We start from the raw sequence: 121,776 nt of genomic DNA, 5'->3' as shown, positions 1-121,776 counted from the left end.
TACAGCTGCAAACGCTGTGTTCATTCAATTGAAATTTCTTCTGTAAATGACACCATCCCTGGTAAGTGCTATAATATTCTGCCATGTTTGCCTATGGACGAAAGAGATAACAGACACTTTCCAAACAGTCAGTCTCAGCATTACCCGATAATGATGAGGGCCAATTGTTCCATGAAATGTGACAGGCGAAATTGCTACGCACGTACCGCATATTGTTACGGTCTTTCGCATAAACGCAAAGACACACACAAAGCTCTATCGCGATCGAAGGCATGCAACGTTGGTCTGATTGTTAGACACGGCACGATGGAACAATCAGCCCTCATGAATATGTGAGAATAGCATACAAAACATGTGGGACTTTGACTGGTTGTAAATGGTCTGTAATAGTGCCCCTTTGAGGTGCAATTTTAAGTGCAGGTTTAAAAGTAGTTGAGGTTACTTATTATCACAAACTGCTACAACAAGAGTGATGCAAAAGTGATGTATTCTAGTCTGGATAACATGCAAACAATACATCTAAATTGACACTCCACATTGTCATATTTATCATTTTAATTTAGCATGATTAGGCCGGGGGGGGGGTACTCAAGTTTGGTTTTGGTAGGGACGTGCCGCAGAGATTTTGGAAGTAGACCCATAAATATACCAATTTTTCAAGAAATTTGGACCCATTGATATACCAAAAGTCAAAATTTTTAGGCCGAATTTACCCAAAATTGTCTTAGTTTTTACAAATTTTCCCAAAATTTTGGGAAAATTTTGTCTAGATTAAGGAAAAATTGGGCTGTTTTCAGAAAAAATTGAGAAAAAATAAAAAAAAAGGACCCATTCATATACCAAAATAGGCTTTGAAAAAGGGGTCATTGATATACCAGAAGGCTGAAAATGCTACCCATGTTTATGCACGTCCCGTATGGTCATTTGTACTGAGTACCCCCGGATTAGGCATTTTCCCCAATGTTACGCACAGGGCCATTGTGACTTTTGAGTCCAGTTTCTTTACATCTTAACCTCTTTGAATAAGAGGCCTAAAAAGTGTGTGTATTGGCCTTAGTGACAAAGTTTAAGTGTGTCAGTTGGTTTATTTTTTTAAAACATATTAGAGTTGTGTGGTACAAATTACAAACCAATAGCAATGATATGAAAATTCAAATATGAATAAAATAGACCCAATGTACTGATGATAGGCACAGAAGCAGCATGAGGGGAAGCATGGTTCAGGACTCAAAATACTTTCCTGATTATGAGGGCTTATTATTGAACAGATTCTACCCAAAGTGTTGAGCCCTCCTGTGTACCTTAAGCCAGGCCTGTAGCCAGTGGGGTGACTGCTTTGTCTATAAAAAATGGCAAAATTTGGCCAAAAATGTCAAACATTTGATAAATATACCCCAAATCATGAACTTTCTGTGAAATTTGTTAAAAAATAGGATCCAAAAATCAACTGCAGAGGGGATAAAGGTCTACATGTACTTTTGGTCAGAATGAGATTTCTCTTGAAAAGGTCTGCGTTTGGAAAAATCTGCACCCCCCCTCCCTGTGAAAAAAATCTGGCTAAGGGCTTATCCTTTAGCCAATGTTGAAAAATATTAGGTTACAGGTTGATAGTTTGAAGGGTCATCATTTAAAAACTGCAATAAGGGTTATCAAAAATTCTTAGGGCTCATATTGAAATTCCTTTACACAGGAAGGTGTGCGCCATCCTGCAGCTTTCCTATGCTAGCCTTCTTTTGTTAAAATCCTGTGTGATTATAACACTGCAATTAGCCATTTAAATTAGGAGCGCGCTTTCCTGGGTTGTGCGATGAGCCATAGTAAGTTTGTTTTCTTCCCATTCGTCATGGACCACTTCAAAAGGCAGGGTATCACTGATGCATATAATCCATCCGTTTTATGACCGAGCTTTCCTGAGGCGCAGGCTTAGCGAGGGGAATCCTGCCTTCTTTCTGTGTGAAAGCGTGGTAGGGTATTTCAATATGAGCCCTTACCCCAACCCAAAACACTCACCCTTACCCTCATATATAACCCATGCCCTAATTCTAATCATAAATCTCATCCTAACCCCTAATCGTAAACCTAACCGTAACTTTTTTAACCTAACATTTAACAGGGGTGGCGGAACGATTTTGAAAGTGGGGGGGGGTCAGGGTGATGTAAAAATTGAAATAATGGCTGCAACACAGGGGGGTGTCTGAGGGGGGATGTGCCCCCCTGAGAAGTGAGAAACTTTGGCAAAATGAAGGCCCAATTGAAACCATTTGATGGACTATTTTGGTACTATTATTGTGTACAATTTTAGTTTGAAAAATCTGAAAATGGGTTAAATGAAGGCCCAAATTGAAGCCATTCGTGGGTTATTATATAAATTATTGCTTTTAGTGTTGGGTGTCCAAAGCAAAAGCGAAAAGGGGAATTTGTTTATCCATAGGCCTACACACTGTGTATTAACACAGGGGAGTTGGAAAATTTTGCAAAATGAAGGACCAATTGATGCCATTTCGTGCATCATTTTTACACTTTTTTTAAAGCATGTTAAGGGTCTAGAATAGGGATTTGATTATTTATGTTCACCCAGACATGTTACACACAGCACATTATGGGTTAAGAGTGGAGGGCCATGACAAACAAAAAAAAAAGTGGAGGGGTCACTGGCCCCTCTGCCCTTGACATTTACCCTAAACCTATCCCTAACCGTATTCATTCATTCATTTCATTTCATTCCACTGCGAAGCCCTAACTGTAACGCTAATATAAAATGCCCTAAACTATAAACACTAACCCTCTTTGGACTAACGACCCTCCAGACTAAAGGGCTGTTCCCAAATATGCATCATTTTGTGGAATTTGGGGTCAATCAGTCAAGGTCCACATGTGTATAGTGGGATACTACATGTAAATCATCTTCACTGTCAGATGAGTCACTGTTCTCATCTGGTAACGCTGTCAGTTTTAATTTGTCAAATGTGAGGCATCCATCAATTGCAACAACCTTGTTAACTTTTTGTCCTATTCTCACACTCGGATTATCACATTTAAAATCAAAAGTGACTTGATAAGTTTGCTCAAACTTTTTAGAACATATACTGCATACCTTTTTGTGAACATCAAACCATAAAAATCTTTCAAAATCATCCGGCAAATTATATACATCAACTGAACTCCACCTGCCGTGACTGTGGGTAGGGTTGTAAACCAGAAATCTACCTGTATTACAATCCCGGCCTGTAACGAATATATACCCTTCAAAACACACAGCAGCAATGAAGCGAAGTCTGTAAGGCAATGAAGGCACTGGCTCCCATTCTTGTTTTTCTATATGAAAGCGCTCAACCTTGTTACTCCCTCTACCCTTCTCATACAAACAAGCAATTGCATAAATATACCCATGTAATTCAACTAGCCCTGGGCCACTTCTTGGATACGACATTGAAGGCAGAACCTCCCACTCATTGGTTTCTGGATTAAACCGAAAGAAATGGTGTGGCAAGAAACCTTTATTGCCTTGACATCGTGCGTCTTCACATCTGTGATATTCACATCCACCGGCAAGGTAAAACCGATTTCCTACTATGATGTTTCCGAACACCTCACCAGTACACTTTGGAACATATAATTTGGGCGGAATTTTAGCAATCCGGGTCCCATCACATGTATAGTCATCAGTCGATTTTATACGGTAACACAATGACATATTCAAAATCCATTCAGATATATACACACGTTTCTGAAAGTGAAACAAAAATAAGTCAACATTAAAGCCATATTATAACATTTGCTGAGGAAGAAGCCCTCACTGAATTTTTAAAATTCCTTTTTTTACACAATTAAATTGTACTTTATTAAACCAATATACCCTGCAAAAATCAAGACTCGAGGTGTTGTAGTTTTGTCAAAATCCGAGATTTTGAATAAAAGCGGCGCTTTATTATTACGATGGAATTATTAGTCAAATGCATACATGATGTTCATAACACACAGTACGTACACGGCGTGCGGGACGGTGATACACACAACAAAGGGTCGTACCACAACATGACCGAAGGAGTGGTACATATTGGCATCATGTGCGATGGTAGTAAATTCCAATTTTCTTTGCTTTGCGTAGTTGTTCGGCTCAAAAATAAAAGGGGATATATCTGACAGTAAAAGCTAACATTTTATGGCAAAGAAATGCTAATCTATTTTGTTTGAAAATGTTATAATATGGCTTTTTAGGAGTATTTCGTGATCCTAGCATCCTCTTTTTATGACATTTTTCAGTACATATCCACGAAAAAAGCATATTCCCAAAATTTCAGTTGATTCCGATTTTGCGTTTGCGAGTTATGCATGATTATGTGTATTAAACTGCTCCATAGACAATACGTTGTAATTTCGTTCTGGTGCACCAGAACGAAATTCAAATTTCACGATATCTTTGCTAAACGAATTAATCTGCAAGAAATATTTGTATAGTGGGATACTACATGTAAATCATCTTCAGAAATGTAAATCAAAAGAAATATTTTATACATAAACATTATGTAGCCAGAGTATATTCCAGTGATATAAAAATCTCAACTTTTTTTTATAAAATTTGTGGGATGAGGCTGTGGATCACGAAATGCCCTTTTAAGTCATGAATTTATATTTCTCTGACTTGTAGGACACGACAGCAGTGTTGACTGCAAATTTTTGTTTTGTTTATACACCACATTTTGCTGGCGTTAACAACATGTGATCGAATGCGCCTTGACTGCATTGGACATAAGCGCAGAGTTGCGCCGCGTCATGTGACGCGAAATGCGCGCGTAATCACAATATTTCGCATTCGCGCATATCTGACTCATTATTTCCCACCAATTTACTAAGCTGTTTTAAGCCATGTGACTTTTTAGAGTTGAAAATAATGAAATAAATCAAGCAAAAATACAAGTAAATATCAGCAAGTTGTATTTTATCAGGTTTGTTCCCCATGATTTTACCAATTTTTTTCTTTGAAATTTTCACTTGAAAAAACATCTTTTGATTTTTTGTAAATACCTGGTAGGATTGTGCATATGACTAGCATTCCACTGGTTCTTTTGACTTTATCATGGGGTATAGAAGTTCTTGGAATAAAAAAAATCAATTTAAATAACAAAAAATCCGATTAAAATAAAAAAAATCAACAACCCTGGAAGGCCCCAAAAAAGGGGTCTGGGGAAAATTATACCAAAGAAGGGGGCCATATCATGAGACTGGGAAATATTTTGAGTCAAAATATAGTCATGAAAATGTGAAATTTGTTGAAAAATTTAAAGAAAAATTAGGAAAAAAATGGGGTGGGTGAGAGATTATCAGAAATTTGTCCAAAATTCTTGAAAAAGAGGGTCTTGTGTGCAAGAAAGCAAAAAAGGGGGTAATTGGGTGAGAGGGACTTCAGTAAAACAAAAAAAGGGCTATTGGGTGAAAGGGGTTAAAAATGGGGGTCAATGTGGCTGTACATCCCGTCAGCCATTTTTAGTGAGTGCACCCACGGGTCCATAGTGAAAAAACAAGGGGAGGCTGGGAGCATATCATTGTCCTGGTTTGCATGTGCTTAATTACACATAGGAGTGTATGCGTGGGTGGGGTATTGTCAACATGTATACTTCCTTTCTTTAAGAGGTTCATTAGGTTTGTAGAAACTCATAATAATACATTTCATCTTGTCAAAACCATAAGTTATTTACTGACCTGACAGTTTCAACCATCTTGGACGATGATCATCTTCAGAGTGATGTTTTTCTCTCCAACTTCTGTTTACCAACAGAGGGCGCACCAAGATGCCCAAGTACTTGAAAAGGAATGCAATTCGGGAGCCCACCGTATCAGAGAAGCTATCTGGATAAGGAAGAGAGCACCGAACACAATGAACAGAGACGAGGGGCCCATTATCTTAGCCACGTATCACGATAATCGACCCAGTTCTGGCGCTGGTGCGCCCTATGTTGGTAAACAGAAGTTGGAGAGAAAAACATCACTCTTAAGATGATCATCATCCAAGATAGTCGAAACTGTCAGGTCAGTAAATAACTTTTGGTTTTGACAAGATGAAATGTATATTATGTATACTTACTGTTACAGTATTCCTGGTGGCAAACGTGTCTGGATGACTCTGAATCAATGGCACTGTGTATGCTGTGGCACTCTCCTTGGTAGCATGCAACTTGAAAACCTCATCCACCAGGTTCTTGCACTCTGGGATGGCTAGTACCTCGTCACCAAGGATGTGCTTGAGTTTATCAACTGGCACCAATCCAAGACGGATCTTCTTCAAGAGATCAAGGGTGTGCGTCTTACGTTGACACCAATCGTATTTCAACCATTTCATGATATTCTGTAGGATCTGTGAAAATGTAATAGTGACAATGATAAATTTTCTGTCCACCAAACCTTCATAAATCTATCAATTTGATCAAAAATTTCATACAATAATAACTGTGCGCTATCTGTTTTGAGGTCATTGCGAGAAATTGGGAGGGATTTGTGTTGAGGCCCAGGTAATTTTACAACGGAGCGCGAACTCCTGAGGAAAAATACTGAGGTCCAACACAAACCCTGACGATTTCTTGCAATGACCGTAAAACAGATGGTGAAAAGTTATTGTCATTCATTAAATTTGTTTCATTAAAAATAACACATATTTTTACTTAAAGGACTATTGAAAATGTATCTTCATTTCACTGTTTTAATGCGGGGTTACTCACGGTGATCACTAGGGCTCATCCAAAATGCCGTTTGTCTACTGATCTGATATCCGATATCAATTTTTATAATATCGGCATATCCGACTCGATCCGATATTGGTTATCCGACTCGATCCGATATCGGTAAAAAATTTTTTTTTTCAAAGCTGTTGAATTTGAGCTCGATTGGACCAATTTTAAAATTTGACCTTTGACCCCATTACTTTGATAGACAAGTCAAAATTTGAGAATTTGTGCTTACTGGAGGCATTTCGTGTTAAAAGTGGTTAAACAAGCTTTTTAAGATAATTCGAGGGTGCTGAATTTGAAAATGCTGTTTAACCAGTTCAGTTTTGGAGTCTTAGCCCTCAAAATTCAAAAAACAAAATGGCCGCCATTTTCAACATATTTTGATAATAACTTGAATTTTAAACAGCATAGGAGGTTAAAAATGGTGGCAATATTCATGTTTATGATACAGAGGAACCCAAATTGATTGTTACTGAAGTTTCAAGTGGTATGGTTTTGCCGCCATGTTGAATTCCAAAATGGCCGCCATTTTCATCAAATTTATGCATTTCCTGCTATAACTTGGATAGTAGGCAGCATAGAAGTTTAAAAATGATGGCAGTACCCATGTTTTTAATACCAAGTAAAGGATTCCAAATTATCTGTTACCTACTATCTGTTGTAACTAGTCACGGTTGCCACCATATTGAATTCCAAGATGGCCGCCATTTTTATCAAGTTTCTGCATTTCATGTTATAACTTGGATAGTAGGCAACATAGAAGTTTAAAAATGATGGCAGTACCCATGTTTTTGATACCATGGATTACAAATTATCTGCTACCTACTACCTGCTGTAACTAGTTAGGGTTGCCACCATTTAGAATTCCAAGATGGCTGCCATTCATTTGGCAATTTCTGGGTGTATTTCAAAAAACAAAATTGTCATCGTTTTCATATAAAGGGTACATTAAGTTCTGTGGCTAAATGCACTTTTAATTTTAATTTAATATTAAATTAGTTTTCCAAGTGCATTTAAAAAGGTTAAAGATTTCCAAATTAAACTTTACACCGTACAACTCATGAAACTGTCAACATTAGCACTTAATGTTACTTACGGCTATAATTGTTCCCGTTAGGATCTTGGAACTATTTGATTCTTTCTATTTGACTTTTCACTGTGTATTTCAGTGATTCCTAACTTTAATTGACCCCTTTTAAGGCAAGAGTGCAGAAACAGAAGAGACTTGTAAAGTCTCTTCTGTTTCTGCACTCTTGTTGGCAGTTAAATGCACACGTATGCACAACCATCTGTGCATGTTAGCTTAGGTTTCATGAAGCTGCAATTGTTTATACATCCATTGGTACATTTGCATGTTGGTGGTAGATTCTCCTGTGGACAATCCTTTGAGAATAGTATCACATGTCCCTTATCGCATCTGTGCACATTATGCACCTTGCAAATGAATTGTGCTAAGGGACCGATCGTTATTTACGGCAGGGGGGGAATGGGTGTTTGGGCAAAAATATCGACAAAAAATTTCGCGTTCCCCCCTCGCGTCCGCTCAAAATTTTCGCGTTCCCCCTTGTTTTCCCAATTTTCTCCATTTAAAATTTAACAATCCCCCCTCCTGGTTCAACTAAAAATTTCAGGTTCCCCCCTCAAGATCACAAAAAATTTCGTGTTCCCCTAAATTTACCCATTCCCCCCTGCCATAAATAACGATCGCTCCCTAAGAGCTGTCAACAATTACTTGAAACACCTCCTGTCTTTTTGCCGTGGCCAGCAAGCTGTGACACACTGTCACAACCAGTTATGAAATAGAAGCAAAGCCTCCACTTGGCAAGGCAGCAGTTCCTGATGGATTTTGTGGATTGAGATGTATTTGGGCTTCTTACAAATCCTGCCTTCATCTACAGCTGAGTGCATAGCATCTTGTCAAAATAAGCAGCCAGCAAGACAAGTATGTCAGTGTCACATACTGAAACCACTACAGCTTCAGCATTTGTGTTAATGCAATGAAGTACAAAGTGAGTATCCGCCTCCTCATGGCCTCTAGGGCTGTTGTGTCCATCCCTGAATCTGAAGATCCTCCAGCCACTACAAGTGTTGTGGGTGCAATTGATACAGCATTTGTCATAAGCTGTTGAGATGGGAGCGGCAAGATTTGCTTTATTCTCTGTGAGAGAACAGAGGATGTTTAAAGACATTCCCACAACCCAATGGGGTTTCTGACCTTGTATGTCTGGCTTTTGTACACATGTGGTATAGTTGATCATACCTTGCATTGGGATTGTGTGCAAATATCTGGTGTTTTCATCCTATTATTTAACATTCAAAACATCGAGACTTAGGAACAAAATTAATGCAGTGGGACAATATGAATGTTTCCTGTAAGAAAATCAAATATCAGTCCTAAGTCTCAACTATTAGCTCGTTGGCTGCAGTTTTAAAATTACCATTTTGTGTGTGTGGCAATGGGGACTTTGCCTTTAAAATTAGGTTATATTGATCAAATTTCCCAATCATAGTGCATTGTAGGAATGAATTTAAGCCTCCTCTGGTGACTGGTGAGAGAAAGTTCGTCCAATTATTCGGTAGAGAACGTTGTGGTTTTCTATTACCCGGCATACTGGTCGATAGCCCAGGTTCGTTTTGTTTTGGTTCCAGTCTTGATGGAATCATGCTGGTATCTGTCAAAGGTTACCTCAATCCTCTGAAACTCAGCCGCCACTGCTTATATGCAGACTCCCATTCATGGCAGCAAGTGAAATTTGAACAGGCATAAGTTCATGCTGCAGAATCTGGTCCAAGTTGTACGTCCTGCCTTAGAGGCGGTCACAAATCGCTGTAGAATGTTTCTATCTGCCTTAAGGGCTGTATTAGTGGTGTTGTTTATGGTGTCAAGTGCGCTGAAGATCAGGAGTGCCAAGCACTTTGATAAAATTGATAAAACCCGACCAATCCTTGCAGAGTCGCATATCTCAACTTAGACATGCAGTCTACAAACATCTTGAGGGCAGCGGACACAGCTTTGACATTGACAAAGTTGTCATTTTGGACCGTGAACTATGTTGGTTCGAGCAGGGAGTCAAAGAAGTGTGGGTACAAGCCGAACAATCGTCCCTCAACAGGGTGAATCTGTCACATGGTTGGGATCAGGTCATCAAGCAACTTTCTCATCGATTGACCTGGGATGACCCTAAATCATCCATGGGGGATAGGGGGGTAAATTTCCCAATATTTTGCCAAGTGGGTGGTCCACACAATCACCCCCCTCCCAATATTGACACCTGTATGTGTGTTTCCAGCCAAATTAACATGATATTTGGCCATTTTAGCCTAAAACTGTAAAAAGTGCAAATTTTTGCGCGCATTTGTACCATCATCTTATTCTGTTGCTTATAAAAGGTGCTGGATTCACTATACTTCAAGAAATTTTTTGACCCCCAACCCCACATGTCAAAAAGAAATCTATGCCTCTAGCACTGGCCAAATCTTTGGTTGCAATATTCTACAGTACAGGAGATGGTACCCCTTTGTTGAAAACATTGAATCATCCGAAAGCTGAGACGACTTCTCCTCATCGAGGTTGTCACGCTCTTTTCTGGATGGTGTGATCTCGTTGTACACATACTCACTTTCCAATTGGGAGTGTTCCATCATCAGCACTTGCCTAATTTACTTGATATGCAAGTTCTCATGTTATATAAGAGAGTACCCATCTGCCTAATGCAGTGATACTTCTTGTGATACCTACAATCCCACCGCTCCTCTTCCCAGTACCATTCAACCATTCTTGGCTATAATCAGGGGATACTTGGTTGAATTTCCGCACGGACTCCTTTACAACGACATTTCCTGCCTGGAATTCAAGGAGGACTTTTGGTGGACATGGTGGAAGGTAGCTCATTTCTGCCATATAAGTGGTACCCCATTTGGCATAGTGGTATGATCATACCTAAAAAAGAAAGTTAGCATCCTTCTGAAGGCATACAAGTGGAGATCCCAGACACCATCACGCTGTGCTCTGATGAAAGCAAGAGAATGCTCACCATGTCCATATATTGCCAGATGATGTGGACAGATGCAATAAGGCACGGGTGATACTATTTTCAAAGGTTGTCCACAGGAGAATCTACCACCAACATCTGATGCAGTAAGGCTTCACACAAAGTATGCACATTACCAGGCTTGTATTTGGAAACAAGCAGTCACCATTTCTCCAATTCTCCCCAAAGTAACTGACATGGGATGGACCTACATAGATAGAACCTGGTTCCACAACTGATGACACTACCTCCTATTCACAAAGCATGTCGCGAGATAGTTTCATGCATGTATAAATGGCAATTGCAGTTGCAAAAAAAAAGCACATTTAACAGCCAACAAGAGTGCAAAAACAGAAGAGGCTAAAGCCATTAATCAGAGTTTGGAATCACTGTACTACGAAGTGAAAGGTCAAATATAAAGAATCAAATAGTTGAAAGATCCTAACGGGAACAATTAGCCGAAAGTAAAATCAAGTGCCAATGTTACCAGTTTTAAGAGTTGTACGGTGTAAAGTATAGGCCTAGTAGCTAAAAAGCGGCCATTTTGAAATCTTTAACCTTTTAAAATGCACTTGGAAAACTAATTCAATATCACTGTTTTTGTTCTAAAGAAATTAAAAGTGCATTTGGCCAGAGAAAGTAATCTGCCCTTATGAAAACGATGACAATTTTGTTTTTCTGAAACACACCCCAGAAATTACCTAATGAATGGCGGCCATCTTGGAATTCTAGATGGTAGCAACCCTAACTAGTTACAACAGATAGTAGGTAACAGATAATTTGGAATCCTTAGTATTAAAAACATGGGTACTGTCATCATTTATAAACTTCTACGTTGCCTACTATCCAAGTTATAGCAGAAAATGCAGAAACTTGATGAAAATGGCGGCCATTTTGAAAATTCAACAAGGCAGCAAAACCATACCAGTTAAAACTTCAGTAACAATCAATTTGGGTTCCTCTGTATCATAAACATGGATATTGCCACCATTTTTAACCTCCTATGTTGTTTAAAATTCAAGTTATTATCAAAAATATGTTGAAAATGGCGGCCATTTTGTTTTTTTTATTTTGAGGGCTAAGACTCCACAACTGAACCGGTTAAACAGCATTTTCGTATTCAGCACCCTCGAATTATCTTAAAAAGCTTGTTTAACCACTTTTAACACGAAATGCCTCCAACCTTTTAATAAAGCACAAATTCTCACATTTTGACCTGTCTATGACCCAATATTGTGCTCCCGCACTTTCCCCCCATCACCGAGCAGCTTGATGCACTTGCACCTATCAACGTTCAAAATTACAATGCAATAGGAAAATATTGCAAAAAAGCAAAACCTAACCAAAATGTAACATACACATTTATATACACACCCCGATGTAATCACCTCGAAATCGAGACTATGCAAACGTGGTCGCCTGAATCCGTACTCAATTGACATACCGAGGATGTTTTCTGCCATTTTGTTTGTGTATTTTTTCGACGGTATATGGAATTTAACCTAGCAACTGCGGATGTTTATATCTCGTATAACAATAGTAAATATGGCGGATTACTCAAATGAATTCAACAAAAGCATGAGTGCAATCTACTGTGACAGTTCGTCTCACACACATAACCCTGCACTATGATCAAATATGTTGATAACAACATTTGATTGAATAGATTGCACTCCGCCATGAAGGTCACCGGTTCAAATCCTTTGTTTGGAGCCAATCGATAAAAGAATGCAGGGCCTCTATAAAGGTCGTATTTCAGAAGTGCATTATACATCCATTTGCGGTCGTTTGCAGACCTCAAGAAATCGAGGATGTTCCCCCATTGCAGAGTGGTCCGCGGTTTGAATGTGAAGTGTGAGAGTGTGTCCTTGATTGCTGGCAAACACCTACGCACCCCTACATACATACACACACCCCTACATGCAATTCCCGTCAAACGTGGATGCTGTTTAGGACTATGCAAACGTGGACGTCCGAATCCATACTCAATTGACATACCAAGGACTTATTCTGCCAATTTTTTGTGTGCATTTTTGTGGTTATGGAATTTAACCTAGTAACTGCGGACGTCATCTCTTAAATAATGATAGAGGCGTATTTTGCAAATGTTATAAAAAAAGAATTTATAGAGTGCTACACTTAGTACGCTTTGGCACAACGCCTAGAAGTTGATCCACAAGCCTCAGCACACTTTACAACACACTTATCCATGCAATTGCGGTCGTTTGCAGACCTCCACTAACCAAGGATGGTCTCTCATTGCCGAGTGGTCTGCTGTTGGAATGTAAATTGCGTGTTTGTGTCATTGATTAAAAGCGATTGCACACACACACAGAAGGAATACACTATCGCAAGATCCTCCTCCGGTCCATGGCTAAAGCCAGGGGGATAAAAATATGATTGGATCCCATACATTGTCTTTATTCATGAGGTTATGAATACTTAATAAATGTAGCGCAAAAATTTCCACTTTTACAATACTTACTAACCTCCTCCTCTGTTGATGAATCAAATTCAATTTCTTTTGAAGTCAAACACATCTCTAGAAACTCCTTGCTAACTTGTGAAAAATACTCCATTTTTACAAGCCAGCCAAAATTTTTCACCAGGCGCATTCGAAGCTTTTTTGCAAGTTTGGCCAAGTCTGGGCGGGATTTTGCCAGGAGGTACATCTCATAGCCATCTTCTGCACTCACACTTTTGATCACGTCTTGGATGTAGTCATTGCATACATCGATTGCCGGTGTGAAGTCCATGTAACACACCATTCTAAAGATATCGCATACGTTGGTTGTGGACAACTTGAAGTAGCCAATGTATACAAATTCTAGTATCTGCTTGAAACTTTCGGCTGACCCTTCTACATGGAGAGTGACCTCTGAACTCTTGCTTTCTTGAAATCCAGAGGTGAACATACTCTTGAAGTAGCTACTGCTTGCGCTTAACACAGCTTTGTGAGCTGGGAATCGGTTGTTGTCCACAATGATGGTGACATCACACAAGCAGTTTTCTTGTCTGAGTTGGTAGAGCTGAGCAGCCAAATGAGATGTATATGATGGATGCCCACGGTCCATCTTGAGATGCTAACTCCAAAAATTGAACCTGTTCAGAAGGACAACGAAAGTCAATAGTGACAAGTTAATTACTATTGTTGAGAGGAAAGTCCCAAAGATAATATAATTTATACATGATCATGTGTGCATCATTTTGGGCTGGTATGTGTCTAAAATTATTATTTTGCCCAAATGTTGGGCCAAAAATAGAGGCCTGTATATTTTACTGTCGACTTGCTGACAATTTATGACAACTGTGCATAAAGCAGGCACGTGCCCAAGGGGGGCTTTAGCCCCCCGGGTCTTAGAAAAAAAAAGAGAAAAAGAGAGAGAAGGAAGAGAGAGGGAGGGAGAGTGAGTGAGAGTGGCATAGCCAGTGGGGGCAGGGGGCGTAGTGCCCCCTGAAATCAAAAGGGGAGAAAAAAGTGCCCCAAAAGTGGATCCATAGGCCTTCACAAATTTTGAATGAAATGTGAACGCATTTTATAACCACTTTTTCGGTCAGATTTTCGGTCAAAAATCCTATAAATAGATGCATATAAAAGGCCTATGCTCCAAAATAACCAATAATAATGTAAAAATGTTGCACCAAATGCCTTCATTGAGACTTTGACTGCGCCGCTACGCGCTTATGTTACACCTTTAAACATTTTGCGTTCAGACTTCAGCCCCCCAGGGGCCCGGTTTCTGGGCACGTCCCTGTAAAGCACGCAGATATTTTCAATTAAATGCACTAGTGTAATAGAGGCCTGTATATTTTACTGTCGACTTGCTGACAATTTATACAACTGTGCATAAAGCACGCAGATATTTTCAATTAAATGCACTAGTGTAAGTGAAAAAAGGTGTTAATTTCCTAAATTTGGAAAAAAATATAGGAATATAGGGGCCTGGCCCTACAGCATTTTATAACAATATAGGAAGACTTCAAAAATATAGGAAAAATAGGAAATATAGGGCTGCTTGAAGCACTGCAAATCCTGCAATGTACATATGGGCATTTTCTAGCCTGTCCCCAAAACAATAGATTCTCCATCCCATTCACATCAGGGGCACGATTTGGACACAAACAACCAAATTGATTTGCGCTATAGATGACATATCATATGCGTGAATCAGAATACTGCAATTTTTTTCCCTGAACATAAAACCAAGGGCTTGGATCGATTGCAGTTGATCACAATTTGTTTTATAAATCACCAAAAAATTACAACATGATCAAGAAAGGCCATTTTGCTTTATTACAATTAAGCGACAGTATAAAATTTAGCTTTTTAGAAATAGCCAACAATTGTGTGTTTTATTAGCAACTTGACTACTGTCTGTCCAATTAACCATGGAAGTAAGAGACATGGAAGCTGGTCAAATACTACATCAAAGTGAGTATCATATGAAGAGCTTTGTTTCAAAACCCCTTACATCCTCTTTCCCAATTTTGAGAACACATCAAACTAGAGCGATAACCGCACCATAGCTGAACCATGTGGCTTTGGCAGTATATTGTGGTAGGCCAATACCACTGTCACCCGGAGTCTGTAATGGACATAATCTCGAAATGCTACAAAGGTATGACCACCCAGTGGTGATAATGAAAGAGGAAAAGTAAAGAATATAAAATAAACTAGAGCAACTGTGCCCTTTGCAAGGGCACGAGGTAAGTTAGGCGGATGAATGTGACGATCTGATCAAGCAGCAATACTGTGCAGGATAGTATTAATTTTAATAAGACTGTTTCATTAATTGCCGTTTTAATATACCTTGATCGTGAGAAGCTGGCGTCTTGAAAATTTGAATTTTGACCACTGTATGACCCCCTTAATGACATTAAATGAATTTTAAAATATTTAAAACATGTTAAGAATGTCATAAGGATCGTTGCATTTAGATTTCAGGTCAATTGAAGCATTTTGAAAACTTGACCTTTGACCCCTTTATTGCCCCTTAATGACCTTAAATGAATTTTAAAATATTTTCAACATGTTTAGAATGTCATAAGGATCATTGCGTTTAAATTTCAGCTCAATCGGAGCATTTTGTAAAACTTGACCTTTGACCCCTTTATGACCCCTTAATGACCTTGAATGAATCTTAAAATATTTTTTAAATGTTTAGAATGTCATAAGGATCATTGCATTTAAATTTCAGCTCAATTGGAGCATTTTGAGAACCTTGACCTTTGACCCCTTTATGACCCCTTAATGACCTTAAATACATTTTTAAATGTTTAAAACATGTTTAGAATGTCACAAGGATCATTGCATTTAAATTTAAGCTCAATCGGAGCAGTTTCAGTTAAAATGACCTTTTTTGACCCCTGTGACCCCTGGATGACCTCCGACGTTTGTAAATATTTTTATTATATTCTTTATGTTTTTCTCTTTCATATGACACCACTCATGGGGTCATACCTTCGTGGCATTTAGAGATATGTCCATTTCAGACCAAATGGTTAGTCAGTAAGCTAGTAACTTAGTAAGTAAGCTAGTAAGTAAGCTAGTAACATTCACTCTTATAGGCTGATACCATTTCATGGTTCAGCAAAAATCATCAAAATAATCACTGATATAAGGTGTTTTTCAACAAAAGCAGTTTTTGGCGGGATGCTCATCGTACCCAAGCATCCCGCCAAACACTGCTTTTGTTGCAAACCACCATATATCAGTGATTTTTTTGATGATTTTTGTTGTGTTCTCAAAAATGGGCAAGTGGATGTAAGGGGTTTTGAAACAAAGCTCTTCATATATTCATACTTGCCGCGATACTGAACAAAAGAAGTACAGGTGGAAGGGGAACAATTGAGTCAACGCATGGTCAACGTGTACCATGTCTAAAATCAAAGTTCCCGCTTAAAAATCAATAGCAGTACTAAGTCGTGTACTAAGTCCTGACAATGGGCTGTGTTATATTACCGCAGTGCATGGCTAGTTTTATGAACACAAACAGATTTTATAAAAATCCCTATACATAATGATCAGAATGCTATCAGTTTAATTTATACAATTTTATTAAAGGTATGTAATTATGTAAAAACCTACCGATTAAATGTATATGCTAGACTCTCAGATAGCAGTTTTAAAACAGAAAATGAAATGAAATACAATTTATTTTACGCAGAATGTAAAAATAATGCCCGACCCTGGAACATTCTGGTCAACAGCAATTTCAGGCAGCCCGGCACACAAATAGATGCGGATTAATTTTATAATGTAACGCATGTGCCAAGTGCGCATATCAAATTTTACGGCTAATTAACGGTTTAGAAGTAAATGCATGATTTCCAATATTTTGAAATTAAGAAAATCTGTAAGTATAGGGTTGATCTCGATATTTTGATTGGATTTCTGTAGGCCTAATTATGGATTACAAATCTAACATCTCTGTCACTTTTTTCCGAATATAAACAACATACTTGAAACATAATCAAGAAAAAACATGATTTTTGCTCATAATAATAAACCTGTAAAAAAACAAACTGGCAATAAAGGCGGCAAGTATGATCCACATCAAAGACACGCTGACTACATTGTTATCACAATAGCTTGATACGGACCCTCTATAGAATGTTACGTAAATAATTCAATAGGTGTTGGATCGACCAGCTTCCATGTCTCTTACTTCCATGAATTAACTTAGACACCCAGTTTTTGTTACTTATTTGAATAAATATCCACTTTCAAAGAAAGTCATGAAAGAAAAATGTTAACATTTGCTGAGACCTAACAGGATTTTTGTGTTTCCAAAGCAATGAGTGAGAGTTTACCTGAAATTCTATTGAAATTGGAAGGTTTTTCTCAACACTTTGAAAAGAATCTGGTAGAAGCTGGGTAGGCCTACGGTACCATTATTTTGGAAGGTCTCATTATACAGATTTGTAGGTATGGTGATTTTGGATAGAGAATGGATGAAATTATACTCCTCACCAAAAACATTTGTTCAATATAATTCAGTTCACAATTAAATTGCAGACAGTGTTTCTTAAAGAGGAAGTCCCACCAGACTATTTCTTCTGGGGTGAACCAAACCTGCATGGTTATCAAATTAATCAGTGACAAGGTTATCTCTGAATTTGATAGATGCTAATTGATGTTTAATGTTATTGCATCAATTAGCATAGTCAAATTCAGGGATAACCTTTTTACTGATATTAATTTGATAACTTGGCAGATTTGGTTCACCCCAGAAGAACTGCTCTGACGGTGCTTCCTCTTTAATGGTATATTTTATTCTTAGTGTCTTAACTCAGTGATCCCAGCTGTCCCTCAACCAATTACAACAATTCGACATGGTATTTGATTCTTCTTCTGCGCATGCTTGTGGCTTGGCCCAATTCTATAATAAATACAAATTGTATGCCCTATGAATGTTCTGATGTTATTGGTGAGTATAATCCACAATACACTCCAGACGCATAGTAACTTGCCCTATCATTTGTTATAATGCACCAACTGAGTTATAGAGGTTGTGCATGAAAGCTCATGACATTATTGATTGGCTCCAAACAAAGGATTTGAACCGGTGTAATCATGGCGCAGTACAGTCCATTCAATCAAATATTGTTATCAACCTATTTGATCTTAGTGTATTTGTTATGTGTGTGAGACGAACTCTCAATCATGCGTTTGTTGAATGCATTTGAGTAGTCCGCCATATTTACGGTATATGTCATATATGCACAACCTCTATTGTGAATTAGTAAAAAAGCATCTATCATTATATTACATCGATGATAAGGGACAAAAAAAGGGCGGTATTACTGATCAATGTGCATGGTTACAATGTTCAAACACCCCTTATTGTAAATAGATTATCCCATCAAAAGTCATTAGGAATGTTCGCCTGGACCCAGATATCTTGCTGTAAGTCGGTCAAAATTGAATAAAAGTAGACATGGACAAATAATTTTTCATCGCTTTACTAATAATTTCTGTTAGGTCTAACAGTGTTTAGCAATTTCCTTTCATTACTTTTTGCCAAAGTGAAAACTTTTCGAAATAAATCATAAAAACCGGGTGTCTAAGTTAATTGGACAGACAATAGAGCAGGGCTGTCAACTCTCACGCATTGGCCGTGAGTCTCACGCATTGAGTCACTTTCTCACGCCAAGTCGAATCTCATGCCTAGGTAGTAAATTTCACGCAAAATACTGGAAAATGAGTAAAATCTCACGCATCGTCATGAATAATTTGTTGCTCCTACCCCCCCTGCTTTTGGACAAAATGAACATATTAGGAGTCTGCAAATCCCGGTACCGGGCCGCCTCCATTATATGCCTCTCACGCCAGGCAATTCCGAAAAGTTGACAGGCCTGCTAGAGTGTGAACTCACTACATTTCTACAGTCTGTCCACTTAGGAGTACAAACCAAATCTGTGGCATCGGGGGTCGATGCCTTAAGCGAGCACGACGCGATGCGTAAAGAGCGTGGTGCACAAATCGCGCAGCAGTTGGCACGCCAAAGAAGCATTGCACCGAAATAATTATTCTCATACCTCCAGTTTCCGAGGTCTATTTACTTTGTACTTCCATGGTAGGTATTAATAGAAGGAGAATGCACGAACCCAGTTCCGTTTGTACTATGATCGTTTAAATACTGAGCAATCAGGTATGAATGGTGCACTATCGATTTGCTAAGCTTCATATTGAGCTTGGCCGGTTATGAACCACCGTTATCGCGACTTCTAAGCAGAATGACGTCATTTTTACCCACAAAGCATTGTGGCGTGACCATAAACAAAGGAAAACAATTTACTTCCGGTAATTTTATAACGCCAATATTCCTTATGGCCAAGCTTGGCGGATCATAGAAACAACATTGCCAGTCTTGGAAAACCTTTCCAAATCATTTCCACTGGTTTAAAAGTCCCGCAGACACCCGCCAGTATTACTAATCATGATCAGAAAAATACATAAAATCACCGTAACTTTGGAAGGAAATGAGGGAATTCGATCAGGTTTTCGCTAGTACATGTAAATCAACTTGAACTCGGAAACACAATGACGCAATCGAAGATCATGTGACCGATGCAAAAGGGTAGGCCTACTAATACCATCCATTTCCGGTACGGGTCACCTGGGGGGGTCTGTTTAAATTAAATTTTAAAATAGATGATCGATATTCATATTGTCGTATAACAATCATAAACATCAAAGGCCGTGTTTGAGAGGGACTGCACTGATTAAATCCATTCAAGTGATGACTCGCGTTGAATAGCGTAATCGGCTTAACCCTATTGAGTGGATTAGGATTTTTCTGAGGAACCTCTTTCTATAATACCTACCATGGTACTTCTATGTGGCAGACTATACCGGATTTCTACACCAATTATCCCGAGCTATTGTCTGAAACTGCTCCTCGGAAGAGTTTATTAGAGGTATCATGAGAACTCCGTCTTCAAATGATAGTCATATAACGACCAATAGACATGATAGATAAATTATAATTTATTGACTATCATAAGACTGCTGAGTTCCTAGTCCGAATAATCAGACCCAGCAGAACAAAATATTAATTAATTTCTGACATGATCGTTAGCTCGAGATACTCTAGCTAAAATACAGGTTTACATTCTGGTTCTGGTTCTGGTTGAGTCGGCATTGCCAGACATGCTGTACTTCACCAACTTCGCGGTCAAAGGTCTATGCGCATTTAATGGCGTCGCGTCGCGAAAAGAGCTAATTAATGAAGTTTATTTTTGAACATTTCCCGCTTCGTCGCTGTCACTGTCGTCTCGTCGAGGTCATTCCAGTCGGTCGTCGTTCTGTGGAAGTAGCTGAATTTGTGCACATCCTTCCTGATCAGCTCCTTTTGAGTTTCCTGCTGTTTCCTCTTGTTTTCAATCCTGCTGTTCCACCCTGTTGGACATAGTCTTCCGCTCTAATTCCAACTTCCCCATTCATGATCCTATACATGAGCTGGAGTCTGGCGTCTTTTCTTCTGTCTTGTAACGCTTCCCATCCCAGCACTCTGGTCATTTCTGTGACACTGCTGAGTTGCTTGTAGTCATTCATACAGAATCTTGCTGCCTTTCTCTGGACTGCCTCGATGGCTACGATGTCCTTCTTCTTGTACGGGTCCCAAGAGCAACCAGCGTATTCCAGGATTGGACGTACCAGCGTTTTATAAGCTGTCTCTTTCATTTCTCTCGGGCAAAACCACAAGTTACGCTTGAGGAAACCAAGAACTTTGTTGGCTTTGGATGTCAACTTCTGGTATTGAGCCTTCCAGCTCATCTTGCTATCAATTTCGACACCAAGGTATGGATGAGAGTCTACCTCTTGCAGCGGTTGTCCACAGAAGTTGTAACTTCTGTCGGGCGCTTCTTTCTTAGTTGATAGCTTCATGACTGAACACTTGGCTGGGTTGAATGACATTTCCCATTCCTCTTGCCACTTTTCCAACTGGTGTAAATCTTTCTGCAGTATGTCCATCTCTCTACTGGTCTTCCCAGATGTATATATGACGCAGTCATCTGCAAATAATCTAGCAGTACTCCTGATGTTGTTTGGCAGGTCATTTATGAATAACAGGAACAATAGGGGGCCTAGTACTGTACCCTGAGGTACACTAGAAAGCACCTCCCTTGGGGCCGATACCATGCCGTTGCATACCACCTTCTGAGATCTTTCAGTCAAGAAGTGTCTAATCCATTTCAGCAGGGATCCTCTGATACCATGGTGATCAAGTTTGCCAAGGAGTCTCTCATGGGGACTTTGTCAAATGCTTTGGCAAAGTCTAAGATGGCCATATGAACTGTCTCATCATTCTCCATACTTTTAGTAAGGTCATGAGTGGTTAACACTAGTTGAGTGACAGTGGAGTGCTTGGCTCTGAAACCATGTTGGTTGTCCACCAAAATATTGTGTTTCTCCAGGTGTTTCATAACATGTGAGTGTATTATGTGCTCCAGAATTTTACTCACTACACTTGTGAGAGATACGCCTCTGTAGTTACCAGGGTTGTCTCTAGCCCCTTTCTTGAAAATGGCACAAATATTTGCCTCTCTCCATTGATTGGGTAGAGTTCCTTCCTCAACCGACTGTTGAAAGATGTCTGTGAGAACAGGGGTTATCTCTTCAGCACACATTTTGAGAATCCACGGTGGTATACCATCTGGACCAGGGGCCTTATTTGGTTTCAGGTTGTTAATCTGCTTCAGCACGCCTTCTTCACCAATCCGAGATCTGGAATGTCAGGGATGCTACTTCTTCCTAGTGATGGTATTCGGCTTGTGTCTTCTTTGGTGAATACTCCTGCAAACTGGTTACTAAGGGCTTCAGCCTTCCCAAGATCATCACTGATTATTTTATTGTTGACTTTCAGATCAGCAACTCCTGTATCTTCCTGGCGGATCTTCTTTATGAAAGACCAAAAGGCCTTTGGATTTTCCTCCATAGAAAGTGTTAGCTTACCCATAACGTACTCTCTTTTGGCGTGGTTCAACTCTCTTTTGACGGTTCTACAGAACTCTTTGTATTCTTCCCAGTCCTTCTGATCGCCTGTTCTTTTGGCTTTACTGTACATTCTACCCTTCTTCCTGCTCATTCTTCTGTGAGTTCTAGTAAACCAAGGAAGATTTCTTCTGTTGGATGACATTTTGGTTGGAACGTTCTCCTCCATCACTTGTTTGATCTTACTATCAAACATGTCCCATTTTTCTTGGACAGTGAGGTTGGCTTCATTTCTGAAGGAGTCACCAAAGATCTTCATGTCTTGCTTTATCTTCTCCACATCAGCCTTGCGCTTCAGGTAGATCTTGTGGGGAGGTTTCTTCTTTACTTGAGCAAATCCATTTAGCACCGATAGCACAGCCTCATGATCACTTAAGCCTGGTATGACTTCCACATTCTTGATGAAGGAAGAGTTGTTGGTGAGAACCAAATCAAGTATGCTGTTGAGTCTGGTTGGTTTGTCAACCACCTGTTCTAAGCCATGCTCTTGTACAGTCTGAAGCAGCCTCTCTGCAGTTGTTTTGGATGCCGGATGGTTTACAATCACCGTCTTGTTTACCCAGTCTATGTTTGGTTGATTTAAGTCACCCTGGATGACTACGTCCTTGAGTTTGGAGTGGTTGTTGATGTTTTCTAACATCACCGCTAGGTCTTCGACCGTTTCTATATCATCATGCTTGGGCTTATACAATGTTCCAAACAATATAGGTCTTCTCCCCTGGATATCAAGTTGACACCAAAGCATCTCACTGTTTGTTTCCAGCTCTTGTCTACGGTTGACTGGTAGGTCCTTCCTGTATGCAAAAAAGACGCCACCATGTCTATCCGTCCCACTAGATCTATCTCTCCTGTGCAAAGCGTATCCATCTGGCAGAAATTCAGCATTTTCTATTGAAGAGTCTAGCCATGTCTCTGTCCCATGGATGAAGTCCGGTTTTAGTTCATGAATCATAGCCTCCCATTCCATGCACGCTTGTTCATGATGCTCTGGAAATTTATGTTCAGAGTAGTAAACAACATCTCTCTCCATAAGTTCTTCTTGCTTGCGGGCTTCCTTTTATTTTTGGTCCTGTCAGTTTTGTCTCTGTCGTTGTCCCCACTCTTGTTGTCCTTGTCATTGTCTTCAGTGTCGTCATCATTGTCAGTAGTCTCTCCTTCAGTTGAAGAAAAATACGAGTTGGTGAAGCAAGTTATCTCACAGTGCGGACACAACCAGTTGAAAGATTTATTTGTGAGGGTATCATAAGTATCATTATCCATTCCAGCACAGGCACAGTGTGTCCATGCCCCGCATGCATCACACTCCAGGCCCTCCTCTCCAAATTTTACGTTGTCAACACACATGGTACAGGGAGATGTACACTCTGGACAAGACCACTGTTTTCCATTTCTGATTTGGTTGAAATCACCTGTTGATACACCACAGCAGCTGGCATGGTAATCTTGGCTGCACTCACCACATGTAATCCATCTACGGTTATGACTTCCCTGTCTGCCACACACATTACACTCCCTTGCTAGCTGGTTTTCCTGATTGATGGGGATTACCATTGTTGAAAAAGGTTGCGATGAAAAAGATTGAGCGTTGTGATGCTCCTACTCCCGCTTATGATGCACACCAAAAAAGTTCAAAACACTGCAACACAATTTATTTCACTAGTTCACAAAGTTCACGAAATTAACACCAAAAACTGCAATGTTAAAAGGATGATGCACTGCGATTTAAATATCTCCTGGCACGACGCTTTTAAAAACAGGATACATCCACTAAGCGAAAATCATTTAAAAGTTAATAAAGCGATGCAGGAAACGTTCCGTCTACTTGGAGCACGCTTCAATATTAATTGCACTATCATATAGTTGACACTTCACTTCACTTCACAGTAATCAAGAAAGCTTCATAACATATGGTTGTCACTGCAAACAGTTACTATGTCAGTTGGTATTACACAAGAATATATTGTTCAACGATGATTATGAAAGAGTCATTCCACTAAATATTGCATTACCACGATAATTTCCACTACACTCAACATCAAACATTTAGCTTCTTCATATAATAAAATAACTTCTTATCTGCTGCTTATCTTGGATGTTGTTTTACGTTGCCACTGCTCGCTGCTGCTGCTCGTTGCCACTGCTACTAACCTATAATTTACACTTCACTTCACTTCACAGTAATCAAGAAAGCTTCATAACATGTCTTATCACTGGATGTCACTGCAAACAGTTACCAGTACGTCAGTTGGTACTACACAAGAATATATTGTTCTACGATGATGAAAGAGTCATTCCACTAAATATTGCACTATCACGATAATTTCCACTACACTCAACATCAAACATTTAGCATCTTCATATAATAAAAAACTTTTTATCTGCTGCTTATCTTGGATGTTGTTTACGTTACCACTGCTCGCTGCCGCTGTTCGTTGCCACTGCTACTATCATATAATTGACACTTCACTTCACTTCACAGTAATCAAGAAAGCTTCATAACATATCTTATCACTGGATGTCACTGCCAACAGTTACTATGTCAGTTGGTACTACACAAGAATATATTGTTCTACACTGTACGATGATTATGAAAGAGTCATACCACTAAATATTGCACTGTCACGATAATTTCCACTAGCTACACTCAACATCAAACATTTAGCATCTTCATATAATAAAATAACTTCTTATCTGCTGCTTATCTTGGATGTTGCTTACGTTGCCACTGCTTGCTGCCGCTGTTTGTTGCCACTGCTACAATTATTTCTTTTGCTCCCGTAAAATATATTGCACTACACAAATACAAGTCTTTTCATACTCACTGCTGCCAACTACTGTTTGTCTTATCTGCTGCTTCTATACGTAGTCACCGCTGGATGCTCTGCTACAATGTACATTTATTTTCTTTGGTACGGTAATTCACAAAAAGTACGATGCACTAGATCACAAAAATACCACTTCTCTCAACAGCAAAATATTTAACTTCTGACACTGACTAAATTTCTCCTCCTCTGCTGCTTAGCTTGGGTACTGCAAACGAAGCCACTGATGAATACACTCCTTCTCTGCTGCTTGTCTTGGATGCTGTAGTCACTGCTGGATACCCTGCTACGATAAGTACTTCACAAAAATATATTGCACAATTTATACGGAATTGTCACTTCACTCAACAGCAAACCATATAACTTTTTTAAAACAATTGTACTGACACTGGCCAAATAAATTCCTCTTCTGTATGTTGTCTGTCTCGGTGTAAACTGCAAACGAAGCCACTGCTGGATATTCGGCTACAATAAGTTTCTTGGTATATCACAAAAATGTACTTTACTATCACAAAATTTTACTTTCCACTGTACTTTCCACAGGCACGCCACAAACAATTAATTTAAAATACTCATGTACTGGAACAACTTTGTCCAACAACACTCCTCTCTGCTATAGCTGCTACTTGGCTTGGTCCTGCATACGTGTGATGATTTTACATGTAGGCCTACAACTACTACAACGCTTTGATAACATTCACTATTGCTATTCACTATGGCACGTAAACTAGTCTATGGAATCTGCATAAATACTATAGGATACTGATAATACTTGCGTTCCTCCTCTTCATTGGGTGTCAGCTCCGGTTTCCAAGATGGCGTCGATTCCCGCGAAAATTTTAAAATTTGGATTTCTCCTTTACACAAATACTCGACTATAATGAGCGACGATAATTAAAAACTTGGTTAGTCCACACAATATTAAAAACTTAGGTCTGCTCGTTAACTGCTCCTGTAATAAATTATGTTGGTCTCCGCTGCATTTAGCTTCAACGTAACGTTAATCGTTTTATACACAACAAGTAAACAAGTACAAAAAATGGTGATATCTTCTTCGGAAATCCACAGAATTTCTCCCCAATTATCCACAAAACAGTAGATACTTATAATGTCTGATATTTGATGAGAAAGAGTTCAGGATGGATGAGATAATCACGGATTTTATAAAATAAATTGTCCCTTTTCGCGGAGCTCTTTTATTTCGCGTCCTACCAGCGCGGCGACCTTTGACCTAGTTACATTATCTTGCTGTATTTCAGCTAGAGCTCCAAACGACAAGCTTCCGGGTTTTTTTGGAGAACAATACTGTTACGTAAGATGAAGTAGAAACCCGCCTCGGAGCCCGCCCTACTCATTATTTCATTGTATTTATTGCAATTTGCCACCACACATTACGTAATCAACACAAAGCTTTTGTGAGGATTAGTGAGTGGATAAGAAATTGACAGTGGAGGATCTGAAGGACACGCCGATTGTTAGTTGTCAATCATGAATTGCCGCATAGCGTATTAATATTTTACTGCATGGCATTCCGCAAACACCAAGACAAATTATGCTGTATTTTTCCAAAGATCATCTCATATGAAGTAAGCTGAATGCGATCTGTACTTTTGTAACATTCCGATCGCTTTTGATCACCTATTATCGGCGAATTTGCTTGAAAACACGTCAGTTCATGTTGTGTAAACATAATTAGCATAGACACAAATGAAATTACGATGCAATACAATGCAATTTGAATGCGCAGCAGATCTATAGAAATAACGTTGCCCGGTTTTATGCAGAATTAGACCCTGTCTGATGATCGTGGCTGAATTCCCGGGACTGAGTTCCGCAGTCTAATGCCATGGCAGGTAGCAGGGACACTTGATTTGATAAATGTAAATTCTTAAATTCATCACCTACCAACAGTTGGTGTGATATGCACTTGTGACCTTCATAAATTTAACAATAAAACCAAGACACGAAGAAAAAGAAAATGATTGTTTTCAGCCGCAGTCACGCAGAACGAAGTCACTAAACTAAGCTCGTAGGCCATTATGAGCTTCAACAATTGAGGGGGTACATCCACGTAGCTATTACATCCGTAGAGGCACAATAGATTACGTAACGCATTGTTCCTTTGTGCCAATTTGATTTTACCGACAAGCTATTCATCGAGAGGTACCTTTTGTTCAGGACAAAAGGGTTCCGCCATTAAATCGGTAACTAACCTGACACCGTATTTTGTACCATATTTCAACAGTTTAGCTTCAAAATGGCAAAAAATGTTTGTACCATAAACTTATCAATCAAAACTGTCAATCAAAAGAATGTCATGTGAAAGCGCCCACTTGATTGAGAGGTGTACCTTTTGTTCTCATTCAACCCACGGGTGTGACTGAGTCTTCTCCCGCACACAGCTCAAAAGCACACTTAACCGTCGATGATGTACAGTTATTTACCACTCATCTTAATTTAGGCGCCTCATTTAAATAAATTACACTCTCTATAATTTTAAAATTACTTCGCAGTAGGCCCTATATGTTGTTATCATGGTTATCGGCCTATTCAATAAAGTCAACAAATATCCATTTTAAAAGCATTTTTTGGCGAGCCGAAAGGGGAGGGGCAAGCAATTTTTGGCCAGCTGGGGGGAGCTAGCGATTTTTGGCACACATTCATTGGGCACCTTTTAAATAAAACGCTCTAAAAAGGTTTAGGAAAACAGTACGGAAACGCTTTAATATGCAAATTTTCCTGCTGGCTGTGCTCGCAACAGATAGACCAAAGTTTGAAAATTGGGATCCCACAAATTTGGCATGTGTAAAGGGGGGGCCAAAGATTTTTGGCGGGCCGAGAGGGGGGCGATTTTGGCAGGCCGAGAAGGAGGGGGGCAAGCAATTTTGGGCGGGCCGTCCGGGGGGGGCTCATATTTATCGCACAGCCCCATACAGCATAGGCAGCCATTCAATGATGGCCAAACCTTTATGCGTTACGTAATAACAACACCCAGCCAGATGTATTTCACACCTGTCATACACAAGTCACCCAATTTTGATAACTGGGCGTTGAATGTACACTCTCATGAATATTGATACGCTGGCAAAGTTTCGTCATTAATCGGATATAGCAATAGGTGAAAACAATTTTTAACATATCGCGCTGCACTACAAGCAGGTTAAGGATACGATACACGATTTACCGACAAGTTACTCATTTCGGAATGCGATCATGAATTTTGAAGAAAAAAAAGTTCCCACAGGCGTCGAAGAGACTCGAACCAACGATTCCATGCGTCATTGATTATCAGTCACGGTCTTTCTCGCTCGGCCACGGAGGCAGATGAACAGAGTTATAGTGTAATAATAAAAGATAAATCTCATAATGCTATCTTTAGCCTTTTGTTTACATAAAAATGATGCATTTTGTAAAGATAGAATGGCCGTTTTATGCATAAATAGCACGAACGTGTGGAAAAGGCCTCAAACAAATAATAAAGACACTATACGATGATGAAATAATTGCATAAGTCGGGGAATATCTGCGTCGCAATGTTTTGTTTTGATTTTAAGAATTTGACCTTAAAATTTACGACGTTAAGACATTACCATTCGAAATCAACAAAAGATATTTCAGCAGTAAATAGTTTCATTCTTTTCTCCAGAGTGTTTTGAACATGGATGTGAAATAGCTTCAACATTGGTTCGCTGCATAATGGTAAAACAGCCTTGACCTAAATAACAGGCTAAATTCAAAATTGGTATAAAACGTTTGGTTTTTGATCGATTACAAAAATTCATTTTTGTCATTAAAAGAAATTATGTCTGGCGTGAATTAGGCCTACCAGGGGCTATTTTAACGTGCCTCCTGGTACGTTTGTGCAGTGAGATTGAAATTCCGTGCAGTGAGAATGAGAAATCCGTGCTTAAAATATTCTATGCATTTTGACAAACTCAATTTGGATGCTTTCAACTTTCAGATAAAATTTCAAAATTTTCGCGCTGCGCGCTCTTAACACTTCATCACCCCTTTCCTCAAGTTTTTCGAAAACTCCAACAGGGCCTTATGCATATTATAGTTATACACATAGTTTGTGAATCGCTTATATCGCCAACTCCCTCACCCTCGCTTTGCTATTAAATGACATTGTTTACAACCTAAACCAGGTCTGGTAGCTTTCAAAGTTGCCAACGTGCGTGCTATATGGGGTGGTCATTTGTCAACGCCAGTGACCTACATCTTGGGGAAAGTCGAAAGTTGCACCACTGCTCGTAATATCGAGATAAAATTTACAAACATTTGCAATTTAATAGCATTAATTTTTTCGCGCTTCGCGCAGGTCATCGGAACGACTTCGTAAAAACCTTTTTGAAATTTTTTTTTTATCTTGACCTTCTTCAAAATTCTGAGATTTTAATTCAATCCTTTCTAAGTTATATAAATCATGAATATGTTTAGGGGAAGCTCTCCGGTCTGATGCCTTGAAAAGGCCTAAATGTTAAAACTTATGAGCATGGGGTTCTACCCCTGGGCCCCCGCCAGGGGCTTTGCCCTCGACTCCACCAGGGGCTTTGCCCTCGACTCCACCAGGGGCTTTGCCCTCGACTCCACCAGGGGATCTAATATTTTAAGGCGGATTCCCGGACCCCACCCGTTTGAGCTCGCAACATTGATAACTTGCCAATACAAAATAGATAATCCCTACAAGTGAGCAAAGCGTTGAACTGCGGTAATCCCCACCCCCCCAAAAAAAAATTCATTTTGTTAGACCTTCGGCCAATTTGATTTTTTTTAATTCAATGTTATGGTGATTTTTATAGTGAAGGTGAAAAATTGTTTGCACTCATTTCGTGGGTGATTTTTTTTCTGTGTTCAAACAGTAACAAAATAAAAATATTTTGCAGGCTTGTTTGCAGGCTAAGTGTTGCTTTATAATTCAAGAAGGTCAAGTGTCCAATCGGGTTACTAATACGGTCAAAAAATAGTGATGGGTGATTTTTAAAAATCTCCAAAACTCGAGGGGGAAAGTCCCCTCCAACCAGGGGTGTAGCCAGGATTTATTTTGGGAGGTGGCTGATTTTGAAAATGTTTGGACATTTTTGACCAAGAAAGCATAAAGAACCTAATTTTTTTCGCTCGCTACGCTCGCGGCATTTGGGAAATTTTGGACCTTTTGGACCAAAAAAGCACAAGAAAGCATGTTTTTGCGCTCGCTACGCTCGCAAAGTGAACCTTTATGGTCTTTGATGATTGGGGGATCCTACCTACGCCCCTGCCTCCAACACCCCCTCCCCGCAAGCTCACCACCGCCGCTGGTTGATGACTTTCTCTGAATCATTTTCTGGTTACGCATTTGTACAATATGAAACTTAACTGACCCGTTGTTTCTTGAGAAATGCATAGAAGGTATATTTTCACATATTGTTAATTAAAAGAAATAGGTGATGATTTGTGCACCATTTTAAGGAGGAAACATCATGGTTCTTGAATCTACAAAAAAGTTTTGATTTTACTGCTGACATTTTTAAGTTACGTCCCCTAATCCACAGGGCCTATTTTTATTGAGACACCCTGTATATCGGAAAAGTTGATAATAAAGTTACACAGACCATGGAAGAAAGAGATAAGAAGGAACCACAACGAACGCATTCACTTTGTCCACTCCCTTTACCGACATTTAGTTGACATTGTTATTCATGAGGATTTACTTTGATCAATACCCTGCGTTAAATAGGTGATTGGTATTGTATTCCATGTATTTGCATGTCTTCTGGAGCGTGTGTGAAGGATGATTTGAACTAATGACCTTCCGTGCAAGCACCCTATAGGATTTTCTTTGGTGACGTGATCATCGGTCATTGATGGCCTACATCTTTTTCTTCCATTTTGCCCAATTTTTCCGAACTTTGATGACTTTTTTCTCAGAGTTGGCAGTCTTTGGCACTGAAACGAGTTAGCTAGTTACGATTATACACATATAAACTATTAAATTAAACAGGTTTTATGTACCGGACTCAACCGGAACATTGTGCATTATTTAAGAACATTTTACATCTATTTTTCATCGAAAAAGTCACCAAAATCTTACCTTATTTGCTAAAGATGAAACTCAGCAAAAAACGGCCGATTTTGATTACCTTTTCGATGTTTTATAGGACATTTTCTACACAACACGATCAAGAAAACAGTTTGACTGTAGATCCCAAAACAAAGCTACTATACATGTTCAGAGCATCAGTGAAATTCCATAATCTTACTTCTGGGTAGCGTTTGTTTGTTCGTGGATGGGTTTGTTATAAATTTTTTTTTTTTTTGATTTTGCCAAGCATCGATCGCGGTAAATGGATCATACATGAAAGTAAGTACCATTGATAGCTTTTCTTTTCATGCGTCAATAGATAAGCGGATTAAAACTTGGCCGATCGAAGTCGTTGTGGTTCCTTCTCATCTCTTTCTTCCATGCACAGACCATGCACAGACTTCTTCGCTAAGTGAACAACGGGCTCATTAATCATGTTAGTTGAAACTGGCTCTCCATGCTTTATTGAATGGCGAGGTCATCGGATCCGTTCTGCCGTGAATATTATCTAATTATTATATATATTCACGTGTACAGTACAACCACAGATTATTCTATAATCTGTGGTACAACACTGTACAAGGAATCAAAGAATATTCTTTGCCTCGAAAATTGAACAAATCTAACATTTAACACTTGCACTTGCGGGTTTTGTGTGATATGACGAATATTCCTTTCACCGATATACAGTTTTATTTTCTAAAGCAGCAATGTCAGGAGATACAACCGATGGCTGGGCATGGATGGTCTGTCTTGGTACTTTTATTATCATGGTTCTGGAAGCAGGAATGGTTAAATCACTTGGCGTATTGCTGCCAGTTTTACAGCAACAGTTTACTACAAAAACGTGGATCATAGGATTAATGATATCACTAGTGCCTGGCATCGGGGCAGTGACATGTACGTTAACTTACGTTTTACTTTAGGGTGTTGCGAAAAACGATTTTTTTCTCTGATCGACTTGGAACTCTCCGAGCCTAGGACAATTTTACTAGGATACATACTACTATTGTGATAAAATATTAGTAAGATCGGAGCATATTTCGCCCAGTCAGTAGATTTTAAAAAAATCCCCACTCTGAATTTGCTATATCTTACTTTATAAATCTATATACAAAAATAAGTAGGAACAACCTGGGAAAAGTAGGCATTAAGATGATATCATAGCCACATTGGTTTAATACTTTGTGTGGACCCTCTAGAACATCACCAGATAGCATGTAGTCTCAAATTCGTTACCATTTATTGGTTCTTAAAGACAGGTATATAATTAAATATTGATGGTATTAAATCAGTTGCTAAATAAAGGGGTAGGGGTAGCAATATGGAGCATTTCGCCAGTTCTACTCAGTCACATTTCACGATTATGGTCTTGTTGCATAGATATGCATCATCACCAAAAATAAATGATACAATAACTTTTGAGCTACTATTGACAAACTGGCGAAATGCTCTATAATACTACCCCACCACTTAATTAAAAAACTAGATTACCTATTACTTGGTGGTGCTCTGGATGGTCCACACAAGCTATCCAAAGTGTTTAATATTAGCTATATGAAGTCATCTAAATGTCTATTTTTCCCGGGTTACTGATATCTCTCTGGAGTAGTATACAGTAAAGAAAAATCAAGTAGGCGTTTGTAAAAAATATACTGCCTTGACGAAACGTGCTCTGATCTTACTAGTTTTTCACGTACAGTGCTGTTTTTTGATGTATACCCTGCATAACCTTGTCCTAGGTTTCGTATTTGCATTCTTTGTGGTTTTTTTTTTTTATGGATAAAGAGTGATTAAAAATATAATTATAACCAGAGTTCCAAGTCGATCCGAGAAAAAAAGGCGTTTTTTGCCACACCTAAATGTTCGTGTTTTGTGTATTTTAAGGATATACGCTGTATTGTTGGTCGAAGCAGCAGAAAAAAAAGTAGTTCACAGCATCTTGCGAATGGTAGTGAGCTTTAGCAAAAATTGCAGGCTCAATTCATAGCGAGCGTGTAGAAGAATTCAAATATCACATATATACTTTTGTAGGTCCTGTGGTTCTTGAGTTATGTTGTAAAGAGGGCTGAAACAACAACACTTTTGTAAAACGTACATAACTCATTAACAACAATAAATTAAGCAAGTTTTCAAAGTATATGATTTTGTAGAATGAATTTGTGCAAAACACCAAAGTGTTATTTTTCAATAATATATTGATTCAGATAATGAAAATCGATTTATTTTGGGTTGCTCCGACCAACAATACCTCGTATACCCTTAAAAGTAGTTGATACAGGTGTTACGAGTCACACTGACTCAAGGCCAAAATCACCTTTTACCCGAACTCGCACAAATGCACAACACAAATACACTGTTTGATTTTAAGCTAACAAATCTAAGTCTTTAATTGAAAACAAAGTATGCTTGGTACATATAACAACAATTACAATAAAATAACACAATCAGTTTTATTCTATCGGTACTTAACCAGCGGTCTTCTTGTTGGTGATTCTAGAGTTCTTGCAATGTTCTGGACGACTGATGTAATATATCCTTATTCACTTGTCCTGCGAAAATCAGCGAAGTCCAGTGTACACTTGCGTTTATAAATATCCTTGCGTATGAAATCCTCACACGAAAATGATGCTACTTTCTCCCAAGTACTAAACTCCTTGTGTCGTTCTCCAAACACGTTTATAACTCCTTGTGCAGTTCTCCAAATACTGAACTCCTTGCGCCGTTCTCCTATACTAAACTCCTTGCGCAGTTCTCCAAATCTCTTTACTCCTTGCGCAGTTCTCCTACTTGACAGACTTTAGAAGCTTTGAATCAGTTATCAGCATGACGACAAAGATCACAATACATCCCTCCTTTTTGGGATGTCTCCACACTATCTTCTCCGTTCAGCGGCTAAATATTTAAATATAGCACCTTCGCTATAATTCCAATGCTGATTCAATATTCAACTTTGTGAATATTTTGCTGCACCATACACACACAGCTCACTGCTTCATAATAATTAAATGTCTGTGTCATAAACATGTTGACATTTGCTTTTATAGCAACCAAACCCCACATCTATTAATAGCCACTCTGTCATATTACAACACTTCCTGTGGGTAATTCCCAAATCTTACCCATTTCACAATCCAAGGGATTTTCCAAGATTATTAATAAAAGGAATCTTCTAGAGATGAAGAGGGGTTTCCCCCAAACAATCTAAAATTAGATATGATTCTATTTGTTTTGATCACTTGATGAATGAAAGGAATTCCCTAAACATGCCATAACACACACAGTCTTGCATGATTGCTTCCAAGGTTTTTCCCCTTGTCTCATATTTCTCATGACATACTTTCAACTTGTAAACAAAGTTAATCAAATTAAATTACTCGGGGCACATCACACAGGGAATACATTTGACTATGTATTCTGTATCCTTTAAGGTGGACCAAGCATGATTCGGTATCCAAGAGATTATCTCCGGGGATAAAATGCATAGTCACGTTGCCGCGTTATCGGCAAGGTCCTTTAGCCCCCCAGAATGACATTGCAGTTAATGTCCATGGCAAATTCACCGCGACCTTTCCAGCCATAAACCCGCTTAGTGAAGATTAAACCGAGATATGCAGTACTAAACCATTATAGTAATCGATTGTCCAATACAAATTTATTACCACGTGATAATATTAATCCAATGAGCGATCGAATTGTCCGCTACGGTCGACTAATCCAATCGATAATGACGCTATTGACATGTAAGGGCGGAGCTCCACTGACCGAGTTTTGGGGTATTTTTCGATGGTTTGCTGTCATTTACTCATCAAGGCGATCCCCGTTATTATAATGACTATGATAATGATTTAAAGATTGACATGTAGAGAATAAACCATACTTGATTGACAGAAAGTACTAAATTTGTACCTATTACGGTTTCGTGACACCCCTCTTCCAAATGCGACCAAGCCAAGGCGGCCCGGTGAAGCAAAATGTGCATTGGAATAACACGGGAGTTTGGATATAGATGGCAGGATTTCTTTCTCATGCAAATGTATGGTCCCCCGTTATTAAAGCTTGTACCGGGTGGGAAATTCAGATATTTTGAAAAGAATAAATAATTGAAACATAGAGCAAGTACTAAAATCATAGCTTATATACTTTTTGATATATGACGCTAACTAGTTCATCTCTTATATCTACAACACATCGCTACCAGTAGGGGTCAATTGCCTACTGTGAGTGTGTGAATACACGTAGGCAACAATAACTGCACGATGACTTGTCGACGTTCTCGTCCTGATTACCCACCTCGGCTCGGGGGTGTCCAACGTCCAGGCAGTGTTGCCATCATATTGTCTGTTTTGTTTACGCTATTGGCTGTTGCCGCATTAAATGACTGTCGACCACCATCGTCTGTGATGCTACGCACACCGACATCGCCTGGTTAATAATTATTATATATTTCATTAATATATTCTTGTTCATTGATTGGTTAAAAGTGGATCACATGACCAAAAATAGTTCTACCATCAGTACTTCTATCCGTAAATAGTACCTCTAAGCCGTAAATAGTATTTTCAATGTCCCGGATGAGACGTAAATAGTACCTCCAAGCCGTAAATAGTACTTTTGACCATGCCTTCCGCGTGCGCGCATTCGATGCGACGGAACAGTTCACGCACGCGAAAGTGCCATAGCGTCACTTCTCGCTGCTGTAATTGGTTAGCCCGATTTTAGGCTATTCGATTTTTGAAGGGTAGGTTGTGCTTAATTAGCCGTGCTGTTCACTCAGGATAGAAGCGGGAGAGTCAAAACGTCAAATAATTTCTTTTAACAAATCAATGAACAAAGAACATATTAATGAAGTATATAAAACAAATATATACTGTCTTTATTCGAAGTTCTGGTTAAAACTATGGTCCCTCGTTGAGATCAATTAATACTATTTTCCTTCGGGGCTGCGCCCCTCAGGAAAATAGTACTATTGATCTCACCTCGGGCCCATAGTTTTAACCAGAACCTCTCATGGCAGTATATATTTGTATACTATGTACAGCAGAGACACTAAAATCAAAACCCGGGATCGATACACGTGAATGTGCTATGCCCGATTTGATATTCAGACGATAAATCTTTGGATACCGGGGTAGAAAATGATGAATATCTCCCGTAATTTTTTGTTCTAAAGAAGCCATATTTTTTTGGTTGCACTTGAATATATGTGTTGAAAGGATATGATAGTCGTTAGCTTGCGTATTGAGAAAGAACCGTGCGTATTGAGCTCAAAAACTGATAAAAAATCTTATTTTATATGTGCCGAACTATAGCGCAGCGTAGGCCACTCGTGGAGGCAGTCTAAAAGCAGATGACCTCATGGCGTATACCATGCTCACTCACACACAGAGAGGTCAGTCACCAGGCTATTGTCAATAGCCTTAGTTGGATGTTCCTCGGCCCATTATGCGTTTCAAAACTATTAAACAAGTCGGAACAAAATGGCCATGCGTGGTTGTGGATTCAACCTACCATGGCGATTTCTGCCATGACGATATCGCGGGGCGATGACACTGTGCTACGTAGTTTGTTCAACGAATGACTTGCAGATATTTCCTGACGTTAAATTAGCCGATCAGAACCCCATTTTTATATATGTTTAATACGACTTGATCAAGGAGTATTTTGTGATTTCAACTGGGTTTTTTCTGTATGGATGTATTATGTATCTGCAACAAAACATTATTTCCAACATTTCAGTTGATTCTGATTTTGTGTTTCTGAGCTATGGATAGCCTATTAATTACATGTACACCGCACACCGACATCGCCTGGTTAATAATTACTTTGTCAGCAGAGATACTAAAATAAATACCCGGGATCGATACACGTGAATTTGCTATGCACGAGTTTGATATGAGAAGAAAATCTTTGGATACCGGTGTAGAAAATGATGAATATCTCCCGTAAATGATTTCGTATAAAGAAACCAGATGTGGTTCCTTGTACATGAATATATATTTTGAACAGATATGATAGTCGTTGGCTTGCGTCTTGAGACAGTAGCTTGCGTCTTGAGTTAAAAACTGACAATATTTCTGATTTATATGTGCCGAATTATTAGCGCAGTGTATAGGCCAATCGTGGAAGTAGTCTAAAAAAATATGACCTATGGTGTACTATGCTCGACTGACACACAGCGAGTTCAGTCACCGAGCTAATCGGGGCTATTGTCAGTAGCCTTAGTCAGATGTCCTTCGGACTATTATGCGACTCAAAACTAGTAAACAGCTCGATACAAAATGGCCAATTTTGGCGGTGGATTCAACCTACCATGGCGATTTCTCCCATGAAGATATCGGGGCGATGACACTGTGCACCGCTCCATTGGTCAATGTCATGTGTCGCCCTAGCAAACATCGACTCTGGTATAGAAGTGGCCCAGTTCCTTTGATCGAGATGCATTCGAATAGTGCGCGGAGCGCGCATGTTTTGCAGGCACTTAAGTCCGTCAGGGCAATTTAGGAGTCTGATAGAGCTATACAATTGAACGAGAAGAAATCCTGAGCATTGCTCAGATGAAAAATGAATTGGTGTGCAATAAGTTATTGCCAAAGATGGTCTATTACATGGCCGGTCCATTGTTGTAAGCATCTCTAGTATAGAACCTGCTCAAACCCTCTAGCAGTGGGCGGAGCGCGCATTGCTGCAAAGCTGCCACACGAGCCCGTCAGGATGGCGACTGGAATACAATTATTGGTTATAGCCTAGTACAGGGAACCCATACTGTACTTAGCTCTTAAAAATAAGGCAGCGTCAATAACGAAAATGTCACACCGATATTAAAATGACAGGTCTGTTTTGCCCGTTTTTTTTAAAGTTTGCCTTGCGAATTAGTTATAGCCAGGGAGGGTTTGTAACATAGAACTAGCAATTTCACAAAATGTTTTCAAAAAGGTTTAATGAAACGTTGTTCATAATGTTGGCAAAACGTCTTTTATTATGTTTAACAGAAAATGCTTTACACTACAATTAGACAACAATGTTTTAATAATTTTTAATAATAGCGATTTTAAATGTTTTCCAAATCTTTCCTAGACTTTTTATATTTTTGACATTTTATATAATTGAAATAATTTTTTTTAGAAAATGGCATTGGTATGTATTTGCTGTGGTATTGTCGTGTCAATAGCCAGAAAATGCAACATTTACGATCGAATCTGCAATAAATGTTGTGCATTATATAGGAATCTCATGGCATAAATATCTCAATTTTTTGGAGATGGGGATGGAAATGACCCCGGCAATTTTGAATGCGATTTTTCCAAACTTGTTTGGAAGAGGGGAGTTGTTGACCATGAAATGTCCCTTTGATAAGACGACTATTGTTGCAATTTGCATGATTTTGATTTTGATAATTATCTCTCTTTGTTTTCACTAGGTCCACTAGCCGGAGCACTGAGTAAACGATTTTCGGCAAGGTGGACAATCATTATTTTTTGCATAATATCTTCAGTAGGATTAATTGTTGGATCTTTGGTTTCATCTGTACACATGTTATCGGTATCTTTTCTTTTTACTGGTAAGTCACAGTGGCGTAGCCAGGTTTTCGGACGAAGGGAATCAAACTTGTGAATGTTCCGACAAAGAGGGTGGGCCACACGGGTCTTGGGTCCCCCGGTTGTTTAAGGTTTCCGACAAAAATATTTCTTGGCTTATTGTTGACCCAAATTTTGTTCCACCAACTCTTTTTTCTTGATATTGCGTTTAATAAAAGAGTCAATTTCTGAACAACAAAATCAGCCATCATTGATCATATCGCTCATGAAAATTACGTCATTGAATGGGAGGGGCAAAAATTCTTGACATAGACTCAAGTGCATTCACCAGAAGAATAAGAGAAGCAATCCAAATGCCGAAAAAGGGGACCAGAGCAATCAATCGTGACGAAGGTATCGTCTCTCTCGATCACGTATACGATCCACTGCTCAAAACAAAAACATCATCACTCCCGGGAAATGTCAACATGCAGTTTCGCGGGAAAAACTGTGGACTAAGTCACTTGTGGTCAAGCCGTCAGACCTGATAGCGAAAGCTTAAAGTAGGGAATTACTTTTTCATTGGATTTGCCTAGCCAAATGTTTGAATTAAAAAATAAATAGTGTCTACAGTCGGATGATGTTGGGCCTATTATAGCCTATATTCAAGGTAATTCCTGAGTATTGTTCGATACATTTTGTCCCTGCCTCCTGCTTTACAACAAGTAATAACCATGATAAGACACACATCGCCTTACTGAAGGTAAATTAAGTAATTCTTGGCCAAGCTGGAACATGCGCGTTGCGTCCATGTAGCGTACTGAATGTGTGTACGCAATGTACAGCGCGTGTATGCTTTCTTCTGTACCGCGCTATCTGCTCGTGTGTTTATCGCGGAGCCAATAGTGTTCATAATGTTCGAGCTTGGCCAAGAATTACTTAATTTACCTTTAGTAAGGCGATATGTGTCTACTACTTGTTGTTGCTCTCCACTCCTTCAACATTTACAGGCAGGAATGAAAAACCCCAGGTAATTTCACTGACCGGGCCGCCTCCTCTGGACCTTCCAATCCTCTCTTGAACTTGAATAGATGTTCAATGAGATCACCCCGATAACCATTATTAACCTTTGTCTTATCTTTTCATATTGCAGGTTTCGGCTTTGGTGCCGAAGCAATTATCTCAGGAGAACTCGCAAAATATTTTGATGACAATGATTTCAGGAAAGCAAGTGGTTTTGCTCGTGCAGGTATTTCCATTGGTATAATTATCATGCCACTTCTAACACAGTTCCTTAACGATATCTATGGATGGCGTGGTACCATGCTGATTATTGGTGCAATCAATCTACACACCGTGATATCTGGTGCATTGCTAAGACCTATTTCCTGCAATCTACAGGATGGTCCAAAGAGACAACATCACACGTCTTTACAAAATACAACGAAATCCGGTTCAGAACAACGGAAGACGGGGTTATACAGTATGATTTCGATAAACATATGGTACTATTTGGATTTGGAGTTATTCTGTGATGTTATTTTCCTGACTAGAATGGTGTACTCCTTCGGAAGTGGTGACTTATTGACAGGCTGGCTAATATATCTTGTACCTTCTGCAATGGATGTTGGTATTTCGTCATATAAGGCCGCTTTTCTGGCAACACTTGGTGGAATTGGAAACTTTTGTGGATATATTGCATTTCCAGTAATAAACACTGTTTTATCGAACATCGTTATCTTGTATTCAGCTTCGGCTTCGAATTGCTTGTTTCTTCTTTTACACCCACTTTCCTCCGCTCTGCATAGCTACGTAGGAATGGGCATCGCTTCAGCTGGACTTGGAGTTGGACGACCTTTGGGAATCCTTGCGGGGTATCAGATTGCAAAAGAAAATATCGAGGATAGCAAAATGACAAATGCCTTCATGTGGTTTTTTATGGCATATAGTTTAGGATCAATTTTAGGTGGTTTCCTGTCAGGTGAGAATTAAGGGTGTGCGGTATGGGGTGTGTGGGGGCGGGGTTTGGGGGTTGTGGGTGTGTGTGTGTCAGAGAATACAGGGAGGAGATATATGGGGTGGGTGGGATGTGTGTGGGTGTGGGTTTAACATGAAGTTGAGAGTGTTACATATAACCACATATGTGCCTGTTCATGGTAGTTTTTCCGGGTGCCAGATACGACACGCATTCACTCATACATACATGACATAATCCTCAATGTTGAAGTTTTATAATTAATGTTATGGTGTGGAGGGTGGGATGTGGGGTGGGGTGTATGTGAGATGGGGTTGTATGTGAGGTGGGATGTATGTGGAGTGATGGGGATGTGGGGGTGGGTGTGTGTGTGAGAGAGAGAGACGCAAAGTTGTTTATTTAACCACATAGTATACATTTAACCCACATAGTATGCATTTAACCCACATAGTGTGCATTTAACCCACACAGTATGTATTTAGCCCACATAGTGTGCATTTAACCCACATAGTGTGCATTTAACCCATATAGTGTGAATGTAACCCACATAATCACAATTCAAAAATAAACAAATAAATTTAAAAAAATAGCAAAAATCATTAACATAAAACACCTTTACCTTTCATTTCAGGATGGATATATGACGAAACCGGAAGTTATACTATACCATTTGTAATTTTAAGTGCAGCTGCTCTATTTTCAGTAAGCCCTCAGCCGTTCGTGGACTGCAAGCACACAAAAGAGGCTACACATTATTCTCCAGTACCTTTAAAAGAGTGAGCGTAAAATTTTAACGTAAGGACCCTTATTTGTGTAATTGACGAGACACATCGGCGGGACCTAGGGCAGGTGATATGAGCCCCAATTCACCCTTACCCCTCTGGGGATAAAAATAATCTGCAGTTCACTGCAAAAAAACGAATCTTGTGGTCAGATTTTCTCTTAAAGTTATATTATAACATTTCTGTAAAATAGATTAGTATTTATTTTCCATAAAATGTTACTTTTACTGTCAGATATGTCCCTTTTAATTTTGAGCCGATCAAGTGCGGTAAAGCAAAGACAATTGGAATTTACTACTAGCGCCAATGCATGTTACTCCCGCGGTTGTACTATGGTACGATCCTCTGACGTGTTATTGTCCCCGCACGCCGTGTACGTACTGTGTTATGTGGAACATCGCATACGTGTTCGACTAATATTTCCATCGTAATAATAAAACGACGGTTCCTGCGTTTTATTCAAAATCTCGGATTTTGACAAAACTACAGCACTTAAAGTCTTGATTTTTGCAGAGTATCTTTGTTTACTAAAGTACATTACAACCGTGTAAAAACCAGAACTTAAATTTTTTGAGTGCGTTCTCCTCAGCAAATGTTATAATATGGCTTTAAGTCAATCATCAAAACAATTTGATTCCCAGTTATTATTATTATTATTATTAACAAATACTTATACGGCGCTCTACAGCGATCACAGCGCCTTACAATAATACAAAATTACAAACAAACCAAGAAGCAAAAATCTAAAAGAAGCACATAATAAACAAATCCCTAAACTTTAGGGAATAAATGGGTTTTCAGATGGCGTTTGAAGATTTGGACGGACGCCGTCTCTCTGATGCCAACAGGAAGCTGGTTCCAAAGACATGGGCCAACCACGTAAAATGCTTTGTCACCAGCCGTACGCCTCGAGCGTGGAACAACAAGCCTGGTAACATCAGAGGAAGAACGGAGTCGACGCCTATAGTCATCATTGCCATCTGAAACATTGTACAAAACAAGATCATTGGTAAGATAGCTAGGAGCTAGATCATGAAGACATTTATAGATATATAACAAAATTTTGTACTTAATTCTGTCCTTAACCGGAAGCCAATGAAGAGTACACAGAAGCTGTGACGAACTTTGGTCCTGTCCACAAGCAAATACCAACCGCGCAGCCTTATTCTGCAGGCGCTGAATACGTTTGAGGTCGACTTCCTTGGCGCCAAAAAGTAACGAATTGGCATAGTCTATTCGGGACAGGACCAAAGATCGTACAGCGTGATGACAGGCTTCTTGTGTAATAAACCTTCTTATTCTCCATAAATTACGAATATGATAATTTACGCTCCTACACAGACCACTGATCTGGTCGGACATATTCATGGCGGAATCAAATATGACGCCTAGGTAGTTTGAATGGTTATGTTACCGAGCTCCATTTGAATAACTGGCAATGTACTCAATATTCTTGGTGTGGCGATTACCATAAACTCACTTTTGGCTTGATTAAGTTGCAGCTTGTTTTGATACATCCAGGCGTTTATCTGGGATATACAGTTAGAGAGTACACCAAGAGCACGGTCACAATCTCCAGGAACCTTAGGGTCAAACTCACAAAATAATTGTGTATCATCAGCATACGAGTGAAATTTGACATTATGCTCCCTAATTATGTCGCCAACAGGATGTACATACATGATAAAACACTGTGGTCCTACAATGGAGCCCTGTGGAACAGAATAATTGAAAACATGCTGATCTGACATAACACTGTTAATCATCACTCTTGTTCTACGATCTTCAAGGTACGATTTGAACCAATCTAAGGCAGGCCCGGTGATACCAAAACGACCTTCGAATCTATTTAACAAAATTGCATGGTCGATAGTGTCGAAGGCCGCCGACATGTCAAGCAATACAAGCAGAATAGCCTTGTTGGCATCCATTGACTGAAGGATGTCACTTCTAACATGGAGAAGAGCGGTCTCAGTGGAGTGATGAGCTTTATAAGCAGATTGGAAAGTCTCTCCAAGTTTGTTATGGCCAACATACTCAATTACTTGACACGACGCGGCCTTCTCAATAACTTTGGCAATACACTTGATGTTTGCTACCGGACGATAACTCTTCAGGGCATTTGGGTCCATATTGGTCTTTTTCAGGACAGGAGTGATTATAGAGTGTTTTAATGTCTCTGGGAAAACACCTGACACAAGAGATGCGTTAACAATTCTTGTGATGATGGGTAACAAGTGTGGTAAATTTTCTTTTATAAGCCACGATGGAAGAGTGTCCAAAGAGCACGATTTGTTAGACATTCGACATATAATTTCAGAAACACTAGAAGTTGAAAGTGATTCAAAACCAGACATATTACTTTCACAAACTGTGTTAACCACAACACTCTCAGTTGTGGCAGTGTTGTTAGATCTAATTGTTTCAACTTTTTCAACAAAGAATGACAAAAAGTCATTAGCAAGATCAGTGTTAGAGTCTGCATTCGGCAAGACACGAGAGGATGTGTTTAAAAGACCATTCAATGTCTTGAACATGTCTTTAGTATTTGAACTAAGAAACTTTTCAGTGAAGAATTGCTGCTTAGATTGAACAATGAGTCTATTAACTTTGTCTTTCTGATCGAGCAGTGCATCATAGTCTATAACAGAGCGAGTCTTGCGCCATCTGCGTTCCAGGCGTCTTCTGACGCGTCGTTCCTGGTGGATGTTGTCGCTATACCATGGAAGCCTAACCTTTACCACGCGTTCTTTCGTGACGGCAGGACAGAGTTCATCAAGAACAGATAACGTGATTGATTCATACATATCGCATAATGTATCAGGATCGTTACAGTCTGAAGGTATTGCGCGAAGACGATCATCAAGACATTCGCCAAACCGTTGCATATCAAGTTTTCTATATTCACGCGATGTTTTAGTCACCTTCTTCATAGGCTGCTCGGAGTTCAATTGTTCTAGCGGTATGGATATTAAAAGCAAAAACATGTACGACAATGCCACATTAACAGTCCAGCAAACAACAAAAATATCCAGCAACGTTATTAACGTTTTATAGACGTTTTTTTTTGGTTTAGGTCAAAACGTTTTCATAGCATTTAAAGGTAAAGAAAAAGGTCATTAAATATGTAGATTTCAGATGAAAAAAGGTTTTTTAATGGAAAAACACATTTTAGAAATATTGTTGTAAAATATTGTTGGCAAACATATTGGCATTATATTTTGTGTAACACGACATTTGAAAGTTTTCTGCAAAGGTTTTGTGTTTTCTGGATACTAGCTATGGCAACATATCTCAGACTTACATTAGTATTTGCCGTGAATTATGAGGACCTTTAATTAGAGTAGTTGGCAATCAGGTCACTAATCTTTGATAAATCTCTTTGAGCTTCTTTGTATTTAAAAATACAATGTTTGCCTTCCTTGTCGATCTGTCAAATACAAGTCTGGCAGTCAGGGCTGTATCTACATTCTGGCAAGTGTGCCTTGTTTTATGTTGAGGAGTAAATATGGAAATAAATGTTACAGAAAGCAAGGTAAAGAAATCAAGAAGAAAGGAGAATAAATCAATGGGTGATTCCATTTGAAATCTACATTTTTTAGTTAGTCATGTCAGAGGGGTGTATGGATGTCAACTGGATAGCCCATTGGGGCAGTGATAGTTTGCTCTCTGTCGGTAATTTAGGTCTGTATGAAGCTTAAAATAAATGCTTATATAATAATAAAAACGCGTAAAAAGGGTAGTTTTTTTCATGGGTAGGCACGATACGCGCGTATCGTGTTTAGGGTGTCAAAAACATTACAAATTGGAAAAAGGGTAGCAAAATTATTATGTGCTTATACGCGGAAAGGGTATGTAAATTGCTTAGATCGAGAGATAAATATGAAAGGGGAAATGATCTTCAAAAAGCATGTAAAAAGAAATTTGTACGCAATTTAGGTGCCATCTTCGACTCTGATATGTCTCATAAATTACACGTCTCGTCGTCTCCGGGGGTCGTTTCCCAAAGCTGCCTATCATCAAATCCACAACATCGGCAAGATACGAAAATATCTCACTATCTCACTAAAATATCTCACTAAATATCTCACTAAAAGCAACTCAAACCATTGTTTATTCACTAACGGTTGTAACACATAGTGGCGTACGTGCAGGTTAAATGCAAAATACGATTAAAAAAAACGCGTTTGAAGGATATGCTACTAATAACATAGTCAGTACTCCTTCTATATTATCTCTCACTGGACCAATTGTTTTTGAAGGATTAAACTATTAAACAGAATACATTTTATTGGATATATCTAGCTCTAAACTTATACAAACTTATGTCAAAAAAGATTTTGGGGTTTCGGCAGGTTTTTGAAGCGTAAGGCGCACGCACGCCACTATGTGAAACGGTGTTGTACTTACGCCACATCATCTGTCATTATGTGAAACGGAAGATTTGGGGTTTTCGGCTCGTTTCTGAAGCATACGCCAAATGACGGATGATGTGCCTAAATGTCATCAAATCCGATTGGATTCTTATAGGATTGATAACATACATGACTTAGGTCAATTAATTAATTAAAGTTATTTATTAATTAAGTATAGTTGAGCTTTCTTACCGTTTAATAAGTAATAAGTAATTTAGCACTTAAGTTAGCTCAATCGATAAGGCGTTGTACCGTCATATATCTCGGAGCTTCAGCACAATTACAAACCCGGTCGCACTGGATGTAATGAGAAATATGTAATGAGAAAATGAATCTGAACCAAAATTAATTTAGTCAAATGTTACTGGTCAAATCAATTTCTGTATAGGTACACTTACAATAGCTTACAATATCAATATTTTCAGAATTATCACAATTTCATCATCTGTTAACCGTTGCTGTAGCAACATACTCTTTTGCATGCTTGACCCTATACTTCAAATACAAAACAGTAAGTCCAGTTGAAAAGATTTATAACCTAATCTAACTTTAGTTGTACTAAATTATAATTCTATTCAACTGGACTTACTATTTATGATGGCTACGGTATCACGTCATATCCATGACGCATCATCAGGCCGACTGATCTTGAATTGGCTCTGTATTCTTGACCTGTGACGTCACGATGGTAGAAGTGACGTCACACGAGAGTCGTCGAGGGATCTTCCTAATCTAACTTTATTCAACTACCTGGATGAGAATATTCATAGATATAAAACTATAGTCAATTAATGTGTCTCATGAAATTCCTACTTTATTGTGCTTCACAATGTTATAATGATCAGATTGTTTTTTTGCCCTAATCACTGCACCCCATTTTGGCATCCCATTGGTTGTGAAACTGATATCCCAGCAAACACAAAACGTTTTCGACATCATTCGCAAAAGGTTATAAAAAAGTTGTCAGAAAACGTTTAAATGTCGGGTTATGTAAAGGGTATATTAAGGTTATAGAACGTTTTCATAACATTAAAAACATTTTTTGATAATCTACTGCCCAGCAAAAACAAAATGTTTTACAGAAAACGTTTAAATGTCGGGTTATATAAAGGGTATAGAAACGTTTTAATAACATTCTTAGTAACATTCTAAACAGAATGTTACTTTGGGGTTGAAAAATATTTTGCGAAAAATGTTTGCCCAAAATATTTACAATAACGTTTTAAAAACATTTTCATGACCTTTATATAACCCGACATTTAAATGTTATTAAAACGTTTTAGAAAAAACATTTTAAGAACATTTCTGCGTTTGCTGGGCGCAAATATTTTAACATAATGTTATTTAAGCGTTGACAAATTATTTGGCAAAAATGTTTGCAAAAATAGTTTACAATAACTTTTTGAACACATTTTAAAAATATTGTTGTAGTGTGTTATCATACAAAACGTTTTAAAACGTTTTCATGACCTTTATATATCCCGACATTTTAATGTTATTAAAACGTTTTTGTGTTTGCTGGGATGCCAACTTGGGACCCTTTTGAGTCGCCTGGAAATAGAAAAAAACTACTCTGTTCTGAGGCAACTCTCTTCAAAATCCTCTTTGGTCCTTAATAACCCAGTCAGCACTGAGGAAATATTCACAGAGGACACATTCCAGAGAGACTTGTGTTGGGTTTATACTGGAGAGGCCTGAGAGATATCCAATAATAATATAGGGCAGTTTCTGCGTTTGCTGGGCGCAAATATTTTAACATAATGTTATTTAAGCGTTGACAAATTATTTGGCAAAAATGTTTGCAAAAATAGTTTACAATAACTTTTTGAACACAATTTAAAAATATTGTTGTAGTGTGTTATCATACAAAACGTTTTAAAACGTTTTCATTACCTTTGTATATCCCGACATTTTAATGTTATTAAAACGTTTTTGTGTTTGCTGGGATGCCAACTTGGGACCCTTTTGAGTCGCCTGGAAATAGAAAAAAAACTACTCTGTTCTGAGGCAACTCTCTTCAAAATCCTCTTAGTCCTTAATAACCCAGTCAGCACTGAGGAAATATTCACAGAGGACACATTCCAGAGAAACTTGTTTTGGGTTTATACTGGAGAGGCCTGAGAGATATCCAATAATAATATAGGGCAGTGCACATCGACATCGCCTGGTAAATAATTACATTGTACAGCAGGGAAACTAAATCAATACCCGGGATCGATACACGTGTATGTGCTATGCTCGATATGATATTCAGACGATAAATCTTTGGATACCGGGGTAAAAATGATGAATATCTCCCGTAATTTTTGCTTCTTTTTAAGGCTTGCACATGTGTTGAAAGAACATGGTAGTCGTTAGCGAGCGTATTGACAAACAACCGTGCGTTTTGAAATCAAAAATGGACAAAAATTCAGATTTTATATGTGCAGGACAGAAGAAAATAACAGCTGCCCTCATTCGTAAACAATCGGGGTAACGAAACATATCACGTTACAAGCGCAATGTGGACCACTGGTTGAGGCAGTCTAATGCAGATGACGTACCAGGCTCACTGAGATCTACAGAGGTCAGTCACCGGGCTATTGTAAATAGCCTTAGTCGGATGTCCCTCGGTTTATTATGCGTCTCAAAACTATTATACAGGTCGGAACAAAATGCGTGGATATTGAAGAACAGGTGGATTCGATCTACCATCATGGCGATTTCTGCCATGAAGATATCGGGGCGATAACCCTGTGCAGTGTCAAGAGTGTAGCAGTGTAAAGTTAAGTATGTTATTCGTTTGCCTTCTGTGACGGGGTGGTTCAACTTACGAAAACATGGCAACCGTAAATGAGGTTCCTTTAACGAAAAAGAGGCAATTCTCCCCACAACATCAAAATGTTGGTATGTATGTATGGATAGAAGAAAGTTTGTGACTAAATAAAAAGTCTGCAATCTTTTGCATGTAAAGAACAGTAGATGTGAGCTAATTTGCATACAATTTGCATATAAAATTCACCTAACAGAGGCCCTGGAAAACTGTTGATATGGGGGCCAATATGGGGCCTGCTCCTAGACGCTAAACGCTGAAGGGGCGAGAGCGGAAGCTTTTGAAATGCATACATTTTTACATGAATTGTACCTAACAATCTCTTACATATATTCATAGGCGTAGATCCTGGGCGGGGGATGATGGATAAATCCCCCAATATTTTGCTGGGGGGGGGGTCCATACAATCATCCCCCCAAATGTTTCTGACCAAATTAACTTCATATTTGGTCCATTTAGCCCTAAAAGTGATTCTACTTTTGCTCCATATTTCATCAGTTTAGCTTTAATAATGGCAAATATTTTCACGCGCCCGCCCGCATTTGTCGCTAAAGGGTGCTGGATTCACTATACTTCAAGAATTTTTCCCCAACACCACCACCCCCCATGTCAAAAAGAAATCTACCTCATATGAATTAAACCCTACAATTATGAAATTTACCCTAAAATATGAAATTTATCCTACAATTATGAATTTGACCCTACAATTATGAATTTGACCCTACAATTATGAATTTGACCCTACAATTATGAATTTTACCTTAAATTACTGGGGGAGGGAGGTTCAAACAAAATTATTGACATGTCGGGCCACCATCAGCCGCCGCCACCCCCGTTCCAGAGCCATTGCCTGGATACTCTTGTACTACAATAATATGACAATAATCAACAATGGCATTTCCAAGTCCAACAGTCCTGATCTAGCACCAAAGCATGCAAACAGGGGAATCTCACGATACAGACTTATCTACCAAGTGAACCATGTCCCATTGACCTAGCAAAGTTCATAGCTATGATCGGCATGCAAGCGTCACGAAGATAATTATGGTCAAATTATATATTTTTATATACTTATTCGAGCGTACACTAACCACATTATAACTACAGAAATTGGAGCATGTTCTGTGGTACAACGAATCAAAGAGCCTTCTTAGCTTTGCCCCGAAAATGCCTTCAGTATAATGTTTAACACTTGCACTTGGGATTGGTGTGACATGACGAATGGTATACATTTGGGTATTTTCCAAAGAAGCAATGTCAGGAGATACAACCGATGGCTCGGCATGGATGGTTTGTCTTGGAACATTTATTATCATGGTTCTGGAAACAGGAATGGTTAAATCACTTGGCGTATTGCTGCCAGTTTTACAGCAACAGTTTACTACAAAAACGTGGATGATTGGATTAATGATATCACTAGTACCTGGCATCGGGGTAGTGACATGTAAGTGTTCTGGGTATTATGCGATTGATACGGGGGGTAATTTTGTCGCCGTGACAAAGCGTCGAGAAGGAGACCAAACGGTGCCGCCGAGAGCCATTACGGGTCCGGGGTAAAATGAACGCAACCCCTTCGATGACGGTGCAGGACTTCATAAGTGTGGGAGTGTGTATGTGTTGGGGGATAGGAAACAGCAGTGGCGTAAATTTCTTTGTGACATGGGTGAGGGAGGCCCGGTGAGGGAGGTTGTTGTAAAATGTTGAAGCGGTTCAAAACTTGTTGAAGCGGAGCGAAAGTAGGGTGTGTAGCTGCCAATAATGAACATTTATGATTGAAGCGCACACAATTGCAATTTGAATGTGGCATTTTGCTCCCATGTTAAGTTTATCTGAACAACTTTTCCAATTCGAAAGTAAGCTAAATTACCAAATAATGACCATTGAAGGGGACCATGCGCGCGAAGCGCGCGAAAATTTGCAATATGTGTTCACACGATTTCTCGAAGTCTTCTTTAAACCGAGGAATTGTGGCAAAAGCAGACAGTTACATAATTCAAGTGAAATATATTTTATTAGAAAGTGAGAGTCAAAGGCTATCTTTTATTGTCAATGCACGTCTCTTTGCTATAAACAGACCTTATATGATGAACACGTAAACATGGTAAAGGCAAATAGTAGTGGGCCCGTAAAAAAGCAAAGAAAAGATAGCATGGGCCCGTAAGGAAGAAAGGAGACCTTAGTGAGCTTAATGAACTGCATCATACCCTGCCTGTGCTATTATATTGTACGCAGATGTGCGTTCCGCTTTGAGCCATCCATAATATTTTGGACTTGTTGTGTTGCCCAGACTGTTATTAAGGCTTTTAACATGTCGTCCGTCCAATTTACCTGTTGATTAACAGCCATTTTGCCCTGATTTTGCTCGATAAACGACAAGTTACCACTTTGGTCTGTTTCTACAGAAAATCTACCCGCTTCGTCAAGGGCAAAAACCTACTCCAACGAGGTTTCCGTTGGCGTTGAAAAGGCGTTGCGAAAAGGCGTTGGAGGCTGTTTCCACAGGAGTGATTAACGGTTCCATACCGTTATCATAACAGTATTTGAGCGTGTTTCTACAGAGTCAAATACCACTTTGGATCAGTGCTACTCTACTCATGCTAGAAATGGTTATGAAACATTTTACAACATTTTTCCTATTATTATGCATTTAATAAGGTTTAATAAAACGTTGTTCATAATGTTATTTGAAGGTTGACAAAACATTTTTTTCATTGATGTCAGACTGAAATGTTTCACATGTCAACATTTTATTTGATAATAGATTCTTAAAATGTTTTCCTAATCTTTCAAAGACTCGACATTTTATACTACAACGTTATATAACCTTTTTTTGGAAAATGTTTTATAACGTTATGTATTAATCATGTTTTATATTTCTTGGAACATTATCTACCGTTGTCGACACTCGACAGCCAGAAAATGCAACATTTTCGATAGAATTAGTATAAAAAATGTTATACTTTATGTAGTTTTCAGATGGTATAAATAATTGGAGGTAAGTGAGTGGAATCAGTAGGGTGGTACCAAGCCTGAACGGGGAATGACACCGGTAATTGTCAATGAGATTTTTGTAACAATTTCACTTCGATGGGGGGTTGTGGATCATTAAATGCCCCTTTGATAAGACGACCATTATCGCAATTTGCATGATTTTGATTATTATGTCTTTTTGTTTTCTCTAGGTCCACTAGCCGGAGCACTGAGTAAACGATTTTCTGCAAGATGGACAGTCATCATTTTTTGTATAATATCTTCAGCAGGATTAATTGTTGGGTCTTTGGTTTCATCTGTACACATGTTATCGATATCTTTTCTGTTTACTGGTAAGTCACAGTGGCATAGTCAGGCTTTCGGAACAGGGGGCTCAAACTTGTAAATGTACCGAATAGTGGGGCCACGGGTTTCGATTTCCCTGACTACTAAAAAATATTTCTTGTTGAATTGTTGAACCCAATTTGTTTTCTTTCCAGAATGGATACATTGAGTCTAAAGAGTGGAGGCAGATTTTTCTTAAAACTTTTTTTCTTTAATATTATTATGATATTTCATTCAATTCAATTCAAATCAAAGTTTAATCAAATATACTTTTTCATTTTTTAATGGCAATCATAGATACATTTCAATGTATTTTGATGTTTTTAATTATGGAAATAAACGATTCATTCATTCATAGCAACGAGGCACATGATAACAATAAAATAGTATATAAATATTAAATAAGAAACGGTATTATATATACATATCAAAACACATTTTATTAGGCCATGAGAAAAAAAGAAAAATAATGAACAAAATTCAATGGTTTCACACCATTGAATTTGTACAGTGACTTGATCGAGTGACTTTACAATAACTCGAGCTAAGAATACGGCCAAATGACTTGACTCAACCTTGAATTTGTACAGTGAATCGAGTGACTTTATAAGAACTCGAGCTAAGAATACGACCAAATGACTTGACTCAACCTTGAATTTGTACAGTGAATCGAGTGACTTTACAATAACTCGAGCTAAGAATACGGCCAAATGACTTGACTCAACCTTGAATTTGTACAGTGACTTGAGTGACTTTACAATAACTCGAGCTAAGAATACGGCCAAATGACTTGACTCAACCTTGAATTTGTACAGTGACTTGAGTGACTTTACAATAACTCGAGCTAAGAATACAGCCAAATGACTTGACTTAACCTTGAATTTGTACAGTGACTTGAGTGACTTTACAATAACTCGAGCTAAGAATACGGCCAAATGACTTGACTCAACCTTGAATTTGTACAGTGACTTGAGTGACTTTACAATAACTCGAGCTAAGAATACGGCCAAATGACTTGACTTAACCTTGAATTGGTACAGTGAATCGAGTGACTTTACAATAACTCGAGCTAAGAATACAGCCAAATGACTTGACTCCACCTTGAATTTGTACAGTGAATCGAGTGACTTTACAATAACTCGAGCTAAGAATACGGCCAAATGACTTGACTCAACCTTGAATTTGTACAGTGAATCGAGTGACTTTACAATAACTCGAGCTAAGAATACGGCCAAATGACTTGACTCAACCTTGAATTTGTACAGTGACTTGAGTGACTTTACAATAACTAGAGCTAAGAATACGGCCAAATGACTTGACTCTACCTTGAATTTGTACAGTGACTTGAGTGACTTTACAATAACTCGAGCTAAGAATACAGCCAAATGACTTGACTCAACCTTGAATTTGTACAGTGACTCTAGTGACTTTACAATAACTAGAGCTAAGAATACGGCCAAATGACTTGACTCTACCTCGAATTTGTACAGTGACTCGAGTGACTTTACAATAACTCGAGCTAAGAATACGGCCAAATGACTTGACTCTACCTTGAATTTGTACAGTGACTCGAGTGACTTTACAATAACTCGAGCTAAGAATACGACCAAATGACTTGACTCTACCTTATTTGTACAGTGACTTGAGTGGCTTTACAATAACTAGAGCTAAGAATACGGCCAAATGACTTGACTCTACCTTGAATTTGTACAGTGACTCGAGTGACTTTACAATAACTCGAGCTAAGAATACGACCAAATGACTTGACTCTACCTTATTTGTACAGTGACTTGAGTGGCTTTACAATAACTAGAGCTAAGAATACGGCCAAATGACTTGACTCTACCTTGAATTTGTACAGTGACTCGAGTGACTTTACAATAACTCGAGCTAAGAATACGACCAAATGACTTGACTCTACCTTGAATTTGTACAGTGAATCGAGTGACTTTACAATAACTAGAGCTAAGAATACGGCCAAATGACTTGACTCGACCTTGAATTTGTACAGTGACTCGAGTGACTTTACAATAACTAGAGCTAAGAATACGGCCAAATGACTTGACTCTACCTTGAATTTGTACAGTGACTCGAGTGACTTTACAATAACTCGAGCTAAGAATACGGCCAAATGACTTGACTCAACCTCGAATTTGTACAGTGACTCGAGTGACTTTACAATAACTCGAGCTAAGAATACGGCCAAATGACTTGACTCTACCTTGAATTTGTACAGTGACTCGAGTGACTTTACAATAAGTAGAGCTAAGAATACGGCCAAATGACTTGACTCTACCTTGAATTTGTACAGTGACTCGAGTGACTTTACAATAACTCGAGCTAAGAATACGGCCAAATGACTTGACTCAACCTCGAATTTGTACAGTGAATCGAGTGACTTTACAATAACTTGAGCTAAGAATACGGCCAAATGACTTGACTCTACCTTGAATTTGTACAGTGACTCGAGTGACTTTACAATAACTCGAGCTAAGAATACGGCCAAATGACTTGACTCAACCTCGAATTTGTACAGTGAATCGAGTGACTTTACAATAACTTGAGCTAAGAATACGGCCAAATGACTTGACTACCTCGAATTTGTACAGTGAATCGAGTGACTTTACAATAACTTGAGCTAAGAATACGGCCAAATGACTTGACTCTACCTCGAATTTGTACAGTGACTCGAGTGACTTTACAATAACTCGAGCTAAGAATACGGCCAAATGACTTGACTCAACCTCGAATTTGTACAGTGAATCAGAGTGACTTTACAATAACTTGAGCTAAGAATACGGCCAAATGACTTGACTCTACCTCGAATTTGTACAGTGACTCGAGAGACTTTACAATAACTAGAGCTAAGAATACGGCCAAATGACTTGACTCTACCTCGAATTTGTACAGTGACCCGAGTGACTTTACAATAACTCGAGCTAAGAATACGGCCAAATGACTTGACTCTACCTTGAATTTGTCCTGTGACTCGAGTGACTTTACAATAACTCGAGCTAAGAATACGACCAAATGACTTGACTCTACCTTATTTGTACAGTGACTCTAGTGACTTTACAATAACTCGAGCTAAGAATACGGCCAAATGACTTGACTCTACCTTGAATTTGTACAGTGACTCGAGTGACTTTACAATAACTCGAGCTAAGAATACAGCCAAATGACTTGACTCAACCTTGAATTTGTACAGTGACTCGAGTGACTTTACAATAACTTGAGCTAAGAATACAGCCAAATGACTTGACTCTACCTTGAATTTGTCCTGTGACTCGAGTGGCTTTACAATAACTCGAGCTAAGAATACGGCCAAATGACTTGACTCAACCTCGAATTTGTACAGTGACTCGAGTGACTTTACAATAACTCGAGCTAAGAATACGGCCAAATGACTTGACTCAACCTCGAATTTGTACAGTGAATCGAATGACTTTACAATAACTCGAGCTAAGAATACGGCCAAATGACTTGACTCTACCTTGAATTTGTACAGTGACTCTAGTGACTTTACAATAACTCGAGCTAAGAATACGGCCAAATGACTTGACTCAACCTCGAATTTGTACAGTGACTCTAGTGACTTTACAATAACTCGAGCTAAGAATACGGCCAAATGACTTGACTCTACCTTGAATTTGTCCTGTGACTCGAGTGACTTTACAATAACTCGAGCTAAGAATACGGCCAAATGACTTGACTCAACCTCGAATTTGTACAGTGACCCGAGTGACTTTACAATAACTCGAGCTAAGAATACGGCCAAATGACTTGACTCAACCTCGAATTTGTACAGTGAATCGAGTGACTTTACAATAACTTGAGCTAAGAATACGGCCAAATGACTTGACTCTACCTTGAATTTGTCCTGTGACTCGAGTGACTTTACAATAACTCGAGCTAAGAATACGGCCAAATGACTTGACTCAACCTCGAATTTGTACAGTGACTTGAGTGACTTTACAATAACTAGAGCTAAGAATACGGCCAAATGACTTGACTCGACCTTGAATTTGTACAGTGACTCGAGTGACTTTACAATAACTAGAGCTAAGAATACGGCTAAATGACTTGACTCTACCTTGAATTTGTACAGTGACTTGAGTGACTTTACAATAACTAGAGCTAAGAATACGGCCAAATGACTTGACTCTACCTTGAATTTGTACAGTGACTCGAGTGACTTTACAATAACTAGAGCTAAGAATACGGCCAAATGACTTGACTCGACCTTGAATTTGTACAGTGACTCGAGTGACTTTACAATAACTAGAGCTAAGAATACGGCTAAATGACTTGACTCTACCTTGAATTTGTACAGTGACTTGAGTGACTTTACAATAACTCAATGGTTTCACAACATTGAATTTGTACAGTGACTTTACAATAACTCGAGCTAAGAATATGGCTAAATGACTTGACTCTACCTTATCTGTGCAGTGATTCGAGTGACTTTACAATAACTCGAGCTAAGAATACGGCCAAATGACTTGACTCAACCTTGAATTTGTACAGTGACTCGGGTGACTTTACAATAACTCGAGCTAAGAATACGGCAAAATGACTTGACTCAACCTTGAATTTGTACAGTGCCTCGAGTGACTTTACAATAACTCGAGCTAAGAATACGGCCAAATGACTTGACTCAACCTCGAATTTGTACAGTGACTCGAGTGACTTTACAATAACTAGAGCTAAGAATACGGCTAAATGACTTGACTCTACTTTGAATTTGTACAGTGACCCGAGTGACTTTACAATAACTCGAGCTAAGAATACGGCCAAATGACTTGACTCTACCTTGAATTTGTCCTGTGACTCGAGTGACTTTACAATAACTCGAGCTAAGAATACGACCAAATGACTTGACTCTACCTTATTTGTACAGTGACTCTAGTGACTTTACAATAACTCGAGCTAAGAATACGGCCAAATGACTTGACTCTACCTTGAATTTGTACAGTGACTCGAGTGACTTTACAATAACTCGAGCTAAGAATACAGCCAAATGACTTGACTCAACCTTGAATTTGTACAGTGACTCGAGTGACTTTACAATAACTTGAGCTAAGAATACAGCCAAATGACTTGACTCTACCTTGAATTTGTCATGTGACTCGAGTGGCTTTACAATAACTCGAGCTAAGAATACGGCCAAATGACTTGACTCAACCTCGAATTTGTACAGTGACTCGAGTGACTTTACAATAACTCGAGCTAAGAATACGGCCAAATGACTTGACTCAACCTCGAATTTGTACAGTGAATCGAATGACTTTACAATAACTCGAGCTAAGAATACGGCCAAATGACTTGACTCTACCTTGAATTTGTACAGTGACTCTAGTGACTTTACAATAACTCGAGCTAAGAATACGGCCAAATGACTTGACTCAACCTCGAATTTGTACAGTGACTCTAGTGACTTTACAATAACTCGAGCTAAGAATACGGCCAAATGACTTGACTCTACCTTGAATTTGTCCTGTGACTCGAGTGACTTTACAATAACTCGAGCTAAGAATACGGCCAAATGACTTGACTCAACCTCGAATTTGTACAGTGACCCGAGTGACTTTACAATAACTCGAGCTAAGAATACGGCCAAATGACTTGACTCAACCTCGAATTTGTACAGTGAATCGAGTGACTTTACAATAACTTGAGCTAAGAATACGGCCAAATGACTTGACTCTACCTTGAATTTGTCCTGTGACTCGAGTGACTTTACAATAACTCGAGCTAAGAATACGGCCAAATGACTTGACTCAACCTCGAATTTGTACAGTGACTTGAGTGACTTTACAATAACTAGAGCTAAGAATACGGCCAAATGACTTGACTCGACCTTGAATTTGTACAGTGACTCGAGTGACTTTACAATAACTAGAGCTAAGAATACGGCTAAATGACTTGACTCTACCTTGAATTTGTACAGTGACTTGAGTGACTTTACAATAACTAGAGCTAAGAATACGGCCAAATGACTTGACTCTACCTTGAATTTGTACAGTGACTCGAGTGACTTTACAATAACTAGAGCTAAGAATACGGCCAAATGACTTGACTCGACCTTGAATTTGTACAGTGACTCGAGTGACTTTACAATAACTAGAGCTAAGAATACGGCTAAATGACTTGACTCTACCTTGAATTTGTACAGTGACTTGAGTGACTTTACAATAACTCAATGGTTTCACAACATTGAATTTGTACAGTGACTTTACAATAACTCGAGCTAAGAATATGGCTAAATGACTTGACTCTACCTTATCTGTGCAGTGATTCGAGTGACTTTACAATAACTCGAGCTAAGAATACGGCCAAATGACTTGACTCAACCTTGAATTTGTACAGTGACTCGGGTGACTTTACAATAACTCGAGCTAAGAATACGGCAAAATGACTTGACTCAACCTTGAATTTGTACAGTGCCTCGAGTGACTTTACAATAACTCGAGCTAAGAATACGGCCAAATGACTTGACTCAACCTCGAATTTGTACAGTGACTCGAGTGACTTTACAATAACTAGAGCTAAGAATACGGCTAAATGACTTGACTCTACCTTGAATTTGTACAGTGACTTGAGTGACTTTACAATAACTCAATGGTTTCACAACATTGAATTTGTACAGTGACTTTACAATAACTCGAGCTAAGAATATGGCTAAATGACTTGACTCTACCTTATCTGTGCAGTGATTCGAGTGACTTTACAATAACTCGAGCTAAGAATACGGCCAAATGACTTGACTCAACCTTGAATTTGTACAGTGACTCGGGTGACTTTACAATAACTCGAGCTAAGAATACGGCAAAATGACTTGACTCAACCTTGAATTTGTACAGTGCCTCGAGTGACTTTACAATAACTCGAGCTAAGAATACGGCCAAATGACTTGACTCTACCTTATCTGTGCAGTGATTCGAGTGACTTTACAATAACTCGAGCTAAGAATACGGCCAAATGACTTGACTCAACCTTGAATTTGTACAGTGACTCGGGTGACTTTACAATAACTCGAGCTAAGAATACGGCCAAATGACTTGACTCAACCTTGAATTTGTACAGTGCCTCGAGTGACTTTACAATAACTAGAGCTAAGAATACGGCCAAATGACTTGACTCTACCTTGAATTTGTACAGTGACTCGAGTGACTTTACAATAACTAGAGCTAAGAATACGGCCAAATGACTTGACTCAACCTCGAATTTGTACAGTGACTTGAGTGACTTTACAATAACTAGAGCTAAGAATACGGCCAAATGACTTGACTCGACCTTGAATTTGTACAGTGACTCGAGTGACTTTACAATAACTAGAGCTAAGAATACGGCTAAATGACTTGACTCTACCTTGAATTTGTACAGTGACTTGAGTGACTTTACAATAACTCAATGGTTTCACAACATTGAATTTGTACAGTGACTTTACAATAACTCGAGCTAAGAATACGGCTAAATGACTTGACTCTACCTTATCTGTGCAGTGATTCGAGTGACTTTACAATAACTCGAGCTAAGAATACGGCCAAATGACTTGACTCAACCTTGAATTTGTACAGTGACTCGGGTGACTTTACAATAACTCGAGCTAAGAATACGGCCAAATGACTTGACTCAACCTTGAATTTGTACAGTGACTCGGGTGACTTTACAATAACTCGAGCTAAGAATACGGCCAAATGACTTGACTCAACCTTGAATTTGTACAGTGACTTGAGTGACTTTACAATAACTAGAGCTAAGAATACGGCCAAATGACTTGACTCGACCTTGAATTTGTACAGTGCCTCGAGTGACTTTACAATAACTCGAGCTAAGAATACGGCCAAATGACTTGACTCAACCTTGAATTTGTACAGTGCCTCGAGTGACTTTACAATAACTCGAGCTAAGAATACGGCCAAATGACTTGACTCAACCTTGAATTTGTACAGTGCCTCGAGTGACTTTACAATAACTCGAGCTAAGAATACGGCTAAATGACTTGACTCTACCTTGAATTTGTACAGTGACTTGAGTGACTTTACAATAACTCAATGGTTTCACAACATTGAATTTGTACAGTGACTTTACAATAACTCGAGCTAAGAATATGGCTAAATGACTTGACTCTACCTTATCTGTGCAGTGCCTCGAGTGACTTTACAATAACTCGAGCTAAGAATACGGCTAAATGACTTGACTCTACCTTGAATTTGTACAGTGACTTGAGTGACTTTACAATAACTCAATGGTTTCACAACATTGAATTTGTACAGTGACTTTACAATAACTTGAGCTAAGAATACAGCCAAATGACTTGACTCTACCTTGAATTTGTCCTGTGACTCGAGTGGCTTTACAATAACTCGAGCTAAGAATACGGCCAAATGACTTGACTCAACCTCGAATTTGTACAGTGACTCGAGTGACTTTACAATAACTCGAGCTAAGAATACGGCCAAATGACTTGACTCAACCTCGAATTTGTACAGTGAATCGAATGACTTTACAATAACTCGAGCTAAGAATACGGCCAAATGACTTGACTCTACCTTGAATTTGTACAGTGACTCTAGTGACTTTACAATAACTCGAGCTAAGAATACGGCCAAATGACTTGACTCAACCTCGAATTTGTACAGTGACTCTAGTGACTTTACAATAACTCGAGCTAAGAATACGGCCAAATGACTTGACTCTACCTTGAATTTGTCCTGTGACTCGAGTGACTTTACAATAACTCGAGCTAAGAATACGGCCAATGACTTGACTCAACCTCGAATTTGTACAGTGACCCGAGTGACTTTACAATAACTCGAGCTAAGAATACGGCCAAATGACTTGACTCAACCTCGAATTTGTACAGTGAATCGAGTGACTTTACAATAACTTGAGCTAAGAATACGGCCAAATGACTTGACTCTACCTTGAATTTGTCCTGTGACTCGAGTGACTTTACAATAACTCGAGCTAAGAATACGGCCAAATGACTTGACTCAACCTCGAATTTGTACAGTGACTTGAGTGACTTTACAATAACTAGAGCTAAGAATACGGCCAAATGACTTGACTCGACCTTGAATTTGTACAGTGACTCGAGTGACTTTACAATAACTAGAGCTAAGAATACGGCTAAATGACTTGACTCTACCTTGAATTTGTACAGTGACTTGAGTGACTTTACAATAACTAGAGCTAAGAATACGGCCAAATGACTTGACTCTACCTTGAATTTGTACAGTGACTCGAGTGACTTTACAATAACTAGAGCTAAGAATACGGCCAAATGACTTGACTCGACCTTGAATTTGTACAGTGACTCGAGTGACTTTACAATAACTAGAGCTAAGAATACGGCTAAATGACTTGACTCTACCTTGAATTTGTACAGTGACTTGAGTGACTTTACAATAACTCAATGGTTTCACAACATTGAATTTGTACAGTGACTTTACAATAACTCGAGCTAAGAATATGGCTAAATGACTTGACTCTACCTTATCTGTGCAGTGATTCGAGTGACTTTACAATAACTCGAGCTAAGAATACGGCCAAATGACTTGACTCAACCTTGAATTTGTACAGTGACTCGGGTGACTTTACAATAACTCGAGCTAAGAATACGGCAAAATGACTTGACTCAACCTTGAATTTGTACAGTGCCTCGAGTGACTTTACAATAACTCGAGCTAAGAATACGGCCAAATGACTTGACTCAACCTCGAATTTGTACAGTGACTCGAGTGACTTTACAATAACTAGAGCTAAGAATACGGCTAAATGACTTGACTCTACCTTGAATTTGTACAGTGACTTGAGTGACTTTACAATAACTCAATGGTTTCACAACATTGAATTTGTACAGTGACTTTACAATAACTCGAGCTAAGAATATGGCTAAATGACTTGACTCTACCTTATCTGTGCAGTGATTCGAGTGACTTTACAATAACTCGAGCTAAGAATACGGCCAAATGACTTGACTCAACCTTGAATTTGTACAGTGACTCGGGTGACTTTACAATAACTCGAGCTAAGAATACGGCAAAATGACTTGACTCAACCTTGAATTTGTACAGTGCCTCGAGTGACTTTACAATAACTCGAGCTAAGAATACGGCCAAATGACTTGACTCTACCTTATCTGTGCAGTGATTCGAGTGACTTTACAATAACTCGAGCTAAGAATACGGCCAAATGACTTGACTCAACCTTGAATTTGTACAGTGACTCGGGTGACTTTACAATAACTCGAGCTAAGAATACGGCCAAATGACTTGACTCAACCTTGAATTTGTACAGTGCCTCGAGTGACTTTACAATAACTAGAGCTAAGAATACGGCCAAATGACTTGACTCTACCTTGAATTTGTACAGTGACTCGAGTGACTTTACAATAACTAGAGCTAAGAATACGGCCAAATGACTTGACTCAACCTCGAATTTGTACAGTGACTTGAGTGACTTTACAATAACTAGAGCTAAGAATACGGCCAAATGACTTGACTCAACCTTGAATTTGTACAGTGACTCGAGTGACTTTACAATAACTAGAGCTAAGAATACGGCTAAATGACTTGACTCTACCTTGAATTTGTACAGTGACTTGAGTGACTTTACAATAACTCAATGGTTTCACAACATTGAATTTGTACAGTGACTTTACAATAACTCGAGCTAAGAATACGGCTAAATGACTTGACTCTACCTTATCTGTGCAGTGATTCGAGTGACTTTACAATAACTCGAGCTAAGAATACGGCCAAATGACTTGACTCAACCTTGAATTTGTACAGTGACTCGGGTGACTTTACAATAACTCGAGCTAAGAATACGGCCAAATGACTTGACTCAACCTTGAATTTGTACAGTGACTCGGGTGACTTTACAATAACTCGAGCTAAGAATACGGCCAAATGACTTGACTCAACCTTGAATTTGTACAGTGACTTGAGTGACTTTACAATAACTAGAGCTAAGAATACGGCCAAATGACTTGACTCGACCTTGAATTTGTACAGTGCCTCGAGTGACTTTACAATAACTCGAGCTAAGAATACGGCCAAATGACTTGACTCAACCTTGAATTTGTACAGTGCCTCGAGTGACTTTACAATAACTCGAGCTAAGAATACGGCCAAATGACTTGACTCAACCTTGAATTTGTACAGTGCCTCGAGTGACTTTACAATAACTCGAGCTAAGAATACGGCCAAATGACTTGACTCAACCTTGAATTTGTACAGTGCCTCGAGTGACTTTACAATAACTCGAGCTAAGAATTAAGCCAAATGACTTGACTCAACCTGACATTCTGGTAACTTGTTACAACCATGAATTATCTAGCAATGTTTAAACAAAGGTAAGCAACTGGTAGAACAATTACAACTTCTTTAAAAAAAGAAAACCTCACACGTCTAATCAGAACATAGGACTATACAACTATTGAAGCGTGAAGTGATTATATATATTCTGACAAAAATAAATCTTGTCTGCAGCCGGAGGATGCAAGGAAATTTCAAAGCATTGTTCGATACATGATAACACACCAACCCCCTTAGGCCCTACTCTCCTTCAAACCTTGTACATGAAAATTTGATTTGGGTGACTCCAAATTAGACATGCTAGAGCGGAATCGATCTCCTGGGATGCGCGTCCATAGCAGGTGTCTACAAAGCATTTGAATCCGCATCCGGGAAGTGATCGTGTACCGAGCGCGTTTTTGACATTGCGCAATGCGTGTGCATGTAGCCTGTAGGGCGATCATGGCGCGATGCGGTGTGCGTGTAGGGCGCTCATGCCGCTATGCCGTCAAGAGAGGGCAAGACCAAGAGGAAATTACATTGAAACGCATCCCAGGAATGCGTTTTAATTAATCCGGATTCTACATACCGTGTGGAGTCACCCATCGTAATCTCAATTAGCACGGATAATTAGGGCTCCGGCTATCTTCACTGACCGGGTCGCCTCTCCTGGCTCTTCGAAGCCTTGCTTGAACTCAATGAGACCACCCATGACCACCCGTGATAACAAATTATAACATTTAACTTATCTATTCCATATTTCAGGTTTCGGCATTGGTGCCGAAGCAATTGTCGTAGGAGAACTCGCGAGATATTTTAATGACAATGAATTTAGGAAAGCAAGTGCTTTTGCTCGTGCAGGTATTGCCATTGGCATTATTATCATGCCACTTCTGACACAGTTCCTTAACGATGTCTATGGATGGCGTGGTACCATGCTGATTCTTGGTGCAATCAATCTACATTGTGTGATATCTGGTGCATTGCTGAGGCCTGTTTCCTGCAATCTACAGGATGTTCCAAAGATACAACATCACACGTCTTTACAAAATACAACAAAATGTGGTTCCGAACAACAAAAGACAGGATTATGCAGTATGATTTCGATAAACATATGGTACTATTTGGATTTGGAGTTATTCTGTGATGTTATTTTCCTGACTAGAATGGTGTACTCCTTCGGAAGTGGTTATTTACTGACAGGCTGGCTAATATACCTTGTACCTTCTGCAATGGATGTTGGTATTTCGTCATATAAGGCCGCTTTTCTGGCAACACTTGGTGGAATTGGACACCTTTGTGGATTTATTGCATTTCCAGTAATAAATAATGTTTTATCGAACTCCGTTATCTTGTATTCAGCTTCAGCTTCGAATTGCTTGTTTCTTCTTTTACATCCACTTTCCTCCGCTCGGCATAGCTACGTAGGAATGGGCATTTCTTCAGCTGGACTTGGAGTTGGACGACCTTTGGGACTCCTTGCGGGGTATCAGATTGTAAAAGAAAACATCGAGCAGAGCAGAATGACAAATGCCTTCATGTGGTTCGTAGTGGCACATAGTTTAGGAACAATTTTAAGTGGTTTCCTGTCAGGTGAGAATCCAATGTGTGGGGTTATGGGGTGTAGGGGTGTGTGTGGGTGGTGGGGGGGGGTTGTTGTGGGAGATATGATGGCAATATAATGTGTGGGTAGGGTGGGATGTGTGTTGTGTTATATGGAGTTGGGAGGGTTATACATCCCAATGCATCTTAAGTCTGTACCGGTTTATTTACAAAACAATGTAGATAACATGGTAGTCTTTCCGATACCTGACACGCCACGTACTGACTCATGCATGATATAATCCTCCACGTTGAAGCCCTATAATAAGTTAGTGTGAATGTAGGTATTGAGGGGGATAAGTAGGTTTCAAGTAAAGTTTCTTCCACTGATTCGGAGACATGCCGCAAATATAATGCTGTGTCGGACATAATCATTGAACGCGGCAAAAGTTCCAAAGTCAACAAAAACATCTGCATCCAGCGATGCTGAGGTCTTCATCAGTGCTCGGGCCCCAATTCTATTAAGTAGAAATACTCGGAGACTCGTTTCTGACTAGAAAACATTTGCACGAACGTGTTTTCTAACCCGAGCAGACGAGTCACTTCAGAGTTGTGGTGGTGGTGAAAGTGGTTTTATCGCTAATGCCCTGTTACGTATTGAGGGGGTATGTGTGTATGTGTGGCGGATACATCCGGTATCCCACAACATATGTGACCCCTCGGCATAACTGAGCCCGGATGTCGCCAGTGCAACTATTGAGATATGCTCCATCGAACTTGACAATAAACAATAGGAAACAAAGGATTTATTGACCGTTTTATTGATTTTTCACTACTTAAATGTCTAGTACTATAGACATGATATACATAATTTTAAAGCTAATTTCAAGCAGAATAATTTTGTTGAATATCTCAAAAATGATGATTGGCGACTTCAGGGTTCAGTTGTGCTGAGGGTCACATATGTACTTGTTCAATGTTCAAGACAAATATGTTGATAACATGGCACAGCGTCAACACCAGGTAAATAATCATTAGTACAGGCGGGAAACTAACCAATTGAATACGCCCTGTATCGAATCACGTGTTACTGCTAACACTCCTAAATTTGCCCTTATTCAATGATAACTACCATATTGTTCGTAACAACCAAACAGAATAAAAATCCTATTATTAAGGGGACAATAAAATAAGCAGTGTCCCACTGTCTCTATAGAATTCCTGAACGATCAGACCACACAAACTATAAAACTATGAAACAAATTATGAGATGATTTGAAGTGACCGCTCGCGCTCTTGTCCTTTGTAGGTGGGCTAGGGGAATTGGGCTACCCGAGTTGTGCACTGGCGTAGAGTGGTGTATCTGCTATGTGATATTCAGACGATAGATCTTTGAATGTAGGAGTAGAAAATTATGAATATCTCCCGTTATTTTTGGTTTCTATAAAATCCAATTGTAAGGTTTGCACTTGAATATATGTGTTGCAAGAACATGATAATCATCAGTCTGCGTATTGAAATTCGGATTTTATATGCGCAGAAAAAAAAAAGAGTTCTTAAGCAGATGAAGAATGACTAATACCATCATGTGGATTTCTGCCATGGAGAAATCAGGGGCGAAAACACTGTGCATGGTAGTCTTTCCGTTACCAGATACGCCAAGTATTATACGACTCATGACATCCTTATTGTTGTATTCAGTGTGTACGTATAGGGGTATCTGATATAACAAAAAAAATGGAAGCCTCTGTATTATATAATTCAATGTTTGTATGGTGGTAGTGGTCGTGAAAGTGGTTTTATCGCTAATGCCCTGTTGGGTCAATAATTTATAGGTTTAGGATCAACCTTATGGAGATATTAACCTTGTGGAGACACAAAACAATATTCCATAAGGAAATAATTATGATCCACAGAGTAAATTGTTGGTGTTTTTATGGTGGGTAGTCCCATTGGGTATACCCTGTGGACCCAATTATGGGTTCATGTACAACCTCATGGAGATTTTTCTCCAAAGGGATTTTTTTTCTTCAAAATTATAGTGTGTGATCTCCATTAGGTATCTTCGCGTATGGTTATGGGTAAGCAATAAGCAACGTTGATGTGCGTATAATTTGGTGATCGTAAATAATGAATAGCAATAATTGTGTTTAATAGATTTGGAAAGTGGTTAGTGAGTTGGGTAATATTTTATCTGCTCCCTGTCGTCTGCTCTCTGTCGTCTGCTCTGTCGTCTGCTCTATAAGCTTTTGGCTTTCTACTCATTTAGTCTAAACTATGATCGTGATGAGAATAGTGTACATTTCACCCACCTATACCTAAAGTCACGGTGGGCCAAAATACGGTTTTGAAATCTCGCCAAGTGGGACCAGTGATCTATTATAGTACAATTAAACAAATTGCAAAAAAACAACAACTTAAAAAACCTTTTCCCTCTCATTTCAGGATGGATCTACGACAAAACCGGAAGTTATACTATATCATTTGTCATTTTAAGTGCAGCTGCTCTCTTGTCAGTAAGCCTTCAACCTTTCGCGGACTACAAGCAGCTCACAAAAGAGGCTACACATTATTCTCCAGTACCTTTAAAAGAGTAAGCGTATTTTGAAGGTAATTGTCCTTTCCTGCACGTAAGGACCCTTGTGTAACTGACGAGACACATCGACGGAACCTAGGGCAGATGACATGAGCCTCCATTCACCCTTGATGCCTCCGATGATACAAACAATTTGATCCCAAGTTTTGGGTTAAATTGTTCCAGCGGTCTGGATATTAAAAACAAAAACTTGTTGAAAATGTCACATTAATCATGTTAACAGTCGGCGTGGTGTACAGGATGTTTTTAAAACGTTTTTTTGTTTTGGTCAAAACGTTTTCAAATGATATAAAAGTCAGATTATATAAAGTATGTGATAATTGTTCATTTTGAACAATTCCAACTAAATACGATAGTGATTTACTCACGTTTTAGTGACATTTCACCATTACCGTGACACTAGTGGTTTCATCAGAATGGCAACTCATCACATCTGACTGATTCCTTTTATAGGCAACAAGATGCACCGTAGAGGGCGTGATGAGTTGTTCTAAGATGTTGTCATGTCATGTGACCAGTGATGGCAGATTTGTGAATGTCTTTGACAGAAGACTTGCGATTTGCACGCGTAAATGATTTAGATTCAAATTTCTCCACCCCTTTTTGATACTCTGAACTTGTTTGGGTTAGAGTATGGTGCGTGTGTTTGTAGACAGGTGGGTGTGTGTGCAGGGGTGGGGTGGGTGCGTAATTGTGTATTTGATTGATAAGTAATTTTAAAACTGTCGAAGTAGGCTACTCTCATATCAGCATAAAATGAATGACAAAGCAAAAATACTGAAAAAAATCACTAATTAGGACAACGTTGAGTAATCTTGAACAAAATGACGTCATTATCAGAAGGTGGTCAATTTTCATTTTCCACATTGCATAATATTTACGTCTCTATTAATCCATTTACGAATTAATTTTTATCGCATTAGTCAAATTAAGCCAATTTCTTACATCTCATCTGCTATGTTCGTGTTCGTGTCTTCCATTACGAGTGATACGCAGCATTCCGGTATGGACATCCTATATTGGATGCTTGATGCTTTTCTTTTTCCAGATTTATTATAATTATTACTTTGCAGTCCTAGACATATTATTTTTGCGTGTATATTGTGACGATTTCCTCCGATAGCCCACAAAGTAGATTAAAAAGAGCATTAATAACATAAATGTACAATTAATTCGCAGAAAAGCAATATTTGACATAAATATAATGGTTTTTTTAAATAAAATCCATAATGTACTATTTCTGTCAAAATAAAAGAATTTGAACTCTGTTTTTGCCAATATCTCAAAATCAATATTAGCGACATCCGACTCATTCCTCTTGATCATGTCACTACATGCCAAAATTGCTCTGTTGATCTGCAAACACAACAAATTTGGCTGATTCCATTAAGGTTTAAGTTGGGACATATGGGAACAAAATAACCAATATCACATTAAATGATCGTACATTAAATTCCATATTGTCGATAAGTCAATAAATGGAACATCGTTTAAGTATCATTCTGAGAAAAGTAAGCCCAACATTATTTTCATCATGACCACAGAACGTGTTGAAAGTTTAATTTGTTATAACACGCAATATCAATGTCTTTTTGTTAAATATTTTTCATTTTATCCCATCAATCATATACTTAGTAATGGCATAATGCTCACTGCAATTTATGGATTTCATTTCCGTACGTGAAGCCCATCTTTCACGCTTGATGCTAATTGCGTAATGATTTGCAGTGACAGTGTAGGTTTTACCTCATGCGCAAGTCAGCAAATGACTTGTAACACCTTCCGAAGTATTAAGGAACACGCCATTTGACTTACATTATCATGTATTATTCATTGTATACACAGTTAATTGTATAGAAAATTAATTGTATACACAATTAGGTACGTGGGGAGAGTTCTTTTCAAGGGGCATTTCGTGATCCACAGCCTCATCCCCCACAAAAAAAAAAAAATGTTGAGAATTTTTATACCACTGGAAAAACTCTGGCAACACAATGTTTATGTACAAAAAAATTCTTGCAGATTTGTGGAATAAAAAGTATGTGAAAGAAAAAAGTCTGCTCTTTTACCTGGAATGACAATGAAATATGACCATAAATGGGCGTTTTTGCTGCACGTCTTCCCTTAAGGGTAGACGAGGCATTGTTGGTCGAAGCAACCTGAAAATCGATTTTCATTATCTAGATCAATATATTATTGAAAATTAACACCTTGATGTTTTGCAAAAGTCCATTCTACAAATCGTATACTTTGCAAACTTGCTTAATTTATTGTTGTTAATGAGTTATGTACGTTTTACAAAGGTGTTGTTGTTTCAGCCCTCTTTACAACGTAACTCGAGAACCGCAGCACCTATAAAAGTATATCTGTGATATTTTAATTCTTCTACACACTCGCTATGAATTGAGCAATGCAGTTTTTGCCAAAGCTCACTACCATTCGTAAGATGCTGTGAACTACCAAATCACAACAGTTTAAAATAATTAATAACCTTAAGCTTGTTGGCTATAGTTTTTGAGTGCTAATTGTTTCTGTGTAGCCCTGCGGGGCAACCTTAAACAATATTGTCGTTGAGCGCTATTGTTTTTTTTACTTTAGTTGTCAAATGTCTATTTAATTTCCTTTACCTTTTCACTCCATCGACCAATCTTTCGAGGTCAAATTTTAAAATACATAAAATCAATTTTGAAGTTTACATTTCCTGTATAATTTGATTTTCATTTGTGATGGATAAATGACCGCTTATTTAATAAAAGCTGGACAATACAAACACAGCCCTACACAATAAATCATCAATGAACTTATTGTAACTGCATGAAAGCAGATGCTTTCGATTCATGAATGTATACACTTTTATGTTAAGGGTTCTGCAACACACCTTTGCACAGTATTTTTGTGACATTTTTGACATTTAACAGTCCTCCAAGTAAAGAAGCATTAAGGAAGCTCTCAATACCATTAATATAATCTATGCAAGCACTTCTTTACAATTGACTAACTTATCCTAAAATGTCACATTATACTCCTGCAATTGATGGACAAAGTCAATAAAATGATGCATATTTACTTTAATGTACCGTAATTAGTGTAGAGAATCTGCCTTTATTTTCACTGAATTAAGGGAAATGACGTCATAGAAAGTCAACAGAAAGCATGACGCACTTCACTAATGCTACATTAAGACAAGCAAATGAAAATCAGCATTGCGGATCGAGCGAGTGACTAGAAAACATCACGGTCCTGGTATCCACTCGAGGTGATGTCTTGAACGACAATTGCTTATTATGATAAATCTACAAGACAACTTACAAGAGACAACTTGGTTGCAGTTCTTTGCAAAACATCGCAAGTGAGGCCGAGACTCATTCACTCTGAACAATACGGAACATTCGTATCTACAGAGATCGTCGTTTGTAAAGATTAATAAGAAATTGGTGGCACTTCAAAAGCACCGATTTGCAAATGTACCAGGTGAATTTCGAGAAATAGATTATTTTCATTGCCGTTCTTCATTCGTCAACATCATGAACATGGGTGAATTCTGGAATGAAACTAGTAATTGCAATAGCGGTGATAACGTTGACAATGTTTTGAATTTCACGGATTCCGAAGCTGCTGCAAAGGCAATGTACACTCCTACCGAGAAAATTATCATAGCTATTCTTGTACCTTTCATTTCATTTTTTGGCTTTTACGGCAACGGTACATTTTTATTCATTTACTATATTTTTCCAGAAAGTCATAATTCTTTATCAACATTTATGACACATCTTGCCGTCTGCGATATATTTTACCTTTTATCCGTCAACGTTTGGTACGCAATTATTCTTTATAAGAACCCCGTTAACTTTGCACTGCCCGTCCATACTTCTTTCGAGTGTGCAATGTACAAAATCTCGATTGATTGGTGGTATTATACGTCGCTAGGAATAGTAACCCTGATCACCGTGGAACGTTATATCGCCGTGTGCCACCCCCTGAGACACCGAAGTATAAACTCGATGAGTCGGACTTATAAACTTCTTACAGCAATTTGGATCGGTGCGCTCATCATTACTCTAACCGAAGTTCCAAAGTATGTTAAATTAACAACATATTGCGTGTTATGGCCTGCAGAATACCAACATCTCGCTAAAACGATCAACACATGCGAACCTTTAAACGTGGCTGCCGATGTTTACGGGAGTTCTTCTGTAATTACAACATTCGTCGTATCACTTTCAATAAACGTGGTACTTTTTGTAAACATCATACGTCAACTCAGAAGAAGCCGACTCTTCCATAAGTCATCAGCTGGGGATAGGCTGCAGAACGAAATAACCCGTACTCTTATTATGAATGGAATCATCTTCTTCGTCTGCCAAATGCCATATCGTGTTCGGATCATGGATGACATATTGGACATAGCAGGAAATGTATCTTTCATAGATCGTGAATTTGAATCATTATCAGTAACTATTGGTAGAGCATTTTTGTTGATGAATTCTGTAGTAAATCCGTATCTGTATTGTAATTGTCATGCATACAGGTTGGAGATGTTTCGCATCTGGATGTGTAAACGGTGTTGTGTTAAGGACACGCCTGAGGCTCATCCCGGCGGTAATACGTCGCAAACCGTTTCAATGGACACTAAAGAAGTTTCGACTCTGTAAAAATAAGTGTGTAATTATGTTAACATATAATCATATCGAAATCATTAAAATCATTCTATTAACTTAATAACGCTGGGTGATTTCACACAGTGTTTTCTATCTAATATAGAGGCATAACACCATAATATGATTCCAAAGTTTATATAGTTTATTGCGCCTGGTGGTATGGAGGCGAAGATATGCATCACTGAGAGTATGAACTGACCAGTAGATACACTCTTAGCACAAATGGTTCTTCATGTTGTCCTCTATATAGAACCTTCTTGGAAGGTTCTGTGAAGAACCAAAACAGTTCTATATGGAACCCTTAGGGTTCTTTATGTTCGTAGAACACTCGTGAAAGGTTCTTAATAAATTGTAATTAGTTTGGTGACCGTGAAAGGCATTTTTTAGGATTACGCTTATATACACCATGTTTCATGACAGTCCACCAAACCATCAATGCTGAGAACATGCAAAAACAGCAAAAACCATTAATTCCTGTAACTCCTGTCAACTCTTTTTGTCTTTTACCCATGCTCATTATTAATATTAATAAGAAATTATACTGTAGTTGTTAGTTAAGTGGCTATATAAACTCGCCTTTTATTTTAAGATATTTTTTTCATTAATTCACACTGTATAGTTATAGTGGCAAGCACATTATAAATGTATTTGATCAAAATGACTGATTACTCACTGCAATCTTCACTGTATTTTTGACGATTTTTGGTTGATTGTTTATAGTCCGATACTCCTGCGTAGCTATGGCCATGGCACCTTACCTATATATACTCCATTCTATAGTCTGCATTGTGTGTTTTTACCTTCAATCATTTTGTTGAATGTAATTTATGAAGCAAATAAAAAGACAGAAAGTGGATTCACTTTAGTCATGTGTCATTTTATTTATAATTAATAAATAAGTTATTAGATTAATAAAGTAAGGTGCCCGTCTTGATTCTCGTCAGGAGTATCTGAGTATAATTGGATTTTGAGCACACTCTCTATGGAGGTTTTTCTTCCTCCCTAGAAAACACGGCGCCCTGTCTGCCAACTGCAGCTGTTCGGTTAAGAAGACACTGGTGCTGACCTCCAACAGTTTGTGACAAAGCTGAGGAGGAACCAGGTGGCCACAGGTCTCTGTGTTGTTACTATTGCTACAGGTGGACTTCTGTATTTTGCAAACAAAAATTAAAAAAAAACAGCCAGTTTTACATTACTAGCCTATCCCATGCTGTTAAAGACATTATTTCGCGACATAACTGTTACGAATCTTTGGGCGAACTCTGACACAATTGGTCCTTGCTGTAGAAACCCAGCCATTTATCAACTTATTCAAATGATGGACTGTTATCCTCAGGCATACAGAAGAAGCCCCCTGTCCCGGGTAGAGCTCACATTCATGACATTGCACTACGACTGAGATTTCCGTTCAGGAATTGTTTGTTCAAACTCTTCAAACTTCCTCATCAGTGCCAAGAAAAAGGTTGAGCAAGAAGAAGCTAATCTACACCAGAAACACTCTTCTTAAGCTTGGTAATGTTGGTTGTTGGTACCTGCTTGTACAATGTACCTCCACTGAAAGAGATCTGCCCCTCGCAGTCTACTGGGGTAGGATCGGTCCGATGAAGCTCCTTTGAAAGTAAAGTTGTCAACTTGTATGGAAGCATAAGTATCATACTGCAGTTACTGTCCGTTTTCCTATACACAATACACAGTGCTCTCACCATTGACGCGTGACCTCTACAAATGATGTATGTTGGGAGAATGGACACTTGCCTAGTTAACATCACTGTGTGAAAAATAACCAGCCAATATTTTATTTATTCTCCAAAACTTCTAGCAAATATATTTCTCTAACATTTCCTAAAATTCCATCTAGGTTAGATGTTCAGAAATTGTCGCACTTTTGTAAAATATGAGTGAGGGCAAGGCATAGCTAGCCAACTCCCCGTGTTAATTGAATGGAGATTTGACCGAAAATATTGGTATCGGACCGCTCACTTCTGAAGGATGCCACAAAAAAACGGTAAAAGCTACATTTAAATTATTCTAAATAGGTTCTAGAAAATAAAGTTTTGTAACATGTCCTAAATTTTAGCTAATTTAGATGTTTGGAGAGGGTCGCACTTTTGTGTTTTAGGAAGGATATGTAAACGACAGATAACACCAAAAATATGAAGAAATTATTTCCAAACCGTGTTAAGTCAACAATCAATTATGTTGCTCATTTTGAAGAATGCTGGTTAACAAAAAGCAGGTCTTTGTCTCATTTCGTGAACAAAGGTACACATACCATTGTTTCCTTTCGTTTCCTTTATAATCGGTTACCCAACTGAAGCTATAATACCAGCTTTATTGCGATGTCGCACATTGAAAACAGACACTTGTGCACAACCAGAGAAGATCTGATTTAATCAGTTGAGCTGCTTCAATGAGTGTTATCTTGGTTTAATAGCTTTTAATGGGGTTTAAGTCCTGCAAAGGTCGAGATGAATTCTACTGTAGACATGACTGCATCATGTATCATTTCGAGCAAACCCAAGAATCGGTCGCTATACCCGGGTTTCGCCAGCCTATTCTTGGGTTTTGCTTCCCAAACTAAGGAATAGGTCAGCAAAACTCAAATCGGGTAGCGATTCTAGGGGTTTTCAGTCCATTCCTATGAATGGACAGCAATAACAGGCAAAACTCAAATCCGGGTTACTACTATTCTAAGGTTTTGAAGCCCACTCCTGGAAATATCCCGCCAAACCAGGATATAGTCTCCGAATCTTAGGTTTAGCCCAGCAAAACTTACATCGGGGATCACAAAACCAGGGAATAGCCCCCGAATCTTAGGTTTAGCTTGGTAATATTTTTTGTGCTTGTGATGACTCAATCGGTTCCTTGATTTTTTTACATATTTGTGAATTATCATATTATTTTGCAGAGACATTATTTTCGCGTAACAAAATCCCGTGACAACTGTTACCGTGCATTTCCACCAATTAATAAAAATAAATAAATAGATTAAAAAGAGCATTAATAACATCAATGTACAATTATTTCGCAGGAAAGTAATATTTGACATAATATAATGTTTCTTTTTTAAAGTCGAATTCCATATTGTCAATAAGTCATAAATGGAAGTCATAATCATAAATGGAACATCTAAATTATTATTCTGAAACAAGTAGGTCCTACATTATTATCATCATGACAGGACGTGTTGAAACTTTAAGGTTACGGAGGGTGAAAATTCCACTCAACTTGTCTTTTTTTTTTAAAAATTTTTATTTATGAAGTATATGTATATATTAAACATCTCAGAGATGTAGATTGAAAAAATTGTATCAACAAAGTATTTTTTTAATTATTTTTGTGTATCAATATTTGCTCTAGATATCCCACAGCACTAATTCTTTTTTAAAGACAGTTCTTGTTTTAAGGGGACACTACACTAAATCCTTCCGCATTTGGTGTAACTCATGGAAGAAAGAGAAGGTGTGAGGGCTATCATTTTCTTTGGAAGGGGAATCCCAAATATACATGGGGGCCCGTGGGTTAGATTTTAAAAGGTATGCCAACATTTCCTGTCATCCTCCCTGGCCCTGCTCTCGGCCAGCCTAACTTTGCCAATGTGGAAACTTTAAATGGCCTAGATATTATGATGCAGATTTGAATGTTTCTGTAGTGTTTCCTAAGCCTTATAAAGATGCACTGTAAATGTTTGCCAAAAACTGCTCCCCCCTCCCCCATTCTACCCTCCCCCAGGACTCATAATTATTATGCACAGGTACTTTATTGTATTTTCACATGTATTTCAATGGGACATTTATTTAGTGATGTGCCCCCTTATAGTGATTATTATTCCAGTGCATGAACTGGCAACCCTATCATTTTCATTTGATTGCTAAATTCACTGAAGCATATGCACAGTGGAGCATGAGTATTCAACCAGCACTATACTAGACAAAATCAATAAAATAAGTACTATCACCTTGGCCCTGGCAACACTAACTAGCATTGTAAACAAGTTAGCACATGGTTTGAACATTATAATAGATAGTGTGGAAGTTTTGGCAGAAATTTGTCAATTTCTGCAAGTTTTGTGAAAATCAATTAATACTTCCCATGCAGTAAGGATTATCAGTAGTAATACAGGAGCACTGCACCTGGAATATTATGGGATTGTGAATTGATACTGTGAAATAGCAGAAAATGTGAGTACTTGAAACTAAATGTGTGGATATCTCAGAACTCCATTTTGGACCATTTGGCCTGATATGCTGAGATGAAATAAATAATTTTTTAATGTTTCCCGTAGCTGATTCATAAAATTTTGATATGCATGTGTTAGCTGGTACTTCAAAGAAATAATGTAGGGAATAATTGTGTCAATATATTGGCACACTAAATTAATATTGTTGTTGCAAAAAAGACGACATTTACCCCATCATTTTCATTGACATTCTGTGAACATGTAAGCTTACTGTTTTAAATCAGGAGGACCTATCGAAAGAATAAATAGGTACATTATTTCATTGGTTTGTTTGTAACACATATGCGAAATCGCAATGAAATCGGACCCTCTCCCCATATTTTCCTGGCCTCTTTCCCAAAAAACCTCATGCTCATGAAATTGAACACAAATTGAAACACTTACAAAGTACATTTGTGTATGAGCTATGACGTTAAAAGTATTACAATAATAATCATTAGAGTGTCAACTTTAAGATGAAGTATGATTTTTAGGCCTGCCATGTTTATTTTTTGAAAAACAAAATATTTTAGGTGGCTACGTGCAGCCAATTTGCCTACACAAAAGTTCAAAATCCTGTATAACCTTAATTTGTTAGAATTATTATGCAAGATAATTTTGTTAAATTTTTCATTTTATCCCATCAATCATAATATACTTAGTAATGGCATAATGCTCACTGCAATTTATGGATTTCATTTCCGTACGTGAAGCCCATCTTTCACGCTTGATGCTAATTGCGTAATAATTTGCAGTGACTGTGCAGGTTTTATGTATAGTAGTAGGTTGGCAATGTTATACACACGTCTATGGCAAGCTAAGCGGCTCAGAACGTGGGACTAGCTACGCGCAGCTTCTTTCTCGTTACGTGCAGCTTATTAACCAATCAGATTCGCGGTTTTAAACACGTGGAGCTGATGTAAACATCCTCTCTCACAAAATAATATTACCTTGTTAATTTTTGTAAATGAAAATATCTGTAGTATATCAGCAAAAAATGGTATAGGTGCTATTAAAGTAATATCTGAACAGAATGATGATTGTTCTATATTTAGGGGCTATCATTTTCTTCGGAAGGGGATCCCAAATATAGGGGTCATACTTTTTGGAAAGAAAAATAAGGGGAGGGGGGTCATAAATTGATAATGACAAAATGTAGGGAGTCACAAGATGACTACAGATAGTGTGTTTATTGTATTCAAAAAGACTGATTTCAATACAATTTTAGCCTGTCTAGGGGGTAAGGTGTATCGGTGGTGGGAGTCGGGGGTCATAACATTTTGATGCCGAAATAGTGAGGGCCGCAATTTATTGACGCCGACTTTTTGTAAATTTAGGAACCCCCCTTCCGAAAAAAATGATGACCCATTTTACTCTCTCCATATTTACACAGTGGCATGTGATATCGCTTTCCCTGCAATATCTTTACACAGCGCTTTACATCAGTAGTAGTTGTTGTTTGACCTTCATATCCCCTGCACCGCTAATGCAGCCCGAGTATAAAGTTACTTGCTATTATATTAAACACGGTGTAAACTTGGAAACACTAAATAAATATGCTTTGTGTCATTTTAGCCAGGCATTAGCAACATGTTCTCTTGACACGTGCTGTGATTTGGCCTCCTTTACCCGTTCGTTATCTATGCTAATTCCGTAAATTAATTACAAGATAATAATTGTGAAAGAGGATACCTATAACTATACTACGCGCAGCTAACGACCCAACCACGTGATTAAATTTGACTATTTTGATTGGTCAAACAGCTGCTCGTAACGAGAAAGAAGTTACGCGTAGCTGTTCCACGCTTTTGGCCCCCTTGGCTTGCCATACACGTCAGCAAAATGCGGTGGTACCTCTTTTGTCGCCTTCCGAGCAACTAACATGCTTACCAACATAATTATTAATGCCAATCTGAAACATTCACCATCTAATTTAAGTGTTCAAACCCGGGGGTGGGGGGGGGGCACATCAAAAACATTTTGGTGGTTATGTTCCCCGGAATTTTGAGGTGGTGGGTCTTTGGGAGCTGACAGCGTATCGGTACTAGGGGGTCTTTAGGAGCTGCGAACAAGTAAAATGGGGACTTTTGGAGCTGCGAACAGTCAAAATCAAGGGTCTTTCTTGGCTTTCTGGTTGAAAATCGCCTGAAAAAAACCTTTTAGAGCTGAAATGATCAAAATCAGGGGTCTTTCGGAGCTCTATTTTGGTCAAATATAGGGGGTCTTTTGGAGCTGCGAAATCCAAAAGGGGGGGGGTCTTTTCGGGGGAGCATACCCGTTGAGTGCCTCCGGGTTCAAACAACCTATTCTTGCACGACACTTTTATTTCTGAGTGTCTGTCTGAGGAATCGGTAAAGGAAATCTTCATGAAATCACCATATTCTTCATGCACGTGTGTGTGTGTGTGGGGGGGGGGGGACATGGCTCTTTAAGAAATGTATAAATGAGCGTGATCACAAAAATCATCAACTTATCATTCTTGCAAGGTAATTTTCCAGATGAAAGTCTGCTTTCATCACACCACTTATTAAAAAACAACATTAGACTGTGAAATTCTGAAAAATTATCTCAAATCTCGAATTAAAAAAATAATAAATGTAGATATTAATAAAGCGCTTTATGCCGTAAACAGTCTCAAAGCGCTTTACATTTATTCCGCCGTCATTAGAATATGTCGGAACCACTTTTGCAGCCTACAAATGGCGCAGGGTTCATCAGTACAACGACTGAGACTACCCCTAACAGCTTCCCATTGCACCTGGGTGGGGTGAGGCAAGCGAGGCAAAGCGCCTTGCCCAACACGGTGGTGGGACGGGGACTCGAACCCACGCACGTCGAGCGTGTCCTCCAATTTCTCGCTAAAACCATTGAACGAGCATTAATTTTTAAAAAAAAGAAAGAAAGAAGACCCTTACTTACTATCATCAAAACAGAACGTTTTGAAACTCAATTTGTAATAACATGCGATTTTAAATGTCTATTTGTTAAATTTTTCATTTTATACCATCAATCATATAGCCTACTTAGTAATGGCACAATGCTCACTGCAATTTATGGATTTCATTTCCGTACGTGAAGCCCTTCTTTCACGCTTGATGCTAATTGCGTAATAATTTGCAGTGACAGTGCAGGTTTTATGTATGCCATACAAAAAAATGCGATAATAATAACCTTCCGAGCAACTAACATGCTTACCACACCTCAACAAGACACCGATTATTTCTGGAAATGGTCTGTTTCTCACCCTTTATCTAATACATACATACCTTCCGAAGTACTAAGATATGCAACATTTCACTTCCAGGTGAGGGGGACTGGACGTTGAGGTCAAGTTGTTTTTTTACACTAGACGCTACACAGTGTCAACACCCTGTATTATAAATATTTTTTTCATACAGGCACCTGGAATTTAGGTGAATGGGCTATTTGTGTTCCTTTATATAATTGTAATTCTCAAAATTAAATATATCACAATTTTAACTTACGATTTAAAAATCGTTACGCCAAAAATGCAGTAAAAATGTATCCAGAGCCAACAGCAATGGTCGCTAATTAGTGTATTTAATTTCAAGTTAGTGTATTAAAAACAAAACCTGGGGTTTATCTCAAAACAAATCGAATTTCCTTGTAATAGCAACACCATATGGGATACTAGAGCATGCGCAAATCGTAATAATTTGAAGAATAGAACTTGGTGGTATCTCACATGATAGAGTCGTACTATGCTTAGCCTGAGTTGCTCGGCTTATCTCGAACAAAATCGCCATGCGTAGCTATTGAAAAACGAGGAGGATTCGCCGTACTATCACGGCAATTTTTGACACGAAGATATAGGGATGATGACGCTGTGCGCTATTCCACCCCGCGCCGGCAACGGCCAATACTAGGCGCTAGCCAGCAAATCTCCAAGTCGGTGAGCCCTGTCATATTTTTTCCTTGGTACGTATTTTTGGCCCGCTGATTTTGTCATCAAATAGCAAGATACCGGGACGGTAATTATCCCAAATAACCGGTTATACAGGAAGATAGATTATTAAAGTATGAATTTCTGCAGTTCATTCTTGTATTGGACTGTTATTATGAGTTTGAGGGCCATTTAAAAAAAAACTTTTAAGAAGCCATGACGTCACACCATTGTTTAAAATATTACTATTTGCCCCTGGGGGACCCACTCAAATATATAGGAGCTACGTATACCTGTAATAAACACGTGGGAAAAGGGTCGGATTTTCGCCATCAGACGGCGTTTTGGGAATCAGGGGTTTCACCCCTGTAAATCGCCTCATTGTAATTTGTATAATGCTACGTGTGACTTTGTATATATCGTGGCTGGAAAGAGCGGAACCAAACGCTGCTGAAAAGACTGCAATTATTTGACTTGAATATATAATTTCTAAAATTCCCGTATTTGTTCAAATGTTTTCGTGGTTCAGGAGGCCCGGGTTCGATTCCCGGTGGAGTTATTTCGGTAATTTTTTTTCACATCCATTTTAACTCCTAAATTATTTGTTTTTATGTGAAAATGTATACATTGCATTGGGAAATATATTTTGTGCACTTTTTTTCTGTAACGGGGCCAATAACAGTTAAAAACACTCCTCGGCCGGCTCGGGAAATAAATTACGTCCAACATATTATAGAGGGCGCTGTAATAATGAAACGCTGAAAACAAAAATAAAGAAATACATAAGGGGCAAAATAAATACAAAACAAGACCTTATCTTCTCAAGCATGATACGAGGAACATTAAAAAATGCCCCCTCTACAAAATTAATTAATTAATTAATTAGTTAATTAAAACTACAAGAATGAAAACTCAGTTTTTTTAATTTACAAAAATCATAAAATAAATGAAAAATGTTTAATGTAGATGATGATATACAAAATTAAAAAAAATATTTCAGGGTCGAATTAAAACAAAAAGAACTAAAGATAATATGCGCTCACAGAGCGCAGACAATCGCAAGGCATGTAACCCTTTAATGGCCGTTTGACAAGCCCCCATACCCCTTACAGACAATGAAATTACGGTATAAGATTTGACCCCAGATAACCTTTGACCTGACCCCTGCAAAGTGTTCCAACATATTCCCCCTGGTCATTAAGTTTGTTGTCACCGAGTTTGAGCCTCGTACCCCTTACAGATGTCCAAAAAATGCCTCACCTCACCTCACCTCACCTCACCAGGCTGTGTTCGACCATTGTTGGACGTAGCCCTCTTCATGATTCTTCCACTGTTCTCTGTCTCTTGCATTTCTTGTCCATGTAGGTCCCATGTAGGCAGTAATGTCATCACGCCACCTCCTCTTCTGTCTTCCTCTTGATCTTTTGCCTGTTCTTGGTTGCCATTCTGTTAGCCGTTTAGTCCATCTATTATCTTCCCTTCGTGCCAGGTGACCTGCCCATCTCCATTTCGCTTCTTTGAGTTTCACCATAATGTCTTTGACTTGAGTTTGACGTCTAATTTCAGTGTTCTTAATTTTATCCCTTAAGGTAATGTGTAGCATCTTCCTTTCTGTGTCCTCTTCAGTTTTACCATGATTATACAACCACATTCCTCCCTGTAGTTCAACAATCCCCTGTCCTTCTCTCTTGGTTTCTGCTAATCCAATGATATCCCATTTGAATTCTTGTATTTCATCCAACAGTGTTTCAAACACTTCCTCTGTTCTCAGAGTCCTTGTATTATAAGTACAAATGTTCAACTTTTGTCCAGCCATTTTTCCCGTCTCAATCTTGAAGTTTCCGTTAGGCTTTGGCTTCAAGACGTCATGTTGAGCGTTATGACTAGGCAATTTACAGCTTCTGCGTGGTTGATAGCTGTGCCCATTCTGGCCATGGGCTCTACGGCCTCTATTTTTGCTACTTTCCATAATCATGAAGGTTTTTTTTTTTTTATTGACTCGCTGGCAGGGCGTGTTGTCGATTGAGGTTTCTGTCAGGGTTACCTCACCCTTATTCTCCTCCTATCTGTAGACAATCCTGGAGATGTAGGTTCGATGTTCTTGAGATGTCTTACAGCAAGCAACATCTGCAACCATCCAGACTGCTCCAACAGCCTTTCAGGTCACAGAATATTGCCCCCAGAGCCCCCGTCTGTTAACTTTGCCGCAAGGCAGAGCTGTAACAGGTGATACGCGATTGACTTGCAATCTTCGAGAACGTGGGGGTTGGTAGCTACAGATTAAGCGATTAGGAACAAGAGGGCTGATGGAATGCCTCCTGTGCCTACAACCTTATTGTATAGTAAGAATAGCAAAGCAAGCAAAGGGTAAGTAGCATGCAGGAGAAAGGAAAGGGCATGCAGGGAGAAAGAGGGGTTAGGTAGGGAGAGCAAAGCAAGGTTGGAGTTGCGCATCATGCAGCCATTTAACACCCAGTTTGAGCCCCATATCCCTTACGGATGTTGAGATAATGCAATTGTAAGATTTTACCCCTTAATGACCTTTGACCCCAATACTTTGTACAACTTTTAGACACTGGCTAAAGGCGATGCAGGTATGCAAGTGACGACATTGTGTTATGTAATTTGTGGAAGAAGAAGCATCTTTAGTGAAAATCACATTTTGGCCATAATAACCTTTGGATGACCTTTGACCCTGAGTTGGTCATGTAACATTTGTGCCCCCACCCAATGGTCCTTGTGACCAAATATGGTCACATTGGCTTAAAGCATATGGCTACGATGGCTCGTTAAAGGTTTGACAGAAGAAAGAAAGAAAGAACAAGAGCAAATAGTCATGCGAGACATGACACACAAGACGGCTTTTAACTTTGACCTTAAACTTTGACCATTTGGGCCGAGTCTATTATAGACTTCCCCCACCATTAATGGTGCATCACTGTAGCATATAGGGGCTTAATCCGTCTTCCATAGGCTGAGATATAGCCACTTTTCCGTAATTTTGGCAAATTTGACGTTTTGACCCCCTTAATGACCTTTGACCCCGATATAAAAAAAACTTCATCTACACCGAGAAAATGCATTGTTACAGTTTAAATTTGAAAAATCTACTATGCTTAGTTATGGAGATAAAAACTCTTGAAGTTATTTAGCTTAAAACCGGAAATGACGTCTAAATGACCTTTGACCAAAAAAAATAAAAATACCGTGCATACATCGGGTAACACTAATGCATATATGAAGTTTATGTCACTCTACGTTTTGAGATTAAAAAAATAAAAATATTTGATGATTTTTGGTTTTTGACCGGAAGCGACCCCTTAATGACCTTTGACCCCAAAACTGTAGACACCTTAAAGACCCTGGTTGGTAGCAATGCATGTGTGCTAATGGCAACACTCTGCTATGTAATTTGTAAAAACAGTGATTTTTTTGAATATTTTTAGCTTTCAGACCGGAAATGACCCCCTTAATGACCTTTGACCCCTTATCTGTGAACACCCTATAGACACCGACCATAGACGAGTCATGTGACCAAACCGTGTCATCATCGCATGTTGTTTGTAGGAGAAGATACATTTTGAAGACAAATCACATTGTTGACCTCTTTATCTAGGTCAAAGGTCACACGTAGTTCAAAGTCATATGACATGTGCGGGCAATGCCAACGGTCCTTCTGACAACGTTTAGTTAAAATACGTCAACCCGTGACTGAGTTATACGTACGAATGTGGTCGACAGAAGAAAGAAAGAAAGAAAGAACGAGATCTGATTGGTTGCGGTCACCTGCGACCGCGAGCACAGCCACCAGGCGGTTTTGTTGATAACCGGAAGTGATCCCTTAATAACCTTTGACCCCGCAAAATATTACATACTGCTCAGGATGTCATAAGGAATATTCCTGGTGAATTCCAGCTTAATCGGAATTTATAAATGGATTTTGATTTTTTTAAAATTTATGATTGACCTTATGACCCCCTTATGGACGTTTGACCTCAATGAAAAAAAAACCTTATATACACCGACAAAATGCATTGTTCCAATTTTAATTAAAAATTCTACTTTGTTTAGTTGTCGAGATAAAAATTCTTAAAGTTATTTAGCTAAAAACAGGAAGTGAACCCTTAATGACCTTTGACCCCAAAATAAAAAAATACCGTGCATACATCAGGTAATACCAATTCATGTATGATGGTTATATTGCTCTGGTCTGTTTACATTTTGAGATAAAAATTTTTTTTTTTTTTTTGATAATTTTGGTTTTTGACCGGAAGTACCCCTTAATGACCTTTGACCCCAAAACTGTAGGCATCCTGAAGACCCTGGCTAGTAGCGATGCATATGTGCTAATGGCGACTCTCTGCTATGTAATTTGTAAAAACAGTGATTTTTTGAATATAATATACAAATTTTTAAGAATTTACCGGAAGTGACCCCTTAATGACCTTTGATCCCAATTCTGTGAAGGACTTTTAGACACTGGTGATAGGCGATGCATGTGTGCAAGTGACGTCATGGTGCTATGTAAAATGTGGAAGAAGAAGCATTTTAGTGAAAATCACGTTTTTGGCCACTGACCGGAAGTGAATAACCTTTGACCGGAAATGATCATGTGACATTTGTGGCACCACTCAATGGTCCTAGTGACCAACTTTGATCAACATGGCTGAACGCATGTGGCTACGATGGCTGATTAACATGATGTTGACAGAAGAAGAAAGAACTAGATATATTGCATCCTTAGTAAGGCTGCGAAGTCTAGCCGTGACCTTGAAATGACATCTGATGACCAGGAAATGACCTTCACCACATTTTGCATCATATCCACATAACATATACTAATTTTCATTCAAATTGAATAAACTTTGTAATTTGACCCCTTTTGACCTTTAGTTGACTTCTGGTGACCTTGAAATGACCTCCAATATATTTTGAATCATATCAAGATCACATATACTAATTTTCATCTAAATTGGACAAATATTAGAATTTGACCCCTTTTGACCTTTCGTTGACCTCTGGTGACCTTAAAATGACCTCCAATATATTTTGAATCATATCAAGATCACATATACTAATTTTCATTTAAATTGGACAAACTTTAGAATTTTACCCCTTTTGACCCCAAAACAGACCCCTCCTCCATGTTTAAGCCAAATCTGATTACAATCGTATATGAACATAATGCTAGAGCCCTTTTGGCATTATTCTGATGATCACAGCACGTAATATGCAGAAAATATTGAATTTTAAAGTGATTTTCAGTAATCAACCATTTTTTTTTTCTTTTTGACCTTGAACTCAAAATCTGTGAGGACCCCATAGACACCAACTAATGTCAATGCATATGTGTCAGTCGCATCTCTGTACCATAGAATCTGTAGGAAAAGAAGCATTTTCAAGGTATTTGGTTATGTGCCGGGAATACCCCCTTAATGACCTTTGACCCCAAATCTGTGAGGACCCCATAGGCCCCGGCTATAGCCAAGGTCAATGTATAAATCTCATTACTGTACCATGTAATCTGTAGGAGAAGAAGCATTTTTGGTAAAAATCCCATTTTTAGCCAAAATTACTCATGCATGACGTTTGACCCCAAATGGGTCATGTCAAATGTAAAGGCTGGGGTAGTGGAGCTTGTGCCCAAGTTTGGTCATAATCGGTCAAATAATAAAGGAGCTAGAGCAAATTATGTTAAATGTTGACAGAAAGAAGAAGAACGAGATCTGATTGCGTTCGCCTGCGACCGCGAGCATGCACAGCCAGCAGTGACAAATGAGTTATGACCCCGAATCTGTGAGAACCGGAAGTGATCCCTTAATTACCTTTGACCCCGCAAAAATATTACATAGTGCTTAGGATGTCATAAGGAATATTCCTGCTGAATTTCAGCTTAATCAAAACTTATACATGGATTTTGATTTTTTTTAAATTTATGATTGACCTTTTGACCCCTTAATGACCTTTGACCTCAATGAAAATAAAACCTTATGTACACCGACAAAATGCATTGTTCAAATTTTAATTAAAAAATTCTACTATGTTTAGTTGTTGAGATAAAAATTCTTGAAGTTATTTAGCTAAAACAGGAAGTGACCCTTAATGACCTTTGACCCCAAAATAAAAATACCATTCATACATCAGGTAACACTGATTCATGTATGATGGTTATATTACTCTGGTCTGTTTACATTTTGAGATAAAATTTTTTTAAACATTTTTGATAATTTTGGTTTTTGACCGGAAGTAACCCCTTAATGACCTTTGACCCCAAAAAGTGTAGGCATCCTAAAGACCCTGGCTAGTAGCGATGCATATGTGCTAATGGCGACTCTCTGCTATGTAATTTGTAAAGACAGTGATTTTTTGAATATTTTTGCAAATTTTTCAGACTTTTACCGGAAGTGACCCCTTAATGACCTTTGATCCCAATTCTGTGAACAACTTTTAGACACTGGCCATAGATGATGCATGTGTGCAAGTGACGTCACAATGCTATGTAATATGTGGAAGAAGAAGCATTTTTAGTGAAAATCACGTTTTTGGTCATTGACCGGAAGTGGATGATCTTTGACCGGAAATTGATCATTTGACATTTGTAGCAAGTGCCAGTGATGAGTGTGTCTAAGTTTGGTTGAAATCCATGAAAGTATGTCGGAGCTAGAGCAATTTGTAAATTTCAAGAGGGGGGGTCTGCAAAATGTTGACAGAAAGAAGAAGAACGCGGTAAAAACAATGCACAGCGCCGATGGCGGCTGTGCAACTAGACTAAGCTGTGGTCTAACCCACGAACACAGCCGTGTTGTTACCCCTAATGACCTTTGACCCCAAAATATATGAAAACGGCCATAGACATTGGCTAATGTCAATGCATGGGTGCATGTGGCACCACTTTGCTATGTTACTTGTGACAGAAGGGGCATTTTGAAGGTTTTTCGTCTCAGACCGGAAGTGACCCCTTAATGACATTTGACCCCAAATAAGAAAATACCACATATGAATTGGGTACCCACAATTCATGTGTGAACATACCGTTACTGTCCTATGTTTTTCTTAGCAAATAAAAATTTTGACGGTTTTTCGTTTTATACCGGAAGTGAGCACTTAATGACCTTTGACCCCAAATCTGTGAGGACCCCATAGACACTGGATAATAACAATGCATGTATGCAAGTGGTGTTACTGTCCGACGTAATTTGTGGGAGAAGAAGCATTTTAAAGGTATTTCGTTTTGTACCGGAAGTGGCCCCTTAATGACCTTTGACCCTAAATAAAAAAAAATACCACATATACACAGGGTAACTACAATTTATGTGTGAACATACCGTTACTGTCCTATGTTTTTCTTAGCAAATAAAAAAAAATTGAAATTTTTTCGTTTTATACCGGAAGTGACCCCTTAATGACCTTTGACCCCAAATCTGTGAGGACCCCATAGACAATGGATAATTACAATGCATGTGTGCAAGTGGTGTCACTGTCCTACGTAATCTGTGAGAGAAGAAGCATTTTGAGTTGAAATCACGTTTTGACCCCTATGACCCCTGCGTGACCTTTGACCCCACGAGTTTCATATGACATGTAGGGGCATGGTCAATGATGGTTGTGACCAAGCTAGGTCAAAATCGGTGTAAGCATGTAAGTGCTAGAGCAAATGTAGTGGTCGGCAGAAAGAAGAAGAAGAAAGAAAGAAGAAAGAAGAAAGAACCTGTAAGAAAAAAGACACAGCCGTGACTAACGTCACGGCTGTGTAACTAGATATATTGCATCCTTAGTAAGGCTGCGAAGTCTAGCCGTGACCTTGAAATGACCTCTGATGACCTGGAAATGACCTTCACCACATATTTTGCATCATATCCACATAACGTATACTAATTTCCATGCAAATTGAACAAACTTTGCAATTTGACCCCTTTGACCTTTGGTTGACCTCTGGTGACCTTGAAATGACATCCATTATATTTTGAAACATATCAAGATCACATACACTAATTTTCATTTAAATTGGACAAACTTTAGAACTTGACCCCTTTTGACCTTTGGTTGACCTCTGCTGACCTTGACATGACCTCCAATATATTTTGAATCATATCAAGATCACATATACTAAATTTCATTTCAATCGGACAAACTTTAGAATTTTACCCTTTTGACCCCAAAACAGACCCTCCTCCATGTTTAAGCCAAATCTGATTACAGTCGTATATGAACATAATGCTAGAGCCCTTTTGGCATTATTCGGATGATCACAGCACGTAATATGCAGAAAATATTGAATTTTAAAGTGATTTACAGTAATCAACCATTTTTGTCCCCTGTATGACCTTGAACTCAAAATCTGTGAGGACCCCATAGACACCAACTAATGTCAATGCATATGTGTCAGTCGCATCTCTGTACCATAGAATCTGTAGGAAAAGAAGCATTTTGAAGGTATTTGGTTATGTGCCGGAAATACCACCTTAATGACCTTTGACCCCAAATCTGTGAGGACCCCATAGGCCCCGGCTCTAGCCAAGGTCAATGTATAAAACTCATTACTGTACCATGTAATCTGTAGGAGAAGAAGCATTTTTGGTAAAAATCACATTTTTAGCCAAAATTACTCATGCATGACGTTTGACCCCAAATGGGTCATGTCAAATGTAAAGGCTGGGGTAGTGGAGCTTGTGCCCAAGTTTGGTCATAATCGGTCAAATAATAAAGGAGCTAGAGCAAATTATGTTAAATGTTGACAGAAAGAAGAAGAAGAAGAAGAAGAAGAAGAAGAAGAAGAAGAAGAAGAAGAACTAGATATATTGCATCCTTAGTAAGGCTGCGAAGTCTAGCCGTGACCTTGAAATGACATCTGATGACCTTGAAATGACCTTCACCACATTTTGCATCATATCCACATAACATATACTAATTTTCATTCAAATTGAATAAACTTTGTAATTTGACCCCTTTTGACCTTTAGTTGACTTCTGGTGACCTTGAAATGACCTCCAATATAGTTTGAATCATATCAAGATCACATATACTAATTTTCATCTAAATTGGACAAATATTAGAATTTGAACCCTTTTGACCTTTCGTTGACCTCTGGTGACCTTGAAATGACCTCCAATATATTTTGAATCATATCAAGATCACATATACTAATTTTCATTTAAATTGGACAAACTTTAGAATTTTACCCTTTTGACCCCAAAACAGACCCCTCCTCCATGTTTAAGCCAAATCTGATTACAATCGTATATGAACATAATGCTAGAGCCCTTTTGGCATTATTCTGATGATCACAGCACGTAATATGCAGAAAATATTGAATTTTAAAGTGATTTTCAGTAATCAACCATTTTTGTCCCCTGTTTGACCTTGAACTCAAAATCTGTGAGGACCCCATAGACACCAACTAATGTCAATGCATATGTGTCAGTCGCATCTCTGTACCATAGAATCTGTAGGAAAAGAAGCATTTTGAAGGTATTTGGTTATGTGCCGAAAATACCCCCTTAATGACCTTTGACCCCAAATCTGTGAGGACCCCATAGGCCCCGGCTATAGCCAAGGTCAATGTATAAATCTCATTACTGTACCATGTAATCTGTAGGAGAAGAAGCATTTTGGTAAAAATCACATTTTCAGCCAAAATTACTCATGCATGACGTTTGACCCCAAATGGGCCATGTCAAATGTAAAGGCTGGGGTAGTGGAGCTTGTGCCCAAGTTTGGTCATAATCGGTCAAATAATAAAGGAGCTAGAGCAAATTATGTTAAATGTTGACAGAAAGAAGAAGAAGAAGAAGAAGAAGAAGAAGAAGAAGAAGAAGAAGAAGAAGAAGAAAGAAACTACTGGGAAACAGGAGTCTAGCCGCCGCTCGGCTAGACTAAGAAGAAGAAGAAGAAGAAGAAAGAAACTACTGGGAAACAGGAGTCTAGCCGCCGCTCGGCTAGACTAAGAAACTACTGGGATTCAAGAGTCTAGCCGCCGCTCGGCTAGACTAAGAAATCGCCCAGAAACAGGAGTCCAGCCGCCGCTCGGCTAGACTAAGAAGAAGAAGAAGAAGAAGAAGAAGAAGAAGAAGAAGAAGAAGAAGAAGAAGAAAGAAACTACTGGGAAACAGGAGTCTAGCCGCCGCTCGGCTAGACTAAGAAGAAGAATTGACCTTTAGTTGACCTCTGGTGACCTTGAAATGACCTCCAATATATTTTGAATCATATCAAGATCACATATACTAATTTTCATCTAAATTGGACAAATATTAGAATTTGACCCCTTTTGACCTTTCGTTGACCTCTGGTGACCTTGAAATGACCTCCAATATATTTTGAATCATATCAAGATCACATATACTAATTTTCATTTAAATTGGACAAACTTTAGAATTTTACCCTTTTGACCCCAAAACAGACCCCTCCTCCATGTTTAAGCCAAATCTGATTACAATCGTACATGAACATAATGCTAGAGCCCTTTTGGCATTATTCTGATGATCACAGCACGTAATATGCAGAAAATATTGAATTTTAAAGTGATTTTCAGTAATCAACCATTTTTGTCCCCTGTTTGACCTTGAACTCAAAATCTGTGAGGACCCCATAGACACCAACTAATGTCAATGCATATGTGTCAGTCGCATCTCTGTACCATAGAATCTGTAGGAAAAGAAGCATTTTGAAGGTATTTGGTTATGTGCCGGAAATACCCCTTAATAACCTTTTGACCCCAAATCTGTGAGGACCCCATAGGCCCCGGCTATAGCCAAGGTAAATGTCCAAATCTCGATACTCTACCATGTAATCTGTAGGAGAAGAAGCATTTTTGGTAAAAATCACATTTTTAGCCAAAATTACTCATGCGTGACGTTTGACCCCAAATGGGTCATGTCATATGTAAAGGCTGGGGTAGTTGAGCTTGTGCGCAAGTTTGGTCATAATCGGTCAAATAATGAAGGAGCTAGAGCAAATTATATCAAATGTTGACAGAAAGAAGAAGAAGAAGAAGAAGAAAGAAACTACTGGGATTCAAGAGTCTAGCCGCCGCTCGGCTAGACTAACTAGATATATTGCATCCTTAGTAAGGCTGCGAAGTCTAGCCGTGACCTTGAAATGACATCTGATGACCTTGAAATGACCTTCACCACATTTTGCATCATATCCACATAACATATACTAATTTTCATTCAAATTGAATAAACTTTGTAATTTGACCCTTTTGACCTTTAGTTGACTTCTGGTGACCTTGAAATGACCTCCAATATATTTTGAATCATATCAAGATCACATATACTAATTTTCATCTAAATTGGACAAATATTAGAATTTGACCCTTTTGACCTTTCGTTGACCTCTGGTGACCTTGAAATGACCTCCAATATATTTTGAATCATATCAAGATCACATATACTAATTTTCATTTAAATTGGACAAACTTTAGAATTTTACCCCTTTTGACCCCAAAACAGACCCCTCCTCCATGTTTAAGCCAAATCTGATTACAATCGTATATGAACATAATGCTAGAGCCCTTTTGGCATTATTCTGATGATCACAGCACGTAATATGCAGAAAATATTGAATTTTAAAGTGATTTTCAGTAATCAACCATTTTTGTCCCCTGTTTGACCTTGAACTCAAAATCTGTTATGACCCCATAGACACCAACTAATGTCAATGCATATGTGTCAGTCGCATCTCTGTACCATAGAATCTGTAGGAAAAGAAGCATTTTGAAGGTATTTGGTTATGTGCCGGAAATACCCCCTTAATGACCTTTGACCCCAAATCTGTGAGGACCCCATAGGCCCCGGCTATAGCCAAGGTCAATGTATAAATCTCATTACTGTACCATGTAATCTGTAGGAGAAGAAGCATTTTTGGTAAAAATCACATTTTAGCCAAAATTACTCATGCATGACGTTTGACCCCAAATGGGTCATGTCAAATGTAAAGGCTGGGGTAGTGGAGCTTGCGCCCAAGTTTGGTCATAATCGGTCAAATAATAAAGGAGCTAGAGCAAATTATGTTAAATGTTGACAGAAAGAAGAAGAAGAAGAAGAAGAAGAAGAAGAACTAGATATATTGCATCCTTAGTAAGGCTGCGAAGTCTAGCCGTGACCTTGAAATGACATCTGATGACCTTGAAATGACCTTCACCACATTTTGCATCATATCCACATAACATATACTAATTTTCATTCAAATTGAATAAACTTTGTAATTTGACCCCTTTTGACCTTTAGTTGACCTCTGGTGACCTTGAAATGACCTCCAATATATTTTGAATCATATCAAGATCACATATACTAATTTTCATCTAAATTGGACAAATATTAGAATTTGACCCCTTTTGACCTTTCGTTGACCTCTGGTGACCTTGAAATGACCTCCAATATATTTTGAATCATATCAAGATCACATATACTAATTTTCATTTAAAATGGACAAACTTTAGAATTTTACCCTTTTGACCCCAAAACAGACCCCTCCTCCATGTTTAAGCCAAATCTGATTACAATCGTATATGAACATAATGCTAGAGCCCTTTTGGCATTATCTGATGATCACAGCACGTAATATGCAGAAAATATTGAATTTTAAAGTGATTTTCAGTAATCAACCATTTTGTCCCCTGTTTGACCTTGAACTCAAAATCTGTGAGGACCCCATAGACACCAACTAATGTCAATGCATATGTGTCAGTCGCATCTCTGTACCATAGAATCTGTAGGAAAAGAAGCATTTTGAAGGTATTTGGTTATTTGCCGGAAATACCCCCTTAATGACCTTTGACCCCAAATCTGTGAGGACCCCATAGGCCCCGGCTATAGCCAAGGTAAATGTCCAAATCTCGATACTCTACCATGTAATCTGTAGGAGAAGAAGCATTTTTGGTAAAAATCACATTTTTAGCCAAAATTACTCATGCGTGACGTTTGACCCCAAATGGGTCATGTCATATGTAAAGGCTGGGGTAGTTGAGCTTGTGCGCAAGTTTGGTCATAATCGGTCAAATAATGAAGGAGCTATAGCAAATTATATCAAATGTTGACAGAAAGAAGAAGAAGAAGAAGAAGAAAGAAACTACTGGGATTCAAGAGTCTAGCCGCCGCTCGGCTAGACTAACTAGATATATTGCATCCTTAGTATAGCCGCCGCTCGTCTAGCCTGACCTTGAAATGACATCTGATATGACCTTGCAAAATGACCTTCACCACATTTTGCATCATATCCACATAACATATACTAATTTTCATTCAAATTGAATAAACTTTGTAATTTGACCCTTTTGACCTTTAGTTGACTTCTGGTGACCTTGAAATGACCTCCAATATATTTTGAATCATATCAAGATCACATATACTAATTTTCATCTAAATTGGACAAATATTAGAATTTGACCCGTTTTGACCTTTCGTTGACCTCTGGTGACCTTGAAATGACCTCCAATATATTTTGAATCATATCAAGATCACATATACTAATTTTCATTTAAATTGGACAAACTTTAGAATTTTACCCCGTTTGACCCCAAAACAGACCCCTCCTCCATGTTTAAGCCAAATCTGATTACAATCGTATATGAACATAATGCTAGAGCCCTTTTGGCATTATTCTGATGATCACAGCACGTAATATGCAGAAAATATTGAATTTTAAAGTGATTTTCAGTAATCAACCATTTTTGTCCCCTGTTTGACCTTGAACTCAAAATATGTGAGGACCCCATAGACACCAACTAATGTCAATGCATATGTGTCAGTCGCATCTCTGTACCATAGAACCTGTAGGAAAAGAAGCATTTTGAAGGTATTTGGTTATGTGCCGGAAATACACCCTTAATGACCTTTCACCCCAAATCTGTGAGGACCCCATAGGCCCCGGCTATAGCCAAGGTCAATGTATAAATCTCATTACTGTACCATGTAATCTGTAGGAGAAGAAGCATTTTTGGTAAAAATCACATTTTTAGTCAAAATTACTCATGCATGACGTTTGACCCCAAATGGGTCATGTCAAATGTAAAGGCTGGGGTAGTGGAGCTTGCGCCCAAGTTTGGTCATAATCGGTCAAATAATAAAGGAGCTAGAGCAAATTATGTTAAATGTTGACAGAAAGAAGAAGAAGAAGAAGAAGAACTAGATATATTGCATCCTTAGTAAGGCTGCGAAGTCTAGCCGTGACCTTGAAATGACCTCTGATGACCTGGAAATGACCTTCACCACATATTTTGCATCATATCCACATAACGTATACTAATTTCCATGCAAATTGAACAAACTTTGCAATTTGACCCCTTTTGACCTTTGGTTGACCTCTGGTGACCTTGAAATGACATCCATTATATTTTGAATCATATCAAGATCACATACACTAATTTTCATTTAACTTGGACAAACTTTAGAACTTGACCCTTTTGACCTTTGGTTGACCTCTGCTGACCTTGACATGACCTCCAATATATTTTGAATCATATCAAGATCACATATACTAATTTTCATTTCAATCGGACAAACTTTAGAATTTTACCCCTTTTGACCCCAAAACAGACCCCTCCTCCATGTTTAAGCCAAATCTGATTACAATCGTATATGAACATAATGCTAGAGCCCTTTTGGCATTATTCGGATGATCACAGCACGTAATATGCAGACAATATTGAATTTTAAAGTGATTTTCAGTGATCAACCATTTTGTCCCCTGTATGACCTTGAACTCAAAATCTGTGAGGACCCCATAGACACCAACTAATGTCAATGCATATGTGTCAGTCGCATCTCTGTACCATAGAATCTGTAGGAAAAGAAGCATTTTGAAGGTATTTGGTTATGTGCCGGAATTACCACCTTAATGACCTTTGACCCCAAATCTGTGAGGACCCCATAGGCACCGGCTATAGCCAAGGTCAATGTATAAATCTCATTACTGTACCATGTAATCTGTAGGAGAAGAAGCATTTTTGGTAAAAATCACATTTTTAGCCAAAATTACTCATGCATGACGTTTGACCCCAAAGGGGTCTGGTCAAATGTAAAGGCTGGGGTAGTGGAGCTTGTGCCCAAGTTTGGTCATAATCGGTCAAATAATAAAGGAGCTAGAGCAAATTATGTTAAATGTTGACAGAAAGAAGAAGAAGAAGAAGAAGAAGAAGAAAGAAACAGCAGAGAAACAGGGGAGTCCAGCCGCCGCTCGGCTAGACTAAGAAAAGAAGAAGAAGAAGAAGAAGAAGAAAGAAAATACCGGGAAACAGGAGTCTAGCCGCCGCTCGGCTAGACTAAGAAGAAGAAGAAGAAGAAGAAGAAGAAGAAGAAGAACTAGATATATTGCATCCTTAGTAAGGCTGCGAAGTCTAGCCGTGACCTTGAAATGACCTCTGATGACCTGGAAATGACCTTCACCACATATTTTGCATCATATCCACATAACGTATACTAATTTCCATGCAAATTGAACAAACTTTGCAATTTGACCCCTTTTGACCTTTGGTTGACCTCTGGTGACCTTGAAATGACATCCATTATATTTTGAATCATATCAAGATCACATACACTAATTTTCATTTAACTTGGACAAACTTTAGAACTTGACCCCTTTTGACCTTTGGTTGACCTCTGCTGACCTTGACATGACCTCCAATATATTTTGAATCATATCAAGATCACATATACTAATTTTCATTTCAATCGGACAAACTTTAGAAGTTTACCCCTTTTGACCCCAAAACAGACCCCTCCTCCATGTTTAAGCCAAATCTGATTACAATCGTATATGAACATAATGCTAGAGCCCTTTTGGCATTATTCGGATGATCACAGCACGTAATATGCAGACAATATTGAATTTTAAAGTGATTTTCAGTGATCAACCATTTTTGTCCCTGTATGACCTTGAACTCAAAATCTGTGAGGACCCCATAGACACCAACTAATGTCAATGCATATGTGTCAGTCGCATCTCTGTACCATAGAATCTGTAGGAAAAGAAGCATTTTGAAGGTATTTGGTTATGTGCCGGAATTACCACCTTAATGACCTTTGACCCCAAATCTGTGAGGACCCCATAGGCACCGGCTATAGCCAAGGTCAATGTATAAATCTCATTACTGTACCATGTAATCTGTAGGAGAAGAAGCATTTTTGGTAAAAATCACATTTTTAGCCAAAATTACTCATGCATGATGACGTTTGACCCCAAAGGGGTCTGGTCAAATGTAAAGGCTGGGGTAGTGGAGCTTGTGCCCAAGTTTGGTCATAATCGGTCAAATAATAAAGGAGCTAGAGCAAATTATGTTAAATGTTGACAGAAAGAAGAAGAAGAAGAAGAAGAAGAAGAAGAAGAAGAAGAAAGAAACTACTGGGAAACAGGAGGCTAGCCGCCGCTCGGCTAGACTAAGAAACTACTGGGAAACAGGAGTCTAGCCGCCGCTCGGCTAGACTAAGAAGAAGAAGAAGAAAGAAACTACTGAAACAGGAGTCTAGCCGCCGCTCGGCTAGACTAAGAAGAAGAAAGAAACTACTGGGATTCAAGAGTCTAGCCGCCGCTCGGCTAGACTAAGAAGAAGAAGAAGAAGAAGAAGAAAGAAACTAGATATATTGCATCCTTAGTAAGGCTGCGAAGTCTAGCCGTGACCTTGAAATGACATCTGATGACCTTGAAATGACCTTCACCACATTTTGCATCATATCCACATAACATATACTAATTTTCATTCAAATTGAATAAACTTTGTAATTTGACCCCTTTTGACCTTTAGTTGACCTCTGGTGACCTTGAAATGACCTCCAATATATTTTGAATCATATCAAGATCACATATACTAATTTTCATCTAAATTGGACAAATATTAGAATTTGACCCCTTTTGACCTTTCGTTGACCTCTGGTGACCTTGAAATGACCTCCAATATATTTTGAATCATATCAAGATCACATATACTAATTTTCATTTCAATCGGACAAATTTTAGAATTTTACCCCTTTTGACCCCAAAACAGACCCCTCCTCCTTGTTTAAGCCAAATCTGATTACAATCGTATATGAACATAATGCTAGAGCCCTTTTGGCATTATTCGGATGATCACAGCACGTAATATGCAGAAAATATTGAATTTTAAAGTGATTTTCAGTAATCAACCATTTTTGTCCCCTGTATGACCTTGAACTCAAAATCTGTGAGGACCCCATAGACACCAACTAATGTCAATGCATATGTGTCAGTCGCATCTCTGTACCATAGAATCTGTAGGAAAAGAAGCATTTTGAAGGTATTTGGTTATGTGCCGGAAATACCACCTTAATGACCTTTGACCCCAAATCTGTGAGGACCCCATAGGCCCCGGCTATAGCCAAGGTCAATGTATAAATTGACTAACTGGGCCATATGGAAGAACAGGGGAATACTTAAATTTTCCCCTGAATATGGACCCAGTATAAAGAAGAAATAAACAAACAAACAAATAAATCTCATTACTGTACCACGTAATCTGTAGGAGAAGAAGCATTTTTGGTAAAAATCACATTTTTAGTCAAAATTACTCATACATGACGTTTGACCCCAAATGGGTCATGTCAAATGTAAAGGCTGGGGTAGTGGAGCTTGTGCCCAAGTTTGGTCATAATCGGTCAAATAATAAAGGAGCTAGAGCAAATTATGTTAAATGTTGACAGAAAGAAGAAGAAGAACTAGATATATTGCATCCTTAGTAAGGCTGCGAAGTCTAGCCGTGACCTTGAAATGACATCTGATGACCTTGAAATGACCTTCACCACATTTTGCATCATATCCACATAACATATACTAATTTTCATTCAAATTGAATAAACTTTGTAATTTGACCCCTTTTGACCTTTAGTTGACTTCTGGTGACCTTGAAATGACCTCCAATATATTTTGAATCATATCAAGATCACATATACTAATTTTCATCTAAATTGGACAAATATTAGAATTTGACCCCTTTTGACCTTTCGTTGACCTCTGGTGACCTTGAAATGACCTCCAATATATTTTGAATCATATCAAGATCACATATACTAATTTTCATTTAAATTGGACAAACTTTAGAATTTTACCCCTTTTGACCCCAAAACAGACCCCTCCTCCATGTTTAAGCCAAATCTGATTACAATCGTATATGAACATAATGCTAGAGCCCTTTTGGCATTATTCTGATGATCACAGCACGTAATATGCAGAAAATATTGAATTTTAAAGTGATTTTCAGTAATCAACCATTTTTGTCCCTTGTATGACCTTGAACTCAAAATCTGTGAGGACCCCATAGACACCAACTAATGTCAATGCATATGTGTCAGTCGCATCTCTGTACCATAGAATCTGTAGGAAAAGAAGCATTTTGAAGGTATTTGGTTATGTGCCGGAAATACCACCTTAATGACCTTTGACCCCAAATCTGTGAGGACCCCATAGGCCCCGGCTATAGCCAAGGTCAATGTATAAATCTCATTACTGTACCATGTAATCTGTAGGAGAAGAAGCATTTTTAGTAAAAATCACATTTTAGCCAAAATTACTCATGCATGACGTTTGACCCCAAATGGGTCATGTCAAATGTAAAGGCTGGGGTAGTGGAGCTTGTGCCCAAGTTTGGTCATAATCGGTCAAATAATAAAGGAGCTAGAGCAAATTATGTTAAATGTTGACAGAAAGAAGAAGAAGAAGAAGAAAGAAACTACTGGGAAACAGGAGTCTAGCCGCCGCTCGGCTAGACTAAGAAGAAGAAGAAGAAAGAAACTACTGGGAAACAGGAGTCTAGCCGCCGCTCGGCTAGACTAAGAAGAAGAAGAAGAAGAAGAAGAAAGAAACTACTGGGAAACAGGAGACTAGCCGCCGCTCGGCTAGACTAAGAAGAAGAAGAAGAACTAGATATATTGCATCCTTAGTAAGGCTGCGAAGTCTAGCCGTGACCTTGAAATGACCTCTGATGACCTGGAAATGACCTTCACCACATATTTTGCATCATATCCACATAACGTATACTAATTTCCATGCAAATTGAACAAACTTTGCAATTTGACCCCTTTGACCTTTGGTTGACCTCTGTTGACCTTGAAATGACATCCATAATATTTTGAATCATATCAAGATCACATACACTAATTTTCATTTAAATTGGACAAACTTTAGAACTTGACCCCTTTTGACCTTTGGTTGACCTCTGCTGACCTTGACATGACCTCCAATATATTTTGAATCATATCAAGATCACATATACTAATTTTCATTTCAATCGGACAAACTTTAGAATTTTACCCTTTTTGACCCCAAAACAGACCCCTCCTCCATGTTTAAGCCAAATCTGATTACAATCGTATATGAACATAATGCTAGAGCCCTTTTGGCATTATTCGGATGATCACAGCACGTAATATGCAGAAAATATTGAATTTTAAAGTGATTTTCAGTAATCAACCATTTTTGTCCCCTATATGACCTTGAACTCAAAATCTGTGAGGACCCCATAGACACCAACTAATGTCAATGCATATGTGTCAGTCGCATCTCTGTACCATAGAATCTGTAGGAAAAGAAGCATTTTGAAGGTATTTGGTTATGTGCCGGAAATACCACCTTAATGACCTTTGACCCCAAATCTGTGAGGACCCCATAGGACCCGGCTATAGCCAAGGTCAATGTATAAATCTCATTACTGTACCATGTAATCTGTAGGAGAAGAAGCATTTTTGGTAAAAATCACATTTTTAGCCAAAATTACTCATGCATGACGTTTGACCCCAAATGGGTCATGTCAAATGTAAAGGCTGGGGTAGTGAAGCTTGTGCCCAAGTTTGGTCATAATCGGTCAAATAATAAAGGAGCTAGAGCAAATTATGTTAAATGTTGACAGAAAGACGAAGAAGAAGAAGAAGAAGAACTAGATATATTGCATCCTTAGTAAGGCTGCGAAGTCTAGCCGTGACCTTGAAATGACATCTGATGACCTTGAAATGACCTTCACCACATTTTGCATCATATCCACATAACATATACTAATTTTCATTCAAATTGAATAAACTTTGTAATTTGACCCCTTTGTACCTTTAGTTGACCTCTGGTGACCTTGAAATGACCTCCAATATATTTTGAATCATATCAAGATCACATATACTAATTTTCATCTAAATTGGACAAATATTAGAATTTGACCCCTTTTGACCTTTCGTTGACCTCTGGTGACCTTGAAATGACCTCCAATATATTTTGAATCATATCAAGATCACATATACTAATTTTCATTTAAATTGGACAAACTTTAGAATTTTACCCCTTTTGACCCCAAAACAGACCCTCCTCCATGTTTAAGCCAAATCTGATTACAATCGTATATGAACATAATGCTAGAGCCCTTTTGGCATTATTCGGATGATCACAGCACGTAATATGCAGAAAATATTGAATTTTAAAGTGATTTTCAGTAATCAACCATTTTTGTCCCCTGTTTGACCTTGAACTCAAAATCTGTGAGGACCCCATAGACACCAACTAATGTCAATGTATATGTGTCAGTCGCATCTCTGTACCATAGAATCTGTAGGAAAAGAAGCATTTTGAAGGTATTTGGTTATGTGCCGGAAATACCCCTTAATGACCTTTGACCCCAAATCTGTGAGGACCCCATAGGCCCCGGCTATAGCCAAGGTCAATGTATAAATCTCATTACTGTACACCATGTAATCTGTAGGAGAAGAAGCATTTTTGGTAAAAATCACATTTTTACCCAAAATTACTCATGCATGACGTTTGACCCCAAATGGGTCATGTCAAATGTAAAGGCTGGGGTAGTGGAGCTTGTGCCCAAGTTTGGTCATAATCGGTCTAATAATAAAGGAGCTAGAGCAAATTATGTTAAATGTTGACAGAAGAAGAAGAAGAAGAAGAACTAGATATATTGCATCCTTAGTAAGGCTGCGAAGTCTAGCCGTGACCTTGAAATGACCTCTGATGACCTGGAAATGACCTTCACCACATATTTTGCATCATATCCACATAACGTATACTAATTTCCATGCAAATTGAACAAACTTTGCAATTTGACCCCTTTTGACCTTTGGTTGACCTCTGGTGACCTTGAAATGACATCCATTATATTTTGAATCATATCAAGATCACATACACTAATTTTCATTTAACTTGGACAAACTTTAGAACTTGACCCCTTTTGACCTTTGGTTGACCTCTGCTGACCTTGACATGACCTCCAATATATTTTGAATCATATCAAGATCACATATACTAATTTTCATTTCAATCGGACAAACTTTAAAATGTTACCCTTTTGACCCCAAAACAGACCCTCCTCCATGTTTAAGCCAAATCTGATTACAATCGTATATGAACATAATGCTAGAGCCCTTTTGGCATTATTCGGATGATCACAGCACGTAATATGCAGACAATATTGAATTTTAAAGTGATTTTCAGTGATCAACCATTTTTGTCCCCTGTATGACCTTGAACTCAAAATCTGTGAGGACCCCATAGACACCAACTAATGTCAATGCATATGTGTCAGTCGCATCTCTGTACCATAGAATCTGTAGGAAAAGAAGCATTTTGAAGGTATTTGGTTATGTGCCGGAATTACCACCTTAATGACCTTTGACCCCAAATCTGTGAGGACCCCATAGGCACCGGCTATAGCCAAGGTCAATGTATAAATCTCATTACTGTACCATGTCATCTGTAGGAGAAGAAGCATTTTTGGTAAAAATCACATTTTTAGCTAAAATTACTCATGCATGACGTTTGACCCCAAAGGGGTCTGGTCAAATGTCAAGGCTGGGGTAGTGGAGCTTGTGCCCAAGTTTGGTCATAATCGGTCAAATAATAAAGGAGCTAGAGCAAATTATGTTAAATGTTGACAGAAAGAAGAAGAAGAAGAAGAAGAAGAAGAAGAAGAAGAAAGAAACTACTGGGAAACAGGAGTCAGAAGAAGCTCGGCTAGAAGAAGAAGAAGAAGAAGAAGAAGAAGAAGAAGAAGAAGAAGAAGAAAGAAACTACTGAAACAGGAGTCTAGCCGCCGCTCGGCTAGACTAAGAAGAAGAAGAAGAGGGAAGATATCGCCCAGAAACAGGAGTCTAGCCGCCGCTCGGCTAGACTAAGAAGAAGAAGAAGAACTAGATATATTGCATCCTTAGTAAGGCTGCGAAGTCTAGCCGTGACCTTGAAATGACATCTGATGACCTTGAAATGACCTTCACCACATTTTGCATCATATCCACATAACATATACTAATTTTCATTCAAATTGAATAAACTTTGTAATTTGACCCCTTTTGACCTTTTGTTGACCTCTAGTGACCTTGAAATGACCTCCAATATATTTTGAATCATATCAAGATCACATATACTAATTTTCATCTAAATTGGACAAATATTAGAATTTGACCCCTTTTGACCTTTTGTTGACCTCTGGTGACCTTGAAATGACATCCATTATATTTTGAATCATATCAAGATCACATATACTAATTTTCATTTCAATCGGACAAACTTTAGAATTTTACCCCTTTGACCCCAAAACAGACCCTCCTCCATGTTTAAGCCAAATCTGATTACAATCGTATATGAACATAATGCTAGAGCCCTTTTGGCATTATTCGGATGATCACAGCACGTAATATGCAGAAAATATTGAATTTTAAAGTGATTTTCAGTAATCAACCATTTTTGTCCCCTGTATGACCTTGAACTCAAAATCTGTGAGGACCCCATAGACACCAACTAATGTCAATGCATATGTGTCAGTCGCATCTCTGTACCATAGAATCTGTAGGAAAAGAAGCATTTTGAAGGTATTTGGTTATGTGCCGGAAATACCACCTTAATGACCTTTGACCCCAAATCTGTGAGGACCCCATAGGCCCCGGCTATAGCCAAGGTCAATGTATAAATCTCATTACTGTACCACGTAATCTGTAGGAGAAGAAGCATTTTTGGTAAAAATCACATTTTTAGCCAAAATTACTCATGCATGACGTTTGACCCCAAATGGGTCATGTCAAATGTAAAGGCTGGGGTAGTGGAGCTTGTGCCCAAGTTTGGTCATAATCGGTCAAATAATAAAGGAGCTAGAGCAAATTATGTTAAATGTTGACAGAAGAAGAAGAAGAAGAAGAAGAAGAAGAAGAAGAAGAAACTAGATATATTGCATCCTTAGTAAGGCTGCGAAGTCTAGCCGTGACCTTGAAATGACATCTGATGACCTTGACATGACCTTCACCACATTTTGCATCATATCCACATAACATATACTAATGTTCATTCAAATTGAATAAACTTTGTAATTTGACCCCTTTTGACCTTTAGTTGACCTCTGGTGACCTTGAAATGACCTCCAATATATTTTGAATCATATCAAGATCACATATACTAATTTTCATCTAAATTGGACAAATATTAGAATTTGACACCTTTTGACCTTTCGTTGACCTCTGGTGACCTTGAAATGACCTCCAATATATTTTGAATCATATCAAGATCACATATACTAATTTTCATTTAAATTGGACAAACTTTAGAATTTTACCCTTTTGACCCCAAAACAGACCCCTCCTCCATGTTTAAGCCAAATCTGATTACAATCGTACATGAACATAATGCTAGAGCCCTTTTGGCATTATTCTGATGATCACAGCACGTAATATGCAGAAAATATTGAATTTTAAAGTGATTTTCAGTAATCAACCATTTTTGTCCCCTGTTTGACCTTGAACTCAAAATCTGTGAGGACCCCATAGACACCAACTAATGTCAATGCATATGTGTCAGTCGCATCTCTGTACCATAGAATCTGTAGGAAAAGAAGCATTTTGAAGGTATTTGGTTATGTGCTGGAAATACCACCTTAATGACCTTTGACCCCAAATCTGTGAGGACCCCATAGGCCCCGGCTATAGCCAAGGTCAATGTATAAATCTCATTACTGTACCATGTAATCTGTAGGAGAAGAAGCATTTTTGGTAAAAATCACATTTTTACCCAAAATTACTCATGCATGACGTTTGACCCCAAATGGGGCATGTCAAATGTAAAGGCTGGGGTAGTGGAGCTTGTGCCCAAGTTTGGTCATAATCGGTCAAATAATAAAGGAGCTAGAGCAAATTATGTTAAATGTTGACAGAAGAAGAAGAAGAACTAGATATATTGCATCCTTAGTAAGGCTGCGAAGTCTAGCCGTGACCTTGAAATGACCTCTGATGACCTGGAAATGACCTTCACCACATATTTTGCATCATATCCACATAACGTATACTAATTTCCATGCAAATTGAACAAACTTTGCAATTTGACCCCTTTGACCTTTGGTTGACCTCTGGTGACCTTGAAATGACATCCATTATATTTTGAATCATATCAAGATCACATACACTAATTTTCATTTAACTTGGACAAACTTTAGAACTTGACCCCTTTTGACCTTTGGTTGACCTCTGCTGACCTTGACATGACCTCCAATATATTTTGAATCATATCAAGATCACATATACTAATTTTCATTTCAATCGGACAAACTTTAGAATTTTACCCTTTTGACCCCAAAACAGACCCTCCTCCATGTTTAAGCCAAATCTGATTACAATCGTATATGAACATAATGCCAGAGCCCTTTTGGCATTATTCGGATGATCACAGCACTTAATATGCAGACAATATTGAATTTTAAAGTGATTTTCAGTGATCAACCATTTTTGTCCCCTGTATGACCTTGAACTCAAAATCTGTGAGGACCCCATAGACACCAACTAATGTCAATGCATATGTGTCAGTCGCATCTCTGTACCATAGAATCTGTAGGAAAAGAAGCATTTTGAAGGTATTTGGTTATGTGCCGGAATTACCACCTTAATGACCTTTGACCCCAAATCTGTGAGGACCCCATAGGCCCCGGCTATAGCCAAGGTCAATGTATAAATCTCATTACTGTACCATGTAATCTGTAGGAGAAGAAGCATTTTTGGTAAAAATCAAATTTTTAGCCAAAATTACTCATGCATGACGTTTGACCCCAAATGGGTCATGTCAAATGTCAAGGCTGGGGTAGTGGAGCTTGTGCCCAAGTTTGGTCATAATCGGTCAAATAATAAAGGAGCTAGAGCGAATTATGTTAAATGTTGACAGAAAGAAGAAGAAGAAGAAGAAGAAGAGGAAGAAGAAGAAGAAGAAAGAAACTACTGGAAACAGGAGTCTAGCCGCCGCTCGGCTAGACTAAGAAGAAGAAAGAAATCGCCCAGAAACAGGAGCCTAGCCGCCGCTCGGCTAGACTCAGAAATCGCCCAGAAACAGGAGGCCAGCCGCCGCTCGGCTAGACTAAGAAAGAAACTACTGGGAAACAGGAGTCTAGCCGCCGCTCGGCTAGACTAAGAACGCGGTAAAAAGAATGCACAGCGCCGATGGCGGCTGTGCAAAGAAACAAGAGCTATATAGAAATTGTCATGCGAGACATGACACACAAGCCGACCTGTTGATGGGTCAAGTTTGAGCAATTTAGAAATTTGACCTTTGACCCCTAAACTTTGACCTTTGGGGTCATAAATATTTTTAACATGTTTAGAATGTCGTAAGAATAATTCCTGTTGAATTTGAGCTCGATTGGACCAATTTCGAAATTTGACCTTTGACCCTATAACTTGACCCTTGGGTCACGGATGGGGTCAACTGCTCTTGCATTGCGCTTAGGATATCATAAGAAAGATTCCTGGTGAATTTCAGCTTAATCGGAACTTATACATGGATTTTGATTTTTGTAAATTTTTGATTGACCTTTTGACCAACTTAATGACCTTTGACCTCAATGTAAAAAAAACCTTATGTACACCGACAAAATGTATTGTTGTAATTTTAATTTAAAAATTCTAACATATTTAGTTCTTGAGATAAAAATTCTTGAAGTTATTCAGCTAAAAACAGGAAGTGACCTCTTAATGACCTTTGACCCCCCAAATTAAAATACCATGCATACATCAGGGATCACTGATTCATGTATGATGGTTATATTATTCTGGTCTGTTTATCTTTTGAGATAAAAATTTTTTGAACATTTTTGATAATTTTGGTTTTTGACCGGAAGTAATCCCTTAATGACCTTTGACCCCAAAACTGTAGGCATCCTAAAGACCCTGGCTAGTAGCAATGCATGTGTGCTAATGGCGACACTCTGCTATGTAATTTGTAAAGACAGTGATTTTTTGAATATTATTTACAAGTTTTTCAGACTATAACCGGAAATGACCCCTTAATGACCTTTGACCCCTTATCAATGAACACCCTATATACACCGACCATAGACGAGTCATGTGACCAAACCGTGTCATCATCGCATGTTGTTTGTAGGAGAAGATACATTTTGAAGAAAAATCACATTGTTGACCTCTTTATCTAGGTCAAAGGTCACACGTAGTTCAAAGTCATATGACATGTGCGGGCAATGCCAACGGTCCTTCTGACAACGTTTAGTTAAAATACGTCAACCCGTGACTGAGTTATACGTACGAATGTGGTCGACAGAAGAAAGAAAGAAAGAACGCCAAGAAGACAGTACAAGCCGACGTTCGTCGTCGGCTTGTAATTCGGCTTGTAAGAACGCCAATGAAACAGGACAAGACGGCATTTGAGAATGCCGTCTTGTAAAGAAGAAGAACTGACCAAAAACAGAACACTCGCAAATTGGAAATTTGCGATTGTAATGAGATATATTGTCAAGAATGATGGGCGTAGTGGTAGGGCGACGGGAATTCGAATACGGCAACGGTGTTGCATGTTTCTGGATGCCGGATCATAATGCAATTCACCCAATGATTGGCTTGCTGATTGTGCTAATTATTCACATTTACGCTGAAAATATTCTCGTTTTCTCACGGGACGATATTTGATATTGTATGTAAGTTTGAAAACAATCCATATCCTAAACTAATAGGGTCACCCCTTTAAATGATCGGCCACCGTTGTCTGCCAAACCTAATACCCTTGAACATAGGCGCCATTAGATCACGCTGCAGTACAGTCAATGTTAAAGGTCTGACTTTCCATAATTACTGTTGCCTGGGATAGATAATAGAGAAGTTACATTGAAATATAAAAAAATCAATTTTTGTAGCTTTATTTAGGTGTGTAATATTGATTTTATTGGCTAAACGATGATGATAATTGCTTTAGTTCTCAATTATTACATTTTTTTATATTTAATTTCCTGTACAATATAACTCTATGGACCAATCTTGCAATGTCAAACTTTAAAATTCAAATAATCAATTTTAGAAGGTTACATTTCCTGTTTAATTTGATTTTCTTTTAAACCACAGACTTTGAGATGGATAAATGGCCGCTCATTAAAAGCTGGAAAATACAAACATGACAGAATATTAATAAGTCGTTTGTTTATACAATAAAGCATCAATGAACTTATTGTAACATTACTTATGAACAAAGTAAACGCTTTCAATTCATTAATGTCTGTTAAATAAGGTGGATGCAGCGTAATCAAATTCGTCCATAGAATTTTCACTTAAAAGATAATGTACTGATAATGTAAATATGCAAAGAACATGTCACCAAAACTGATAGAAGTCATCAAAAATATATTTTTTAAATCGCATATGTTCAGGAAGTTGTTGTTTATTTATACCTTTTGAAGATAAAACCCACAAACTAATACAAAGTATTGGCATATTGCAAGACAGGCGTAGATCAAAGTCTTCACGATTCCGAACACTGTAATTCAATACTGATTACCCCGATATAATTCCCCCTGAATACCAGTAATGTATAAGTAGGTTGTTACTATAATGAAAGACAGAGATAAAAAGAATTTATCGCGTCTGATGTCACTGTCAATTACGATCCTTGATTGGTTTACACAGGTTAATAGCGCGTAAAAGGAAGGCCGATTTATCTGGTGCCGATCGGAGAAAAGGAATAGCAGAAAATGGCGAAAATTACGTACTTTTACAAGGCAAAAAGCAACTTTTCTAGCATTGTTGACATGGTGCCTTCGCGAAAGAAAGTTTCCTACTATAAAGGGTGACATCCCGCTATCTCTAAGGTCCGTTATCTCTAAGGTTCGCTATCTCTAAGGTTCGCTATCACTAACGTGTAAAGTCTATGGAGATCAGAATCCCGCTATCTCTAATAGAGAAAAGGGTTCGCTATACCTAAAAAAAGGTCCGCTACTTCTAAGGTTCGATATCACTAATTTAGATTAAGGTTCGCTAGTTCTAAGGTTCGATATCACTAATTATAAATAAGGTTCGCTATCACTAATTTAAAATAAGGTTCGCTATCACTCATTTTGAATAAGGTCCGCTATCACTAATTTATTGAAGGTTCGCTATCTCTAAGGTTCGTTATCACTAATTCCAATAAAGGTCCGCTATACCTAAGGTTCGCTATCACTAATTTTGTTTCAGGTTCGCTATCCCTAATTAATTAAGGTTCGCTATCTCTAAGGTTCGTTATCACTAATTTCGATTAAGGTTCGCTATACCTAAGGTTCGTTATCACTAATCTTAATTAAGGTCCACTATCTCTAATTTCAAATAAGGTCCGCTATCTCTAATTTTGAATAAGGACCTCTATAGCGAACCTTATTTGAAATTAGAGATAGCGAACCTTATTTAAAATTAGAGATAGCGAACCTTATTTAAAATTAGAGATAGCGAACCTTATTCGAAATTAGTGATAGCGAACCTTAGAGATAGCGAACCTTAGAGATAGCGAACCTTAGAGATAGCGGACCTTATTTAAAATTAGAGATAGCGAACCTTTATACCGGGATTGTTAAAATTAGAGATAGCGGACCTTATTTTAAATTAGTGATAGCGAACCTTAGAGATAGCGAACCTTCAATAAATTAGTTATAGCGGACCTTATTTAAAATTAGAGATAGCGAACCTCATTTAAAATTAGTGATATCGAACCTTAGAAATACCGACTGACCTTTTTCAAAATTAGTGATATCGAACCTTAGGTATAGCGAACCTTTTCGTAATTAGTGATAACGAACCTTCGAGATAGCGAACCTTAGAGATAGCGAACCTTAGAGATAGCGAACCGTTATAAAGACCTAACTTTTGAGATGGTTTGTTTGTTTGAAGGTGCAAAATTAACAATAAGGCGCCCGGTTATAAATCCGCGTTCAGCAAGTCATCACACGACACTTGTACCGTGCTCGAGAGCTCTCGAGTTTGATTGACAGATGACGTCAGACGCCATAAATTTTTTTTATCTTTGTCTTCAATTATAACTTATCTTAAAATGTCACATTATACGCCTGAAGTAGATGGATAAAGTTAATAAAATGATGGATACTTACTTTAATGCACCGTAATGAGTGTAATGAACCTGCCTATATTTTCACTGGTTAAGGAAATGGCGTTATACATGTAGAAAGCATGACGCACTTTACGAATGATATACATTATAAGACAAGCAAATAAAAATCAGCATTGTGATCGAGCGAGTGAGTAAGAAAGCATCACGGACGGCCCTGGTATCAACTCGCGGTGATGTCTTGCACATGTTATGTTGAATGACAACTGCTTATTATAACTTCATCAGGCACCGTTTCGCAAACTTTCATGTTCTGGGATAAGATTATTTTCATCATCATTTTTCATTCTTCATCATGGGTAATTTCTGGAATGAAACTGTTGATTGCAATAGCGCTGATAACATTGACAATGTTTTGAATTTCACGGATTCCGAAGATGCTGCAAAGGCAATGTATACTCCTACCGAGAAAATTCTCATAGCTATTCTTGTACCTTTCATTTCATTTTTCGGCTTTTCCGGCAACTTTTCCTTTTTATTCTTGTACTATCGTCATCCAGAATATCGTAATTCTTTTACAACATGTATGGCACATCTTGCCGTTTGCGATATATTTTATCTTTTATCCGTTAACATTTGGTACGCATTTATTCTTTATAAGAACCCGATAAACTTTGCACTGCCAGTCCATACTTCTTTTGAGTGTGCGATGTACAAAATTTCCATTGATTGGTGGTATTATACGTCGCTAGGAATAGTAACCCTGCTCACCGTTGAACGTTATATCGCCGTGTGCCACCCCCTGAGACACCGAAGTATAAACTCGATGAGTCGGATTTATAAACTTCTTACATCAATTTGGATCGTTGCGCTCATCATTACTCTAACCGAAGTTCCAAAATCTGTTAAATTAACAACATATTGCGTTCTGTGGCCTGCAGAATACCGACATTTAGCTAAAACGATCAACACATGCGAACCTTTAAATGTGGCTGCCGATGTTTACGGAAGTTCTTCTGTAATTACAACGTTCATCGTATCACTATCAATAAACGTGGTACTTTTTATGAATATCATACGTCAACTTAGAAGAAGCCGCCTCTTTTATAAGTCATCAGCTAGGAGAAGAATGGAGAACGAAATAACCCGTGCTCTTATTTTGAATGGAATCATCTTCTTCGTATGCCAGATGCCATATCGGGTACGGATCATGGACGACTTATTGGACATAGCAGGAAATGTATCTTTCATAGATCGTGAATTTGAATCGTTATCAGTAACTATTGGTAGAGCATTTTTGTTGATGAATTCTATAGTAAATCCGTATCTGTATTGTAATTGTCATGCTATCAGGTTTAAAATGTTACGCATTTGGATGTGTAAAAGATGTTGCGGAAAAGACACTCCTGAGGTCCATCCTGGAGGGAATACGTCGCAAACCGTATCGATAAACTCTAAAGAAGTTTCGACTTTGTAAAAATAAACGTCTACATTAAAACATGTAATCATTTTGAAGTTATTAAAATCATTTTATAACTTAAAGGTGGGTGATACGATATTTTCACATAGTGTTTTCTATCTGTGATATATTAACACCAATATGATTCCAACTGTCTAATTTAGTGGGTGGGTATACAGGAGACGAAGCCCCCTCGGGGTATATTTGAGTTGCAAAATTGAGGCTTAAATCCACACTTACAAAGGCAGACGTGGAATGAGAGTATAAACTGACCAGTAGATACTAGTTGTAGTCCCATTTAAGGTCATTATGTAACCAGAGACCGAGCACTTTTGCTTTGTCAACATAAGGAAGAGGCTCATTACCAATTCTCAAATCTGTGTGTAGTGGCTTCGATCTACCAAAATTAACAAGAAGAGCTTGGCATTTGGATGGATTTAATTTGAGGCTATTGTTTTTGGCCCACTCAGTAAAATCATTCAAATCATCTTGAAGACAGCTAGCCTTTAACATTACAATGACGGTTTTCACCAAAGGTCATGTCATCAACATATTTCCAGTATTATGATTTGGCATCTGTGGCATCATCATTAATAACAATTTGGAATCCAATAGGACCCAGTTTTGTGCCTTGAGGAGCCCTCCCCCCTTTGACGGTAACATACTCAGATAAAGAATCATTGAATTTCACACACTGCTGCCTGTTGTGCAAAAAATCACAAATCCATGACGCAATGGTTCTTCTCACACCAACTTCTATAATTTTCTCAATTAACAAGGTGTGATTGATAAGATCGAACGCTTTTGAGAAATCTGGCAGAACCACTGTGCCAACGTTGTGATTTTTTGTCTTGTCCGCACCCTGGTGGAGAAAATGCATGATATTAACTAAATAATGCAAGCAGAAATACAATTTGTGTAAGTACTTAGTTATTATTGACTAACTTTTCCAAAAATGACAAATCATACTCCTGAATTTGATGGACAAAGTCATTTAATTGATGGATTATTCACTTTAACGAACCGCAATTAGTGTTGATCGTATCTGCCTGTGATTTCACTGAAGGAAATGCCATTAGATGGTCAACACGCACTCACGAACTCGAACTACAAGGCAATCAATTAAAAGAAACCAGTAATTGCGATCTAGCGAGTGAGTGAGAAAATATCACGATACTTGTTTAATGGTAAAGATTTCAAGAGGACAAATGCTTTAACCAGACAACTTGCAAGAAACAACCTGGCTTCAGCTCTGATATTATAGGGTTGTTAGATAGGCATACCATTCTACTCCACGAAAAAGATACAACATCGAAATCAACAAATTGTGCGCGACACCGAGTTATATTCTCCTGACAACATAACCATTCGCAAGATACCGGTTTGCAAAGTTTCAGGTCCTATAGACGCATTTAATTTCCATCGCCGTAATTCATTCTTCAACATCAGCTGAACATGGGCACTTCTTGGAATGAAACTGGTTATTGCAATAGTGGTGATAGCAATAGCATTGACATTGTTTTGAATTTCACGGATTCCGAAGCTGCTACAAAGGCAATTTACACCCCTATCGAGACAATTATCATAGCTGTTCTTGTTCCTCTCTTTTCAGCTTTCGGCTTTGTCGGCAATGGTGGGTTTGTACTCGTATATTTTAGCTTACCAGAATTACGAACTTCTTTATCAACATTTATGGTACATCTTGCCGTTTGTGATATCCTTTACCTTTTGTCCGTTAACATTTGGTATGCTTATACTCTCCATAAGAACCCCATAAACTTCGCACTGCCGGTTCATACTTCTTTCGAGTGTGCAATGTACAAAATTTCCATTGATTGGTGGTATTATACGTCGCTGGGAATGGTAACCCTGATCACCGTTGAACGTTATATCGCCGTGTGTCTCCCCCTAAGGCACCGCAGTATAAACTCAACAAGTCGGAATTCCAAACTTCTTGCAGCAATTTGGATCTGTGCGTTCATTATTACTCTAAGTGAAGTTCCAAAATCTGTTAAATTAACAACTTATTGCATTTTATGGCCTGCAGAATACCAACATCTCGCTACAACTATCCACACATGCGAACCTTTAAACATTGCTGCCGATGTTTACGGAAGTTCTTCTGTAATAACAACGTTCGTCGTATCACTATCAATAAACGTGGTACTTTATATGAATATCATACGTCAACTTAGAAGAAGCCGCCACTTCCAGAAGCTATCTGCTATGGATAAGCTGCAGAACGTAGTGACCCGTGTTCTTATTGTGAATGGAATCGTCTTCTTCGTCTGCCAGATGCCATATCGTGTTCGGATCATGGATGACATATTGGACATAGCAGGAAATGTATCTTTCATAGATCGTGAATTTGAATCATTATCGCTAACCATTGGTAGATCATTTTTGTTGATAAACTCTATGATAAATCCGTATCTGTATTGCAATTGCGCTGTGTGGAGGAAGGAGATAATACACGTTTTATGCAAAAGATGTTGTGGCAAGGACATTCCTGGGGGCCATCCTAGTAGGAATACGTCGCAAACAAAATCAACGAACATGCACATATCACAACATAGGAACGAGGCAACCAGTACCAGAGTAGAGATGGAGTGAGCCTGGAAAGCACCTGTGATCAAGATGGCATACCTTGTTATCGAAAGCTAAAAATTTGGCATAAATTGCAGCTTACGGTCGTAAGCTGGGCTCAACAACCAGTAATACATTTGAATTTGGGGTTGGAAGATACCTTCCCCTAAATAACAGCTAATAACAGTATTGCGAACCATCCATGGTTCGATGTAGAGAGTCTTTCCTATTCAGAGGAGATATTGCAATTACACACCTTATTACCTTTTAACAATAACCAATGATACTAGCACGTAATTCCAGTCAAGCACCAATCTTTAATCCTATTATTGAAGAGGATAACCCCCGGGGAGGATAATAAGCTTATACTTATGTATGTATAAGTCTTTGTTTGCTTTGGCTAAATCCTGTTCAAGAGAGGACATTTGATATTTAATACCAGTAATGTGGAAAAAAAGAAATAATGTAGTGCCAAAATAATGTACCCTTTTACGGAAGGAGCAAAGTTTAACAAGTTATAACTCCGCTTCTGCAGTACGAATGTCAGCGGCGAATGTCAAGTTATTATTTCCCAGTCTTTAAAAAAAAAAATTGCAGGCAGCGGTGGGAATCGATCTCGGTACCTCGCGGTTTAAAAAGCACTGTGCAAGACTACTAAGCTAACTAAATATCTGTTGTGCGATGCTTGACATTAATCTTTGATATTGCTTAATCGCGGAATTAAATTAGTAATAAAAGAAGTATATAGATTCTTATTTAGCGGTCAAATTGGATAAAAGGGGAAATAGTTGTCCCTGCTCTAAAGAAAATATAGGTTAGAAAATTATCAAATAAATTTAAATTAAAAATTGAGATTTTATATTTCTTTCTTTCACGAGGCGGTATTATCACAGACAAACACTGTATAAGCTAAAAACTCGACCTTCATCACTAGATGCTGTCATGGCTCAATGGTAGAGCATCAGACTGCTAATGTCAATATCGTTGGTTCGAGTCATCCTGCCAGCAATGGTGATATTTATGATTTTAATGTTACGCTGCAATTTGTTCTATTTTTTTCGTTTATTTATTTATTTATTTATTTTTGTTTGTTTATGTAAATAATTTGATATATTTGAAAGAGGTATTTGAGCAATTTTATAATCCTATGGGGTCATTTTGAACCCCCACCCCTCCCAACTTGCCAAACGTACAACACCTATGAGTTTGCATCATACATGTCATCATCATAAAAAAAAATTCTATCTATACCTGACGCCGGCAGCAACCATAATGGGCCGCAATATATCACTAACCGCATAGTCCGAGGCAATGTTCATTATTGTCAGGGTTAGGGTCTTAGGGTTAGGGTCTTATGGTTATGGTTAGGGATTAGGGTTAGGATTATATTCGTATTTATTATACTAGTAATAGTGTATGCAGTTTATTCCGTAATCAATAAGTATCTTAAACAAACACCTTTCTGGCACAACGAATCATAGCACAGTCGTGTAGGCATTAGACTATGGATACAAAGGTTGTGGGTTCGAACCCCAGGTAAACCGTTATAGAATTTTAATTTTATCGATTTCTTTTTATTTTATTAAGTAAGAGGAAATAATAATGGTAATAAACTCGTGTTATATCTAGCCTCATAGGCCTATTAATTACATGTATGTACTATGTGTTATCGCATTGCGGCCCATTATGGTTGCAGAAAGAAATAACGCACGCCGGCAACTAGACTACTATACAAAAAAATAGTATCAAATCTTTCCTGCTCAATCAATATAATACTTGCAAATAGATCATAGTTTACTAATCTAATCCTGTAATATAGACCTGTTATATCACCTGTATTTGCATGTAGAGTCTATGCATGGTTTGTTATGGTAGGGATTAGTGTCCGATCTCTGTAATGTAATGTAAATGAAGCATATTGATATGCAGGAAGAATCGATCAGAGCGCTATCTATTAGGGAAAGATAAACACTATTCAAAATATCAATAGACAAGAAGAAAGGGATGTAGAGATTTGTAATTGAGTCATGCATGATTTAACAGATTTAACAGAAGGTTCTTTCCAAAACCCAAACGTAATGATAAAAGACAAGGCGCCCGTTCACACTAATATAATGATAAAACAGGAGCTCGAGAATAGAAATACGTCCGCCCGGGCGCGAAGGTTAATTGCACGAGGACTGGAAAGGCTTCATCCGCCATATCTCTTCCGATGTCTTCGAATAATTGTGGAAAATGTCAAGGTATTGATTTAGGAATTTCCCAGATTAGGAAATGTGTCGAATCTGGCAACTTGTTATCTAATCAGGAAATTTCGATCCTGCAATGCATTTGCATTGCGCATATAACACTTACTCAATTCTAATTTCTAGCTTAGAATCGATCATTTAAATATGATTTTTTGAGACACGATCGCTTCAATGAATATCATCATGCCTTTTTATCGCCAGAAGACAATCAAGACGCAGCATTTTGCAATTGGATCTTAACTATTCAAGCTTATTCAGAATGGAAATTTGCGTCGCGACGTTGAGTGATGCGTAGACATTTTGCACTCAGTCCTCAGTGGTTGGGTACACCACTATTTTTTTTAGATTGACTGGACTACAAGGTTTCTGAATTAAACAGGCATGTACAAGGCCCCATTTCCTGATCAGGTATTGTGTTACCAGGTTTGTCACAGTTGTCACATTTTCTAATCAGGAACTTTTACTGGACTAAGAGCACGTAGAATGTAAACATGACTGTGTCGCGTCGCCAGGAGTAACTATAGTAAAAAATAATTTGAATGAACACAGCTGGCAACAGCTTTACACGATCCGACCGCGCGGATCGTATGTCGCGTATTTTGCACGACCTTGGAATTGGATACAATAATGAAAATACTACAACCAATCATGAGTGAGTTGGCTTGGTTGGATTCACTTTCGCGTCACGCACACACGGACGTTCATCACAGAGTACGCGGAGAATCGTCACCCTGTTGGCAGTTGTATTTATCAAATGCTATTTCTACTTGTACAGATGCATTAGCAAAATTTTGCTACATCATCATGATCAGTGCTGTTGTCGATCCGCTACATAAAAAAGATCAGACCAGGTTTAGGATATGTGGTTAGATGAACAAATCCACATCCTAAGACAAGATGAAGATGCGGCCTCGGTAACCATGACATATCGTTTTTCACGATAAATTTTACATTTGATTCTATTTTATTGCACGCAAAATGATTATCTCCATTCTACGCGAACTATGACATTTCAGAAGCTATCGTGGTTGAACTTATGGAATTGGTATACTGTGTCTCGTCGCAAGTTGAGAGTAACGCCATGTTGGATTTTGTAGTGACAGACTCGAAATAAGTGCGTTTACATGGTTGTGTCGCCAGCGTATGGACAAATCGCCCTTCTGCGCGTGTGTATACGTCTGCCAATATGAAATCCAACATGGCGTTACTATCAACATCAGAAGAGACACAGTATAGATGAATGGTAGATGCATGTATCGTCGGCAGGGTGCTACACTATCGTAAGTGCAGTTTGGACAGTTTTACAGGAGGGACATATTTGTGTTTTGCGTAGCCGCTTGTTTCCAAGTAGCCATAAAATGACATGGGAATGTAAAGCAATTTGATTTTAATAATATAAACTATATAAATGGTGTTAAAGTTAATAAATCGATGAATTATTTACTGATATTTTAGTGCAGCACTATCGTAAGTGCCACAGACGATAGTGTTGCACTCAAATAGAAATGTGTGTGGAGTGCAACACTATCGTATGTGCCACATACGATAGTGTTGCACTAAAAATAGAAATAAGTATAGAGTGCAACAAAAGGTGTCTTGCTAATGTAAATATTATGTGCCAAAATAAATTAACATTTGTTAAGAAACATAAAATGACAAAATATTGGACATTTTGAGCTGATATTACGCATATCCTAATTTAGCAATGTATACTACACTATCGTAAGTGCCACATACGATAGTGTTGCACTCAAATAGAAATGTGTGCAGAGTGCAACACTATCGTATGTGCCACATACGATAGTGTTGCACTAAAAATAGAAATAAGTATTGAGGCAACACTATCGTATGTGCCACATACGATAGTGTAGCATACATTGCTAAATTAGGATATGCGTAATATCAGCTCAAATATCCAATATTTTGTCATTTTATGTTTCTTAACAAATGTTAATTTATTTTGGCACATAATATTTACATTAGCAAGACACCCTTTGTCGTAATGTTATCTCTCAAGATTTATTACCGAATCTAAAAATAAAAACACCGGGTTTATCGTCTCTACTGCCAGTCATGTGAGCTATGAACTTAGCCGGCATTATGACAATGCATACAGCCGTCAGCGTTACAGCCAGTGATGTGTTAGAGACTGTTTTGCACTTTCGATGGTGTAGCATTCCGTGATTTTGTTGTTTAGGCCCAATAAAGTAGCGTATGTGGCACATACGATGGTCTTGCAGCAAATGAAAAACAAAATTAGACTATCGTAAGTGGCACATACGATAGTCTTGCATATTTTAATTTATTAATTAAAAAATCTTCTACTGAAGATAGCAAAGTGAAACTTCGAATCTTGAATCAGCGCCTTTTGTTAGAAGTCACACAGATTACAGATTAGCTTGACCAAGTGGTCAAATTTATTGACTATAAAAACCAAACAAACAGGTTATCGTCAAACAAAAGCACACACAAAATCATAAAAGTACAAAATTAATACTATAAAATAAAAAATACTTTCTCCAACTAGAAGATTGAAAAGCACTTTCGGGTTAAATACATAATATACATGTCATGTGACCTAGTGATTAGCATACAGACCAAAAGAACACACATGAGTGAAATGGATAAACCTCTATTGATATGAATATCGGAAGCTAAGATAAGTACGTACTGTCATACTAACTTGCTCAGTATAGATACACTTACTGGTGTTGAATCCCCACTCCCAGGTCTCTAAAAGTCACGAACCTGTTGTATGTCCGTTCTCTTACACGTTTTTGGTTTCCCCTCCCTTTTTACCTATATATCTCAGTTTCATTATTGCCGACTTTAGCCTGATTGGATCAGATCTGGTCACTCTCTCAGTCTTATTACCGTTGATCTGTATATCGGAATCTGAGACAAGTATGTAGGCCTACGTATTATCTTAGATTTAGTACCGCTAATCTGGATATCGGAAGCTGATCGAGACAAGCATGACAAGTATGTATTGTTTCTATTGTTTCAATCTCAGTACCCACATTGATGCGTATTTTAAGTCCGTTTATATAGACGAATGATCAGGATTTGGTCGGCCATTACTGGGTCTCCGCAGCACCAAACTGGTGTTGTGACTGCCCAATTGGGTGGATTAAAGACGCTTAAAAATCGATGTTAGACTCTTTTGTGTTGTAAACTGTCATCATTCTTTTGTCTACGTTTAACACGGGTGACAGAATGCAGTTTAAAATACCTTCCAAGGCCGCATCATTTCACATTTTAGGTGAGAAGGAGCTGACGGGGACCAGGCTATGGCTGCCATTAAAGTGTTGGAATGCGTGAAATTGGATTCGTCTATAGATTGCCCAAGAATGTTATCAGACTTGCGTATACCGCCGCCATTGACCCGGAGAAGTTACAATAGAGGTTGTGCGTGAAATTATTGATTGGCTCCAAATGATTTGAACCGGTGTCCTTTACCGTAATCCAAAATGAAAGGGCAAATGTTCGCAAATTTTGATTGTCCAAAATTATAAACGGTGTCATCCATAAACAAACGGCAGCTGCATGTCTTTGGAAAACGATTTGAAAAGGTGTTAATTGGGGGAGTTCATCGGACGTCCACCCTTTGCGTTCGCTCAAACAATATCGTGTTCCACTCCGATTCCGAAAATGTCTGCATTAAAACATGTTTAAAATTTCGTGTTTCCCTTTTTACTTGAAAAGAGTACTCGCCATTTAGAAAAAACGGTGTTTCAACTAACATCCCTCATCACCCTCTTACGTAATTAGTGATCAGTCCCTAAAAAGCTACATAACATTACAATTAGAATTCCTGTTGAGGTGGTCACCAAGTCTTACAATGGGACTGTTGGTTAAAATGATTGGTCCTAGATTCCGAGGATTAATTAGCAGTGCAAATTGCCAATATGATAGCGGCAACTACAACGGTGAAGTTGACGACAAACCCTCTCGTACCGCCATTACATAAACCTTTGTCGCAGCAATCCAGAGTTTGCCCCTCTTCTGGTCCAGGTCCAGATCCAGCTTCGCTACACATAGGTTGGTTACTGTCGTCACATCCTCGGCTTACAGATACTTCAACTTCCTCGGTATTTTTTGTTGCCAGTTTCTGAAACGTAATAAGAAAGAAAATTGTTCAGTTATTCATGTGAAGTTTCTATTATTAGGATCTACAGATCATGTGTTCGTTTCGTGGTGTTCGCTTTCTGGATTTGTAGGCCTATACATTTTACTAATGGTCACAATAAACCTAGATTAAACGACTGAGATCTACTGAGCAGTGAAAAATCTGTAAAAGGCATGTGTGATTTGCTCCACAGCGACACCTTCAATTTGTGTTGAATTTCTACTTTTTGCATGATTGTAATGCCCAATGATGTACTAAAACATGTAAAATACCATGTGAAAGACTAAGCCTGAAGTGCTTTAATTACAGTAAAATTTAAGTTTTATATTAAAACCGAAGATCTCGGGTTTTATAGCTTTTTATTCAGAGGGCTATATAACCGATCATACTCGTAAGGGTCTATGAACGGGCTGGACATTTGAAAGTTAAGTAAGCTTGCAGCAAGTCATCATCGTCAACATAGTCAAGACGACCGAAGACGTTACAGTCGAGTCGTTCTACAAAAATAACGGGAAAATGCGGATGTCATGGGCCAGGTAGGCCTAGCTAGTTTTCCTTCTACTTCTATTCTAGTCCGGGGGATTTAACTATAGAAGTGCTGGGTATGTGCCTACCGACGTCAGTATAAAATGTTGTTTGAAAAAGGGGGGGGGGGGGGGGTCATTGGTATAACAAAATGAAAAACTGTTCATTGGGTATAAACATTTTTTTAAAGGGGCCATTTGGTATAGAAAATGGAGCAAAATTCTATTTGTTGTTCCAAATTTGCCAAATTTACAATACAAATATGCTGAAATTCGGTACAACTTTCAAAAATAGGGGGTCATCAGGTATATTCGACTTAAAAAGGGGACCTACAGGGTGTATCAAAATGATTGGTACCGAAGACTTCTCTTTTTTTTCTCATTGGTTGCCTATCCACAAACGCATCATTTACAAGATTCTACTTCTTACATACAAAGCCGTCAATGGTCAGTCACCGGAATATATTGCTGAACTTGTTTCTTTTTACAATCCACCTCGGTCACTTCGTTCTAGTTCACAACACCAACTTGTTTCACCAAGATTTTCAACTTCTTATGCTAAGCGTGCCTTCTCAGTTGCCGCTCCCACACTATGGAATAAGTTACCAATTCATATTCGTCAAGCACATTCTCTGAACTCATTCAAATCGCAACTCAAAACTCACTTATTTATTTCAAATGTCATTTAATATGTATTTATTGTTTGTAGTGTAAGTTTGTAGTTTAAGATAGCATTTATTTTCTTGTTTGTAAAGGGCATAGAGACATGTTTTGTTTATGCACTTAAAAGCGCCTCCATATTATTATTATTATTATTATTATTACGTCGATCTTCGTTTAAATGACAATAGCTCCCAGATGCATCAACCTATCAACTTCAGATTAATAGATCAATAAGTTAACATATGCCCCTTTCTATTTATAGTACAAAAACTATATTAATTAGCAATTTTATAATTTTGATATATTTTTGAAAATGCCACATAGCCCGGTACCAATCATTTTGATACACCCTGTATAGTGCCCTGGGCCCCAGTGACAGGCACATACTATCACTTCTATAGCAGAGTGCCGCTCGGATTCTAGTATTACATTTGTTATAACTGAATTTTAACGAGACGAAAGTTTCATTTTGCACCAGGGTGAACAATCAAGAGACTGAGTGAGGCTACGCGCGTGTACTTACGTAGCAAAAATCATCTGGACATGCTGGTTCTGAGACTGAAGTTGAACCGCTATCGAAGTTCGCGTTGGAACAGGCGTCTTCACTACCCTCAGTCCATTCGCACTGGTAGCATTTCTTCGTTTGTCCTGCTACATTCTCTGAAATTGATGAGTATAATGCATGAAAAGGACGGTCATTTTTTTTTCAGGTTTTGCG

At 38.4% G+C, this 121,776-nt stretch overlaps 4 protein-coding genes across 4 annotated transcripts in view; 1 reads left to right on the top strand and 3 right to left on the bottom strand.

Moving 5' to 3' along the window:
- Positions 1–2,732: 2,732 nt before the first annotated feature.
- On the bottom strand, positions 2,733–27,077 carry LOC140138402 (kelch-like protein 13). Its single transcript, XM_072160300.1, has 4 exons — positions 26,981–27,077; positions 13,243–13,855; positions 6,083–6,352; positions 2,733–3,727 (listed from the first exon to the last, which is right to left on the bottom strand). Exons 2-4 carry the CDS (start codon positions 13,825–13,827, stop codon positions 2,858–2,860), a joined length of 1,725 nt encoding a protein of 574 aa, XP_072016401.1. The 5' UTR covers positions 13,828–13,855; positions 26,981–27,077; the 3' UTR covers positions 2,733–2,857.
- Positions 21,958–23,205, bottom strand: LOC140137151 (uncharacterized). The gene has a single exon (XM_072158805.1). It carries the CDS (start codon positions 23,203–23,205, stop codon positions 21,958–21,960), a length of 1,248 nt encoding a protein of 415 aa, XP_072014906.1.
- A 22,814-nt stretch (positions 27,078–49,891) lies between the features above and the next one.
- Positions 49,892–67,477, top strand: LOC140137150 (monocarboxylate transporter 12-like). The gene is made up of 4 exons (XM_072158804.1): positions 49,892–50,081; positions 51,820–51,960; positions 64,024–64,851; positions 67,246–67,477. The coding sequence occupies exons 1-4, from the start codon at positions 49,892–49,894 to the stop codon at positions 67,395–67,397; spliced, it is 1,311 nt and encodes a 436-aa protein (XP_072014905.1). The 3' UTR covers positions 67,398–67,477.
- A 50,766-nt stretch (positions 67,478–118,243) lies between these two features.
- Positions 118,244–121,776, bottom strand: part of LOC140138401 (uncharacterized) — a 7,477-nt gene continuing 3,944 nt past the window's right edge. The window contains exons 2-3 of the mRNA XM_072160299.1: positions 121,582–121,718; positions 118,244–119,853 (exon numbers count right to left, since the gene is read on the bottom strand). Of these exons, the coding sequence (XP_072016400.1) occupies positions 119,626–119,853; positions 121,582–121,718 (365 nt within the window). The 3' untranslated portion in view covers positions 118,244–119,625. The remainder of the gene's footprint in view (positions 119,854–121,581; positions 121,719–121,776) is intronic.

This window comes from Amphiura filiformis, chromosome 17 (genome assembly GCF_039555335.1).
Source record: "Amphiura filiformis chromosome 17, Afil_fr2py, whole genome shotgun sequence".
Taxonomy (NCBI): domain Eukaryota; kingdom Metazoa; phylum Echinodermata; class Ophiuroidea; order Amphilepidida; family Amphiuridae; genus Amphiura; species Amphiura filiformis.
The sequence above is the reverse complement of the archived record's forward strand: the minus strand, read 5'-3'. Positions and strand labels throughout refer to the sequence as shown.

Bases quoted from the DNA above. Each gene is read 5' to 3' on its own strand.
- LOC140137151 (XM_072158805.1), bottom strand. From the start codon at position 23,205: ATGATTCATGAACTAAAACCGGACTTCATCCATGGGACAGAGACATGG.
- LOC140137150 (XM_072158804.1), top strand. From the start codon at position 49,892: ATGTCAGGAGATACAACCGATGGCTCGGCATGGATGGTTTGTCTTGGA. The intron at 50,082-51,819 runs GTAAGTGTTCTG...TGTTTTCTCTAG, and splicing joins TGGCATCGGGGTAGTGACAT to GTCCACTAGCCGGAGCACTG. The intron at 64,852-67,245 runs GTGAGAATCCAA...CTCTCATTTCAG, and splicing joins TTTAAGTGGTTTCCTGTCAG to GATGGATCTACGACAAAACC.
- LOC140138402 (XM_072160300.1), bottom strand. From the start codon at position 13,827: ATGGACCGTGGGCATCCATCATATACATCTCATTTGGCTGCTCAGCTC. The intron at 6,353-13,242 runs GTTAGTAAGTAT...ACATTTTCACAG, and splicing joins ATTCATCAACAGAGGAGGAG to ATCCTACAGAATATCATGAA. The intron at 3,728-6,082 runs GTAAGTATACAT...TTTCACTTTCAG, and splicing joins CCACCAGGAATACTGTAACA to AAACGTGTGTATATATCTGA.